This window comes from Mytilus edulis, chromosome 12 (genome assembly GCF_963676685.1).
Source record: "Mytilus edulis chromosome 12, xbMytEdul2.2, whole genome shotgun sequence".
In the NCBI taxonomy this organism is placed as follows: Eukaryota; Metazoa; Mollusca; class Bivalvia; order Mytilida; family Mytilidae; genus Mytilus; species Mytilus edulis.
The window spans coordinates 73,307,605-73,421,814 of record NC_092355.1 but is presented as its reverse complement, the minus strand read 5'-3'; the positions used below and the strand labels follow the sequence as shown (position 1 = coordinate 73,421,814).

At 32.1% G+C, this 114,210-nt stretch overlaps 2 protein-coding genes and 1 long non-coding RNA gene across 5 annotated transcripts; 1 reads left to right on the top strand and 2 right to left on the bottom strand.

Annotated features, from left to right (window-relative positions):
* Nucleotides 1-5,604: 5,604 nt before the first annotated feature.
* On the bottom strand, nucleotides 5,605-13,684 carry LOC139499151 (large ribosomal subunit protein mL53-like). Its single transcript, XM_071287834.1, has 3 exons — nucleotides 13,498-13,684; nucleotides 6,745-6,857; nucleotides 5,605-5,833 (listed from the first exon to the last, which is right to left on the bottom strand). Exons 1-3 carry the CDS (start codon nucleotides 13,632-13,634, stop codon nucleotides 5,688-5,690), a joined length of 396 nt encoding a protein of 131 aa, XP_071143935.1. The 5' UTR covers nucleotides 13,635-13,684; the 3' UTR covers nucleotides 5,605-5,687.
* Nucleotides 13,685-24,442: 10,758 nt separating this feature from the next.
* Nucleotides 24,443-74,591, top strand: LOC139499150 (uncharacterized). Of its 3 annotated transcripts, none has more exons than XM_071287831.1 (15): nucleotides 24,443-24,576; nucleotides 36,593-36,693; nucleotides 42,192-42,447; nucleotides 48,941-49,037; nucleotides 49,689-49,755; nucleotides 55,307-55,423; nucleotides 56,413-56,503; nucleotides 58,283-58,358; nucleotides 58,832-58,926; nucleotides 59,859-59,988; nucleotides 61,041-61,123; nucleotides 62,044-62,123; nucleotides 63,499-63,589; nucleotides 67,655-69,537; nucleotides 72,003-74,591. In XM_071287831.1, the coding sequence occupies exons 1-14, from the start codon at nucleotides 24,484-24,486 to the stop codon at nucleotides 69,524-69,526; spliced, it is 3,249 nt and encodes a 1,082-aa protein (XP_071143932.1). In that variant the 5' UTR covers nucleotides 24,443-24,483; the 3' UTR covers nucleotides 69,527-69,537; nucleotides 72,003-74,591. The 3 variants fall into 3 exon arrangements, with proteins under 3 accessions (XP_071143932.1, XP_071143933.1, XP_071143934.1); XM_071287832.1 differs by having other exon boundaries at nucleotides 67,655-69,541; XM_071287833.1 differs by lacking the exons at nucleotides 24,443-24,576; nucleotides 36,593-36,693; nucleotides 42,192-42,447 and adding an exon at nucleotides 46,256-46,593.
* Nucleotides 74,592-96,656: 22,065 nt separating this feature from the next.
* On the bottom strand, nucleotides 96,657-101,646 carry LOC139499149 (uncharacterized). The gene is made up of 3 exons (XR_011658127.1): nucleotides 101,266-101,646; nucleotides 97,118-97,199; nucleotides 96,657-96,752 (listed from the first exon to the last, which is right to left on the bottom strand). It is a non-coding gene; the product is annotated as an uncharacterized lncRNA (long non-coding RNA).
* Between the last annotated feature and the right edge of the window lie 12,564 nt (nucleotides 101,647-114,210).

Genomic DNA, 114,210 nt, shown 5'->3' with positions numbered 1-114,210 from the left:
ATTTTTTTGTAATTGAATCTTGCCTACAAAAACCAATATCCTCAGTCCCACCTGAATTTTTTACAGAATCAAAATATTTTTGATGAAATATTTATAGTAAGATTTTGTGATAGTTATGATTTTTCAAGCATTATTTACATAACACATATCAAAGTGTCAACATCAACAGCTGTATAGAAATCGCTTTAGCTATTTCAATTGTTTACAAGGTGAAGTAATTTATCTATTTATCAAATTTGATTACCTGTGGTGGATTTTCCAGCCTTTTTTTTTATTCAAATTTCATCCTAGACCCCCCCCCCCCCCCCCAAAAAAAAAAAATCAAATGTCTCAATTATTTGAATGCTGGATATTGAATTTAGTGCCAAACAAAATATAATCTTATTATATCTTATGTATGCAATTGTTTCTAGATATTTTAATTAGTTTATTTAGACTTATTTATTGCTCATATATGTTGTACTCATTGTTGAAGGTGTAAGGCTATTTATGGAGTTGTTATTTGATTTGAAAGCCCTCATATATGTTAAAACTGTATTGCTTTATAATTTTTAATAGCGGTTTTGAAAGCATAACCTTTCCAACTTTAATATTCTGTAAATTCAGAAATTATTGTGTTATAAGAGGGGGCCCACTGACTGCCTAAGGGGGGCCCGATTACGTCACGCTTCAGTGATTCCCTATATAACCAACCAAAATTTTTCTTACCCCCCCCCCCCCCCCCCAAATCTGCCTCTGATAAGAAATCCTGGCAATAATTTCTGAATTTACAGAATATATTGTATTTTGTGTGTATTAAATGGTTTGTACTTTGTGCTGTGACAACTGATATTTGTTGCTGTTGTAATAATTTTTGTTTGTATTCACATTGATTGGGACCAAATATTAAGCCATACTGAATGTAAATCTGGTATGGCTGTAATTTATTTCAGGGTTTTGTTGATTTACATGTTATCAATGTCCATAGTGATTCCAGTTGTTTTTTTTAGATTACTGGGTATTTATAATAACGAACTATTGATTGACCTTCAAATATAAAGGTTTCTAATTCAGAAAAAACAAGAAATTAGTTGAATCTGAAATAATTTTGAATTCTGGAAAATTGATAAAGAATGTATAGTGGATTAGCCATGCTTGAATGGCTAAGGTTAAAATTACTTTCACTGATATTTCAGTATGAACTAACTGACCCCTCAGACATGCATGCTTTGTCAAACCTTCTTATTTGGGTTAGTTTTCATAATACATTTATTATCAATCCCCAGAGTTCAAAATTATCCAGATTCAAATAATTCCATGTTTTGAAATGTTTTTTTCTTCCAATTGCCTGAAGATTTTAAACACTTATGCTGATCTCGCAAAAATACTGCTGTAATTTATAATGAGACTTCATGAAACCTATAAGAAATGTGTAATTTTGTTTCTTGAGTTAATATAACCATCCTTGTAGTAACAAGTATATTCTGACCCTGCATTCTGAAAATTGTTTAACAAATAAGAAATTGGTTTCTTCTTTACTTAAAAATTTTCGTCTGGAGCATGCTCTTTTTGAACCCAATTGGGGCAAGCCCTTTTAGTATGGAGCATGCTCTTGAAATGTGACAGGCTCTCCTATTAGTCTGGAGCAAGCCCTTTTGGTATCATGAATGTCTGAGGTAGTTTATTATAGAAATGTGTAGCATACAGTTGTAAGTTACTGTTTATTGTTTCTGAGACTAATATAACACTATACTGTGTTATAGTAGTCTAAGATTGTTTATAAGACCTTTCAATAATCATGTTTTAATTCCAACATTACCACTGAAAAGGTGGTCAAACCCAAAATAATATATCTGTTGTTTTCTCTAAGGTGGTACCTTACACTACAGGGAGATAACTCTGTGAAATCAGCTAAACGTTTTAATTACGTTGCATTGTTAAGGGAATATTAAGCTTCTCAATGATCAAAATTAGTGTTTGTCAAACTGCTATATAACCAGTGTAATTTTTCTGATAAATTGGTTGGTTCAAATATTTTGAAATTTTTATTTTTTTGTCAAAGGGTCAAAGTAAATACTTTGTCAAAATTTGATGAAAATTCAACGAGCCAAATTCATTTTAGTAAAGGTGTTGGGTACCACCTTAAACGACCAAATTTAATTTAAAGTATGATGATCAATGTTCTCATTCTGTAGATTTTTAAGTTAATCAATTAGCATTTTAAATCATTTGTTTTGTGCATAGAATGTGACTTTTGAGTTTCTAACATATAATAAAATGTAGCCCCTTAACCAAAGATTTTCCCACAAAGCATAAGTTAATTAAAATTCATAACTAAGGGATTCCAATATAACATTTTGTAGAAACATATGGGTAGACTTTTTCTACTCATTGTCACTTGTTTGCAGAGTTAGAAAGTTTCTCTCATCAGTATTACGGATCTTAAACCTGAAATCGTATTCCAATAGACCATCTGGCAAACAAAAAAAGAAGGTGCTTTGGAAAACAAGTTCAATCTTTCTTTGTAAACCAGTGCCAGAAAACTGGTTTAATCCTTCTCTATATTAAACCAGTGCCAGAAAACTGGTTTAATCCTTCTCTATATCAAACCAGTGCCAGAAAACTGGTTCAGTCTTTCTTTCGAAACCAGTTCCAAAAAAATGGTTTCTTCTTTCTTATAAAACCAGTGCCATTAAATTGGTTCAATCTTTCTTTGGAAACTAGGGACAGAAAACTGGTTCAGTCTTCCTTTCGAAACCAGTGCAAAAAATCTGGTTTAATCTATGAAACCAGTTTGAGAAAACTGGTTCAATCTTTTTATGGAAACCAGTGTCTGTAACTACACACTTTGATCTCTTATCAGATATTTACCGTAATTGTCAATGGTTTATAAGCATTATGTTATTTATTATATTTCCTTGTTTACTATTTTTGCTGTTATCAGAATCAATCAACTAATTTTCTTCACTATATATTGTAAATTTTTATTATTCAATGTTTGAAATAAAAGAATTCTTAAAAAATAGTAGAAAAATGTTTATATTTTGTTTTGTTTCTCATTCAGTGGTACTTGTGTCAAGGACACACCAATCAGAGGTAGTTTATTAAATGTAACTTTTTATATTAAGATAAGGAGAGATAGTAGAGGGGGAGGACAGGGGGTACCCTTCTCCCTTCTCCCACCCCTCTTCTCCTTTCTCCTACCCCAGTTCTCCTTTCTCTCATTAGAATAAAACATCTCCTTTTAAGATATTTTTTCTTGAAATATTAGAAAAAATTTTAAAAGGAGAGGTATTTTATTTTTTCTCCTTTCTCCAACTTTTTCTCCTTTCTCCCAGCCTTCCTCTCCTTTCTCACTGTCTCCCTTACCCCTGTCCTCCCCCTCATAGTATTATTGCCAATAAACTGTCACCAAATACCAGATGTGGAGGATGTAAAACTCTATAATTAACCATGCAGCATTCACAGTTGATTTTTCACAAACCACAGCAACATTAACCAAAAGTCGAGAAATATAAATAAATGGACTCTCATAATTAGGATGATCTATGATTGATTAATTTTATTAGCAGACACACCTTGTCAAAAAGTATGCTTAATTTAATAGAAGGTCATCTTATTTGAAAGTATTTGCTACAGGACACTGGCATAAACAAGTATTGGAAATTATAGAGAACGCTATACTAACTTCACTTGCCAAATTTTTCTAACATGCTTGAAATTTCACGAGATTCACCTCAAATGAGCTTATACATGAATCTAACATGAAAATTTAACTACAAAAAAAATAATATTTTTCAAAATTTTAATTAAATTTGATACTTTAGATCTGGTGAAATTTCAATGTACTGGACTATAAAAGCTATCTTTCAAGAGTTTTCAACTGTTTTGTATAAATATAAAGAGATATAGGGTACAACTGCAAACAAAATTTTAAATTTTCTGACATTACATTACATTAACCAAGAAAACTAAACATTGACCAATGAACCATGCCAGACATACATGTACAGCTTACAATCCTTCCATGCAACAAATATAGTTGAGAAAACAGACCAAAACACAAAAACTTAACACTGAGCAATGAATAGTGAAAATAAGGTCCAGGTCAAATAAAACCTGCCAGACTGACATGTACATCATAAAATATTTCCATACACCAAATATAGTTGACCTATTGCATATAGTATTAGAAAAAAAATCCAAAACTCAAAAACTTAACTTTGACTGCTGAACCATGAAAATTATGTCAAGGTCAGATGACACCTGCCAGTTGGACATAAACACCTTACAATCCTTCCATACGCCAAATATACTAGACATATATTGCTTATAGTATCAGAGATATGGATTTGACCACCAAAACTTTACCTTGTTCACTGATCCACGAAATGAGATCGAGGTCATGTTAAAACTGTCTAAAGGACATGAGGACCTTGCAAGATACGCACATACAAAATATAGTTATCCTATTACTGATAATACATGTAATAAGAGTGAAATTAACATTAAAAAAAAATCTGATTTTTTTTTAAGTAGTCACTGAACCACGAAAATGAGGTCAAGGACAATGGACATGTGACAGACGGAAACTTTGTAACATAAGGCATTTATATACAAAGTATGAAGCACCAAGGTCTTCTACCTTCTAAAATATAAAGCTTTTAAGAAGTTAGTTACCAGTAACACTGCTGCTGGATCACTATTCATATGTTGAGCTTTCTGCGTTTACCATTTAGCAAAAACCATTTCAGGGCTCCATTAAAATGTATGTGGGAGGGAAGGAAGGGAAGTTGAATTATTGAATGTAGGTCATGGGTCTTTTTTCAGTATGCACCTATTACTGTAAGTATTATGCAAAATTATATAAAAAATGGTTCTTGGTTGTATGGATATTTTGAAAGTCCTTTCCTTATGGAATAGCCCTTTAATATGAATATCGACAGAAGTATGCAAAATATTTTGTTATATCGACAGAAGTATGCAAAATATTTTGTTATATTCAGTTCAGTAGGTCATGGACTTAACTTTTGTTAGTGTTGGACCATTTTTTACCATAGTTGTTTGTTGTGACGTTTTTAACTGTTTGGATATATATTATTGGTTTAAGTCATGTTTTTTGTATGGTGACTTGTGCCTTCTAGATTAATATCCTTATTTGTAATTTCTTTTTCCTTCATGAAAAAACCCCACCCAAAAACCTTATGTTAAATATTGATTCTACTACTGAAATGAGTGTGATACCATATTAATCCACTATCAACAGTTAAATTTTTTTTTAATATTTTTAAAAGTGTCTAAAGTATATAAATATTGTATTGCACGAGATTTGGTGGTGAAATCTGTTTCTCTAATAAATTTTTGATGATATGCAGACCATCTTAATCCTTCTTTTCGAACAACCTGCAAAAAAAATGTGTTCATTCTGTTTGACATGACATGATCAAACATGGTCACCTATTTTTATCATATAAAGAATTTTCAGAGGAAAGCAACAAAATTTTACGTCATAAACGAATTTTCAATCAATGAAAAACTGAGATCAAATAAACCACATGTTGATTGATTGAATTAAAATAATGAACAGGTCATGAAAGGGATAAATCAAGAAAGAATTATAGAAGGTTTTATATCCAACATTTATATTCATAAAATTATTACAATTTCTCACAGAATCACACACACAAACAAATGATACAAGATATTGATTATTTGCTCCTTTTCTTTGCTTTTGTCATCACAACAACTTTTTCATTCTTTTTAGGGTCCTTTTCATCACTAAATTCATGTAGTCTTTGTAAAATGTCTAAAGTGGTTAATTCTGATGTCTTAAACTTGACTTTGTGGTCATCAACTGAAAAGATAGATTCACACACAACTATTAAGTACTACTTTCTACAGCTGGTATAATTTTAAAAGATCTGGTTTAAAACACATTATCTCAATTCTGGTATTAAAATATTTAAGTTTGAATAATTTATTAATTGCTTTACACAGGCATGAATAGGATCAAAACAATGATCAACTTTGTTGTGCATACTCACAATACTCAGGTAAATGAAATCTAGCATTGAGTGTGTAGGTAAAGGTTATATCTTTGATTAGCTAGTTTTTAATTGTTAGTTTTTATGCTTTGTGTCCTTCTGCATGTCCTGATTAATCAAACTTTTTTCAACTGATTTTTCTAGGGTTTTTTTATTATTGAAGTCATGCTGAGAGTTCGTGAAATCTTTTTTTCCCTGGTGGTCCTTGAAGAAAATCTACTGGTCCTCACTACTAATTCTATTGAAAAACACTAAAATTGTGTCAGTCCTATGCAAAATTTTGGTGGTAAAATCCTGAGGACTGACACTTTTCGCGAATCTCTAGATGACTTTTTCATTATAATTTATTGTGTTGCAAGGTTGCTTGCTTACTTTAATTTACCGATCATTTACTTTTCTCATATCGACTTATTCATACCTTATTTTTGTGCCTGTCCCAAATCAGGGCCATCTGGCCTTTGTTAGTGATGTATGTTTTTTAATTTTAGTTCATTTGTCATGTTTGTATGTTTTGGAGTTTGGTGTGTTGTACATTTTCACTGAACTAGTGCATAATTTTGTTTTGGAGCCAGCTGAGGAGTCACCTCCCTGTTGGAGATTTCCTCTCTGCGTTGAAGTCCCATTGGTGGCCTTCAGCTGTTGTTTGCTCTTTGGTTGGGTTGTTGTCTCTTTGACATATTACCCATTTCCATTCTCAATTTTATGAACATTTTATACTCACTAAATGCTATGTTGATCTCAGGATCACATCGATTAGATTTTACATCAACTTTAGTTGCACAGTTTAAGTTTGTCTTTAGAATACGTGCCTGTTTTATCAGGAATAAACACTCTCTGAAAAATATATTATAATTTCATAATTATGATCATTGATGTAAATTTATACCATAAACATTGATTTATCAGAACAATAAAGTCTTCAACCTTTAAACCTTACTGGTATACAATAGTCACAATTTGAGTGCCCATGCACTAAATGGTTGGGATTTAAAAGGTCATTTCCTGGTCCTTTCAGAAATTCAAACTTACCTAGAAAAAGTTTAAGGATTGTTCTTGTTTTATTGGTACACTTTAATACAGCTCTGTTCACAGAAATGCTAGTCGTTTGTAACCTGGTCGATTCATAACTAGGTCAATTCTTAACTGAGACTTTTCATACCTGATGTAATTATATATGGTTATAAAGTGTGTCTCTATAAGTATTGTCGTAATCAAACAATTTAAGACAATATGTATAAATTAATTCATTAGTTTTGTCTCTGGAAGTGTATATCTCTATTGAAGCCAAAATAAATTTCTTGTAAAATGTGAAATTATGCGCATTCAATTATTTAATAAATGCTATATAATTTTGTATATATAGAGAGCCTAGATGGTCAAGTAGTCTAGCATCTTGGGCATAGTGCAGGCTGATTTGGTGCCACAATGTCTCAGTAGTATGAGTTCAAATCCAGGCCAGGGAAGAATACAAAACTTGCAAACAGATTTTGGGCAGAATATTTAAGCGAATTATATATAATATATATCAATAAGTCTATTTGTATTTTTAATAGAAATATTTATTCTACACTTCTCCAATAACCTACCACTCATATCACATGTATCATATTTTGTTATAATAATCATGATCATGATGATAATAAGGCTTAAATTAAAATATTGTTTGTTTGCCCTTTACCGAACGACCCTATAAATTCGCCTGAAAATCTTTATTTGTGTTTACCAGCAAGATTTTATTTTATTTTTTGTTCCTACCAAAAATCTTATATTTGTATTTCCCGCTCAAAACTTTTTTACCGGAATTCTCAGGTTTTATCTTTCCTGTATAAGGTCTAGTCCGTTTGGTATCACATGAGCGTTTGACATGAATGAACACTTGCATTTGGAGTTTCAAAGCATTTGTTTGAAATCGATGTTGAAAGCTTTGAAATCATGATTTAACGAACGTTACTCTGTGTCTTTATACATGAAGAGCAGGGTTCATTCAAAAAAAGTTCGTCTAATACTAAATTATCAACGTGTGTACAAAATATTTTGTAAACAGACTTTGTATCCTATGTAGGGATGACCTTTGGTGGTCCGTAGATTAGGATGATTATGTTAATGATGCCTTCGACCAGCATTGATATATTCTGATTTATATCTGACATGAACCAAAGGTCTGTAAAGGGGAGAATATTTGGCAGTAAAATCGCCAAGTTTTTCCATACAGACCATTTATAAATGCGGTGTAAAATACGTGACAATTGAGTTTCAAGTCTTGTAGCATTTTTATTGAACACACAGGCACACACAAAAATTTAAACACTCTAGGAACTTTTTCTACTAGTAATGTACAATGTATTTCTGCCCAGACATATTTTACCAGAACAAAGTTATCTCTTACCTGCTTACAGAAAAACTTTAGGTCTAGGTAAGCGTTCAAGGAACATAGTACTATTAGTGCAAGTTAAAATTCTTAAAAATTCCAGGTATGTAAACGTTTAAAATATGCCGCACAGCCCTATATTTTGAAATTTGAAAAAAATTGTAGTGCATATGATGAATTAACTTCACATTCTACATGATATTTTTTTTTCAAAACTTGGGACTATTATACTAATAGTCCTAGAAACTTATTAGCAAAAGCATACTTAAACAAAAGCAATACAGACAAAAATGACATCATGCAGATTTTGTATCTATAAAATAAAATATTATACCTACCTGCCTACCCATGACAAAAAATGTACCGAGCTAAGTTATTTTTTGGGAAAGAAAAATAAAATATTTTACCTACCTACCTACCCTGTTTCAAAACATAGGGTCGGAAAAGGGCAAACAAACAATATTTTAATTGAGGCCTAAGGTTACAAAATGTCTCAGTTACAAAACGACCTGGTTTAAGTTAGGTATGAAAAGACAAGGTATGAAACAACCAGGTTTTGAAACATCTCAGTTCCAAAATGACCTAGAGGAATATATTTGTTTAGACTGGATTTAATATCTAACAATAGAAATCTGTTCATTGAGACATAACTGATTGGAATTTCCTGATCATCACAGCTTTCAATTATGATGAACAATAGATTGTATATTCAGTCAGTTAAGCAGTAAACTGGACATGTGCATATTAAATTAAGTACATCATGGTGTATCAAATATTGCAGGTTACTGCCATCATCTAATCCAAAGAAATATATGGGCTATTTCAAAAAAAATGATGCCTTTCCTTTAAACCTTTGTCAGTCTCTTGTATGATACTATATCTGTAATGTTTTTAGGTCAGATAATGTATTATGATTAGTTGGTCCTAACTACCAAAGATAATAGCAGTATGTGCTCTGTTTAAAAAATATTGTCCAAAATTGTACCTCAAAATGTCAGGAGTGTAACGCTTTTAGTGTGACATTTAGAAGAAAGCATGTGCATTCATTGATGATATAGAATAAATAAGGGCAGATACAATACCAAACAATATCTTTCATCCAACTATTATATCTTGACTATGATTTCTTGTTTAATTCTTCCATATATTTACATTTTTATGAGCCTCATAAGGTAAGTCAAATAAGTTTGTGTTAAAAAAAAGAATGTTAGTAAAAGTCAATATGCTGCCAGAAAATGTCTTTGTAGGTGAAATAACATGTTTCTGTACATCTTGCACGGTTTATTCTTTTAGGTAAGTATCATAGCTTGGCACAGGTGCATCCAGTTGACCCTGAAGTTCTACTACTGGAATATTATGGTTACAATAAGAGGACTACCCAGGTCTGTCAGGAGTGTAACAACTGGGTTAAGATGTATTTTTTTTAGAAACAATGTTGTTATAGTTGTTGTTTTTTCTTGAATTTCAGTGAACATTACCTGTTACAGTTTATCAGTAACAAACATGCCATTATTATGGCCTTCATTGCTTTTGTATGCTCAATACTTCAATGTCAGGAGTGTAACTCAAAAAAATGCCTTATTTCAATCTTATTAGCAAAGGTAAGTTATTGGAAGAAAAACAAACTGACAATTATTATAAAATGACATTACTACACCTCAGCTTAACACAGAATACAAGTCTACATCATTACTTTTGAAATTTTTGAACTAAAATTGCAATTGAACTAGCTTGTTTAAATGTGTTACAGTCCTGACATACAAGTATTGAGCATAAACAAGCAATAAAGGCCATAATAATGGCATGTTTGTTAATGAAAATATGCAACAGATGGTGTTCACACTCAAATTCCAGAAAGGAAAACCAATAATAACAACATTGTTTCTATAAAAAATAACATGAATGTTACACTTAAACATTTTAAAGCGTTACACTCCTGACATTTTTGGGTACATTTTTGGACAATTTTTAATATACAGAGCACATACTGCTACCATCTTTGGTAGAACGAACAAACTTATCATAATACATTATCTGACATAAAAACAGCATATATATAGTATCAAACAAGAGACTGAACAAGGTTTAAAGGAAAGCCATCTTTTTTTTTAAATAGACAATAAGCAAAATTTGTAAATATGTAAGAAGTATATAATTTTTTTTAACCTGTTCTTAATTTGCACTAAAATAATATGTGAAATTTAAAGACTCTACATGATTTCAGGTCAGTTTCAGGTTAAAATATGGTAGCAATAAATTATGGTCAGGAGTGTAACATTTGTTACACTCCTGACAAGTTTCTGATGTAGCTTATCTATAACAAAATTCAACATGATTCTTTATTAAAATAATTGTAACATCTTTACAATGTTATGAGAAAGCTGATCTGTCTTGTAAAAGTGATTTTTCTGCACACTATTCACCAAAGATTCTTAAAAATTAAAGTGTAATTCTCATTAAACATATTAAAAGTTTGCTCTTTGCTCAGAAATTAAAAAAATATGTAATCAAATATCTAATAAATTTATTTATTTGTGAGATTGTAAATTTAAAATAGATATCATTACTGATTTTCTAAACATTCCATTAAAAAACAGTCTTACAGTTACTGAAAAAATATGTCAGGAGTGTAACAAAAGGATAAAAAACACATGTTTGTATTTTTTAAATGAAGAAAACTTAGAATTGACTGAAGCAATTGTTGTGAAATTTTCAGAGGATGTAATTAGATCATATATGTTTGCTTCCTTATACTTTTTATATAAAATTAAAGCTTTTGCAAAGAGATATAAAAACTTTTGAAATAAGATATTAAAGAATACACTAAAAATTGGTGAAATTTACATATTTAAAAAAAAAAACTGTTTATAATTAAAAATAAATTGCAGGAAAATCATTTAGTACCTTTATTGCAACAAACAAAAAAATTACATTGATATTTATATTCTTATTTATGTTTGTCAGTTGATATTATTATTATGTTGTTTCCTTTGAAAAGTGGATGAATTCTTATGAGTAAAATGTTGTTAAAATTTTTGTTTTTATTATTTTGCATTAACCCTTGGTAGTTTTGTAAACTTGAATGTCTCTGGATTAAAGAAAAATGATAGAAAAAAGATTAGCAATGACTTAATTTTTTACCATGTTTGTCACACTTTGGCATCATTTTTTTTGAAATAGCCCATATCCCTCTATACAGGTATAAACACCATGAATTCACCCAATAACACGTTCGGGCCATGAAAAAGAATAGGTAGAAAATACCCAGAAAATAGCTGCCTACTCAAAATCTATTATTGTCCTGATGTGAAATTTTTTTTTTTTTTTCAGAGGCAAGAAGACTAATAAACATCTGATACTTAAATTTCTTTTTGCCAAAAAAGAAAAGAAAATGCCTACCTACCTACCCACTGTCTTGATGTTTGGGTAGGGTTTGGGCAAACCAATTTTTTTTTAACTGTGGCCGCACACACATTGATGTTTGCCCCCTTTCACGTTCTCACACTACACATTCGCGCCAAAAGAAGGTTTTTTCATTGGTTAAGTGTTGAGTAATTTGTTATCAAATTTTTGTAAGTTTAATGCTAAAATTGTTTAAAAAAATAAATTGAAATTCTTTCGTTTTTTTGGTGTTGAATAAATCTTAATCACCTTTTTGTTAGTGCTGTAGAGGGTGAACATGTGAAGGGTGGGATTGGACCTGATACCAAACCATATAGAGGGTAAACTTGTTCCCAGCCTGTTTATCACTAATTATCATTAACTTAAGCATGTTAAGAACTGTGACTTTAAGCATGGTTAATTTTCTTAGATCTGTAACTTTTTGCAATTTGCATCATTTTCCCATTTAAAATCTTTAAAACAGTAAAAATATCACTATAGTAGATTAAATATTCTATTTTGATCTAGTTTCCCTTAGAACCAGTACATAACAGACCTGCCAACTATCCTGATTTTCATGGTTTAATCTCGATTTTCATCCCTCAACCTGAATCTTCTGATGCTTTATCATGTCATAATTGATTTGGCCTTTCACTTTTTCCAACTGATTTCGTTTTTGAGGAAACCCTGTTTTTATTAGCAATGTTCTCGTTAAGGTACGCACACACGCCCGTGTGTTCGATGGATGCTTCCTAAAAACACTGGCTGAGTCTTGTTATCATGATAACTTTCCCTCAGCTTTTCAAAAGAAGCAGAAAACATGCTTCTATTCAATATTTTTACCGGACATTCACTTTCGTTTTAATTCAATGTATGTTATGATAAATCCAGAGCAATGCGAAAAAAATATGACTACATGACACACGCTAATTGAATAAACGCAGAGAAGATCGAAATGATTTCAAAAACACATGTACATGTACCTATTGAGCAACGGAAAACTCTAACAGGGACCCATTTCAGCTACTTGATGCAGGGATCTATTTTTAGAACGAAAGGAAATTTCCAATTATAAATATTACAAAAATAGTTTACGTGACGACTGTAAACAGATAAGGGCAAATAACGCAAATGGTAGCCAATAAAAGGGTTGAGAACTCATAGTTTTGGAATATAATTGGGTTTTCCTTCGAATTAATTGGGTTATTGAACCCTGCAAATGGGCAATTGCATTGGGTTTTTTATTATTTGTATTGCGTGATCACGCAAATACGCAGCTTATCTGGAGCTCTGAGCCAAAGAAGATCCCCAACTCAACTAGTTAAACTACCTTTATATCTCCAGGTCTACAACACCCCTTTTTTTGGGCTGTGTACCATCCATCCGAGCAACTCACAGGTCCCCTACTGTACAACCCACAGAGTCGAGACTTCTACTAGAAAAGCCTCTGGCCAGTTCCCTAGATGTCACCTAGAATATTGTCATGGTATCCTCCAGGTCTACAACACTATCTTATTTATTTTCTGTGACCTTACAATGTAGGAAGGCATCCCAGAAAAAAATTAAAATAGCCATGCCAGACATCATAATTATTTGGAAATAACCAGTACATGTACCATGTTCATCACTGTCACTGATAGTGTCAATGACAACTGACACTGATAGTGTCAGTGACAGTGACAGCAGGGCCTGTCTATACTGTTACTAGTGTTATCATAAAATCACCTCATCGATCTGACATTTGGATGGTATGGGTCAAAGGTGAATTTTATAGACTTCATTGATCTCAGGTGAAAGGCTTCTAAAGTTTTCTTCATAGGATTTATAACCCGACTATAGCCTGCTCTTGAAAACCCTGCCATGCTTAGTCTTCTTCATAAGGTACAAGTCAAAGGTTTTCCAAATGACTGTAAAATTTTCGGAACTTATCTAAAAATTGGAATCGTCAGATGTAGGTCAATTTTAAAATGAAGCTACCGTAGAACCATAATAAATATCACTAATAACTTCAATTGAATTAAACAATAAATACACTACAACGGATTGCAATTTTTAATACGGCCTAATATTACGTACATGGGGGGACATATACTTGCCTCCCCATGCCGCTAAAGTTACATTTGATTAAGAGCAACAAAAACACGTCTATTTCCATAGCACGTTTATTTCAAAGAGACAGATAACATCACATGACAAATGTGCATCATTATCATACAAAGGGACACAACTCTCACGACTAAACTGCAAAACACATACGACCATACAATACATATATACATAACATCCCGCCCCCAAAAAGAAAATTTCCCAAATTTTATCAAATGGTTTATGTGTTTTATCCATATACAAATTCAAGAAGAAGAAAAATGCACTTTTCGATTCAAACTATGTACGAGTAATCACTTCCGTATAAGACTAAAATCATTTTCCAAATAATCATGTAAATACATTTATAATAACTGAAATACTCGGGGCTGACCAGTTCTCACAACTAGCATCCATTGGCATACACACCAGTATCAACAATGCAGAAAAATTCGAACGTCTGGCATCTCGATCTCCCCCTTAGGACCTTATGCACGCATTACGTTCATTCAACAACACAAAAAAATATGCATTTGATACATTTACTCAATCTACTAAATGGAAAGTACTAGAATATTGCCATAAATGTAGCTGTATACATCAAATTGATAGATAATCACCAGAGACCTTTAACTCTTAAAAATGGTAAATATAACATCAAAGAAACACTTCATAAGTTACATATGCAGTCAAAAGAAAATACGACTAATTCTCCCTCTCTACCGTGTTCAATCTCTCATACATCACACTCACAAAATAAAATAAAGATGAAACAAATGAATAGCTCCAGAAATGTCAATATAACCTAGGTTTTATTTATGACTATTATCTCACCGCTACTGACAATCCGCTATCAAATTAGTCCAACTGTTAACAGAAATATATGTATTAATAATAAAAAAAAATCCTTCAGACAAAATTGAATTCATAATTAAAGTCGGTGTTTTCCTTGTAACTGGGTAGCGTACGACGAGATAAATCTCACACGTACCGTCTGTAGTATAATTTAAATAGATCAAAACAGCAACACATTTTCCCTGCTAAATCCTAAATACACATATAGGTCTAGGCCAAATAATTATGACGTCTGGCAAGGCTATTTTAATTTTTTTCTGGGACGCCTTCCCAGAAAAAAATTAAAATAGCCTTGCCAGACGTCATAATTATTTGGCCTTCCCAGAAAAAAATTAAAATAGCCTTGCCAGACGTCATAATTATTTGGACTAATATAGGTCAAGCTAATTATAAGTTAGTAAAGATAATGCCAATTACTTTAGCAATTATTTTCGAAGTACTGTAAGATGATAGGCCGGGACGTCACAGTTTTCTGCACACATACACAGCTGTATTTCTTGATGTCAAACTGACCAACGCCAAATTGCGGTTAAAATTTAATTGTTTGTGTAGAAATTTCAATCGCGTCCAACAGTCCAAATGAAAATCAAAGTTCAAATGATAACAATTAAACTATTGAGAAATACTTTCGATATTAATATGTATGTATACAATGTTGTTTAAAAACAGTTCCTTGAATTTTACCGTTTTCTTTTGTTGACGAAAACTCCCATAAATTTGTGACTTCTGAATATTGGCTAAATCCAAATAAAAAACATCAAAATTTCACACAAAATCCAAAAATTGTTTCTAATGTCAACCGCATGGTACTGCTATACTCCACTAAAAGAAAATTCCAAGGTTTCAACGTGGTCAAAATTTAATAATGGCACCGCCAACCTCGTGGTCTAGACTTTAAAAAGTTTGCTATTCATCTTGGGGACAGCTCACATGATAAACACTTAAAAAGGGGTCGTTTTGAAGTCCTCCACCATATTACGTACATGGGGGGACATATACTTGCCTCCCCATGCCGCTAAAGTTACATTTGCTTAAGAGCAACAAAAACACGTCTATTTCCATAGCACGTTTATTTCAAAGAGACAGATAACATCACATGACAAATATGCATCATTATCATACAAAGGGACACAACTCTCACGACTAAACTGCAAAACACATACGACCATACAATACATATACATAACACTTGACTATTATACTAATCATATAAGTAAAAGTACTGGATTGGATGGAATACAATCAAGGTTTTTAAGAGATGGCTCAAGTATTTTAGCAAAGCACAAGTTACTATCTTGTGCGCACAAGTTACACGTGATCTTATAGACATGCGCTGTTTTGCTAAAGAGACTACTTTATGGAACGCCGTAGCTGCCGAATACAAAAATATGTTTATATACATGAATGCACATACTTTTCTATATCTACACATTTTTTTTCTATGTATACACATACTTTTCATAGTTTACTTTATATGCACTTACTTTTTATATATATATGCACATACTTTTCCTACATATGCACATCGTTTACCTTATATGCACATACTTTTCTATATATATAAGCAGGGCATAAAAAAATTCCACCGTCTTTGGTCCTTTCTATAACATCATAATAATAGAAAACAATTCACATTTTGGGATCTTAGACTATTCTGAATACTTTGAAAACACATTAAAATTGGTAAAGAAAATGGCAACTTAAATTAACAACTTTTGAACCGTTAGTGGTAATAATCCTTGTGTTAAAATTTAATACAAACAAATCGACTCCTTCAACGTTTTGACATGAAAACCAAGTGACTATAGATGAAGACAACAGCGCCATACCATCATACATACCAACATAATATTGTATTCATATAAAAATGATTCCAACAGTTGCTTAATTGAAGAACATACATCATTAAGAAATTCTTAATAAACATTCCTTTTATTATATTGGAACCCTTAGTTCAGTTTGAAAAAAACAACAGAAAAGCATAATATGAATTGTAATTCTCACGTTGAAAAACTATGTTCATATATACTGAGAAAAGTATTAACATGCAGAACTACATTTGTACATTCATATGCAGAATAAGTCTGTGCATATATAGAAAAAAAGTATATGCATATGAGGTTAACTATGTGCAGATAGATAAAATAAAATGCGCATATATGTGCATATATAGAAAAGTATGTGCATATAAGGTAAACGATGTGCATATGTAGGAAACGTATGTGCATATATATATATAAAGTAAGAGCATATCAAGTAAACTATGTTCATATATATGAAAAGTATGTGTATACATAGAAAAAAACATGTGCAAATATTGAAAAGTATGTGCATTCATGTATATAAACATATGTTTGTATTCGGCAGCTACGGCGTTCCTTAAAGTAGTCTCTTTAGCAAAACAGCGCATGTCTATAAGATCACCGTGTAACTCGTGCGCACAAATTGTGTTACTTGTGCGCACAAGATAGTAACTTGTAAGCGCAAGTTGGTAACTTGTGCACACAAGTTGAATTTTTTTTTTGCATGGCACTCCAGGGCTTCCGTAGAAAACAGCTAGAGTGTGTCCTATATTTAAGAAAAATAGTAGACTGGATGTCGGAAATTATCGACCCGTCAGTATATTAATTGCAGTTTCTAAAATTGTTTAAAGATCAGTTACTGTATATACACAACTTGAAAAATATCTGATGGAAAAAGTAAAATCACAAAAATACTGAACTTAGAGGAAAATCAATTCCGAAAGTCCATACTCACATGGCAAAATCAAATAACAAAACGCATCAAAAACGAATGGACAAGAACTGTCATATTCCTGTCTTGGTACAGTTATTTTTAAATGTAGAAAATGGTGGATTAAACCTGGTTTTATAGCGCTAACCCTCTCACTTTGATGACAGTCTCATCAAATTCCGTTATATTTACATTGATGCGTTAACTAAACAGACACAATAAATAAATAAGTCAAAATATGGGTACATCAGTCATCATCGTATAACAATTTTAAAAGGAACAATTTAACAGAATACAAAAACATCCATCTACATACACATTCATTGATTTGTGTGTCTGACGTCACATATATTTGTCGTTCAATGTGCATACAAACAATTTTAAAATTTACCTAGGCAATTTTAGCATACAGGCCCGGGTTAAAAAATCAAAAATATGTAAGAATAAATTTCAGAAATAGACCGAGATTAAACTAGTCCAAACGTTATATATAGAATTTATAAGAATCCACAAATAGTTAATTCTACTACGCGATTGAAAATGATCTACTTTATAATTTACAATCTGGCTTCAGATCTGCTTATTCTACATGCAGAAACATGTCTTATTCATTTGTTAGATCATATTTAAAATGAAAATGCTAAGGGACTTTATACTAGACTGATAATGTTAGATTTACAAAAAGCCTTTGATACTGTCGACCATCTTATATAGTGTAACAAACTACAAAAAAATGGGTGTCAAATGTTATTTTCTGGTTTGAATCATATTTATGTAATAGACAACAAAAAGTTAGTATAAATGGTACTGAATCTGAATTAAGATATATTACATGTGTAGTACCACAAGGGAGTATTTTAGGACCACTTTTATTCCTATATTATGTTAATGACATGTCTATAAGTATTAGTAAAGACTGCACAATTTTGTTATATGCAGATGATAGTACCATACTATACTCACATAAGAACCCATATGTTATATCTGAGAAACTGGGTAAGGAACTTGAATCTTGTAGCAAATGGCTGACTGATAATAAATTATCACTTCATTTGGGGAAAACAGAAACTATTCTGTTTTGGTCAAGACGTAAATTATCTAAAATACTTTGATGTAACTTGAATTAATCACACAATTTCCTCGCAAAATTGTGTGAAATATTTAGGCCTTAATATAGATAACTCTCTTTCTGGAGAATTTTTTTAAAATAATATTATTCAAAAGATAAATTCAAGATTGAAGTTCTTATACAGACAGGCAAAATGTTTATCAGAACAATCAAGAAAGACTTTAGTTACAGCTTTAATTCAATGTCATTTTGACTATGCCTGTTCTGCATGGTATGCTGGTGTCAGCAAAAAAAATAAAGATAAGTTACAAGTATTACAAAACAAATGTATTAGATTTATAAAAAACACTGGATATAGATCAAAAGTGGATCCATAATGTATTGAATAGTATTTGTTAATATTGAAAATCGTGTTAAACAATTGAGATTAAACCATGTACATAATATTTATTACCACCATTGTCCTAATTATATGTATTCAAATTTTACAAAGGTGAAACATTTACATCATCATTTCACACGAAATAGTGAATATAACTTCTGGGTTCCTCCAGTTAAGAGCCAACAAACAGTCATATTTTATTTTAATGGCACACAAAGATTGGAATATGTTGCCAATTAATGTTAAAAAAAAATAAAGAAAATAAAGGAATTCAAAATTAGCGTCAAAGAGCACTTGACCAAAAGTTATAGTGCGGCTTCAATAGACTCCTTTTTATATTATTAAACATTTTTTTATTTAAATTATTTTTATATGAATTTTTATGTCTTATTTGTGTTATCTTTTTTTGTATATCGAAACTATAAGCCGTTTACATGAAGGGAACCCATTGGAAACAAGCTTTAGAGCTTTCATGGGTACTCTGATAAAATATCAGCTAATTTTTTTATACACTTAAGGATACTGCACTCATAATAATGCCAATATATTTTACCATATATGTGTAAAGCTGGGGTCACACATTCACGATTTTTACTGCCGTCCTTGACAGGACCATTCCCGAATAAAATTTGTCAAAAGTCTGATCAAGATCCTGTGAATCGTGGATGGAAATTCAAATTTTAATTAAAACTTGTAAAAAAAAAATTTAATCACGACAACAATCAGATATTGTTCAGGAAGCGTCGATAGTCAACCGTTTCCAAGCGAATGTGTCCCAATCCCGTTCTCAATCCGATTCTAATGCGATTTGTATATTTCGCATGGTAAAATTCAACCGAGTCTGTCACGACTGCGTCCCGATTCTACCAAATGTAATCCGACAGAGATCAAACAGTGACCAGACAGTGAACTGACGCTGACGGAAGTTATCTCTTTGAAAACTGTCGGCATATTCGGGATGATCAGGTACTGTCGGAACGCAATCCTATCACGGTCCGCTCTATCGCATTGCAAACGGCTTTGTCTGGTCTCAGTCGTATTGTATTCTGTAATTGTCGGGACTCTGACTTGATTATCATTGACGAATTTCGTATTAATAACGGGACTTTTCCGGAACAGTTTCGGCAAAAACGGTTCGCAATCGACAAGATCTAAATGCAATCTGGACTCAATCGGCAAAAAAACAGCAATGAAATATTTCTCCAGATCATTCCCGTTCAACAGGACACCGTCCAGAATAATACAGAACATTGTTTGGATTTTGATCCGATACAGCAGAATCTGTCATGACACAGTCACGCTTGGAATCCAACTAGACAAAATCGGCAGAGTTTCCCCCGAAAGTTGGGGACGCACCTAACTGTCTAGATATGGCACAAAATGTGCACCTGAATATAGGTATCTTGTTTTGTTACCTCCATTGAAACAATGGTTACATTGGTTACATTGGTTACACACATGGACATTAAGTAAATGATATGCAATAGTGGCTTTATATGTTGCAAACTGTACATGTGTGGCTGTGCATGGGGAATCCAGTAAAAATTTATAACAAGTCTGGGAAATTCGGGTTACAATGGCTACATGCATGGGGTAACCATTAGGTCAATGGAGGTTACAAATGTACCAGGATTTGTTCTGAATATGATGATTTATGATAGTTTGTATGAGTGTAACCAATGTAACCAATGTAACCAATGTAACCATTAGGTCAATGGGGGTTACAAAACAAGGTAACTGAACTATGGTGCACATTTTGTGCCTTATATGTAACTGTCGGGGAGCTTCGCCGAACTATCCGGACCATTCCCGACTCGTAGGAATCTGTTACGAACTTAAACGACTGCGTTCAGACAATGACAGGACATTCCAGATAATTGAGAATAGTAATCCGACTTTTTCACCTTTCGTGTCTTATCGCTGTCTGATCTCAAACGGGAGCAATAATCGGCAATGTGTGAACCCCGCATTAGTATTGTATTTATATATCGTATATATTGTGTATTGTAGTTATAAATATGCTCGATATTTTATTGAATAAAATATTACTATTATTATTAATTTATGATAAAACACATCAAAAGAATGGACAGCAACTGTCATATTCCTTAATTGGTACAGGCCTTTTCAAAATGATAAATTGAACCTGGTTTTATAGAGCTAAACCTATCACTTGTACGACAGTCACATCAAATTCCATTATATTGACAATCACGTGTGAACAAAGTGTCACAAATAGGTGTACAACAACAACACGAACCCAACCAAAAACTTGGGATGATTTCAGGTGCTCTGGAAGGGTAAGTATATCCTGATCCACATGTGGCACCCGTCGTGTTGCTCATGTTATTACAAAGACGGTAAATAGTCCAATTCGGTATGTCACATTCGTGAAAAGGGAACGGTATTGTATTTACGACATTTTAAAGGAACATATCCGATATCATTTGTATAACGGATATTTCATAAATTTCAAAGAGACAACAACTCGACCGAAATAGCAGAAAACAATCCAAACCACCAATGGGTCTCCAACGTAGAGAGAAAATCCTATACCCGAATCCGGGGATCAGCTTTCCCCTAAACAAAAATATGTACTAGTTAGTGCAAATGGAATAGTATTGGTGAATATTAAAATTTAAGTATCTCCATTTAATGGCCGCCGAATATACATAATGACAAAAATAAACTATAGTATACATTTAAATGGGACCGACCAATAACACCCCTAAATTGAACTACCACTGGATATAAACTGGCCTAAATGACCCTTCTTCCATTTGTTCTCACTTTGTAAGCAGCTAGTAACTATAAAAAATAGGCGAATGTAGAGAATTTTGGTCAAGTTTCAAACGTAAAATTTCGAAAATCAAAGGACAGGAATTCAATTCAGCAGCACAAATAGTACATACGAAGACTGACACAAAATTATGAAAAACGTGTATGTTCTTTTAAATCGAGTTTTACTGTGCATATTGCTATGTGTTTCTTTATTTTACATTGGCTAGAGGTATAAAGGGAGGGGTGAAATCTCACAACACATGTTTAACCCCGCCGCACTTATGCCTGTCCTAAGTCAGGCGCCTCTGGCTTTTGTTAGTCTTGTATGTTTTTGTGTTAATTTTAGTTAATTTATGTTTTGGAGTTTAGTGCGACCGATCATTTTCACTGAACTAGCACGCAGTTTTATTTAGGAGCCAGCTTAGGCCTACCTCTGGGTGCGGGATCTTCTCTCTGTGTGGAAGACCTATTGTAGACCTTCGGCTGCTGTCTGTTCTTTGGTCGGGTTGTCGTCTCTTTGACAAATTTCCCTTTTACATTCGCCGCTGATTTTCATCACTGTTCTCCGTCATAGATTTATAGATACAGACAGCAGTAGTAATCCTGTGTTCAAAAGTCATAAATCAATAGAGAAAAAAAAAAAAAAAATCCGGGTTACAAACCAAAATCGAGGGAAACACATCAACTATATAAAGAGGAAAACAAAGGTACAACATTAACAATGAAGTGCAACAAAAACAAACGTCAACACCCATAGAAATGAACTATGAAGTATTTGATAACGACTGTCATATTCCTTGCATGGTATAGGACATTTTGAGAAAAAAATATGGAATGATCCTAGTTTAATGGCATCCCAAAACCTCCCATTTATAACATTAGTTATGATGTCACTAATTTGTCACGGATGTTTTTAGGTCTTCTGAAGGCCATGACAGGTGGTGATGAAAATACTTTTTAAAGATTTAAATCATTTTCTATAATTTTCCAATGCTTCCGAACAACGGATGACACATTTTTAAAATCAGGATGGTAAGTGAGTACAAGGGGTGTTCTGTTAGCTGCTTTATTCTTATCTTTGTACTCAAGAAGTTCTTGGCGACTAGTTCTGTTTGCTCTTTCGAAAGCGCCATCAATGATGTTGTAATTGTATCCTCGAACAACTAGATGTTAACGAAGTTGTCCAAGTCTAGCATTTTTCTCGTATTTTCAGTAGAGCATATTCTCTTGATTCGCAATGCCTGGATGAATGGGATACCACGGGAGCAGTGTTTAGGATGGCAATTTTTACGAGAAAGGAATTGATGTTTGTCCGTTTTTTTGGTATGAAGGTCCGTTATGATGGTTCCGTTCTTGATGTAACTCGTAGTATCGAGGAAGTTTATTTTCTCCACAGATGATTCATATGTAAATTTTATTGAATGGTGGAAAGAGTTACAGTGTTCTAGAAATTCATTAAGATGTTCTTGTGAATCTGTCTATTTGAAATCAATATCGTCAATGAATCGGAACCATGAATAGGGCTGATATGGAGCACTAGCCAAGAGGCGTTTTTCAAGTTGGCCCATAAATATGTTGGCATATAACGGGGCCGTTTTTGTGCCCATACTAGTACCGTCTATCTGGAGATAGAAGTTGTTATTCTCCAGTACTAGTTTCAGAAGTGTAACAAGGCACTCGGTAGTAGGATTTTTTTTCACTTCGAGTGTTCCATGCCTGTTCACACGCTGCTATTCCATCGTCTTGTGGAATGTTGGTATATAAAGAAGACACGTTCATGGATGCAAGTATAGTATTGCTTGGTAAAGGATTGAGGCTTTCCATTTTCTTTAGATAATCAGTTGTATCTTGAATGAATGAGGGTAGTTCTTTCACATGAGGGGTTAGATGATGGTCTACAAATTCTGATATCTTTTGAGTTGGATGACTATTCGCTGACACAATTGGTCGACCTGGGTTGCCCGTTTTATGTATTTTAGGCAACATATAGCATCGTCCTTTTTATCCCGTAATATTGGCCAATGGACGTTGCTAACTTCAACTACCAATTATGTTTTTTCAAGGCAGCTATATAAATCCAAGTGCAACATATACATTGAGCTGCAAAATTTTCTTATTTTCAAAGCAGCTAAATTCAAGTGCAACATAGAAATTGAGCTGCAAAAATTTCTTATTTTCGATGCAGCTAAGTGCAACATATACATTGAGCTGCAAAAGTTTCTTTTCAGTTACATCCGATTTCACCTGGATAGATGAACGCTTGATAAAGCTAGTTGGTCTAGCGAAATATTACGTTTATTTTCATCATTTTGTAAATATTTTAAACATTCTTGTATTTACATACTAAATAGTGTGTTAAAATTACATTGTTAGGTAATCTATAATTCTATTTGTGTAATTGAATTAATCTCTGTACTGATTAATCCACACTCCCATAGATTTGTATGTCATGTGCTGCTATTTATAGGCACTTATAATTATTTGTTTATATATAAAATATTTTCTGATGCCGAATAGACTTTAGATAGGTACCGATATGACCTGGTGCCGATTTGACTTTTTCTTTAGGGTGCCGATTTTTAAAACTTGTACCCGAAAATATCCTGTATCAATGATTTGTATAGCCTATATAAATCCTTGCCCATATCTATTATAAAGTTTTGTTTGTGCGTTGTATACAATAATCATCAATGAATTTTAATTATATTAAAAGTGTTTCTAGGAGAAGACGTTCTTTTCATGTCATTAGATATACATAAGCTTGATTGGTTCAAATTTTGACCAATCCAATGTGGTGTGACAACTAATGGATGCAATAACCTCATTTGTGTCGAAGTGTGCTAGTACATTTAATTTAGATTTTTTGTGGGAAAATCGAGTAAAAAACCCATCAGCAGAAGTAAGTTATGTCATAGACATCTCAATCAACAAATTTACATTGACCGATAATTAATGAACATCTCACATAACTGTTTTTCAGAGAAAATTAGTTTGTAAATAAAGGAGCGTCCGCCATTTTCACCGATATTCATAACAGCTTTATCCCCGTTAGTTTACTAATGATCCGCAAAACGTCTTCACACGATACAAAATTTAGTTGTAAAATGAACCTTGTTAGATGATATTGTCACTTCTTTGATTCCTGTAAATGAAATAGAAGAAACATGCATGTCACATAAATTGAGTAACTCGAAATACAAAATTATACACGCAGACACCCGAGTATCAAGCTACGTGTACATGTACATCCATACGTTCGATCTTGGAGCCCAAAATTGGCATGGCCCAATATAAATACATTGTATTGAATGCAGATATAGAGACTGGTTATTTTTAAGAGTATCAGGACGAGACACAGCATCAGCGTGATGGTATTTTTCCGTTGCTGATTAACAAAAGAAGAAGAGTAATTCAAATTTTAATTTTGTTGCCAATGTTGGTTTCTGTTTGACATTTTGGTCAGACTTTGTTGTAGATTTTTTTATCTGAAAACAAATCAATTTTTGGAGTTGTGTTGTTTAATGCTTTAGGTTATGATTGCTTCCTTCATCAGTCATGTTATGTTTCAAGGGCTAACATACATGTATAACAGTTGAACATACTTCAGAATGAGAGTAAACATCTAACCCAGGAGTTTTCATGCACATCAAAATATTATTCAGTCCCAAAACCAAAACACAACTTACGGTACCTCGAATGACCGAATAACACTGTTATTATCCGAATAACACATGTAATGACCGAATAACTCTTCAAATATCAATATTAACACATTTGAGTGACTTTTAAACATATATTATTGAATAAAATTATCATAGAAGTGTATTTTATAACCTAAAAATGATTTACAAGTTGCAGGTACATGTAAGTTAATATTGATCATTATAAATTTATGAATATCGGTGTGTATTTCCAAGATGGCGACCAAGGAGATCGTATACAATGAATAAAAGAAAGATTGCATATGCCTTCAAAGGAAAACGCTATGAAAATATAGTATTAAATATTTTACTGTACAGTACGGGTAGGGACTTATTTTTATGGATGTCTTAATCCGTCTAGTCGGATATGAATAATCGGACATTTTTATGGTAGGTAGTATGTTCATTAAACAACAGATCCAGGTGTGAATGGTCCTTTCATCTTAATCCGTGTTGCTAAAATTACGGTTCACTGATTTCAGAATCAGATTACCTGTAATTTTAACCTCTCAGTCACTTTATTGATTATATTAGTTCTACATCGTATTTGACATAAAATATTTTTACAGGTGAAGTACTGGAGAAAACATTGTTTAATAAAAATAGCCTATTTTTGTTAATTATGGTTTTGATATTTCAACTGTTAATATTTATTTTCTTTGTTCCTAAAAATTATTTTTATTTTATGTTCCTTTTCGTTTGTTTTTATTTTTTGTATCTTTTTGTTATTTGTTTGCATAAATTGTTTAAACATATATATTTTTACATGTATTCTATTTCTTGAAGCTTACGGTTATTTTTATTTTACTGATTTATTTTCTACGTAAATCCATTGATTAGCAGAATGCTATCTCAAGTGCTGCTGCATACATTTTAGTTTGACGCGGTCACATGCAAAATATTTCTAAAATTTGTATTTAATATTCTGTCTGTTGTGTCAGTTCCGAGATAAAAATAATTACAGTGAGCAACACTTGTATATTATAAGTAGCTTGATGATTCTTTGTAGTTTTTACTTTTTACTGTAAACAAACATTGTCCGAAAGTTGGAGATGTATGACTAAAATAGAACGCAAATAATAACACTAGAAGAAAATATTGATTCTTCCCGGGCATAAGTTTATTTTAAGATTTCCGTGTTTGTTCATTATGCTAAATTAATATAATTGATCTGCATTTGGGGGTAGGGGGTAAAAGGGGTCCGGATCTCGAAATCCCGGGCTTAAAAACACGAAGTCACAAGGTCCCGAATTTAAATAAATTTAAATCCCGACATCGCGAAAAAAGAATTCCCAGATCCCGAAAGGGTTAATCCCGAAATCCCGAACTTATTTGCATAATATTAATTTACGCACAATCCATGTAACAAAGGAAACTTGTATGTTATATTTTTTTATAGCAATCTAAAAGAAAAAATTGCCGTGAAAAGACAATTCCATGATACACATATCAGTGATCCACAGCGTGTGCACGTGGTTGAACTTTAACTTGACTCCACTCACAATAATATTGAATGCTAATAAAAGATATTAAAGATCGATTTTGTCCACTGCACGAGATTTTTATATGGCGGGAAATGTCGTAACAGTAAACACAGGTGACCTTACTGACCGACCGTGGGAAAATTCATTCATGATTAAATTTGATGTGGAATGATTGACAGTATTGTGTTTTAGTTTTGAGGCTCTTGATCGATTTACCAGAATAGAAATTTAATCGATTTACATACATGTATAATAAAAACACGATTTAGTCTTCTTTAACTATTTTTTGTTTTATTTTTATAAGTCATTTCCCGGATTCCCATTTAAATAATCTATTTGGAGACCTCCTTTAAACTTCGGAAATAATACAACATCGATTTAAAAAATCCAACTGACTGCGCGAGCTTTAGAATGACTAGAAGTACGACGAAAAAGTAAAGACAGCTGATCATGACTAGTACGACTAGCCTTCAACCCCATTGGGGTATAAATGTGCATTTAGTCAATAAACTATATAAGGTTAAACTTTGATTTTCGTGTATCGATTTGATACAATTTGTAAAATATATTTATAACACCGGCGATTTTCATAAAATATTTTAGACATGAAAATAGAAAGGCATATTATCTCGAGTGTCAACAATTTTAAATAAAATAAAAAAAATAGGAATCGAAATATGATCTCGGCGTTATAAATATTGTATTAAAGGAAACCAATTGTTTGACTTTCAAAGAGATTAACGGGAAATATGTCAAAATAGAAAGCACGAGTGATCTGTCTGACCAAAATGTTTCACTTGCGTCGCGAGAAATGATTGACAGGTGTGAATAGATGTAGAGGCTCTGACGGGGAAAGTTGTATCAAAAGGAAAATAACTTAATTCACAATGCCTATATATATTTCATCAATACGATATGTTGGCCTTATACTTAAAATTGAGTTTCTTATAATAACATATAAAGGAACAGGACGTTAAAAGCGGGAAATAATATAACCATCAACGAAAACTCGTATAATTTACGGGATTGAAGTCTCAACAATTTGATTTAACTTCTATTGAAAACAGTCTTGGTTGTTATTAGGCTTATTATTTTGAATTAGATGAAATATTTACGGTTTACAAATACAAATACAAAATAGTTTATTGGCACAAAACTATTGAAATAATTGGCAACACAATATATTGTTAAAAATCGTCTTTATTTCATTTTCAAATTATAAAAAAAATAAAATTATATTTAATTTTAATTTTTATTCTTATATTTAATTTTAATTTTATTTCTTATATTTAATTTTAATTTTATTTCTTATATTTAATTTTAATTTTAATTCTTTCTTTTTGAATACAAAACAATATTTTACATTTATCTATCCTCCATAAATACTAATATATCTGTACAGGTAAAATTTAATTCTAATCAAGTTGGTACAGATTGATTTACGACCTTCCACTTGGATATTGCACAGCAGGTGTTTATTACACTGGGACAACTGTCCGACCAGTCTGACATCTAGACGGATTAAGGCATCCATAAAAATAAGTCCCTACCTGTACTGTATATACAGAGAATTGTCTAATGATTGTTTTTCAGAAAGGATTTGAAAATTTAACCAGTACATCAAAGCAATGCAATTACTCCAATCACAAATTACTTTTCATAACAATTTACTCAACATTAAATAAAATGTAATTAAGAATTTTCACATATTCAATTCAAATTTAATTAAAAAATTATTATACTTGATTGTTTTAACCCTTTCAACGCTACACAAAAAAATAGAAAAATGGCTTCTGCTGCTGCATTTTTTTTTGTGTTCATTCAGTGGAACAGTATATTCCTTTTCAGACTGCTGTATCTTTTTTATTATAAGAGATACAGAAAAAGTTATTGCATGAAAAATGCTCATTAGAGTATGAACTGTAATGTTAGGCAGTTATTTCAGTAAAATTTTTATCAGGTTACCTGCATTTTCAGGTAATTAACAGGTAAAAGGTGTAATTTGTTACATTTGTGTTGAATTTTGAATAAAAACTACTTTTCGTCTTCATCTATTTTGTTTTTTTATCTGCCATATAATAAAGAATACACCAATTGCTCGATTCCGTAGCGTATTGCATCATACACAACGTATTATGTAATCATGGCACAAATCAGTGGCTCCGTCCTCAAAATTTTCAGTCAACCTCCGTTTTCCCCCCTTTTTCTACGTCTCGTAATGATCGATCAAATCATATTTCCCACACGAATTGAATGTAATAAACACATTGAGATAACAAGAAACCTTTTAACTAATCCTCGTCATCCGTTTCGCCATAGAAATGCTGAAATATTTCCATATTTACAGCTTCTTTTCCGATTTCCGCCATTTGCATTTGTCAAAATATTTGTTTTTATTTTCCTTCAATTTTCCTTCTACTGCATGATTTTACAATAAAAATTGCCGGGATTTCAAGCGCAAATGAGACCTTGCATATCCTCGATTCATACAAGGAAAAATTAGAGAGGACCCGAATGAAAACCGAATGGTTTAAGAGTCCTTATGAAAAATCCGTTGTCATCGCGGCATATGCCGCGAATAGCAGTGGCGGACGGCGTATGTCATCGCGGCATATGCCGTGTATAGCGTTGAAAGGGTTAATAAAAACAAAGCTTCTGAATGGATGATTCGTATGTTTGTTCTAACAAAATTTTCTCAAAACTAAATTAAAAATTTCATTGGCAAATCTAAATGTTTTACAAGTAACTATAATGTTGTATAAAAACATGGTACAAGAAGAATAAAATAAAAAAATTTAATTTTTAATTTCAAAGAAGACAATCTTTCACTAAGTTTATTATATTTCATTTATTTCTTATTTCATTTAAAATGTACTAAATTTACTTAATTTAAGTTACTAAAAAATCAGAAATAATATTCTTCTAAAATTAGTATTTACGTTTTTTTTTTATTGCTATTTTCCTTTATTTTCATACATTGAATAAGTTTTAATAGTGAAATGTTCAGCACCAAATATATAATTTAGTAGTGATAATCAGTTAATATGTTCCAATAAACAAAATAATCATTACCTCACACTTCTGTTATAGTGTTAATTCGGTTGTTGTTTACTGACACGTGCCCATTACATAATTAATCATTAAGAGATAATGAAATTATATTACGGTATGGACACTCTGCATTTATGCTCTTTACAAGAAGATACAAAATATCTCACTTCCGATTGATCTACAGCTAAAATTATTTGATGCGTTGGTGGTTCCTGTTTTGACCTATTCCTCGGAAATATGGGGGTTTGAAAATAAAAATAATACTGAAAAGTTACATCTACAGTTTTGTAAGCGCAGTTTGGGTGTGCGATCATCTACGCCAAATTTTATGGTATATGGGGAATTTGGAAGATTTCCACTTGAACTGCAGATCAAGTTAAAAATGGTGTTTTTGGCACAAGCTAGCAACAAATGATAAAAAACTATCGGGTAAACTTTATAAGTTACTTTGGTACATGCATGAGCATGAAGGTAGTAATTTTAAGTGGTTTAACTTTGTAAAATCTGTGTTTAATGATTGTGGCTTTTGTGAACTATAATTTTCCGGAGCAAGTTGATTATAATTATATTCGGGTTAAGTACGGGTAGGGACTTATTTTTATGGATAAATGGGAATCCGGGAAATGACTGATAAAAATAAAACAAAAAATAGTTAAAAACGACTAAATCGTGTTTTGATTATACATGTATGTAAATCGATTAAATTTCTATTCTGGTAAATCGATCAAGAGCCTCAAAACTAATACACAATACTGTCAATCATTCCACATCAAATTTAATCATGAATGAATTTTCCCACGGTCGGTCAGTAAGGTCACCTGTGTTTACTGTTACAATACATTTCCCGCCTTATAAAAATCTCGTGCAGTGGACAAAATCATCTTAATATCTTTTATTAGCATTCAATATTATTGTGAGTGAAGTCAAGTTAAAGTTCAACCACGTGCACACGCTGTTGATCACTGATATGTGTATCATGGAATTGTCTTTTCACGGCAATTTTCTCTTTAAGATTGCTATAAAAAATATAACATACAAGTTTCTTTTTTTACATGGTTGTGCGTAAATTAATATTATGCAATTAAGTTCTGGATTTCGGGATTAACCCTTTCGGGATCTGGGAATTCTTTTTTCGCGATGTCGGGATTTAAATTTATTTAAATTCGGGACCTTGGGACTTCGTGTTTTTAAGCCCGGGATTTCGAGATCTGGACCCCTTTTACCCACAACCCCTAAATGCAGATCAATGCAGAAAATAAACTTATGCCTGGGAAGAATCAATATTTTCTTCTAGTGTTATTATTTGCGTTCTATTTTAGTTAAACATCTCCAACTTATATGTTTAAAAAATTTATGCAAACAAATAAGAAAAAGAACTTTTGGATTATTTTAGTCATTCGATGTTAAAAAAAATTTCTTCTTCTTAAACAAAATACATTTCACGTGGAGTCATTGAGCATGTTGAGAAAATATTTCAGTTCATTTGCTAACCCTCTTTGAACAGTGAAATGTACCACGTCACGAGCTTCGTATTCCACCCGATAAACATTAGTTGGCTTGAAATAATGTACAAAATGATTTTCAAGAGCTATGCTTTTCATCATTTTGTTCACTATCTCTCGGCGAACTGTATGCTCATCGGAACACCCGCAAGCGTGATGACCGAGATGTATTTTTTTAACAATTCTAAATTCTAAATAAAGTATTTCCGCGGACTATGACAGATAAGCCCGTGCCTTGTGCAGGATATCTTAATAGTTATATTTTTTTACAATAAATTCTAAATAAAGTATTTCCGCGGACTATGCGAATAAGCCCCTGCCTTGTGCAGGATATCTTAATAGTTATAATTTTTTTTTACAATAAATTCTAAATAAAGTATTTTCGCGGACTATGACAGATAAGCCCGTGGCCTTGTGCAGGATATCTTAGTAGTTGTAATTTTAGAGTTTAAAAGGGGCTTGGTTAACATCCATTTCTAAATTAAAAATATAATAATATGATAAAGATACTAATTTTTTTAATAACTAACTAAAATTAAAACAAAAACTAATTTAAACAGTTTACTATTCCATATTTTATTTTAAAATTGTTCATTGCCTTGACGTGGCGTGAGGGCTCCACTGATGAACACGTTGAGGGATTGTATGCAATCTTTCTTTTATTCATTGTATACGATCTCCTTGGTCGCCATCTTGGAAATACACACCGATATTCATAAATTTATAATGATCAATATTAACTTACCTGCAACTTGTAAATCATTTTTAGGTTATAAAATACACTTCTATGATAATTTTATTCAATAATATATGTTTAAAAGTCACTCAAATGTGTTAGTATCGATATTTGAAGAGTTATTCGGTCATTACATGTGTTATTCGGATAATAACAGTGTTATTCGGTCATTCGTGTTACCCCACAACTTATGCACAAATCAACCACTTGAACTTCGTTTTCCAACCAGGAATAATTGTCCGCTTCCTCTTAGACTGATCATACAATTTATATTTTTCTGTTGAGTCAACAGCAGTTCATTTTTTCGTGACGAAAGGCTAATGTACTTTCTTAAAGACATGAGTTTAGTGTTTACCAAAACAAATTTATACTTTCGATTTCCTCTAATATTTATTTTTTCCCATCACTTGGCGTCCGTCGTCGTTAACTTTTACAAAAATCTTTTCCTCTGAAACTAATGGGCCAAATTTAACCAAACTTGGCCACAATCATCACTAGGGTATCTAGTTTAAAAATTGTGTCCGGGGACCTAGCCAACCGACCAAGATGGCCGCCATGACTAAAAATTACTAATAAAAATAGAACATAGGGGTAAAATGTAGATTTTGGCTTATAAATCTGAAACCAAAGCATTTAGAGCAAATCTGACATGGGGTAAAATTGTTTATCAAGTCAATAACTATCTACCCTGAAATTTTCAGATGAATTGGACAACTGGTTGTTGGGTTGCTGCCCCCCAATTGCCGTTTTTATTAGTTATTATTTGGAACTGTTATAGTTAGAGATAAACTGTAAACAGCAATAATGTTCAGCAAAGTAAGATCCAAAAATGAGTCAACATGACCAAAATGGTCAGATGACCCCTTAAGGAGTTATTGCCCTTTATAATAAATTTTTAACAATTTTCATTAATTTGGTAAATTTTTGTAAATTTTTACAAAATGTTTTCCTCTGTATCTAAAGGGCCAAGTTTATTACAGATAGAGAAAATTGTAAGTAGCAAGAATGTTCAGTACAGTAAGATCTACAAACACATCACCATCACCAAAACACTTTTGTCATGAATCCATCTGTGTCCCTTGTTTAATATGCACATAGACCAAGGTGAGCGACACATAAAGAGCCTCTAGTTATTTGATAAACGCGATCACGATTGGACTTTGATACCAATATGCCAATGAATGCGGATCCTACAAACAACAGTCAGGTATCACCATGTTCCTTGCAGAAATCAAGTGGAAACACGTGGTAGTAAAAGGTTAATTGACAGTCATGATTCTTACTTACTGTTATGAATGGGGTAATACTGAGAACTCATTCCGAAAGTAGAAAAAGGTAATCCCAACCACCTGCCAAAATAGACTGTCAACTGGACTGTTGAAAATTAATTTCTGACCGCCCGATTGTATAATAGGCTGTCGCAGGAGGTCACTGGCTGTCGCGGGCTATACTTTCCAACTCTGTTGTTTAGTCCCCTACCCACAAAGTCAAAGTGTCTTTAGGCTTGCACTCTGTTTGTCCTGCAAATCAGTTTTCCAGACGTTTTTCCTTCATGCTTGAAGATATTGATTTGATTTTGGTGTACAGTTTTATGACAAGTTACAGGCAAGTTCGATTTTCACACTTTTAGCTTTTCTCCTTGTTCAGTTAAAGCCCTTTTAGTCCAGATCTAGTCAATCTAGCATAAATTTGACCCTAACCTTGAAGTAATTGCAGCAGAAGTTTTTATTCGACCGCAAAAATCACAAATTTATTGGTCATATATATATTGGTATCACGTTATTGTCGTCCTCGTCAGCATTATCCAAACACAGATGGTTTCTGGATAATATTTGAGTATACAGTAGGTATAAAATAAAAATTAATAAAATTTGAATACAATGTTTCCAACCACAAAAGGAAGGTTGGGAATATGGGATTGATTTTTTGGGTATAGTCCCAAAGCCAAAGGTTTAGGAATTAGGGGCACAAAACAAGCATTCATCTAGTTTCAGGATTAAGTATTTGCTCTGAAATTGTATCACAATGTTTAATACCATAAGTAGACGGTTTGGATTTATTTTAAGGGCTATTGGGCAATGCAAACAGTCCAGGAATTAAGGGGCCAAAAACAGGCATTTTTCTAGTTTTAGGACAATAACTTGTTTGTTACTGTATGGATCTCTCTGACATTGTACCACAATGTTCCATATATTAATTAAAGGTTTGGTTTGATGATGGGGGTTATTGTCCCAAAGGTTTAGGAAATAGGGGCCCAAATAAGCATTTTTGACATTATCACTGAACTAGTATATATTTGTTTAGGGGCCAGCTTAAGGACGCCTCTGGGTGTGGGAATTTTTCTCTACATTGAAGACCTGTTGGTGACCTTCTGCTGTTGTTTTTTTCTATGGTCGGGTTGTTGTCTCTTTGGCACATTCCCCATTTCCATTCTCAATTTTATTTTTGTAGTTTTCAGTCACTAAGTTGTGTATAAGTATTTCAATTGCTCTGTTATTGTACCACAATATTTAGTACCATAAAAAAAGGTCAGGATTTATTTTAAGGGTTATGGGGCAATCAGTCTAGGATTTAAGGACCAAAAAGGAGCAAAAAACAAGCATTTTTCTAGGTTTAGGACAAAAACTTGTGTGTAACTATGGATCTCTCTGTCAATGTACCACAAGGTTCCATATAACAAAGGAAAGGCTTAGAATGATTATGGGGGTTATGGTCCAAAAGGTTTATGAATTAGGGGCCAAAAAAAGGGCCCAAGTAAGCATTTTTATACGACCGCAAAATTTGAAAATTTTTTCGTCGTATATTGCTATCACGTTGGCGTCGTCGTCTGCGTCGTCGTCGTCCGAATACTTTTAGTTTTCGCACTCTAACTTTAGTAAAAGTGAATAGAAATCTATGAAATTTTAACACAAGGTTTATGACCACAAAAGGAAACTAAGTTGATTTTAACAAAAATTAAATTCTTGGGCCTCTTTGATATGCTGAATCTAAACATGTACTTAGATTTTTGATTATGGGCCCAGTTTTGAAGTTGGTCAGTATTGTGCAATAGCAAATATTTTCAATTGCACAGTATTGCACAATAGCAAGAAATATCTAATTGCACAATATTTTGCAATAGCAAGAAATTCCAATTGGATTTCAATTGGAGTTATCTTTCTTTGTCCAGAATAGTAGTTGAATCAACTTAAATCATTGTTTTATACAATATACAATGTATATTCACTTTTACTACCAACTGATAGATTAAAACAATCTTTACCATTCAGTAATACATTAATAACAAGCACTTTTTTTACATTTTAATATTTTATGATGTATTTAAATGAGTAGTTATTGTTGCAAACTTCATTAGAAATTTGAATTGAGATCAGTTTTGAAATAAGGGAAAGGGGGATGTGAAAAAAAAATTGGGGGGTCAATTTTTTTCATTTCAGATTTCATAAATAAAAAGAAAATTTCTTCAAACATTTTTTTGAGAGGATTAATATTCAACAGCATAGTGAATTGCTCAAAGGCAAACAATTTTTTTTAAGTTCATTAGACCACATTCATTCTGTGTCAGAAACCTATGCTGTGTCAACTATTTAATCACAATCCAAATTTAGAGCTGAATCCAGCTTGAATGTTGTGTCCATACTTGGCCCAACCTTTCAGGGTTCAACCTCTGCGGTCGTATAAAGCTGCGCCCTGCGGAGCATCTGGTTGTAGTTTTCAGTCAATTACTTGTGTTTAAATATTTAAATCTCTCTGAAATTAGACCACAAGTTTCCATACTACAAAGGGATTGATATGGGGGATTATGGCTCAAATCATTAAGCAAGTAGATACAAAAAAGGGGGAAAACAAGGGTTTCTCTGGTTAAAGGACAATTTAGCCAATTTAAAAGAAGTGTAATGAAGGTAAATTTAAGTTCATTAGACCAAATCATTCTGTGTCAGAAACCTATGCTGTGTCAACTATTTAATCACAATCCAAATTCAGAGCTGTATCAAGCTTGAATGTTGTGTCCATACTCACTTACTTGCCCCAACTGATCAGTGTTTGACCTCTGTGGTTGTATAAGACTTTGCCCTGCGGAGCATCTTGTCAACTTTTAATCTTTAAATAGCATTATACCCTAACTATACACAGAAAAAGTCTTATAAAATCTAACTTGAGGAAAACTAAAAAATCATGATTTTAAAATTCCTATGGAGATTTGCATTGATATGGGAGATAATTCTGCAAAAAAGGCAGACATATCAATAATTTTTTTGTCAAAACACCAGAAATCATCCCACCCGCTAATAGTATGGTTATTCAAATATATATAAATGTGCAGAATTTTTTTGTTAAAGAACAAGTTAAGATAGACATTTCTTTATTTGTCCACTGTCATAGAAAGACTTTGCCATGCTAGTACTGATTTCAGTTAACATCTGATTAATTGTCTTTACAGATGCCTAGAGCATACAACAGACGTTCACACAGTAGGTCAACATCTTATGATGGCCGACATAAAAGACGAAGAAATGATTATTATGAAAGAAGATCAAGAAGGTAATTAGTTTAACAGTATATTACTGATCAGCCAGGGATATGTCTCTATAGGGTTATTATAGAAAATATCTTGCATATGTTTTTACAGAAAATATCTTACATGTGTTATTACAGAAGATAACTTGCATGTGTTATTACAGAAGATAACTTGCATGTGTTATTACAGAAGATAATTTGCATGTGTTATTACAGAAGATAACTTGCATGTGTTATTACAGAAGATAATTTGCATGTGTTATTACAGAAGATAACTTGCATGTGTTATTACAGAAGATAATTTGCATGTGTTATTACAGAAGATAACTTGCATGTGTTATTACAGAAAATAACTTGCATGTGTTATTACAGAAAATAACTTGCATGTGTTATTACAGAAAATATCTTGCATGTGTTATTACAGAAAATAACTTGCATGTGTTATTACAGAAAATAACTTGCATGACTCAGTGTTCTCCCCAGGATTTTTGGATAGCACTGTGGTAAGCACGTAATTTTCTGACAATTCTCAGTAACTGTGTTGAGGCACATGATTTGGTTGTAATTGATTTGTTATGTGTTTTTCTTTTAGGTGATAATTAATACTCCAAAGACTTGCCCATTTTCAGGGTTCATATGGATACTAAACCCGGCAAATTGTAACAAACCCCTGTGTTTGATCGATTTTAAAATCATCGTTTGTTCAAAGTTCATAAAACAAGTTTGTGAGTGTCATCAGGAAAAGCGGTAGATTTATTACATCTCATTTATATATTCTTTTTATTAAAACAGTAGATGTCAATGTTGAAATCTTTGTTTATTTGGATCTTTCAGAGTCGCCATTTTGTAAAATTTTTTAGACTGGTCCCGTGGAGATACTTAATACAAGAGAAATAATTCATTCAGAAATAGTTAACAAGTCGATCACGTGATCTGAAGTGAAAAATAAGCGGGAAATTTGAAAAATTATGAAAAAAAATATAGTGACACACTTGCATTGGATAGCGCTGCAGTCAGTGCAAAAAAACAGCGGGAAATTGTGATAGCGCTGTAAAGCGCAGCGCTAAAACGGTCTGGGGAGAACACTGCATGTGTTATTACGGAAAATATCTTGCATGTGTTATTACAGATACTATCATGAGTTGTCTATTCCTTCATCCTAAAATTTTCTAAATCTGTAATAAAATATGTTTGTGTCATCTGTATTAAAAATAATTTATTAATATTTTTATCTTTAATGGGCTCTAGGGAACTCTTGAAATTTTGCGCAGAAACTAAATGCATAGCCTTGATAACTAATTTTTGAATTAAATTAGTACATTTTTTATTAACCATGGTAAATCAATGAGACAACTCCATTTAGGGATAAACTTAGCTGTAATTACAAGGCTTAATTATTAAAGGCATGTGACTCATTTAGAGACACTTTGTATAATCAGTGAGCAGTAGCTGGTAGTTCCACTTGTTTGTTCTCATTCTTAATAGACATGAAATATTTTATATACAACGTTATGCAAGCAAAAATCAATGAATCTAGCAATTTAGTTTAAATGATTGTTGATTACACCAGCATGGTTACTGTTGTTATAAATAGATCAAAGTAATCAGATGCATATTAACAGTCTAAACAGAAAGTACATGTATCAATATGTAAAAAGTAAGGCAGACATAATCAACTCTACTTTAATTACTTTAAAAAACTGAGGCTACAAACTTATATGAATGTTTAATTTTTTTGGTTTGTTCATATGTTTCAGAGTTAAGTGTGTCACCCATTTTCGCTGAAGTAGTATACATTATTGTTTTTCTTTTTTCTGGTAAAAATCAAACTTTGTTGAGTGTAACCAATTTTAGACAGATTGTCATGGACAACATAAACAAGATCAATAAAATTTAACTATCAAACTGCTAGAGTTATTTCCCTTTCCTCAGAATATAGCAAATAATCAGCTCTGACACTGAATCATTTTTGTTGGTTGATTTTCTAGGCACTTTATACATATATTGTAACGCCTGGTATTTCTTAATCATAAGAAATCCAATGGACAAGGTATAATTTGCAGTTGTCACTACACATAGGCAGACATATACATGAACATTTATACATGTATATATTGATAGTTATTATCTGATTTTATTATATTACTTCCAAAATTTTGTTACTTTTATCCAATATTCAAATAATGTATTTTTCTAATGTTTAAAATAAATCTTAATTAAATACAATGTAGGTCTCTAAAAAATTAGCTAAAGAAAAAAGGAGTTGTACATTTTTTTGTACATGTATCTAATTTCTAAAAATGGCTCAAAAAGTCTGTTGGTAATATATTTTTAATAAATAACAATTTTAGTTGCAATGATTGGATTTTGTTTAATGGGAACTCACTTTTGTCCACTGACTGAACATACATGTACAGTGCTCCCAAACCACAAGTATTTTAACTATCCTAAGACCTTCATCATCAAAGTAATAATGCACTTCTCCCACTTACATATGATCTTAGATAATTACCGTTTTCTCATTATGACCTCATAAGAAAGATGTTAATTACAAATAGATACATGTGTTTGTACATGTGCCAGTGATGCATTCATTCTGTCATGCGATTGTAGTCATGAAGAAATATTTTTGTGTCGTCATTGTGCTCATTTGGCAGAATTTCTATTATGTTGACGTTTGTTCTTTTCTTTCCTATTATATTCCTAGACAGATATTTATCACGTTTATGTTGATGTTTGTTTGCGACTTTTCTGTTATTTTCCTGATGTTTCTATGTTTTCTGACAAATTGTAAACAAATAATTCATTTTTATGTGGGATGTACTGTCTTTGTTTGCTGTGATGCAGTGATCCTAAACAAAACACATTTCTGTACATTTTTACTAGTAAAAACCGAAATTAAAATTGTAAATGAAGATGAAGGAATATGACAACAACCTGACGTAAAAGCAGAAAACAGCCCAAGACTACCAATGGGTTTTCAATGCAGTGAGAAAATCTCGCACCTGGAGTTGGGCTTCAGCTGACTCCTAAATAATGTTTATTTATTTATCATATGACATGTTCCTTAAAATATCAGAGACACTCCCCCTCCCCCCTCCCCCCCCCCATAAAAAAAAGAAGAAAACCCAACACATGCACACGAACTACAATTACATACCCTTGTTACTTGACTCATAACAGGATAGTTTAAATACCATATATTTTATTTTTGAAAAATAATTCTGATAAATGTGAAAGGGAAATGATCTGTTTAAAGTGTTTTTTATTTGACCAAAATGTTTGAGGACTTACTTCCCTGGTGCTAACCAAACATGTGTTAGAGCTTGCAAGAAATTTAGAGTATGTAAGGGGCAGGAATAGTACCCTATTTCGTTTGGTTTTGCCCTTGAATAGTATAAAATTGAGAATGGAAATGGGGAAAATGTCAAAGAGACAGCACCAGACCAAAGAGCAGACAACCGCTGAAGGTCATAAATGGGTCTTCATTGTAGCGAGATAACCCGTACCCAGAGGGGGTTCTCTGCTGGCCCCTAAATAAAATAGTGAACCATGTTCAGAAGCTTAATTAATCTAAGAGTGTTAGCAATCCTTATGATGTGACTTCAACAACTGACAAGCCCTCAGTCCTGTACGACAAGTCCTAAATCTTCTACAGTCTAATAATATATTTTGAATAAGTTGTATCTATCTATGCCAAATGGCCCTTTACCAAGTTCTTACTTCCTTTGTTTTGTGTAAGTTACAGATTTATATATTCTTGTGTCATATCTTGATATATTGCTTCAAAACATATCTTATAATTATTCTCAGAGGGCACTGCCCACTCATGACAGATAAAAAAATCATCAATACATTCAATCTTTGTTGCTTTTCATGGTTCATTGTCCTTTTGGTTCAATTTTGTTTCTTTTTGTATATATTTCTGATCTGAAAGATAAAACGTGAGGGTAGATAACTCTGATTTCCATTAAGTTATAGATTCTTTGTACATCACAAGTACATTTATAAGAGATATATATCCTATTGGAAAATACATGAAATCAAAGGGTAGATAACTCTGATTTCCAATAAGTTATAGATTCTTTGTACATCACAAGTACATTTATAAGTGATATATATCCTATTGGAAAATACATGAAATCAAAGGGTAGATAACTCTGATTTCCATTAAGTTATAGATTCTTTGTACATCACAAGTACATTTATAAGTGATATATATCCTATTGGAAAATACATGAAATCAAAGGGTAGATAACTCTGATTTCCAATAAGTTATAGATTCTTTGTACATCACAAGTACATTTATAAGTGATATATATCCTATTGGAAAATACATGCAAAGTCCGAGGGTAGATAACCATAATTCCAATAAGTTATAGTTGGCCCAAGACCACAATTAATGACCCCGCTTTTCGTTGTTCACGAATATAGTTCCCTTTAATTTAAGTGTATTTCTTCTTAAATTTTTTCTTTCCTTTTCTCAAACATTTCTTAGCTTTTATAAGGTGGAAATGAAAGAAGAGAGGTGAAATAATTTTTTAGATGTTTTATTTTAACTGATTTTGATATGGAAAGAGTGATTAGGTCAGGTGCAAAAAGGTGATATTTACAGTTTTCGGAACATCTTTTGACTTGTCCATAGGGGTATGGATGTGTATTGGCTAAATTTGTAAGTTGTAAACATGCAATGTTTCTGAAACTTGGACATATTTCTGGACTTGTACTGTACATTACACACACAAAAGATCTGCCAAAAAGAACAGTTCAATTTTTTTTTATGAGACAAAACGTTATAAAGAACTAATAGAGGAATTAATTGTGGTCTCGGGCCAGTTTCTTTGTACATCATAAGTACATTATTTACAAGATATATATTTATCCTATTGGAAAATACATGAAGTCCAAGGGGAGTTTATCCAGATTTCTAATAAGTCATAGTTTCTTTGTTCCATCATGATCCCAAATCTTTTTATAGAAGACATATCATACGGGAAATGCTTAAAATCCAAGGGGGATTACCCTGATGTCTAATAAGTTATAGTTTTTTTTGTACCATCGCAAGTTTATTTCTAAGGGGCTCATTCTATGGGGAAATGCACAAAGTCCAAGGGGAGTTAATACTGATTTGTAATCAGTTATAGCTATATATATAGTTCCATGTCACCACATGTACAAAAGTCCATTTATAAGAGACATAAATCATATTGGAAAATGCACACCAAGTCCAAGGGTAGATAACCCTGATTTCTAAAAAGATATAGTTTCTTTGAAAGAAAAAAACCTCATGAACATATTTGGTCTTAGAAATCTAGTAATTGAATTGAGCTGGAGATGTACATGTGTTATAAATTATAAACACATCATAATTTTTTTTTTTTTTTTTTAATTTAACTTATAAAAAGTGATTGAAATGATTCTAAACATAAAATTTGTGAAAATGAAGTTATTTGTTACAAGTGTGCCTCATTACTTAAAACTCACTTGACATATTACAAAAGAAAATTGTTGATATTTTACAGCAGTGACCGACGTCGTCCGCGGAGAAGAGACGACTCAGTGGACAATTACAGAGACAGATCTCACACCCCTGATCGTCATGGTCGCTGTAGTAACAGATACGAGGCTTCACACAACAACAGATACAGAGACCAGAGTGGGGGACACAGTAGTCATAGAAACAGCAACAGAGATCCGATAAGGACGAGACGACAGGGAAGACGTAGAAGTTATCGTCACAGACGGAGATCATCCTTCACCTCGTCTTCCAGCAACAGGGTTAGTTTTTGTTCTCGAGATGATAAGTCCTATTGTGGCCTTTTCAGTATTGCTTTTCTATCGAAGGTTCAAAATCTGCACTTAAGAATGGAATTTGTCATGTTGGTTTTATAATGTAGATAAATTGAGACAGTCATGTTAGTTATGTTTTTAGGGTAACAATTAATATGATTTTTTTTAAACACAAAAATTAAATAGATAAGGAACTCAACATAACTGACTTTCAAGAATTGAAATTTTTAATGCGAAAAAAAACCAAACTCCATTCATGTAAAGATTTTGGACCTTGATATGTATTAAGATTTGAATCAAGGTCCCCAATAAGAGTATAAACCAGGCCAGAGATGAAATATTTCTGTAGGCTTCACGTCCCAATTGACCCTGAAAAATTAATATGAATTATCTTTTTATATATCTCTTATTAAACAATTTAAAATTTGAAATTATTTTTATTGGAAATTTAGAAAAAAATCCTAATTAGAATTAATTTTTTTACTAGAAATTTAGAAGAAAAAAATTATTATCATACTGATAAACAATTTTAAGTTCATTTAAATTTTGTGGGTCTTTGGGACAAAAGCAGACAAATAATATTTGATTTCTGGTCCTATGTTTTCATTTTTTCCCAGCTATGCCAGGAACAGGTGAGTTATATGAATGTATATTAAAAGGCAGGAAAATCAACCAGGGCCATTATATAAGGGAAATATCCAATTGACATAATTATAAATGCTTAAGAGCCTGCATCAAGTGGTTAAAACAGAAATATTGAGGCTTATAAAGGGGAATTTTAGAATTAATGGGATGAAAACAAGAATATTGAGGCTTTCAAAGGGGAATTTTATAATAAATGGGACGAAAACAAGAATATTGAGGCTTTAAAAGGGGAATTTTAGAATTAATGAGAAGAAAACGCGAATATTGAGGCTTTAAAAGGGGAATTTTAGTATTAATGGGACGAAAACAAAAATACTGAGGCTTTCAAAGAGGGATTTTAGAATAAAAGGGAAGGAACTCAAAAGAAAGCATTGTAAGAAACTACAGGGTTAACATGCAAATAAAACGTATTCAATTCAATTGATTTACCAAAAAACAATTTGTGACTTGGATGGAGATTTGTCTCATTGGCACTCGTACAACATCTTCTTATATCCAAATATTATGTTGTAGCCAGCTGATATATTTATCTTGGGGTTCCCAGTTGAACTAAAGGGCAATAATTGATATATACAGGGAAGACAATTTAAGAAATAAACATTAAGTTAAATCTTAATGTGGTTCTCTAAGTTGATCTCTGGTACAAAAGTATGCTATGATTATTTGTGACAGTATATGAACGTAGATATGTTTTTGATAGTCTGATAATATCATTCTTTCCTCATCAATAAATTCTTCAGAAATTGTTGTCATTATCAAACTTATAACCATGGCGAAAAAACAATTTCTGGACAATTACACGATTGATGATATTATGGGCCATTCAAAAACAACATTATTTAACATAATTATGTAAAAATATTACTGAATATTATACTACAGTTGAGATGTGTGAACATACATTGTTTTAATACCTTAATTAGCATAATTTATATACATTTCAAAATTACATACGTACAGTGCAAGCAAATTCTCTACTGGTATTTTGACATTATTTCTTATTCAATATAAGGACTTTTAATTATCCACTATGTAAAACCTCCAATTAAAATATTACATACCAATTATAATTTGAAAATCCATAAAAATTTTGATTCATGAATATTTTAAACTGTTTTCACTGACATGACTGAGCTATCTATGTATATATGATTGTTCCAATCTAGATCAAAAATTGATTTTTCCTTATTTTTTGTATGCACAAATTCTTTGAAAATGTGAAAAAAATATAAATTCAGTGGACATATTTATTGGAAATGAATTGAACGTTGGTCAGTAGAGTTAATTCTATACTATTGTGTGTTACAAAAACTAAAAGGAATTTAGAGTTTAGATATGATGAAAGGTTGAATAATCGTTTTATTTCTTTTGTTTGATATTTTTGATATCTGTTAGTCACTAATTAAATGAAGATTTGATTACAATGACAAATAATTCGTTCAAAGCTTTCCAATCAATAAATGAATCAGAGCCCTTGACTTTTCAAAAATAACCATTTTCTTTGTTCCACATTCAAGCCTCAGTGGCCTACACATTTCATGATGCTTTTCAAATTTCTGATCTTTGTATACATCTATGGATTAAGGAAATTGTAGACAAACATCTGAAAAAGACTTGGGTCTAATTACCCCACGTTAAAACTGCAATGACATTGATTATTTAGAGATGATTCTTGCCGCTTGCTTGCTTTGCTTTGCATATTGGGTAATTTCTTCAAATATTGATCTGTTCTGAGAAAAACATTCTGATTAAGTTTTAAGGTCCTTTGTTCTTGTCCATTACTATGGGATGAATGTGCAGCAGAAAGCATCATTTCTTTGAAATCTCTTCAGACGTGTTGTCACATTTAATGTTGTGATGTTTTGTGTTCTGTGTGTTCCGTGTGTAGTATAGGATTGTGATGTCTGAATGCTGATGTTAAGTGGTTAAGGAGTGAGAAACATCTATTAGGAATTGATTTTAGTTCCGAATGCAGTTTTGCAATGTTAAATGGCTAGATTTAAATGGGAAAACATGGAATTAAAATACTGTAGGATTAATTGAGTTCTGCATTGTTTGAATGTTTAGATACATTTTATTATTACTGTGACAGAGGCAAATACTATTTATTCAGTTTCAATGGAGATGCAGTAAGCATAGAGTGTCAACAATATCTTTCAAACAAAAAAGGATTTGTCGTTTTAAATTGTGTACAATTTAGAAAATTCAAAACTATGTTAAGTTCGAAACGGTTTAAACGTTGAAAGACTGAAACTATTAAAAATATTAACTTTCCAAGAATGGTTTAATTCGGGATTTGTGTTGAATTGAACTATGATTGATTTTTGAAAGCTAAGGCTGTTGGATGAAATAAAAAGTGGACTTAATTTCAAAAGTTAAATATGTTTATTCCAAGTGCTGACAGGCCTAAAGTTGTCTTAATCTTAGTGAAAAAGATTTCATGTATGATTGAGTAAAGCAAGTGATATATAGTGAAAATTTGATAAAAATAATATAATTGATGATTTGAAAGCTAAAGACATGTAACAAACCCACAGGATCAGACAATAAATCAGAAAAACAACTATAAAAAGAGTCATGCGCCAGTGATTCCTAACTAAAGACTGGAGATAAAGGGTTTACATGATGACAGATAAAATAAACATATTGATCAGGATGAATATGAGGAAAATAACATCTGGTTGTAATTAATGATTGGTCAGTTAATTAATTACAGTATCTTGGACCCTAGGGGGGACAGATTGAAAGGATTACAGGGGTAGTGAAAGATGATAGAGAGACATTTATATCTATGTAGATAGAATTTAGTCTGGTTTTATTGCCAGAACTTCACAAAGATTCCTAGAAAAAGTTGAAATCTGAATGGAATTTAAAAATTCTAAACTGATTTTCATCATTAAAAGTGCGGATATGTTTTAACATTTACATAATTGATATAGTTGAGTGTTTGACAGTTAAACTTTGATAATGTTTGAAAGGTCAATGGAATATGAACAAACGGTTAAATGTTATTACATGAAATTGATGTAATTGAAAATCCGACTCTTTTAATCATATTTCTACATTTCCCTAGAGTGCCTCATTAACTGATCAATTTCACAATAGAATTGTGTAGAGTCATTGATGATTTAATGAAGTGGTAATATCCTGTGGGAGGCCCCACATTTATTACACACACTCACAGCAGCATATTTTACGTGTGTTGTTCTACAGTAGTTTGTCAGACTTTGTAAAGTGATACTGCACACTAAACATACTGGATGCTGATTGCTCCTCAGACATTCTGAACTCCTTGGCTCTTTTGGTTTATTTTGAGGGAAGTGTCTAGAGTCAGTTCAGTAGAGAATGAGAGTTGATGGGATATACAGCAACAAAGAATGGGGGAGAATGCCGGCCACACACTATAATCCTTCCGGCACTGGTTACAATAGTTACAAATATGACACTGGACAAACGTCTTACCAAAGTTCATATCGTAGTCGATTTCTTGTGAGTTTTTCGTCAACTTTTGTTAAGTTTTAGGGAGTGAAAAATTCAAGTGAAATTCTGTGATTTTTTTTGCTGGGATTTTTAAGTTTGATGTCTTGGATTAATTCTGCTAATAAGTATCTAAGTATTTAGAATTAGTATTTGGATTCAATTGTTCAAGATTTTTTCTCTAAATTACTGAGTGTTTTGGAATATATATTCATTATATCAGAAAGATCTTTATGGAATTTAAGGATTCTAAATGAGGGATTGTTTCTTATAAACAAAAAGTCAGTGACCAAACAGCTTTCATTTAAAGTGGAATTTACTTGCAGTGTGTTCTTGGATATACTTTTTTTTTTATAGTTTTGAATATTTTTTATGGACATAAAGTATGAGAAAATTCCAATCAGATGAATGTTTTAAGATTACCAGGTGTAGTAGCACTTCCAGAGCTTCTTTTAGATAAGTTTTTATGATTGTTTTGGTGCAGACAGTAGTTGATATGACCTAATTTTCCCCAGATGTTTTAAATCTCATAATCTCCTAAGAAAATAAAGATTAACTTCAAAGTTTGCTTTGATTTTGATAAAATTTTATTTAAAGATGAATTTTCACGAACTTTATGAAATCCTGCAAGTTATTTCTTCTGTTTTGTACTAAATTATCAATCAATTACATGCATATATACTTCAAATTATAACATGTCATTCAACACCACAAAAATGTTACATGTGTTTTGGAAAAGAACTTGATCTCAAGTCACCAAAATTCTTGAAATCAAAATTTTCTAGAAACTACTTTAGTTATCAATAATTAGCTATAGGCCTAACTGATATCCTATAATGCTTAAACTTTCAACAATATGATTTTTGTGACCTAATTGTTACCAAACATGACACTTATACATATATATATATATATATTGTTTACATGTCATTGAGGGGTTGGCCAGGTCAAGTGTACTGAGTGTACTTAAATGTGCTTTGGTTAACAAGTTCTGTTGTATGGGAAACAAAAATAAATTCCTTAATGATTACAATGATATTATAGGTCAAAATCAGCTGTTTGGTCACTGAACCCTATTTCCTGATGCCTTCTTTCATCTTGAATTATTTTATTAGGTATTTAACTGATAAAGTTTGTTCTGTTTTGATATTCTGATAATGGAAGTTAAAAAAATAACTTATTGACATTTTTGAGCTAGAAAGAATTGCTTACCTGTACAGAAAAATGTATTTTTTCAAATATAGGTAATTGAACTTAATTCAGCCTTTAATTTGATTATTAAAATAAAGTTGTTTTATATCTTCAGTGAAAAAATTGCAAAGATGAATGGTGATAGATAAATTAATCATGTTGAAAATAAATATGTTATGTTCACACATCTCACGTAGGTAAAAGCTTGCTATATGTGAAGAGACATCAGAGGCCAGCTACAGATTTAAACATTCAAAGAAAAGAAAGGTTCTCTACAGAGCTTATATTGTATTGTTTTATGTGTACCCAACTTTGAATACATCTTTCATCCTATGTTTAATTCAATGGAAAATTAACCTTTAAAGACACCTAAAAAGGATGTGTTTAAGGTTTCCACACTAATACAAAATATAGAATAAATAACTGTTTTGTTGAGGAACATTCTCATGTAAATATTTTTTTTGTTTTCTGGGGGATGAATATATTTTCAAATATTTATAAAACTTTTAGCTTAGCACAAAAAGAAATAAGAAAAAAACAGAGATCTGCATATACAGTTAATTACTTCCTTGTCCTTCTACTAAGTGCAACGTTAAACAACTGTAAACATAAAATCAATTTTCCATAACTTCCACTTTATTTAATTTAGTTGCATGTACAGTAAACAATATAAACCCATAATGCCAGACAAAAAAGATAACTAAGTGTTGGATCCAAAATTTTATATAAATGCGGGCCCACTGATTGCCTAAGAGGAGGCCAGCTTTAATCATGCTTCAGTGATTCCCTATATAATCAACCTAATTTTTTTGAGAGGGGGGAGGGGGGGGCTCTGAAATTATGCATTAGGCTTTGTTAGAAAGATTAAAACTTGGTCTTTGATGTCTTTTCACATTAAAAAAGCAAGCAAATAAAAAAAGTATAAATGAAGTAAATTGAATAATAATAATAATGTGTATAGATTGGTAAATTGTTGTTATGTGACAAAATCTTTACTTGGTTGTCTCCTTCCAAACATTTTATTCTGCTGGTCCAACCTGAATGATCACATAAATTATCGTGGGCTGTAACGAAACATCAAAATGATGAACCTTGACCTTTGGTTGCCTTGGTGATTGTGTGTGTGGCGGACATTGGTGGATTGTTGATTGGGATTGTGTACTTACAGCAAGACCAGAAAGATACCAGTGAACAGGGAACATGCATTGCAGACGACGACGATGGTCACCTGATATATCAAGCGGGAGACTTGCTACAAGCTAGATGTACTTCCATTTTCGTAATGTTTAGCCTAGAATTATATTTCATGTTTTTGTGCCTGCTCTTTGGATCATTAATGTAACCTTCTGTTTTATTACAGAATTATCTCCCTTTGATTTTGACAGAATTATGTCCCCTGATTTTACTGCTTTCTTTATTTGTAGCACAGTTTTGAACCAAAGCTGTGCTTGTGTTTGTTTTTAACTCTTTTTTTTTTTTACAATACTAGCATTTATTTATTAATCAGAAAGAAATTTGGGGAGATATATGTATGTGGAAGGACTTTGCACATTATGTTTATTAATTATCTCCCAAAATTGGAGGTAGATGAGTTACCTACCCTTATGTATTGTAATTTACATTGTACAACGATACATTCAGGAGGTGGAAAATTTCATGAAAATGCTGCACGAAGGGGTAAAATGAGAATGACTTTCTGTCAGACTGTGGGATGGGATAGGGCAACGGAAAGGGGAAAAGTAGTACATCTACAACTCAACAATTTACACGCATACATAAAACATCTTGGGTCGTCATGACCACATTATAAACAGGAAACAGGAGAGACTGCAGTTGTTATTCCCAGTTTGGGTTGGGGGGAGATGGCATATATTGCCATTTAGATCAGATTTTATCTGCTGTGTTGACTTTTTCAGATGAAGTGGCATCCACCTTAGGAGAAGGAACTTTTGGAAAAGTTGTCGAAGTGAAAGATGTGCACAGGTAAGTCTAGTAACTACGTACAGTATCACTATACGACTTTGCGTTTGTATATTGGTATCACTTCGTTGTCAACCTTGTCCGAAGACGTTTGGTTATCGGACAATTACTTTAGTAGAAGTAAATACAAATCTATGAAATTTAAACACAAGGTTTATAACCATATAAGGAAGTTTAGGATTGATTTTGGGGGTTATGGTCCCAGCAGTATAGGAATAAGGGTCTAAAAGGGGCCAAAGTAAGCATTTTTCCAGTTTCCAGACACTAACTTGTGGAAAGGTGTATGGATCTCTCTGAAATTATACCACAAGTGTCAATATCACAAAGGGATGGTTAGGATTGGCTTTGGGGGATTGTGGCGCAAACCGTTTAAAAATTAAGGGGAAAAATGAAGGAGAACAAGGGTGTCCAGGTTAAAGGACAATTACTATAGTACAATATTTAAATCACATAACCAATTCAAGTTCTTTGACTACTCTTATTCTGTGTCAGAAACCCTTTATGTGTTAAATATTTAATTACAATCGAAATTGAGACCTGTATCTAGTGCGGGTATTGTGTCCATTTTGCCCATACTGTATAGTGATGGACATCTGCAGTTGTATCCAGCTGCGCTCTACAAAGCAATTTATTTGACTATGTCAGACTGTTCACTCTTTGTTCAGGCTAAGACTGATTTGTTAAAGATGAGAAATATTCTAACCAACATAGTTCTGTGATAATAAACACCTGTTTTTACTGTTTGTATAAGATGAATGAAATCTAGTCTGATTGATAAATGAAGATAAAACCTTTGTAAATATTTATTGGATAATCCCCGGCTAGTTGTCTGCATTGTAATCTGTTGTATGTAAGCTGGCTTTCTCTGTTTACGATAGACTAGAGATTTTTCTAAAAATTATTTTTCCTATGTAAAAGGGGAAAAAGGGGGGATGGGGGTAACTTTGTTTTAGAAGTGATATAACATTAATAGGAAAGAAATTTACTGTAGATTGGTTAACAATTTTGTGGTTTTGCTAAATTCTGCTTTGTAGCCTTTCGAAAATTTTCACCTCACTAAACATTTAAATACTTGGTTTTAAAAAAAGCAAAGATTGGTTTCACATGAATTATGAGCATGGAATAAGCAAGAAATACTGGTATCTTTTGGTGTGAGCTAGCTAGGAATAAAGTTTTTTCAAGTTCTTTTATTTCTCCCTGCAATTACCTGATAAACTTAAAATATAATTGAACCAAGTGTTTATCTGCAAAATTCTGTAGGTTGCCCCCTTGGTTATTCTATAAAATGATAAAGCAATATATTGTTCTCTGATTTAACAAGCATTATCTGTTTAATGCCAGTTATTGAAATTCAATACCATCAAGCAAAATTCAATCCCTCTAATTACTCATAAGTGGATAATAGTTATTTAATTGATATTTCATTCATAAAATGTATTATGATTGTCTCTATTTTGTTTTCTATAATTTACGAAAAATTCCACTACAGAGAATTAGGCAAATTGATTCTAAAACTGTATATAATAGAAGCTGAAAATAGAAGGAAAACATAATTTGATGTAAGGTTTAATTATGTTGTATATATTTCTACTTGAGTGTATAAATAGATGAGTAGTGTCTGGATTTATCATCACAAGTTCTAGGTGTGTTTAGGCACAATGTTCCGTAGAAAACAGAGCCAATATTTTGCACAGATCATTAGAAACACTGTAACAGCAACTGTCCAACAAATTAGTCTGTTGTTTGTCATCAGTGGCATCATTACACACACATATATATGTGTACACTTTGTACATTAGATTTAGTCATCACCAATATACATGTATTCTTTTACATTAGATACAGTCTTACTCAGTGGTAAATTAATTGCCCTGATGCCTTTATAAACAGTCTTTATATTTTGGCTGGAAAAACTTACCTATATAATTAAATTAACATTATCCAAAGTGTCCCTCTAATAAGAATCAAGTAATCAGCAGGTTTCATGATTTTGACCAAGAAAATCCCTGACCTAGGCTTACATGTACTTACCGGTACAGTTGGTGTTCATAATTTTTTTTGTATTTTTATCAAACACTCAATATCTGTCTGAAATCTATTCATTCTTATATAAAAAAGTAAAGATATCACAACTTGCTATTGGCAGTACTTCCTGACTTTATTGTTAGAGATCAAAGATCTGTACATACTCTGACATATGGAGGTAATTATTACCCACCAGACTTTGGCAGATGTCTTCCTCTAGGATGATAATCACAGACTTGTACATATCATTACAACATCTGAACTCTTTTATGCATACCATCAATTATTTATTGATTGTTTATAGAAAAATTGAGTAGTAATATTTTATATCTAAGTTTTCATGCATGACATTGATTTACCAGTGGTATTTACCGGTATTTACCGCACCGGACAATACTCCCCAAGTTGTCAATACTGGCAAATACTGGTCAATTGAAGTTTTCATGGTTGTTTCTACTATTAAATGAAGTAAAATCTTGATATATAATGCTCATTAGGCCAAACATTTTATTTTCTATTCTCATAAGTGTTACATCATGTAAATTGTCTCAAATGCTTTTTGGGGTTTTTTTTCCACTTCAAATTTTACCTGGCTTTAATGGAAGATATTTATGCACCACTACTGGAGGGGGCATTAAGTTTTATCCTCAATGTCTGTCCATACTTCCCAAAATTGGTTTCTGTTGTCTGTTCTCTAACATTAGTTTGCCTTAACCAAATGTTATGGTGGCAACACTTTTACCATTTTAGAGTTCTGCCCCTCTGCAAATGAAAAAATTGCTAGAATTCTATGTTTCCGTTCTCTAACTTTACTTTGTATCAACTGATTGTTATGAAACTTATAAACTGTAACACTACACTCATTACCACAACACTCAGAAATATGCATGTAATGCTTTTAAAAGTAACACAACTGCATCAAAACCTGATTTTAGATTTAGTAGAATATTATGTAAGTGTTAGTAATGCTGATAGAATGTAGAAGTTTGTGGTTTCTAAAGGATGCTCAATCACTGCTTCAATTAACAATGATTCACTGTAAGGTTGTGAAGTTTGTTTACATCATAGGAAAATTAAATCTGTGGCTGTAAAAGTGGTATATATATCCCATTTAAAGATTATTTAACGAAGAAAAACTTTCTGACCTTAAGTCAATTCCTAGTCAGCTCTTGATGGGTGCTCCAAATTAGGGAGGAATCTACGGGTACATATTTATAATGATTCACTAGAAGGTTGATAAGTTTGTTTAAACCACAGTTCTTAGGGAGGATAACCATAAGAGAAAGTTTGATCTGTGGCTTTATAGCTAAAAGGGGAAAACATTCAATTCATAAAATATTTAATGTAGAAAAATTTAACGCGTAAACTAAATGTTTATAAACATTATTGGCTGTCTGTTATAAACACAATTATATAAATAGGTTTACTATCTGGCATCAATAATTGGTGCATTTTGGCTTCAAACTGTAAAGATCTTGAAAATTATGCATTTTCATGGAATGCAATTTATAGTGATTTTCCTTTGCAATTAAATTACATCTCACATTTTTACCAGTATTCATTAAGTAGCTATAATAAATGCATGCATTAATTTCTTAAAATTACATTACTTAATTTTATTTCAGGTTCATTTAGTTTATTTTCAAAGTTTTTAAGAGTAGAATACTTGTAGTAACTTTTTCAAGTGGGATAGGTACTTGATGCCAGTTATAGATTTCAGTTATATAAATAAAAAAAATGTCATGGTAATATCCCAACTTATTTTGCCTACGTGCATACCAACCTAACTAGGAATAGACTTAAGGTCATGAAAAAATCAGTAGTGGTTACCATGGAAACTGTTATCTAAACAGAATGTGTATATTTCCTGCTACATTCTTCACAAGTTTTATCACTGATACATGGGATATCAATCAGAAATTAGGAAAAAGACATCAGTTAGTACTGGAGGGGCTCAGTAAAGGGGGGTTATCAGGCAGTGTTAATGGGGTGGGGAGGCTCAGCAAGTCGTAACTTGGTTTTAAAAAAGTAAAATTATAAAATACTGAACTCCAAGGAAAATTCAAAATGAAAAGTCCCTAATCAAATGGCAAAATCAAAAGCTTAAACATGTTAAAGGAATGGACAACTGTCATATTCCTGACTTATTTATCATGCAGTGTTAACGGGGAGCTCAGCAAGGGGGCTACTGAATTATCAAGCAGTAAATGGGGGCTTTGAAGCAGGGTGTTAGATTTAAGATAATTATTTAAATTAGTTATAGTTTGAACCAGTAAGTAAAAAAGATTTGTATTGACTTACAAAGGTTGATTACTTGTTCTATGAGACAAGAAAATTCCTAATTTTATTCAGTTAATAGAAAATGGGATGGATTGATTGATTGTTATTTGAATAATAATGTCCAGTGGAAAATATTTCATACATGTATAGAACTAGAACCAAGTTGAAGGCTGTAGATCTTAGGACCTAGGTGGATAGTTGTCTAATTGACAATTTTACCACATCTTATTATTTTTATTTTATCTAGTTCATCATCCAGTCACTTTGAATTGATAAGCAATGTTGCTGTCCATCAAATTTGTTTTTTTCTGATTTTTCTTAGGACAGGCTAGACATATATCTCTGTGTCAACAGTTTATTATAGAGGCTTAAACCATTATATTTTTAATACAAAATCAACATCAATACCAAATCAGAAGTTATCCATTTTGATAAAATGAACAAAATGTTTAGCATCAAAATCTTAATGTGAAAAAAAATTAGCAAGTGGTGAGGTTTGTTAGCCACCTGCTTCAGTAAATTCCTAACTGTTGTTAAAGATCTCTTATTAAGAATCAGCTTTGAATGTTTTGATAAAAAGTCAATTAAATATCAGTTTTTTGTTGCAGTTAAAACTTTATTATTCATATTTTATCTATTTATAACTCATGTAGGCAGCTTATAACAAAGAAGTATGAACTTTGGGGCATGAATAGGGTTTATATAAAATAGTTTAATTTGCAACGAAAAAATTAGAGATTGAAATACAGGTATGAAGACCCTTCATTGGTACCCTCATGAATTTTCTGAAAGGGGACATTAAGGAAAAATACAAATAATATTGGTATGAACAAAACATGTTGGATATTTGTTTATGTGGCGGAAACCAAACAACACATAAGAAATCATAAAAAAAATATCTTGAGTTTTAACAGTTCCTTAGAGATTGAAACATCATGAAGTTGGTAATGTAATCACTAGCCACTCAACACTGTGGTTGTGAGTTGGAACTCCGCTTGTGCGGGTGCACTCGACTCCAATCTTAATTGACTAGGATTCATAACGAAGGTCAGTGGTTTTCTCCAGGCACTCCAGCTTCCTCCACCATTAAAAACTGGCCGCCATGAAATAGCCCAAAAGTGGTGCTTAAAACACCAAAAATCAAAAAATCAAGTTGGTACACCGCAGGTTGTGTGTGGATTTCAGTCCATCATTTCAATTCATAATGTAGTATATTGTGTAAATGATTATTTTTCTTCTTTTATTGTAGAAATCAGGAACATATTGCCTTGAAGATCATCAAAAACATAGAAAAGTACAGAGAGGCTGCCAAACTAGAAATCAATGTCTTAGAAAAAATACGGGAAAAAGATCCCGAAGGAAGATAGTAAGTGGATTAAAAAGAAAATGAGGGTCTCAAAACTTTCTTCTACAGTCGTCACAACATATTTTTGAATCCACAGACCACATTTATTGGTTTTTGAGACTGTATTAAAGAAGTATTGGCAGTTAGGCCCGTATTTTGGCCAAATACTATATATACTTATAGATTATCGGTGATCATCTCAACAAGATTGATTTTCTCGCTTGAGCCAGGACGGCGAAAGCGAGAAATGCAATCGAGAAGAGATGAACAATGATAATCTATTTATTGCTATTTTACCTATGACGACGTCGTCAATTTCATGTCAATTTCGTTAGCAGCGCCACGTGCATGCTTAGTGTCTAGCGATAATTTTCCATCTCAAGCGAGTAGCATGATATGAAAATTATCACAAAAAAAAGATCAAAGGAAAAATGCACAAAATAGCGATAATGTGAATTCATAAATATTCGTTGGATACTAATTTTTCGGGGATTTCGTTGGTACAAGATAACCACAAAGTTAAATGTTCAATGAATTGCAAATTTGCGGTATACAATGTAATTAAATGCAGACTTTTGGAAAACCACGAAATCAAATATTCACGAAAATGCAAGTTATCCTAAATCCACGAAAATTGGTACTTACAAAAGAAATGAATCCACAGTAGTGCACATTGAAGTTTCTTTAAATATTCTTAGATATGTCTTTCTCAAGTCCAACATGTTCAGAAAAAGAAAACAAATTTCATATTTTAAGATTTACCATTGCATCAAACTTTCACATTAAAGTTGCTCGATTATCCTTGTTAAAGTTTGAATTCAATCATATAATAGATTGAAAAAGTATGTACACGCTTAAGAAACATATGCATACATAGCTTTTGATATGTTAGGTCTCAGTGTATTTTTCTTTTTCAGCCTATGTGTTCAGATGATGGAATGGTTCGACTACCATGGTCACATGTGTATAGCTTTTGATATGTTAGGTCTCAGTGTATTTTTCTTTTTCAGCCTATGTGTTCAGATGATGGAATGGTTTGACTACCATGGTCACATGTGTATAGCTTTTGATATGTTAGGTCTCAGTGTATTTGATTTTCTGGTACGTTTACTTTAGATATAAGAAGATGTGGTATGAGTGCCAATGAGACAACTCTCCATCCATGTCATAATTTTTAAAGAAAAATCATTATAAGTCAAAGTTCAGTCTTCAACACAAAGCTTTGGCCCAGACCGAAATGTAAAATAACTACAGAAAGGTTAACCTTAAGGCCTAAATTAAAATATTGTTTGTTTGCCCTTTTCCGACCCTATGTTTTGAAACAGGGTAGGTAGGTAGGTAAAATATTTTATTTTTTTTCCCAAAAAAATAACTTGGCTCGGTATATTATTTGTCATGGGTAGGAAGGTAGGTATAATATTTTATTTTATAGATACAAACTCTGCAAAATGTTATTTGTGTCCGTTTTGTTTTTGCAAATAAGTTTTCTGGGACTATTAGTTTAAAAAAAAAATATCACGTATAATGTGAAGCTAATTCATATGCACTACTATTTTGTTTTCAAATATAAAAAAAAATAGAGCTGTGCCGCATATCTTCAACGTTTATATGCCTGGAACTTTGAAGAGTTTGAAAATCAGTTTGAACTTGCACTTATATTCTGTACTACGTACCTTGTATGCTTACCTTAAGATTTTCTGTAAAAGATAACTTTGTACTGATAAGATTTGTCCGGGCAGACATACATTACTAGTAGAAAAAGTCCCTCCGAGTGTTAAAAGATCTTAAAAACATCGTGTGTGCCTTTGTTTCCAATAAAAAATGCTACAAGACTTAAAACGCTGACAATTGTCACGTATTTTACATCGCATTCATAAATGATCTGTATGGACAACTTGGCGATTTTACTGCCAGATATTCTCCACTTTACAGGGTTTAGCCACTTTTGGTTCATGTCAGATATAAATAATATAGTGGCATCGTTACCTTAATCATCCTGATCTGCGGATCACAAAAGGCCATCCCTACATAAAATACAACGTCCGTTACAAATTAGATTGTACACACGTTGATAATTTTGTATCAAACGAACTTTTTTGAAAATGAACCCTGCACTTGTAAAAAGGTACAGAGAAGCGTTCACATGCTGAACATCGATTTTAAACAAATGCTTTGAAACTTCAAATACAAGTGTTCATGTCAAACGCTCAGGTGATACCAAACGGACTGGACCTTTTACGTTGAAGATAAAACCCGAGAATTCCGGATAAAATAGTTTTGAGCGGGAAATACAAATATAAGATTTTTGGTAGGAACGAAAAAATAATATAAAATAAAATCTTGCTGGTAAATACAAATAAAAGATTTTCAGGCGCAACGAATTTATAGGGTCGGTCGGTAAAGGGCAAACAATCAATATTTTAATTTAAGCCTAACCTTGAACAAATAACCTTGCCTTCAAATAGAAAATTTTACACATGTAAAAGAAAATACTTTTCTATTAAGGTGGAGAACAGAAATATTTTTTACCAAATAAATAATTTTGTTGTTCAAAGTATGAGAAACAGAAGTGGAAATGTATAGTCATAGGCAGTGTCTAAGAAAGATGGGCTTTTATCTAGAAAATAAATTGAAAAGAAGACATTTTGACTATTTGATAGATGTATTAGAAAGCCTAGAGGTCATGATTCTCTAAACATGCTAAAGGAAGTCAGGCTTCCTCCACCATATAAAACTGGCTAATACCATATAGATAATAGTGTTCAAAGTGGCAATAAGCAGCAACAAATTCAATAAATAGATAGATAAATGGAAATGTTGGTAACTTTCTGCCAAAATGTGATGACCTATGACTTTAATATTACATGTTTTATTTTACAGAAAGATAATCATTATATACCTTACCCATTAGATCAAGTACGACACATAGCATATCAACTGTGTTACGCTGTAAATTGTAAGTTATTTTTCCTTAATGTATTAATTTGTTTCTACATTAAATGTTGTGATGCTGCGAATTCACTGAATTTCATGGACATTTGATTTTTGGGTTTAGTTAAAATCTTCATACAAGTCTATAAAAAATTTATGTAAACTGGGATAATCTCAGATAAACTTGTATGGCGATGGTTGTCCAAGTTTCTATTCAGAAGGAGGCATTTACATTTAAACAATTCAAAAAGTAATGTTCTTAGGTCCAAACAAGCTGAAAAATTCCATCCATTCATATAAAACAATTCAGATATTCTCCCACTAACATCCTAAAAGTTTCACAGTTCCTCAAGTGGAAGGGAGACTTGTAAAATTCAATAGTCCTGAGCAAAAATAAAAGACATGTAAAATGGATTGATGATTATATTTGAGATATAAATCCCCATGCACTGTACATTTTGATATATATTGATTTTGTTTATTATTATGTATTTTCAGTTTTACATGAAAACCACCTCACACATACAGATCTGAAACCAGAAAATATATTATTTGTAAATTCAGATTTTACCGGTGTATTTAATCCTAAAAAGGTAAGTGAATTCAACTGTCACAGAGGGAGATTAAGGGCCCCCTACTTTTGTGGGGAAAATCTGGTTGATTATATGGGAAATTACTGAAGCATTACTGGAGCTTGCCTCCTCTTTGGCAGTCAGTGGGCCCCCTTATGAAAATGAAAATGATATGCCATTGTGTCAAGTTTTTCAACAAGATCACTTAGGTGGACAAATTTTACATAATTCTATCTTGGAGTTATCTTAGGACATCCATGGTCTACATTTTACAAACAAAACTTCATACTAAGTTTGATCATGAGTCCTCTTCATTGTTCTTGGCTTACAAGTAATTTTTAATGTATTATTATTTTGTGAAATGAACTCCCAAAGAGCATAAAAAGGAAACATGTATTTTGGTGATGGTTCAGCATTAACTTAATGTTCCTTATTAACCTGAGACACCCATATATTGGTTGAGGGTTGATATATTGTGGGATACTGAAAAAGCAATTTTATAAACACTTCATTAATGATTATATATCTCAAACAAGGATTTATGTTACTAAAAAAATACGTCTTTGATTCAAGTAGATTTTTTTACGCTATATGATACACTACAATTAATGGGATAGCCATTGACTGTATTGCACAATTAATTTGTATTTACTACAATGTACTGTAAAATAAATTCGGAAATGATTGCATCCATTGCCTGTTAATTTATTGCAATTTTTAAGAAAGAAAAAAATGCGAGATTGATTATTGCATGTCTGGAAAATCTGTATACAGTAATATGTACTGGATATAGGAATACAAGTTCTTATTTTAAATACTGCAATATTCACCTAGTGGAAATTATTTGCATTAATTAAAACCTTTCAATTTACATTTTATAATATTGCGAATAATTGTAAGTATGAACATGGTAAGAAGTTTATGTCTAATGGCACAAACCATTTATTATTCAGAAAAGAGATGAAAGAACAGTAAAATGTACAGACATTCGGTTGATAGATTTTGGTTCAGCGACATTCGATCACGAACATCATAGTACTATAGTATCAACAAGGCATTACAGAGCTCCAGAAGTTATATTAGGTAAGGACAGAAAACAAAGTAGGTTAATATAAAAAAAAAAGAAGATGTGGTATGATTGCCCATGGTCAACTCTCCACAATAGACCAAAATGACACAGAAATTAACAACTATTGGTCATCATACCGCCCTTAAACAAGGAGCAAAGCCCATACCGCATAGTCCGCTATAAATGGCCCCGAAATGACAAATTAAAATAATTCAAAGGAGAAAACTAACGGCCTTATTTATGTACAAAAATGAACAAAAGACTTATTTGTAACACATAAACTAACGATAACACTGGTAACAGGCTCCTGACTTGGTACAGACACAAACACACATAATGTATCGGGGATAAACATGTTAACAGGATCCAAACCCTCCCCAAACTTGGGACAGTGGTATAACAGTACTACATAAGAACAACTATAAAAATCAGTTGAAAAAGGCTTAACTCATTCGATGGACAAAAACACAAGTGGACATGGCTGGGTACTTGTACATCCTAACAACAAAAAAGACGCTAGATACAGATCTGAGAGTACTCTCAGTTAACCGACAGCTAGTTCAAAGCCACTAACAACTAATAAAAAAACCATGCATCTAAGACTAAAATAAGTAAGGTACAGACTGAAAACAAAAGTAGAATTAAAGAGATAAGGCCAAAAAACAAAAGTAGGTAAAGTGGCCAGTCTTCACCAAAACCTTTTCCAACTACTGGTCTAGACTGATAGAGAATTAGCTATTTATCAATCTTTTGTTTAATTTTAAGTGGTTAATAATGAACTTGTAGCTATACAGATTTATTAAAAAAAAAGTTGCTCTCATGGTAGAATTTTATAAAAAAAATAAGATTACAGAAATATTGACATATTAAAAAAAATCCAAAATGTGTACATCTCTGAACTAAGATCAGGATGTATTTTTGAATTATGACAAATTACTATAATATTGAATGCCTAGTAAAAGAAATTATTTGCAGAATATAGCTGTTTTTTATTTTCAGGTAGGTTTTTGGTAGATGATCATGTGACATATTTAGCTTACAATCAATACTTTTTTTTTATTTTCAGAACTTGGCTGGGCTCAACCTTGTGATGTATGGAGTATAGGGTGTATTATATTTGAATTATATACTGGTTTTACATTATTTCAAGTAAGTTGCTTTAAATTTCATTTAAAAAATTATTAAGTTCAGAGTGCAAACAAATATTATTTATTGGACATCTGATTTTTTTCACATTTAACATGTTAAGACTTTTACACATTTGGAATGTTCTAAAAATTGCAGCCTCTAGGTACGAATGTATCGAAGAGTTTAGATTATTTGAAATGAATAGAGATATCAACTCTTATGAAGAATAACTAATCGAGCACTCCTTTATTTTACCAAGGAATACTTGAGTACCCACTCATGAATTTTATTACCGAAGAATTATAGAAATTTGAACATATATAATTGATTGACTGTTGGTTGCTTAACGTCCAGTGGCAAATGCTTTATTATCTTTCCCCTCTCTGTCAGGAAGACATTTATAGTAGATGATTGGGGTGTTTTTAGTAATCATACTGGAATCATGATAACTTAAATAATTTTTTGAGATTTTTAATAGATATAAGAAGACGTTGTATGAGTGCAAATGAGACAACTATCCATCCAAGTCACAATTTGTAAAAGTAAACCATTATAGGCCAAAGTACGATCTTCAACATGGAGCCTTGGCTCACTCCGAATAGCAATCTATAAAGGGCCCCAAAAATTACTAGTGTAAAACTATTCAAACATGAAAACCTATTGTCGAATATGTATGAAAAACGTGTAACACTTATGAACCACATCAACATAATGACAGCTACTGAACATCAAATTCCTGACTTAGGACAGGCGCAACCAAATGCAGCGCATTTAAATGTTTTTAAAGGTACCAACCTTCACCCTTATGTGAAACAATAGTGTAACATCACATCATAGAAAGACACTATAAAATATCTATTGAAATGGCTTAACTCAAACAAGAGACATATTAACACAAGTGAACATACACTGAAGGAATAAATGTACCTGTTTATTTACAGACACATGATAATAAAGAACATTTAGCTATGATGGAGAGAATATTAGGAACGTTACCATACAGAATGATAAAAAAGACAAAGTAAGTACTAATGTATTCTTTCCTCTTAATTTCTTCCATGTTTTTGCGAACAATAAAACATGTTTTTCCTAAATTTCATCTCTGCCGCAACAGAAAATATTTAACATTAAAGGATTTTTTAACAAAATCTATCATGTCTATTGTAAATATTAAGGAAACTTTGTTTAAAATATAAAATTCTGGTTTGTACGGTTTTGTGTGCTTTCATAAAAGTAAAAAAAGATTACTGTTATCAACATTCATAAGTCTAAATTGAGAAATTTATAAAAGAAAATTTGTGAATTTTAAGTTTTAAAGGAAGAAAACAATTGATTAGTTACTACAGTTGAATTGTATTTAGCTTTACACCATTGAGGAACTGCTATAAATGAGTTCTTGGTATATGTCAATCAATTTGCTCTTTATAAAGAGGTGCTAGCAAACTTTTAATCATAATAGGTTTTGAAACTTTTCAAGTGGCGATTGACTGCAGCTTCAATACTTCAATACTATTCTCTGCTTGTTTCTGAAAATTAATTGAATAAATTAATACTGCTTATTATTATTGGAAATTGTTCAGAAAAGTTATAAAATCTTAGATTTAGGTCAAAATAGATGTACAAACAAAACAAAGATTGGAGCTTTTGAAGATGTACCCTAATGAAGTGATTTTTGTATTTTTTCTTCCCTGTAAACCTTCAATCTGTAAACTTATGATGGAACAAGCACTTTTCCCTTCTTTGTATTTCAAACCAATCTTACCAAATTGTTCTGTGTCTCTCTCTCTGTGGGGTTTTCCTATTTGTAGTATGGCTAATAACAGTTCATCTATAATGAGCATGTCATTTATTTTCAAGGGGTTTTTGCAAAAAAAATAAAAAAATAACAAGGTTCTTTCTTCAAAATAATGTACAAATCAAAAAGATGTAATACAAAGGATATTGGTGGAAAAAACTACTGTGGATTAATTTATTTTAGTGGGTAACAAGTTGTGTGGCTTGAGGGAAAAATGTATTTTCATGAATTTTTTTTTAAAATTTGGGTTTGGCATACTCTGCAATCAAGCCCATAGAAATCTTTTACAACATCTAACATTTGAATAAGGGGTTCACCTTTACCCATTATATCCATGAAAATTGTTATTTCATAAATATTAATGAGCCGACATATCTTTGCCCATAACACAATTTACAAAATATATTTAAGAGCATTACATGTTTCATATAAATACATAGTAAATGAACACAACCCTATGATTCTGACCATTATTTATTGTGTAACATACACATTACCAGTTAGATTTCACTTTGTTTGCAATGTTGATTAATTGTTAAGTAAACATTGACCTAAAAAGTGTACACCAATTTTGACCCCGTTTTCTGTTTAAATTATGAAGAGTACCAGACTTATTCTGGCATGGGCGACTTGATTGGGACCCGACAACCAATGCAGGCCGTTATGTCAGAGAAAATTGTAGGCCTCTTTATGTAAGTATGTCTAGCCTTGTCTGCCCAGACCTTGCCTGCCTGCTTGTGGCCTGAGTGGCTCATTAATCATTTTGCTTTTGAAGTATGAGCATGTCCAGTTGATATTTTATTTTTGTGATATGTGTTTCTCTGTGTCAAGTGTTGTATTGTCGAAATTTTTTATTTTTTTTAACCATTTGAAACAAATTTAACAAAATTGACTAATGAAATTTCAAAAACTAAATATTAATAATATAGGTTTTGTATTGTCAAAAAGGATTGACCATTTGGAACAAATTTAACAAAAAATGACAAATGAAATTTCAAAAACTAAATGTTAGTGATACGGGTAGTAATAAAGAAATTGAAAATGAAAAATCGTAGAAATCCTTAAAGGGAAAAAAGTTACCAAATAAATTGCATTGAAATGTTTAAAATCTGTGTAAGGTTGCAGATTTAGCATTCGTGATTTAAGCAAAAGGTCAGGTTTTTTAGAAATTAGAATTTTTCGTGGAAAGGTCAAAAGGTCGAGCAGACTTTGGCAGACATACTTTACAGAGAGAAACTGATATCATTTTTAGCATGGAGTAGTAAGCATGTTTGTCTATTAAAGCTTTTGTTTGTCTAGGAAAACCAAGTACTTCTATCATGGCCGCCTTGACTGGGACTCCAAGAATAAGAATGGCCGTTACGTCAGAGAAAATTGTCGACCACTGAAGGTAGGAGTTGTATAACGTATTACCCAGTCATGAGCGTTTAGAAATGCACAAACTACTCAAGTTCCTGCATTATTTGTTTAAAATTTATGGGGAAAAAAGACAATTACAGATTAAAATTTTGAATGTAGGCTATAGATGAAAAAAAGATTCTACAGGCTATAGTTTAAAAAAAAGATTCTACAACTGTAAACAATATGTTTCTAACCCTTTGACAGTTACATTTTTTTAAAATTTAACTGTTGAGAATACAAAACTATCATATTGCATGATATTTGGTTAAAGAATCTGTTTCTCTAATGTAGGCAAATTTAATTCTTCTATTTCAATGATCTGAAAAGAAAAAAAAATCATTTTGAGTCGTCACAGTAGCAAACTGAGGATTCCTATTTTTACAACGGGGAAAAAAATTATAGATGGTTGATTGACAGTCAATAACTTGCTTGTTCAGAAAAATACTTTTCTGTAAAGTAACACGAATGTCAGGAGGTTTTAAATATAGGAACTTGAGTTAGTTTGTGCATTTGTAAAGCTATTATTCAAAAATTATCAGTGACTAGTTGAACAACAAAAAATTAAACATTTTCATGATATTTAGTTATTCAGAGACGGGATATAACCTCAGAAATGAAAATGTTTGTTATTTCAAAAGGATGTTTTGAATATTAAAACATAATCTTAAATAGACACTGGCACCAATTTTATATTGGCTAGCAAGACTTGGAAGTCCAAGAATGATATTGCACAAAATGTTAATAATGTTAGCATTTGTGTCCGTATTTTAAAAATAAATATTTTTGTTAAACACTGATAATGTTTGAAACAATATTGATACATGACTGGTGTTGTAGAAAACAAAAAAAAACACAATATTGCTATTTAAAGGAAGATTACAATCAGCTGACACAGAGAATATATTTTGCTCATGTGAATTTCATTCATATGAGCAAAATTTGCTTGTAACAAAGATGAATTTTACCGTTCAAACAAAATAAGAAAAACACTGATGTTTATGTACCATATAAAAAAAGAATCGATGAATGATGCCAATAAATGGAACAGCTGTCCTTCAAAAAACAAAAGATAAGCAAACCTGAAAAAATACACTAAACATTTGAATTTACATGTCACATGTATATCACAAGTAAAAAAAAAGGTTCAGATAGAATAAGAACTCCTTTTCCAGTATTAATATATATGGTCTTTCAACTCCCAAGAAGTTTCTACGCTGCATCTCATCCCAGATTGTTTTGTTCTTCAATGACATTGTAGCCAAGCAACGCCCTCTGATTTTTAGTGCCAAATTAAAGTTAAACCAAGGTTATAGAGTTCCGTACAAATCAAACTGATAAGATATCAATTCCTTGCGGTCAAAAAAATTTCAAGTACAATCATTACAGTTAACCAATTAAAATGATGTATTTTGTGTTTCGAGCACAAATTCTATACTCTGAGTACTAAGTTAAGTATTATGACTGAGAGCCCAGGCCTTACAGTAACTATCATAAAACTTATGAGCTCAATTTATGTACTCAGAAATCAACCAATCAAATTATCAGATTTTAGGTTTCAAGCACAAATTCTGTACTTGATAGTACTGAGTAAAGTTTTATGGCAGAGAGCCCCAGAGTTAGTTTCACAAAAAAACTTACGACTAAGATTGATCCTGTAAATTGGAACCCAGATCCTTGTCTTACTTTGCATGATCTGTTTTGATATTTATGATTATGAGTAGCCTGTTTTAGTGTATTTAATGCAGATTTGTGTGAATATCCCAGCATGCTTTTTGTTGTCAATAACATGTCCTCCCCTACGATGATAGATGATATATTATTACCTTTACCATACCATGTTACCTCTAATATTCAAAGTATGCCACATTTTTATGGAGGCTTTGCCTTCTGATTGTTGTTGTTATTTTCAATAATTTATTTCCACTTGTTATTTTTGTGGTAGACATCGTTGATACTTTTTTTTATTCATGATCATTTTTGCTCAAAAAGAAAGTAAAATTTTTTTTTATTGTCAGACAATTGAATTTGGAACAAGTCAATACGATCAGTTGTTAAGAGTGGTCTTTGGACATTTGTAAATATGAACATCATTGTTACAAGTGTAGATTTACCTTAGTAGATAAGATCAGAATTTGTTTAAATCTACTGATCAAATGATTTTGTACATGCTTATTTCCCATACTCTATAATGTTTTTAAGTCACATAAAAAAAATAATCATCATAGTTACCTAGATAAAAGTTATCTATGCCAGAAGCCTACTTTGTGTACCGGTACATGAAACTTGTGGCATACCAAGAATCTAACTGTATGAATACCTTTTGATTTGCCTGAGTTGCATGAGATGAAAATGAGTGATATACTAATGTGAAATGTAAATTGTGAAGCTGTAGGCTCACTTTTTGTTTTGGGTACGGATGTTTAGAGTTTGTTCAAATTTTCTACTTTGACAAACTTTTGAACAAAGCACTACATATTTATATGATTAAAAGTTGTAAAAAAATTTCTGAAATTTACCATTTTTTCTGATTCAGAGGTTTTGTTCGTATTGGACAAGCAAAAAAGACTTCGACAATGAGATAAATTCTTTAGAATTGCGCTTAGATATTTAGTTGAGTAACTAAATTTTAAATTTGTTGTATTTACATTTATAATGTTTATGTTTTATCAACGAACTATACAAAAATTAATATCCCAAATAGATTGTCAGTGACTCCCCAGTAGACAGTTTAATTTTCACAGAGTGGATTCTTGTGTGTTTGTTTATTAGTGTGTGAGATGTGGACTGTTCCACTGACTGATATCATAATGTTATATAATATTGTAATTTTATACTTTTTGGAATTTTTTCAATATTTTGTGATTTGTAATTTATTAACTTATATTTCAAGATTTAATGAAAAACAAATAAATTCAGTGATTTTAATAAGAAGACAGTATCTAATATATAAAGTCAAAAGATTTTTTGAACTATATTATTTCCTTGCATTTGTTCTCATGTTAAAAATTGTACATGTAATCGATCTAACAAGCATTATGGGGCTAAAAAAAATCATTTGAAGCTTGAATGACATTTAATCCTTCAGACTGTTAATAAGGTGATGTTGGATATTGAATTCATGAAAGTACCAAGTCATATTGTATCAATATGATTGAAAGATTACACGTTAGATACTTAACATCCGTTCAATTACTAGATTTTGCTTATGAGGTCGATTACATAACATTGATTGAAGATTTTAAAATTTGAAGAAAGGAAGACATTTAATGATAGAAAAAATAAAGAATAGATGATATTTAATAATAGTGAAATACGTATTCCATGAGAAGTTGAAGATTGTGGGTTTGTTCTTCCAGGGTTATATAAGAGACAAGGGCAGCGAACATCGACAGGTACTTGAAATTATCGAAATGATGCTAGAATTCATGCCAACCGACAGAATGAAACTCAAGGATGCCATGAAACATCCATTCTTTCGCCCCGTTAAAAAACAACACCCTAACAGATACCCTGAATACACTCCAACACCTGACAGGGAGGCAAAACCCAAATCCAGGAGATCGTCGCGAATTGTTGAGGAAATTAAGGAAGAGGAGGCACGAGCAAAAGCTGAAGAAAAAAAGGCTGATGCAGCTTGTGCCATGCAATGTGATGATGGTAATCTTGCCCCTCAGTTGTCTATTGACGAAAAAGATGTCGATGATGTTCGGTATGAGCATATATTGAAGGACGAGGAAGCGCGGACGAAAATTGATAGTGAGCGTAGCCCGATCCAGCATGGCATCAATCTCCCAGCTCTTGAGGAGGAAAAATCACGTTCTGAGCCAAAGATTTTGAACAATTTGAAACCACCCAAAAAGTTTGACGATGAAGAAAAAGAGAAACCGAAATCAGAAGAAACGTGTAAAACAAGGTCAAGAGACATTTTTGATACTGAGATGAATTTGTTAAATATGAAATTACGACATATTAAGGAAGAGTTTCAGATGGAATCAAAATCAGATCCAAAAAATGTGGAAGCCGCCTCTGCCAGTAAAAACGTGGTGAAAAAAGAAGAAGAAAATAAATCAATTGAAGAAAAACCAAAACATCAAAAGTTAAGTGATGCATCAATGGCAGAGGCAAATCTTACTCCCACACAGATGGTCAGACAATGGCTACAGACTCCAACTGTAGGGGGGAAATCAGACAAAAGTCCTCAAGGTTCTATCAGTCCAGCTGTGGCAAGGAAGGACTTGGCCCATGTGAGAAGTTCTTGTAGTCCATCAAGTTCTAAAGCAGACGATGACCAAGGGAATGCTGACGACACATCATCTAGGAGGAGAAATAGACGACATCGTCAGGATGCACAAACTGAATCTTTCGACAACGAGGAGGCGACAGATCTGGATGCCAGACTTGAAGCACGACGAGCTGCTCGACTAAAGAAGAATACCGATAGTCAAGATGTCTCACAAACCTCTCAAACTTCTAGCTTAGATGATGTGGAGGCAAGCGAGACTAGAGAACAGAGAGCTGCAGCAAGACGACTACGTAGAAATAAAAAGGTAGTGGAGCAAGAACCACCTTCGGAACCTAAAAAAGCAGAGATTAGTATGAGAAGTATATTTGACTTTTTCAAAAAAACAACCCCCGAACCCATCAAACTATATCCTGATTTATTTGTGGATCATTGTCCCAAAGAAAAGAGTCGATCAGTAAAAACTGACAAATCAGAAAACTCAGATTCAGCAAATCCTTTGTCAATAGAATGTAAAACAAATTGTGATAATACAGCTGAAGAAATGGAAGTCAGAACAGATGATGCCACAGACACGGTAGATACCACATTAGTGGAAGAAAACACACCTATGGAGGTTAATGTGGAAGAAAACAGACCAGTGGAAGAAAACGTACCTGTTGTTGTGGAGGCTACTATTGTAGAAAATGGACCTACAGAAGACACTACGTTGATATCTGTGACTGTGGAGGCTGTTGTTCAAGAAAATGGACCTACAGGGGACACAACTTTGATATCAGTGGACGGGGCAGACAATAATGTGACATTGACAGAAGAAAACAATTCCAGGGTCGAACCGCAAAACGATATCACAGTTGTCAAGGGAAACGAATCTAAGGATAATATTGAAAACAGTGACAATGTTTCTGCTAGCGCTTTCATGTGTGTGCCAACACAAATTATAAAATTTCCTGGATCTCTACAAACTGAAGAATCTGTGGATAGCTAATGGTTTTCATTGTAGGTGATGTTTGAATGATTGACAGTGTGTTTTACTGCATGGAGGTTTCATCACAGTTATTTATAGTTTTCATCATTTCATTGCATTTTGAATCATATTTTCTTATTTCTATAGATCCATAATAATCATTTAGTAGAGTTGTCTTGAAAAGTTAATTGAAATTATTTTTTTTTTAATAAAGGGAATTTTACTGGGTTATTTATTTTTTTACACCTTATGATTATTGTCTAAGACTTGGTATAAGATTGTATCATCTCAAGATAGCTGTTTATAAAAACATTTTTCTTTTCACATTAATTCAACAGGACCTCAGGACTCTCTTCTAATTTAATATTGAAATTTTAGACAACTCTTCTCATGGAATGTTTTGATACTAAAATAGAATGAATGCTTTTAGTAAACTTATATTAGCTGTACAAAAATAGAGAGCATGAACTGAAACTATAGATGGATGACAGACAGTGTTATATGCTACAACATAGAATGAGAGATCTGTAGGCATGCATTCCTCATTATATAAAATTAACTTGTATACTTAATTAACAAAATATGAGTGTGTGCTGTTGTCAATGGTTGTCATATTTATCATAATTTGACTGATATTTTTCAAATATTTTTTTCTTATTTGTTCTTTGTTCACAAGTTGTCATCCCTTTCCTCTAGTTTGGAAAAGATTCATTCATTCTATTTCTAATAAAAAGTTTGCATACAAGTAGTGACAAATGTATAAAAATTAAAAAATAAATAACCTTTTGATCTATTTTACTACACTGAATTTCAAAATAATTTTACATAACATGTCCTTGAGTTTGTCAATCAATCAATGTTTTACATTATGCTGACCATGCTGTTCTATGATTTGTGTTATTTGACATTGTTATACCTCTTAGATGGACATTGTTATTTCCCCTTAAATGGACATTGTTATATTACACCATTGCTTAGATGGACATTGTTATTTCCAATGAATATCAGGTGAGGTGCAATTATCATAGAAGGAACGGATTCCCCTTCAAAAGCACCCATGTCCACACTAGGTCTTTGGTGGCGTCCATATTGCTCAATCTTTAGGTATCATTAAGAGTTTTTGGAACTGCTGTTTGTCTTTTGTCTTATTGACCAAGCATCATTTGTGGTCTCGTGTTTACCAGCTGGCTTCAAATGCCTGCAGTTATATGAACCATCTCCAGATTTGTCAAACCGAAGACTTAATTATTGGTATTTGCATCTTTTCCATTAAGCACTCAGCATTTGGAAGACTGTTAAGCTCAGAATAAAGTGTCTGGGTAAGGTGACATGTCTTTCTGCAAACTGTAACCATGTGAAAAAGCATGTTTTGAAAAACTCAAGACTCAGCATGTTAGTCCAGTACAAAGCAAGATTCATATTTATATCACATTAACATAGGATCTTTTTTGATATGCATGCAAATTTTGCATCTGGATTAAAACACCCAATTTATCATCAGTTGACTTTTTGCTCACCCATCAACCATTGTCCAACTGAGCTTTTCTCATTTCTTGGTGGGCCTGTGGTGGTGCTTGTCCATTTACTTTTACCAAAATCTCCTCATAAATTACTGGGCCAAATTTAACCAAAATATGGACACAGTCTTGGTTGGGTTATCAATTTGGAAAAAATGAGACCTGCCTGCCAACCAACAGGTCCATCTAGTTTCTAAAATGTGCCCTTCCTTCCAACCAACATATCAGACATGGCTATAAATAGAACATAGGGATGAATGCAAGTTTTGTCTTTAATCTTGAAACTATCCTGCTATAAATAAAGAAAATCTGACGGGGCCTAAATGTTCAGAATGATGAGATATACCTTCTGTCCATTTACATCAAAACAATGATGACTAATGGGAGTGATTGCCCTTGAATAACAAGATTTGTCTTATTTTTTTCTCAGTTTTTGCCTATTGTCATGAAATGATTAAAAGGTTATGACCAGTTGGCACCTAGGTACACTTGCGATTGTTAATTTAAGTAATATATACATGTTTTCCCAAACTTATCCGATCAATTGTAAATTGATCGTCACAGATACAATCACTGCAGTAGAAACCTGCTTTAGTTACACTGTCATTTAACCAAGGCTTTATCATCTAACTTGTGTCTATTAATATTTAGTGTTTGTGATGCATGTATTTGATGTATTCTCATTGACTGAATTACTTATGTGGGATTGTTTTTAAAGAGAGGGTGTAAAACTTTGAAAAACCACTAATCTCAAATCATAGCATCCCTTTAATTGTTGATGAGAAGAAAAAAACTACCAAACAAAAAAGCAGACTTTCCTTTCAGTACACACATCACCACAGAAAATAAATTGATTATGACAACAACAAAAATAACAATCATGCAAATAATTCATTCTAGTTCATCATAATTTAATTGCATATATGATTATGATCAATATTAGAAAATTGTACATTTATGTTTATAAATATATTTTTCAGCGTTACATTCGACAGCCTGAGAATCCAGAACATCAAGAATTTTTCGATTTCATCAGCTCCATGTTAATGTATGACCCTACAGAGCGTATCTCATTACATGAGGCTTTCAGGCAACCTTTCTTCTCCCCCTACTTCAGAACAGACCAAGCCACAGGCAATGACAATGGTGAACGAGACAGGTCACATAGTACCAGTAGATGACTATAGGGAACCAGTTAATAGCAAGGCAGAAAGACAGTAAAGAAGTCTGTTTAATGACTGATTACTTTGGCTGATGTGAGGCTGGCTAGAGCTATATGTATTAAACATCCTGTACTTGTGGTTTTTCATTGTAAAATGAAAGTTGGTTAAAGCTTTGGCCTAGTTTGTAGTCCCGTTTTACATTGTAAAATGAAAGTTGGTTAAAGCTTTGTCCTAGTTTGTAGTCCTTATTTATTGAAGGTTGTGAAAACCCAGGTTTTAGCTATGGCTTTGGGTATGAAGAGGTCATATTTACACGGTGCTATGTATAGAACCCTAAATGACAATCCCTGCCCAGTATATAAGATACTGGTATATAAACAGAGAGAGTGTGTGTGTGTTTAATGGTGCTAGGACATATGTATAGAGGCTATTTACACTCAAAATTAGTATTAACCTTTAAGACAGTATAACTGTGTGTTTTAAAGTCCCCTTGTAAATCTATATACATGCTTCAGACAAAATGTAGATATAATTCAAGCAGCTGTGTCTTATACGTAGTTGTTCATTTTATTTCTAAATGAATTAAGATAAATATGCTAAATGCATGTTACAGATCAAATTTAGAAATAATGTAAGCGTATGAGTCCCTCACTTCTTAAAAAAGGTCTAATAAATGTGCTGAATTCATGATTTGTTTCAATACAGGTATGACTTTTAATGCAAACTTTGATAACAAGGATTACAAAACATTTACAATAGTATAGGTACATATTGCAGTTTTGAATTTAAGAACAGGGCCATGTCACCTGGCTCTTTATTTATTTTTTTATTGTTTTGTAATCAAATGTTAGTTTTTAAAAGTAAATGAACAGTAACAGTTTTGGTGATAGTTATTTATAGATATGTTCTTTGGAATTAAATTTTGCCAAAGAGAACAACAAAATGTTTGAACAATGGTTCAATCATCAAAGTTAATATAATAATCATACATTATTTTTGCATGTGAAAAGGGCATTAATTCATATAACAGGAAAAAAACACTGGTCTAATCTCAAAGACGTGTAGCACATTTTTTTATTGTAAATATGTGTAAAATGTATAAAACAAATATTTCGATGTCAGTTTGTTGTAATTAGTGTAAGATATGTAAATAGGTGAAACTTAGAAAATACAAAATGGCTGAATATCTATCTTGAGAGGTTATAAGTCTCGCATAGATATACAGTGGACATGAATTTTCCTCAAGTAGGATTAAAAGAAACTTAAATGTGATATTTAATTTATTGGTAAGATTTTAATTGTGAATGTCATTTTTTAAATAATTATATTTTACCAAAAAATATGTCCAATAATTGTAATGTGTTTGTTCTTTAATGATGATTGTTACGATTTTAAATACATATCTCATGGGGAAAATATTTTATTTGACATTTTAAATTGTATGAAACATAAATGGAACTGATTATAGAAGTTTTTTTTTTTAAATTTCTATATTAAGGGGAGACAACTTGTTATAATTACAAACTTTATAATTTACAGAATATTTTGTCCTAAAAAAAACTCATATCAACCAGTCCTTAATAATTAGATCCAATATCCATTATTTCGACATATTTGTAGATCTACAAATCAATTTGTTGAAAAGTTTGCAATAGTCTCTTTTTGAATAATTACTTTTGGGAATGTGAAACTTTATCTTTTAACAAGAGCTTGAAACACAAAAGAATTGTCCATAGAATGAACAATCTTAAAACATATTTAAATGTGCCTTGCAGGGGTTTGTATTCGTTTTCATTCTAATAATTTTCTGTTTTATGTGGAAAAAATAGATGTTCTGGATTTTCATGTTGTGGAGAGTTGGTGATCATATGCAACTTTTGAAAAATTCTGATTCAATGAAATACATATGATAATTCTTGTATTAATAGAATTATGATTACACTTGAACTAAAAGAAGGTTTTATTTTGAAAATACAATAGAAGTTTAGAGACCTAAAATCTAAAGATATGTGTTTTTGCTAACCCCAAAAACTAAAATATTTTCATAGATTTTGATAATGTTTTTAAAAGTAAGAATCCTTCCACATATCTGTTTGGAAACAATAAGAATAGAAGGTGGGAGATGCTTTTGAAATTTAAACAATAAAATAAATTAGCAGAAGCACAGTTATAATTTCATGTTTATGGTGTAATTTTATGTGAAAGATTTTGAATTTTTGGCATTTTATTTATAATCATTATGAAGTGTTTTGTCATTTGCATCATTTTCATTACAATTTTTGCAATATTTTATTTTCAGCAATCTTTAATGTAATTGTGCTAAAATGTGTGTTTTCATTGGTCAAGTGACCTATGTATGTGCTGATTTCTGGTATGAACCAGTTATTAAAATATCAAAATACTTCATTTTTTTGTTATAGTTTCTTTTAATCTGTTTTTCTATGTGCAAATGTTTGTTTTATAGAAATGTTGTGTGGAATTCTTTGATTACTTCATTACTGAAATAAGGGAAAAGGTTGTCATTAAGATACCAAGACAAAAATACAAGAAACAAAAAGACTACAGGGCACGTACTGCCTTCAACAACAAGATGATGGAAGTTTTTAACAATCTTGACTGGCAATACAGCCCTTGCACGGTCAGTCAACAAAAAGAAAATCCCATATAGTATAGTAAGTCATTGAAGGTCCCAAGATAGCAGAATATTAAACCCTTAAAAAAAACCAACAGCCTGCAACTGCCTGATATGAGCTACTAATATTATGGAACAAATCTTCATATTCAGAAATTATAGGGTGGATTTATTATGGAGAATTTTGAATAAGACGAAAATGTGAGGTTAATTATTATGATTTCAGAAAAAATTTCATATAATTATATGTATCTGATATACAAATAAAAGTTCTTATTATTGTGATACCCATCTAGTCACATCATTGCCATTAATAAAACCTCGCAATAATTTCTGCATTGACAGTAGTAAAAGAGGGACAGTCAAACTCATAGATCGAATATAAACTGACGACCATGACTAACAAAGTAAAAGACAAATGGACAAATAGTAATACACAAGACACAACATAGAAAACTAAAGACTAAGCAACATGAACCCCACCAAAAACTTAAGGTAATCGCAGGTGCTCTGGAAGGCTCCTGCTTCACATGTAGCACCCATTGTGTTGCTCACGTTATTACTAATTAGTTCGGTAGGTCACATTCGTGAAAAGGGAAGGGTATTGTAGAAACCAAACGACATAAGGAACATATCCAATATCATCTGTGAAATGGTTATTCCATAATGTTTTATAACCAACAAGTGATGACATCTGTAAAATTTACAAGGGGATAATTTCAAATTCATCATTTGAAACTCTTGGTTTAATAGCTACTTGTGAACAGTAACCCTCTATCAAGGAAATCATGATAGCAATTACAAGCCCGGGAACATCGTATCAATTGGGAGATATAAACTCTGTTTGCAGGCACTGCATAGAAATGGAAATTCCACAATTTGGAGGGTGAAATCGTCTTTTTTGTCAAAAAGTTTAGTTTTCAACCGACCATCATTGTCAATTTCTAGATGTAAGTCAAGATAAGAGCCAGACTTAATTGTATCTGTTGTAAACCTAATCACTAGTTTGATGGGAAAGAATTGTGACCAAATTTAGAATTTTCTAATCTATATATAACGGAAAGTAAAGTTGAAGGATATTGCTAACTTCTTTTCTTTCTGTCTAAGAATTTCCTGTATGAATTTAGTCTCAAAATAATAAAGAAGAAGAGGGTCCCTTTTGTTTCCCATTGGAATAACGACAGTCTGTTGAAAAACACGTCACCGAACTTAACACATATGTTGTCAATCAAAAGATCAAGCATCTTGATAATGTCAGTTTCAGAGATTTTTTTGTTTCAATCAGAGTGATTCTTTACAAAGTAGTATGTATCCCTTCCTAAGACGATATACATGTACTAGTATCTACATTGGCCATTCTTTTAAACAAAGCAATTAATACCAACTCTTTCAATTTGTCTTTTAGTTTGGAATGGGGAATACTTTTTTAAAGTGTAGAAAAATGTAATGTTTTAATACTGTTGCAAGATGAAAGAGTCTGGCAAGTATTTAATTCATGTGACAACCAGAGTGCAGCAGTACCCATATAATCTATAGTACAGAAACAAGATTGCAGATAGGTCATGCGGATCATACTTTTCTTATCAGTGAATTGAACAAAGCAAGGTTTTCACACATTACTGCTCATACCACGAACCATTGTCTTATTTTTGTCGAGCCTTCGACTTTAGTCGAAAAACGAGACTAAGCGATCCTACATTCCGTCGTCGTTGTCGGCGGCGGCGGCGTCCACAAATATTCACTCTGTGGTTAAAGTTTTTGAAATTTTAATAACTTTCTTAAACCATACTGGATTTCTACCAAACTTAGACAGAAGCTTGTTTATGATCATAAGATAGTATCCAGAAGTAAATTTTGTGAAAATAAAATTCCATTTTTTCCGTATTTTACTTATAAATGCACTTAGTTTTTCTCACTCTGTGTTTGTAGTTTTTAAAATTTTAATAACTTTCTTAAACTATCCTTGGTTTGTACCAAACTTGGACAGAAGCTTGTTTATGATCATAAGATAGTATCCAGAAGTAAATTTTGTAAAAAAGCAAATCCATTTTTTCTTTATCTTACTTTAAATGGACATTTTTTCTGCCAGGAAACAACACATTCACTCTGTGGTTAAATTTTTAAAAATTTGATAACTTTCTTATACTATTTTTTATTTGTACCAAACTAAGACAGAAGCTTGTTTATGATGAAAAGCTAGTATCTAGAAGGAAATTTTGTTAATTTTTTGTACCTGTGTATCTGTATTTTACTTATAAATGGACTTCAAGTTAACATTACATCCAGTCTGCAGTTAAAATTTTTAAAACATTTATTAGATTCATTCTATCCAGGATTTTTTACCAAACTTGGACAGAAGCTTCCTACAATCCAAACATGGTATCAAGCGGAATATTTTTATTGATTTTTTCCCTCATTTTTGTTGATCCTGCAATTTACAGCAAAAGTAGGCGAGACACTGGGTTCCGCGGAACCCTTACAAATTGTTTTCTTATGGATCGAAGTTTTTGTGGTCAAATACATATATGACGATGCTCTCGTGGTTATCGGTCAATGATACTTCTTTTGTAATTTGTCCATTCATATACGTACTGTAGGCTGCAGTCCGACATTATTTATAGTATGGACAGATTTTAAGGTGTGCCTATGGGACTGGCAGGATTTAGCTGACCTTGACCCCATTTCATGTATCATTGATGCTGTTTCAGTGATGCCTGTAATAAACCTTTATCTGAAAGACCTAATAAAATTGTAATCATGAGTAGTAAAGAAGACCACACCTCTCAGTGTATGTACTCCCCTGGTACGAAAGAAAAATATGTACTAGGCTCCCCAGACCTGAAAACCCTTGTAATTGTTGTTCTTGGTTCTTTTTAAATTTGTGTCACGGTGCAATTGTTAGGCATGCTATTTCTAGCAGCGTCAACAATTTGATAAAGGTTGGTTCAAAATTTGCATATAGAAAGTTAGTACAGGTACAATACGAGATAAACATTGTTTTGTTAAAGTAAACTATTGATATAGATGTATAAATTGAAGAACAAATGTTTAATTATAACATGGGAGTCATTATCATAACTAGAAAAATGATCATAAAAGAATACCTTACTGTGGTCAAGTATTGCGATTGGATCATGAAAGCTAGAATAAGATCGTGAATGCAATCTTATCGAGGAGATATTTGCAAGGTCAATTACTAATCTAATTTATTTATATGAATTATACGGAAAACTTACCCAAAACTAAACTGACTGTCATAGTGGTTCAACATTATGATCAATATTTGAGAAAAAATGAGGTGCACATGTACATAACTACAAAAAGCAGACTGCTCCTCGACATTTTAATGACATTATATATGTAAACAAACAAGATTTATTATTAAAATTCGAATGACGAAACAATTCTTCTTTGATAAATGTCATTCCAATATATCAATTCAAATGGTTTCTTAATATTTCTTTTGTGTTAACATAATCAGAAATTTTATAAAAACTAAAATATTTACAAAAAAAAAAGATCTTTGGGATCGTGAAAGATCGTGTACTGTTTTTTTTTTTGGATGGAAGACGTTCAAGTCTTCTGAAGTCCTACACTGCCGGCTGTAAAAATCATTGAACCGTTACCAAGAGTCTTGCCGTATCCTTTTGACTGTGTGCTTTACAATTTCATACCAACTTCCGTGTCATATCTTGACACCGATGACGATGTTTACACATGATTAAGCATCTGCATAATTTTATTAGTTGGGCTTAATTATAAATTAACTGTTAACAAAACTTTGAATTTTTTGAAAAACTGAGGCTTTCCTACTTCAGGAATAGATTACCTTAGCTGTATTTGGCAAAACTTTTAAGAATGTTTGTTCCTCAATGCTCTTCAACTTCGTACTTTATTTGGCCCTTTAAACATTTTTGGATTCGAGCGTCACTGATGAGTCTTTTTGAGACGAAACGCGCGTCTGGCGTTATTATAAAATTTTGATCCTGGTATCTATGATGAGTTTTTTTGCAACCACTTGATCGATGCCACTGCTGGTGGAGATTTATTTCCCCGAGGGTATCACCAACCAAGTAGTCAGCACTTCTGTGTTGACTTGAGTTATCATTGATATGTTTATAATTATAGATTAACTGTTAACAAAACTTTGAATTTTGGAAAAACTAAAGCTTTTCTACCTCAGGAATAGATTACCTTGGCTGTATTTGGCAAAACTTTTAGGAATTTTTGGTCCTCAATGCTCTTCAACTTCGTACTTTATTTGGCCTTTTATAACATTTTTGATTCGAGCGTACTGATGAGTCTTTTGTAGACGAATCGCGCGTCTGGCGTAAATATCAAATTTTATTCCTGGTATCTATGATGAGTTTATTCATACGACCGCAAATTGTTTCTTCGTATAATGCTATGATGCCGTCCGAAAACATATTTGGTTTCCGGGCAATAACTTTAGTTTAAGTTAATGGATCTCTATGAAATTTTACAAGAAGGTTCAAAGCCACAAAAGGAAGGTTTGGACTGATTTTGGCGGTTATGGTAGTCCAGGAAATTAAGGGTCAAAAACAAGCATTTTTGTAGTTCCTGGAAAATAACTTGTCTGTAAGTGTGTTAATCTCTCTGACGTTGTACCACAAGGTTCGTTATCACAAAGGAGATTCTGAGATTAAGTTTAGAGGTAGTTGCCCTATTCATGCAGAAATCAGGTGCAAAAAAGGGGGCCAAAAACAAGCACTTTTGTAGTTTCCAGACAATAACTTGTGTTTAAGTTATGGATCTCTCTAGAATCGTACTACAAGTTTCCATACTATAAAGGGAAGGGTGGGATTTACTTTGGGTTTAAGGGTAATTGCTCCAAGGGGGGGGGGGGGGGGGGGGGGGTAGTTGGTTCATATTTGTTTTCTTCAAATTTTTCAAATTACATTTTTTTTTTAAAGTTTCAAGAAGAAATCTTCAATTGCACAGTATTGCACAATAGATTTTTTGGAAGTTGATCACATTTATTTTGTGTCAGAAACCTATATATACTTCGTCCAAAATTTGATTACAATCCAAATTCAGACGGTATCAAGCTTGAATATTGTGTCCAAATTTGCACAACTGTTCATGGTTCGACCTCTGTGGCCGTATCAGGCTGCGCTCAGCAAAGCATTTTATTAATCAGTGTCAGCGCAGCCACGAAATAAACAATAAATAAGCCAATACTGCTATAATATGTACGCACGAACGACACTCCTCATAACTGAAAGTAACAACCCTTACAAAAAAAACAAGAGGCTCTCGAGAGCCTGAATCGCTCACCTTAATTCTTTTGGTTAAATCTCTCATCAATGATTATTTTGGCTTTTCAATTTATTTAAATGTTTTTTGGATCGTCCTATTTTCTTCAAAAGCCAAAAAAAATAATCATTTTCTCCTATGTTCTATTTTAGCCACAGGAGCTATGTTTCTTGACATACAAGGAAATAAGATATAAAATTTATACTAGATACTCTGAAACTCATTTAGCCTAAGTTTGGCTGAAATTGATACAGCAGTTTCATAGGAGAAGATTTTTTAAAGTAAGTCAACATGATGAACAAATTGTGAAAAAAGTCTTTAAAGGGCAATAACTCCTTAAGTGGTCAATTGACAATTTTGGTCAATTTTACTTAATTGAAGATCTTACTTTGCTGAACATTATTGCTGTTTACAGTTTATTTCTATCTATAATTATATTCAAGATAATAAACAAAAACAGCAAAATTTCCTTAAAATTATCAATTCAGGGGCAGCAACCCAACAACAGGTTGTCTGATTCATTTGAAAATTTCAGGGCAGATAGATCTTGACCTGATAAACAATATTACCCAACGTCAGATTTGCTCTAAATGCTTTGGTTTTTGAGTTATAAGCCAAAAACTGCATTTGACCCCTATGTTCTATTTTTAGCCATGGCGACCATGTTTGTTGATAGATCATAACTTCGGATACAATTTACAAACTATATACCCTAAGGAACATTCAGTTAAAGTTTGGAAGTATTTGGCCCAGTAGTTTCAGAGGAGAAGATTTTTGTAAAAGATTACTAAGATTTACGAACAATTGTTAAAAATTGACTATAAAGGGCAATAACTCCTAAAGGGGTCAACTGATCATTTCCGTCATGTTGACTTATTTGTAAATCTTACTTTGCTGAACATTATTGCTGTTTACAGTTTATCTCTATCTATAATAATATTCAAGATAATAACCAAAAACAGCAAAATTTCTTTAAAATTACCAATTCAGGGGCAGTAACCCAACAACAGGTTGTCTGATTCATCTGAAAATTTCAGGGCAGATAGATCTTTACCTGATAAACAATACTATCCCATGTCAGATTTGCTCTAAATGCTTTGGTTTTTGAGTTATAAGCCAAAAACTGCATTTGACCCCTATGTTCTATTTTTAGCAATGGCGACCATGTTTGTTGATAGATCACAACTTCGGATACAATTTACAAACTAGATACCCTAAGGAACATTCAGTTGAAGTTTGGAAGTATTTGGCCCAGTAGTTTCAGAGGAGAAGATTTTTGTAAAAGATTACTAAGATTTACGAAAAATTGTTAAAAATTGACTATAAAGGGCAATAACTCCTAAAGGGGTCAACTGACCATTTCCGTCATGTTGACTTATTTGTAAATCTTACTTTGCTGAACATTATTCCTGTTTACAGTTTATCTCTATCTATAATAATATTCAAGATAATAACCAAAAACAGCAAAATTTCCTTAAAATTACCAATTCAGGGGCAGCAACCCAACAACAGGTTGTCTGATTCATCTGAAAATTTCAGGGCAGATAGATCTTTACCTGATAAACAATATTACCCACGTCAGATTTGCTCTAAATGCTTTGGTTTTTGAGTTATAAGCCAAAAACTGCATTTGACCCCTATGTTCTATTTTTAGCAATGGCGACCGTGTTTGTTGATAGATCATAACTTTGGATACAATTTACAAACTAGATACCCTAAGGAACATTCAATTAAAGTTTGGAAGTATTTGGCCCAGTAGTTTCAGAGGAGAAGATTTTTCTAAAAGATTACTAAGATTTACGAAAAATGGTTAAAAATTGACTATAAAGGGCAATAACTCCTAAAGGGGTCAACTGACCATTTCCGTCATGTTGACTTATTTGTAAATCTTACTTTGCTGAACATTATTGCTGTTTACAGTTTATCTCTATCTATAATAATATTCAAGATAATAACCAAAAACAGCAAAATTTCCTTAAAATGACCAATTCAGGGGCAGCAACCCAACAACGGGTTGTCTGATTCATCTGAAAATTTCAGGGCAGATAGATCTTGACCTGATAAACAATACTATCCCATGTCAGATTTGCTCTAAATGCTTTGGTTTTTGAGTTATAAGCCAAAAACTGCATTTGACCCCTATGTTCTATTTTTAGCAATGGCGACCATGTTTGTTGATAGATCACAACTTCGGATACAATTTACAAATTAGATACCCTAAGGAACATTCAGTTAAAGTTTGAAAGTATTTGGCCCAGTAGTTTCAGAGGAGAAGATTCTTGAAATAGTTTACGACGACGACAGAAGACGACAGACGACGGACGACGACGGACGACGACGGACGCCAAGTGATGGCATAAGCTCACTTGTCCCTTCTGGCCAGGTGAGCTAAAAATGCGTACACATGCATATATTTACGGATGGCATCATGCATTAAGCAGTATACATGTTATAGATACTTATATACTTTTACTCTACGACAATTTACGTTCCTCAAGGTCATTTTAGCTCACCTGGCCGAAAGGCCAAGTGAGCTTTTCTCATCACTTGGCGTCCGGCGTCCGTCGTCCGTCGTCGTCGTCGTCCGTCGTCGTCGTCGTCCGTCGTCGTCCTGCGTTAACTTTTACAAAAATCTTCTCCTCTGAAACTACTGGGCCAAATTTAACCAAACTTGGCCACAATCATCATTGGGGTATCTAGTTTAAAAAATGTGTCCGGTGACCCGGCCAACCAACCAAGATGGCCGCCATGGATAAAAATAGAACATAGGGGTTCAATGCAGTTTTTGGCTTATAACTCAAAAACCAAAGCATTTAGAGCAAATCTGACATGGGTAATATTGTACATCAGGTCAAGATCTATCTGCCCTGAAATTTTCGGATGAATCGGACATTTCGTTGTTGGGTTGCTGCCCCTGAAATGGTAATTTTAAGGAAATTTTGCTGTATTTGGTTATTATCTTGAATATTATTATAGATAGAGATAAACTGTAAACAGCAATAATGTTCAGCAAAGTAAGGTCTACAAATAAGTCATCATGACCAAAATGGTCAGTTGACCACTTTAGGAGTTATTGCCCTTTATATTCAATTTTTTACCGTTTTTCGTAAATCTTAGTATTCTTTTAGAAAAATCTTCTCCTCTGAAACTACTGGGCCAAATATAACCAAACTTGGCCATAATCATCATTGGGGTATCTAGTTAAAAAAATGTGTCCGATGCCCCGCCCAACCAACTAAGATGGCCGCCATGGCTAAAAATAGAACATAGGGTTAAAATGCAGTTTTTGGCTTATAACTCAAAAACCAAAGCATTTAGAGCACATCTGACATGGGGGTAAAATTGTTCATCAGGTCAAGATCTATCTCCCCCTGAAATTTTCAGATGAATCGGACATTCCGTTGTTGGGTTGCTGCCCCTGAAATGGTAATTTTAAGGAAATTTTGCTGTTTTTGGTTATTATCTTGAATATTATTATAGATAGAGATAAACTGTAAACAGCAATAATGTTCAGCAAAGTTAGATCTACAAATAAGTCAACATGACCAAAATGGTCAGTTGACCACTTTAGGAAGTATTGCTCTTTATAGTCAATTTTTAACCATTTTTTTGTAAATCTTAGTAATCTTTTAGAAAAATCTTCTCCTCTGAAACAACTGGGCCAAATTTAATTAAACTTGGCCATAATCATCATTGGGGTATCTAGTTAAAAAAATAAGTCCGGTAACTGGGCCAACAAACCAAGATGGCCGCCATGGCTAAAAATAGAACATGGGGGTAAAATGCAGTTTTTGGCTTATAACTCAAAAACCAAAGCATTAAGAGCAAATCTGACAGGAAGTAAAATTGATGATCAGGTCACGATCTATCTGCCCTGGAATTTTCAGATGAATCGGATAATCGGTTGTTAGGTTGCTGCCCCTGAATTGGTAATTTTGAGGAAATTTTGCTGTTTTTTTTGTTATTATCTTGAATATTATTATAGATAGAGATAAACTGTAAACAGCAATAATGTACAGCAAAGAAAGAACTAAAAATAAGTCAGTATGACCAAAATAGTCAATTGACCCCCTAAGGAGTTATTGCCCTTCATAGTCAATTTTTAATAATTTTCTTAAAATTTGAAGATTTTCAATAACATTTTCCACAGAAAGTACTGTTATAGATAGAGATAATTGTAAGCAGCAATAATGTTTAGTAAAGTAAGATCTACAAACACATCACCATCACCAAAACACAATTTTGTCATGAATCCATCTGTGTCCATTGTTTTAATATTCACATAGACCAAGGTGAGCGACACAGGCTCTTTAGAGCCTCTAGTTTTTTTTAAATCTACTTATCTAGTCGTTTGTAGTTTTTTTACTAACGTTTAAGGTAGTGTTGAAATGAAAAAAATGTAATAAAAACAGGATGTTTCTTAGCCTCTTTTCACAATTTAAAACCAAATTTGCTTAGTATATAAGCGAAATAATTCACTATTTCAATTTCATTAACATCTGTTAACGATTGGACAATTTTATTTAGATCCCGATCGTTGCTAATGCCCCTTTAAAAGTCTTGCAATATTATTCAAACTTTACATTATAATGTCAATATCAAGGACGGTGCAAAAAAATAAAAATCGACATTTAAAAAAAGAGGCGTTAGATACCAAAGGAGAGACATTCAAACTCAGAATTCGTAATAAACTGATTACGCCATGGCTAAAAAAGAAAAAGACAGCAAAAGTTCACAACATAGAAAACTAAAGACTGAAATTGTGAAAATGAATTTTCCATCACAAAATTCGCCACAGAATTTCAAACTCGTCCCCTCAACATACAAAGAGAAAAAAAACATGTTTTGCCTGCATAATACGAGACCAGATACATTGTTGTATCAAGTATTGTTTTCTTGCTGACTTGTTTCTTTGTTCATATTAGGTTAACTTCATACAAATCAAATCAAATCAAATCAAATCAAAATCAAATATATTTTATTGTCAATTAAAGACGCCCATTACATGCAAAATTATCACAAGTTAAATTTGGTACAAATGATTACAAAACGATTACAATTATTTGAATACAATTAAATCAATGATTACAATGAAGAGAAAAGTATATTTATAAAACAATGTATCATGTTTCAACTTTGACAAATACAGTGATCCTAAAAAATATAGAATCTGAATTTAAATATTCTGGTTTTTCCCCTGGTGCTTTTATGATTTATCATTATACAATAAGAAGCTAAAATTACAAATATCTAAATTATGCCTCTGTCTTTTTGACAGTAAAATATGTAAATTTACTTACTTTCTAATAGTTGTTTTCGAGCAATATTTTAATTTTAAATTAAATTGCTCACTTGATTAAAATTTAACTATCTTCATTGGACACAAGCCAAATAAAATGTGATTGATAATCTAAATTGTGAAAGTTTTTGTAACTTTTGACAATGTTGGAAATAATGGAAACTTTCTCACTTTCCAAAGATGAATATTTAAGTAAAAAATGGAGTTCATCTTCCATTTCTTTTTTACAAAGATTGACAAGTTCTATCCATTGCCTGAAGTCCCCTGTATCTACCCCTCTCTATTTCTAGATCATGGTTACTAATTCTGAATTTTGTCATCTGAATTCTCAGATTCCTATTACCTATAGCCAAATAAGGTTCAAAATATTTATTTCTCTTAAAAAGTCTGTAAGTTCTGAGTTTATTTCCAAATGACATATTTTTTTGGTCATCGTTTAAAGATGAATACCACAACTTATTATACTTTAGTTTTAGTTTGTTTAAAATAAATCTTTTCAAGTTTGATTTCATATTAAAAACTTGCAATAAATCTATGTCTTAATATTTTGCTAATAAACTCATAGAATTAAACCAACATTTTCACTATGGTTAGATAAGGATTTACAGGAAATACAGAATCTTCAGGAAGCTAACATTATCCGTTAGATGACTGACCACCAATAAATTCCCTATCTGTTCAACCAAATTTTGCAATTTCCACAACTTTCTAAATATTTTACCTTAAGTCTAACTTCATAAAAACCAGTTATACCCTGAATCGTACAAGTATCACCTTTCTACATTCCAATTTTCAACACACCTTTAAAATCTGTTAAGAAAGAAGAGACATCACGAACTGAGGTACCACTAAAAATAACCCCTGGTTTTCTGTAAATCTTAAATTTGTATTCTACGGAGCGCATTAATCCTAAATGTTTAATTCACACTTATAGAAAAGTAAAATTTGTCTCAAAATGGTCCTTATATATTTCTCTTCCACCAACAGTTTTATTTCTGAAAATTTTTTGGTTAGTTTAAGTAAACAATGCCATCAAATGCACTATTTTTTGTCCGAGTAGGCATACCTTACGTTCTAAATTGAAGGGTGTAATTGGTGGTCTGACACTTTTAACGTTCTGATATAGAAATGATGTCCTATAAATATATAATTCAAAGTTCGGTGACTATGTTGAACGTATCTCCCGCTAAACTGCGAGGAAAATTCAAAACGGAGAGTCCCTAATCAAATGGCAAAATCAAAAGCTCAAACACATCGAACGAATGGATAACAACTGTCATATTCCTGACCTGGTACAGGCATGTTCTTATGTAGAAAATGGTGGTTTAAAGCCAGTTTTACTAATCGAGATGACAATTTTATTCTTTTCTATACATAAGATGACTCCTTGAAATAATTTGACCAGCTAACAGTAATGTTTTTCCATTACTATCTACACCTATACGTATAGTTTTATTGATAATGCGGGAAGAATATTTGAGGTTGTTTTTTCTGCCATTAACTTATAGTTTCCCCCTTTAAATTCCTCTTTAAAACACTAAACATCAATAAAGATAACAATATAAAGGATTTTTAGTTGACATCACATCAACCTACAACAAGCAGAAGTCGTTCTCGAAACCAATTGAACACTTTCGAGTTATGGCCTTCCCCGGAAAAGTTCGTCAATAATGAACGTCTTGATGATGTTATTTACCAGATAGAGGGTTCTGCTTGTATCCCTGCAATATTAAAGTGCATATAGCGTCTTCGTTATAGTCATTTTGCAGTATAAACTAGAAATAATGTTTGTTTCGTGAGTACTTATCACAATTCCCAAATGACAGTAGTGCTGATTATCAATTAATTTTCATAAGAATTTAATTTAACGAATAAATATTTTTATAACCGTTCGTTCAACATAGAAAGGAGGAGACGACGCCTCTAATCGCACGAATAATGTTCACTTAAATCATAGTTTTTGACGAAAATGCAACGAACTGGAAAGTGGTCTATTGTAATTATAAAAATTACTAGTAGCTATATTCATACAGGATTACGTTGTTTTGGGAAATTACAGAGATATGTACACCACTGACAAGTCTAGGCTTCCAAAACGGCCATTTTTGACCAAAGATAATATAAGTCTGACGAAGTATCATGACCTCTTTTCCCGTCCGCCATCAAAAGCTTTGAAGATGGTAATTCCACACCTGTTTGTTTGACCTGAAATTAAAAACAGTGTTTTAACATATATATAAAAGAAACCAACGATAGCAAGAACAATCGAAAAAGAATTATGTATTACACTTGAAGAGCAAAATTACAAACTAGCAAAAAATATTGATTAAAAAACACATTATTGTGATTTATAAAGAGTTATTGCTTTTCTGTTTCACATGAATTTATTGTCGCCTTTTCAAGAACTGTGAATTTCATGTACTATTGCCAAGGTGTTTTTTTTGGTTGAAAGCTAAATATTCAAACAACCCTATAAATCGTCTGTTGTGGAAAACTTATATTCAGGCTTTACATAACACTTAGACATTCACATAAGTTATTACCACACGAAAAATAAATACAATTAAAAACCAATTGTTCAGAGAACAATTGAAGGTCTTTCCACATCAAAGAAATTTTGAAAAGAAGCTAGTTTCTCAAACTGATGCTATAAATAAATGGTTTTGATATGCTTTAAAGTGGACAAAAGGAGATAATATTCTACTATGGGTTAAGAAAATATTACTTCCTGTCTCAAATGATAGCTTATTTTACTTTGATTCCAAAAATATATAGTTTCTATATACTTTTATGTGTACAACGGGAGATAATTGGCAACTTCCGGTTTATCGAAAGTTATGTCTTATCTATATTACAAAATATATGGATTCCGAGTACTTTTACATGAAAAAAGTGCAAAAAATTGTACTTCCGGTTTTCTCAAGGTCACTTCCGGTTGTTATTTTTCAAGGTCATATGTCACCTAACCTTTTGTTAAAGGTCATATGGCTTTATAATGAACCAAGTGAAGTTGCATTCAAATAACCTTATAATCAGATATTTCAGGGGCATTAACTCCTATAAAAGAGTGACGAAAGATACCAAAGGGACAGTCAAACTCATAAATCCAAAACAAACTGAAAACGCCATGGCTAAAAATGAAAAAGACAAACAGAAAAACAATAGTACACACGACACAACATAGAAAACTAAAGAATAAACAACACGAACCCCACCAAAAACTAGGGGTGATCTCGGGTGCTCCGGAAGGGTAAGCAGATCCTGCTCCAAATGTGGCACCCGTCGTGTTGCTTATGTGATTACAAATCCGGTAAAAAGTCTAATTCGGTAGGTCATATTCATGAAAGGGAAGGGGATTGTAGTTACGACGTAAGGAACATATCCGATATCATTTGTATAAGATGTCATTAGATGGTATCAGAACAAATGTAACATATCTTTATTACCATCTAAAAATCATTTTGTAGTTGTTCTTTTATACATATCTTTTAAAGTGTTGGAGAAAATGCAAAAACATGGAAAAGTCAAAATTTAGAACTTGACATTGACCTTTGACCTTGACCTCATTTTCTAAGATAGGACCTAGGGATTTCAAATAAAAACATTCAAGGGTTATACAGTTAACGGTTAATAAGTTAATAACACAAACCGACAAATTTATTTCGTAAAGGTAGATAACTCCTATAAAAGTTCATTGAATCGCTTCGATCCGAATTAGTCAAAAATTCCTGAAGATGTTACAAACAATTTGTTAAAGAAATTTAGTTGATATTGTTTTTTGTTACGAAGAAGATGCACACATTAGATAAACAGTGAAAAGGGAGATAACTCTTACAAAGAAAATGGTTCGGCTTAGCAGGGTGAAATTTGAAAGCGCATAAACTATACGATATAATATTAAAATATCTAAGCCACATATTGCAAAACAAAAATTTCACAAGTTGTCGGAAAAAAATGAAATCATAAAATAATAATAATTAAAAACCAATTGTTCAGAGAACAATTGAAAGTCTTTCCACTACAAAGAAATTTTGATAAGATAGTTTCTTCATACTGATACGATAAATAATGGTTTAATTATATTTTTGAGTGATATAAGGGAGATAATATGCTACTTCCGATGAAATGAATGTCACTTCCGGTCTCATATGATAGCTTCTTTCACACTGATTCCAAAATTATATAGTTTCTATATACTTTTGTATATAGAATGGGAGATAATTGGCCACTTCCGGTTTGTTGGAAGTCATTTTAAGTCTTCAGTTATCAGTTTATGTATTTATATGACAAAAATATATGGATTCTGAGTACTTTTATATGAAAAAATTGCAAAAAAGGCTACTTCCGTTTTTCTCAAGGTCACTTCCGGTAGTCATTTTTCAAGGTCATTTGTCACCTTACCTTTTGTATAAGGTCAAATGCCTTTATAAAGAACTTAGTTGAAGTTATAATCAAATAACCTCATATCAAGACATTTCAGGGGCACCAACTCCTATAAGATGCATTTAAATTGTATAATACTAAATTTAGCATATCTTCATTACAATAAAGCAGACATTTTGCACTTTTTCTTTTATATGTATCTTTTAAGGTGTCGGAGAAAATGCAAAAACAAGCAAAAGTCACAATTGAGAACTTGACCTTGACCTTTGACCTTGACCTCATTTTCTAAGTTATGACCTAGGAGCCTCAAATAAAAACATTCCAGGGTTATACGGTTAACTGTTTATGAGTTAAAAAAACATACCAACAAATTTATTTTGTAAAGGTAGATGACTCCTATAAAATTTCATCGAATCGCTTCGATCCAGAAGAGGCAAACATTACTGAGGATATAACGAACAATTTGTAAGAAGAATTTAGTCGATATCTTTTTTTGTTACGAAGGAGATGCACACAGATGATAAACAGTTAATAGGGAGATAACTCTTACAAAGAAAATGGTTTGGCTTAGCAGGTTGACATTTGAAAACGCATAAACTATACTATACAATATGAAAATTATCTAAGCGACATATTGCGAAACAAAAATTTCAGAAGTTGGTGGGAAAAAAAATAATCAGAAGAAATGCAATAAGTCTTTCCACAGGATAGGCATATTTACGGCAGAATACACAACTTCATATCAAAAATCAATATCGTGCAGACATGTTATATCCCGAACTACTTACTTGTACATTCAATTACTGCGAAGATTCGTTCCTGTCATCGCAAATAATTCACAAAATAAGTCTTACATTGCAAACACTTCAAACTTTTGTATAAGTTCTAGGTTAATATGAATGCAAATATTCACAATAGATCAGTATTTTTGTTATTTTATTTTTTATTCGAAGTGGTTATCTGTACAAGTTATTTTACCGGGTTTGAAAAACATAGATGAAGTTATGATTTATTCTAGCACAGAAACTATTTACATAGTTTTGAAATATTTGTGTTGCGGTGAATTTTAATATACCTTAAGGCCCGTGTTTTGCGATATGTTTAAATTGCGACCATATCAAAACAGCTAAAAAACATAATAAAAGTGACGTGCCATTTTGAACATATGCCAACGGTAAACGTTTTTCAAAGAAATAGTGTCTATTACTTCATTACTTTTAGGGTTTATCATAACCTTTTGGCTAATACGGTCGTATAAACACCACACATTTCACTTTGAGTACAGACAAACCTGTTTTAAGGCATGGCAGGAAATAGATAAATAAATTTTAAATGCATTGTGTGTTCAGAAAATTATAAACTGGATAAAGCTATTCATTTTTTTCATTCCTTTCATATCTTACCGGTTGCGGTCCTACATCTGATCTTGTTTTATCAGTTGTGGAAAGCTTTCCATCTGAACAGGCGAATCACGGCCTTTAGTTTCTTCCGTTGTAATAAGCTTTGGATTTGGTAATACCACGTTTGTTGGTTTGAACTAAGATAAAAAAAAAAAAAAGAAAAAAAAAGTTGTCAACTAATACCAACGACAGACAGAAACAATCGTATAACTTGGTTCGAAAAAAAATTGAACTAACATTAAGGAAAAACACGATATTAATGATTCGTAAACAATTGCTGCTTTTCCTTTTTAAAAGTACCAGTAAGCCAGTTCCAAGTTTTTGGTGGGGTTCGTGTTGCTCAGTCTTTAGTTTTTATGATGTGTTTTGTGTATTGTTGTTTGTCCTGTTTTTTTCTTTTTAGCCATGGCGTCATTATTTTTTTCTTACTTCCATTTTGATATTTATTTGAATATCCCTTTGATATCTTTCACCTCTCTTTTCGGATGTACATTATTTAGTGTATTGATGAAGAATTGTATTTTTGTGGCTACACAGTATAGGGCAACTTCGTTTTATCGTAATTCTGTATAGGTGTAACACCACTAATTAGGGCCCGGCCAGAAACCACATACCAGAAAGTAGTACATATTTAACACAAAATAGTTCCTACGCATGAGTGTTACTTTTAAAATATGTAGAATATTTAGGTATTTTTGGTATCAAATGAAAGCTGAATGACTGGTTATCATTTTAGAACACTTTTTGACTTATAATTTTAAATATTAACAAAACTGCACTAAATTTCAAAAAGAGGGTACATTTTGACTGTTTGTCAGATCTGAAGTACCTGTTTTGGTACATCCGAAGTTCCGGGAACCAGTTCTTTCTTATATGCCATTAAAGGTATGTTGATTTTTTCAGTACAAGACACCATAAAGTGTTGCTTGGACATGCAATGATTGTCACTTTATTTGAACTTAAAACAAAAGAGCTGTGTCTGCTTGAAATTGATGAATTTAACAGAGAAAGCAATGGGGCCATGCATTAGTGGTGTACTTCCTATATACACATACAAGGTTGCTGCTCACAAGGAAGCAATTAAACCAAGAGTTCCTAATGGTGAAGTTGAAATTGTCCCTTCGTAAATTTTACGGACGCATTCATCACGAGTTACGGAATATCCGTTTCACAGATGATATAAATATGTTCTTTACTTCGTAACTACAATCCCGTTCCCTTTCCACGAATGTGACCTACAAATTATCATATTTACCGGGTTTATAATAACAAGAGCAACACAATGTATGTCACATATGGAGCAGAATATGCGTACCCTTCCGGGGAACCTTTAAGTTCAATTTGTTGATAAGTTATCTTACTCCTTTGTAGCGCTTATCTTAACAGAGGTTTTTTTTAAGTGTAAAGTTAGTATAATCAACAGGTGAAATCAATTGAAAATGTGGACAGAAGTTTAAATAACTGAAATTGAACTGCCTCTATTTGTATGATTGAAAATTATCGGTATTAAAAATGTATAAGAATTATAAAGCATTTCACACTGCTATTATTTTTCATAATTCGTTATCAGATATTTTAAAATCCTAAATCTTAATCATAATTTTCAAAACACATTTGTATTATCCTTAATGAAATTAACATATGTAAAGATGGTCTATTATCATATAAACCGTGAGTTAAACCTTCTTCAATCATCTATACATGCAATGTTATAATGCTTGCCTTTTATTCAGAATCATGGAGTAATGTTCTATTTTTATGTCAGATACAACCTGATTGAGTTGCATTTTTTTAAATTTTACCTGTCGTGTTGTCCAAAGACATGGTGGTCGAAAAACCGGATCAATTTTTCTGTCTTCCCATTGTTTTTGCCTCTCCATCTCATCAAATCTATTCAGATAATTCATAATAAAGTTTCTAATCTACCCTCCTGTTTAACTTATCAATAATTTTAAAATAATAAAATCAGGGGTAACAAGTTTTGCATGTACACAAAAGTTTAGATTTTAGCCTATAAGAAAAATTAATATAAATGAAAAAAACTTTAACTAACTTCCAACATAAGCAAACAAAGGCAAACACTTTCCTCAAGTAAACAAAAACAAAACGAATTTCAGCATATCAAAGCAAAACGAACCTAAAATCTTCCAAGAACCTCCATCGTCCATTTGGCATTTTACTTAAATAAAGGCAACAGTAGTATACCGCTGTTCAAAACTCATAAATCCATGGACAAAAACAAAATCGGGGTAACAAACTAAAACCGAGGGAAACGCATTAAATATAAGAGGAGAACAACGACATAACACCGAAACGTAACACACAGAGAAACGGACCAAGCATCAGACAAAACACCAAGAGAATAACAAATATAACATGAAAACCAAATACATGAATTTGGGATAGACAAGTACCGTGCCACGTCTTATCTCAATTTCTCAAAAATAAGAGAAAACACAAACGACTGAACGTTAAAATGCAACACACACAGAAACGAACAATAATATAACAATGGCCATCTTCCTGACTTGGTACAGGACACTTTTAAAGGGGAATAAAGTGGTGGGTTGAACCTGGTTTTGTGGCATGCCAAACCTCGCACTTTAATGGCAAAGTTAAATATAACATTGAAATGACAACATAATATTACAGGACTACAATACAAATTAATAGAACATATTAGACAAAGAAAAACATGATTAATAGATAACAAAAAGCATCAGGTTTACAATTCAATACGCCAAAAACGCGCCTTGTCCACACAAGACTTACAAGTGACGCCCAGATATAAAAGATCGAAAGTGAAAAAAGTACAAAGTTGTACAACACTGAAGATCAAAAGTTGAAAAGGTTTCGCCAAATACGGCATTGTTTTTATGCCCGGGATAAGAACATTCTTATTATATAGAACAATTCATGCTATTGCAAACAGTAAATTTTATCAAATGAATATGAAAGAGATATACATAAAGAAACTGAAGTATTAACTAATTACAGAAAACTAAACCCGAATACATAACGCCCAGATATAAAAGATCGAAAGCGAAAAAGGTACAAAGTTGTACAGCACTGAAGATCAAAAGTTGAAAAGGTTTTGCCAAATACGGCATTGTTTTTATGCCCGGGATAAGAACATCCTTATTATATAGAACAATTCATGCTATTGCAAACAGTAGATTTTAACAAATGAATATGAAAGAGATATACATAATGAAACTGAAGTATTAACTAATTACAGAAAACTAAACCCGAATACATAATGCTATTAAAGTTTAACACAGAATAGACACACCCGAATCAGTCCAGGCGTCAACGTAATTAAAAAAAATGTGACGTCACATACGATGGCGAAAAGGCACAAACGTTATGCCACATTTGAATTTATGAAATTTAGAAACAGCATGACGTCACATATGAAAAACTATCAAAGTGAGATAGAATTAGGATTGATTTAAGATTATATTAGAACTAAATACTGATAATTCATTTAAACAAAATGCATATTGCAATACTTATTAATAACAATTAACTGTAATATATATATATGTTCAGTTTGTTATGAATCCAACTTCAAACGTAAATAATCGTACAAAATTTAATATAATTAATAAAGGCGGTGATTAATTTTTCTATCCGTAACACCTAAATATAATAAAAAGACGTCAACACATTTGACAGAATCCGATGAGAATTACAAATATAACATTAAACATGTAAACTAAATACATGAATTTGGGATCAACAAGTACAGAAACACGTCTTATAGTAATGCGAATTCACATTCACTTAAAACTGATCAACGTTAATGGATAAAATCAGAATTTTAGGACCATGACTCCTAGAAGAGGCCGACTGATGATTTCGATTGTGTTCAATTATTTGTAGCACTTATTTTGCTGATCATTTTGTTATATACAATTTTTTAATGTCTACGATAGTTTCTCCAAAAAAACAAATCGGGGTGAAAATCGTTCTGCAAGATCAAAACTAGATGATTTGGCAAGATTGACGTTTTTCCCGTTACTTTTTCTTTTAATAAACTGTAAACAATGAAAAAAAATCATCAATCAGGGAAATAATTATTTTCAAGATTCCAGTAACAATGACAGTCATGTTGCTTTATTTGTGGTTCTTAATCTACTGAACTTTTTTTGTTTTAAAAGTTTATTTCTTAAATTTATATATTCTTCATCACTAAAATATGAGAAAAATCATCATTCAACAGCAGTAAATTGACCGACTATTCTTTCAACCATAAAAAGTAAAATAACAAAAAAATCAAACTCCAATTAAAATTTAAAACGGAAAGTCCTCCGTCAAATGTCAATTTCTAAAGCTCAAAAACTTCAAACGATTAAAAAACAACTGTCATATTCCTGACTTGGTACAGACATTTCCTTGTGTAGAAACATGGTAAAATGGTAATCGAAGGGCTATTACTCTTTTTACATATTATTTAAAAATAGTCAGAATGCAAATCTAGACAACATGTTCATTGCTGCTCATATTAGATTTTCACGAGCTATTACGGTTTACATGAAGATACAAAACAATGGCACTTTTCCTCTATGTTTTTTTTTAGTCACGGCTGCAATTTGTTGTTAGTAAGTGGGATAATCAAAATCGTTTTTTCAGACAAAAAGGAACACGACTGATTGTAGAAATTAGTTTTAAAACAGGGGATACATAATTGAACTGTACATCAGTTGTTGTTGTTGGTTCTTGTCTGCCATATTTGTTTATCGTTTATTTCATTGTGTTGTCATTATACCATGTCTCAATATTCATTTAAATTACAAGAGTCATAGTAAGATGTTAAGGATAATAGTTCAAAATAGTCCATTTAAAGATTATCTCATCTGAATGATCGGGGGGACATTTCTACCATTAACAGTTCAATCCATGTGTTTAGACGATGCACTTGCTCAGAGCCTAATTTCTAAATCTAATAACTATTGTTTTCCTAATGAAATTCTTTAGGTTGCATTTCTGTAAATATTGACAATGCAGTTTCCCATAGGAACTCCTTTTACGGCTAAAACTGTACCACTTTTACTATGAAGTTTTGAAAAAAATCTTATCCTAGAATTGAAAGTTCATATGCACCACAATTTTTTTCAAAGGTCAAAATATAGGACTGTGCGGCATATGTTCAACGTTTATATGCCCTGAACTTCACAGAGTTTAAACTAACACTAATTGTCTTAACTACCCCTACCTGGAATGAAAGGTTACCACAGATTTCAATGTAAACAATATGTATATGTACTGGTAACATTCCCAAGTTATGTCTCTGTGAGATGGAACACAGAGAGCATAACTGGGAACCAGTATGTAAACAAAATTAATTTTCTATGAATATTCAAGATCTCCCCAAAAGAGGCGTGTTTTGAGTAACAGCTGTATGTACAAAGTGCAACCTATAGTTAGGTTTTCATAGAATCCTAAAAAAAGCTGATAACACCAATTAATGTTTATTACCTCAAACGAAGATGATCTACGTGTAATGTCATATGAACTTCTGTTTCCATCATTGTGCGAATGTCATATTGGGATATTATTTTTGATGGCTTGAACTACAATGAAATAGTGTCTTAATGACGAAAAACAATAATCAGAAAGCAAACAAAAATATATCAAACAAATGAACATACCAGTACACAATAATCAATACTATATTTGATTCGTAAACAAATACCGATTTTCCATATCCTGAAATAATGTACGCCTATACAAAATAGCGCATTTGTTCTTTATTATGATTAGATGTATGTTTTTTTTAATTTCATGTATGATTTTTTTTAGTTACATGCACAAAAATTCGTTGGAATACCACGTACTATTAAACCACCAATTGTCCTTGTAATATCTGCCTATTGCGAGATCCATCAAATTTATTCTACAGCCTCTACATCTTCAACGAATAAAAATGCATTCTTACCGATTGTACTGACGATGTACTTGACACTGGGCTTGTTTAAACTACCTCAAACCATTCTTGTGAGTTTTCAGTTTGGTCAAATCTAAAACGAAAGTTGTAAAAAGCTTTAATAAGGTAAAGTGTATCTGTAGTTATAAAAGACATTAGTCTATGTTTATGTACATTGAATCGCGTGCTATATGCGTCAACGTCGTTTATTATTTTTTATACAGTTTAACTTACAACGAACATGTGTAAACAGTTATAAGAGACAATATCAAAAGATCGATGAAAGAAACTTAATTCTTATAGTTAAGGGATTGGGGTCAGATTAATTTCAAGTCTTTCATGATCTGATTGTTCGGTTACATTTATAAGAGAAAAACAAAGGAACAGCAGAACCACCTGGGTGCAATAAAAACAACCGCCAACGCATATAGAAACGAACCCTTTAATAACAGCTGCCATTGTCCTGACTTGGTATTGAACATTTTAGGAAAAACATAGTGGGTTGATTCTGGTTAAATGACATATAAACTTCCCGCTTTATGACAATTAAAGTAAATAGCTGCGCCATGAGTGCTTGATACGCCCTTCGTCTTATGCAATAATCATAAATAGTTTCTGAGATACAGCGTGACATGCAAAAAAAAAAAAACCTTTACCAAAAAAAGAATAAGTCTAAAGTAAAATTTTAAATCATCACCAAAAAGTATACAGATCTTTAGATTAATATAACTAAGAAGTGTGTAAAGTTTTAAGCAATAATAATAAATAGTTTTTGAGATACAGCGTGACATGTAAAAAAAAACACCTTTTTTTACAAAAAAAAGATTAACTCTAAAATAAAATTTTAAATCATCACCAAAAAGTATACAGATCTTTAGATTAATATAACTAAGAAGTGTGTAAAGTTTTAAGCAATAATAATAAATCGTTTTTGAGATACGGTGCAACATGTGACCCCCCCTTTTGTTTTTACAAAAAACTCAATAACTCTAAAATAAAATTTTGAATCATCACCAAAAGGTATACAGATCTTTGAATTAAGATAACTAAGAAGTGTGTAAAGTTTTAAGCAATACTCATAAATCATTTTTGAGATACAGAGCGTCATGTGAAAAAAACCACCCCTGTTTTAGTTATGAAGTCCCGTAACTCAAAAAGTTTAAATCCTATCTTCACGAAAAAGTATACAGATCATTTGACCATCATAAGAAACAACTATGGTAAGTTTCATGAAATTTGGATAAGTGGTTCTCAATTTACGGTGCGACATGTGGACGCCGGACAGACAGACGGATAGACAGACGGACGGACACACGAACGGACAGACGGACGCCAGACAGTTGTTTAACATAATACGTCCCGTCAATATTTTGACAGGTGTATAAAAACAATCGCTATAACATTAATAAAAAAAAGCAGAAACACAGCAAGAAAATTCATAACAGAAAATAGAATATTCGACACAACATTTAAACTATAGAACAACAACGAACATCCATCAACGATTAGCACGACAATATATCAAAACCAGTGACGCGCTTACGTAACTGACATGCAGTCATGAACTTTATACAATTATTTTGCAATATGCATCCAAACAATTTTTGACAATTATAGTATGGAATGACAATTTTATAGCTATTTGGACTACAAACGATAAGACATAACATATTATCCAATAAAAGCCATAACAGAACAATAATGTTTCCCCAGTACACGGATGCCCCAACCGCCCTATTATTTTCTATGTTCAGTGGACCGTGAAAATGGGGAGAAATCTATAGTTTCGTATTAAAATTAGAAAGACCGTATTATAGGGAACATGTTTACTAAGTTTCAAGTTGATTGGACTTTAACCTTCATCAAAAACTACCATGCCCAAAAACTTTAACCAAACACAACCAAACTTTAACCTGAAGCGGGACAGAAGGACGGACGAACGGACGAACAGACGAACGAACGCACGGACGGACGGACGCACAGACCAGAAAACACAATGCCTTTCAATAGGGCATAAAAATCAAAATTAAATACCGAGACACGTCAGATGGAATAAGATATTTATATTTTGGACGAAAAACTATTCAGGAGCCAGACTTATAATTTGGAACGGTGGATTCGCCTTTCGTTGTTCTGTTTTGGCTTTACCTTTGGTCAATTGCAGCTCTTCAACGTTTGTTTGAGGTCTTAGACTTTTTGAATATTTCTTTCTTGGAGTTTCACTGAAGAGACATTAGAAAGAAGTATCGAATTCAGTAAAAATGGCACTGTCCATGCTATTAAGAGAGAGGATAATTTAAATATCGAAAAGACATTCAAACTCATAATGTATGATTATGACCATATCAATGATAATTCATTTCAACACATAAGTGCTGACTACTGGGCTGGTGAAACCCTCGGGAAATAAAAAATCCATCAACAGTGGCATCGACATTGTGGTTGTTAAAAAAATTATCACCAGAAATGATTGTATTATGATTCCAGGCAGGAAGGTATAGAGTCAATACACACTGAAGACACATACTGGGTACTAAAATGCAGTCAAACACATTCTCTGAGTTTTATGTTGATGTTAAAAAAAGATCATTGTAAACTAAATTAACCGAAACATTAAACTAGATACTGAAACATTTATGTGTTTCGTGATCCATATAATCGGGGTCAAAAACTTAATATCTAAATTATCAAAATCTTTGTAAATTTATTTAATTCAAATCGATTTTTCAACATTTTTATGGTAAAAAGTAAAATTACAAAAAAATGAACTCCGAGCAAATTTAAAAATGAAATTCCCTAATCATTGGCAAAATCAAGAGCTCAAATTCATCAAACGAATGGTTAACAACTGTCATAATTCTGACTTGGTATAGGCATTTACTTATGTAAAAAATGGTGGATAAAACCTGGTTTTAAAGCTAGCTTAACCTCTCACTTGTGTGACAGTCACATTAATTTCCATTACTAGTATGTTGACAACGATGTGTAAACAAAACAAACAGTAGGTATAAATGTCACAAATAGGGGTACAACAGCAACACGAATCCCCCTAAAACTTGGTGTGATCTTAGGAGCTCCGGAAGGATAAGTAGATCCCGCCCCACATGTGGCATCCGGGAAAAGGGAACGGGATTGTTATTACGACATAAGGAACATATCTGATATCATCTTTGAAACGGATATTCTATAACGGTCAACCAACTCGTGATTGCGTCCGTTAAATTACGAAGTGATTATTTCAACTCTTGGTTTAATAGCTTCCTAGTGAGCAGCAACTCTCTATCAAGGAAATCATGATAGGAAATCCAAGCCCGGTAATATCGTATCAATTATGAGATATATACTCCGTATCCAGCCGCTGTGGGAATGTTAGTACATACAAACGGGAAGGTAACCATTGGGAAGATTGGCAAAATTTCAAATCCCACACAATTAAACGAATTGATAACAACTGTCATATTCCCGATTTTGTACAGGCACTTTTTTATGTTGAAAATGGTGGATTGAGCCTGGTTTTATAGCTAGCTAAACCTCCCAATTGTATGACAGTCGGATCAAATTCCATTATATTGACAATGATGCGTGAAAAAAAGCAAACAAACACAATAGGTAAAATGTCAAAAACAGGGGTACAGCAGTCAACATGGTGTTATCATCTTAATCACTATAGAAAACAAACAAATGTAACAAAGACATATATCAATTTTAAAAACCTCATTTTGTTTCAAACAACCGTAACCAAAATATTCAACCTTGTAACGTACGGAATACATGAACACACTGACAGACGGACTCACATTAAAACATTATTTCCCTCATAAGCAGGGCATAGCAATATATATATACTAGTATTTAAACAGCAACAGTAACCTCTTCTTGTTAAAATAATATCAAATTAATACTAGAAAGAAAGAAGTGTATTCAAGGCGAGCGAATAATAATCGAATTAACAATTGAGATTATAATTATATACTTTTTCAATAACGATATATTAAAAAAAAAATACTTGTAGTAAACACTCTTGAGTTTAATTGTTGAATAATTTTGTACTTAGTAATTGAATAATGGTAGGATTGTTTTCTTTTTATAACTGTCATTTTTCCACGTTTAAACATTCTACCCTTGACTCACATAAAGTTCATAACATAAGTTTTCATTACCTCAAACGCAGATTTGCCAAGTTAGATGACATATCATGACCACTTGTCTTTTTCATTGCTCTGTGCTTTTCTGCACACGGACTGCAGAACGGTTTTGGATCTCTGCAAGCTATGCAATAGACTGTAGCTTCGACGTCTATAGCAAACATTCGACAAGGGGCACAGAATAATGGCATCGCCGTTATACTACCGACTTTGTGGTTATCATTATTATTTTCTACTCGATGGAAATTCATGCAGTCTATGCAAAACTGTTCGTTACAGTTTTCACAAAAATAGGATGCCCTCTTCTTCTTCTTTTGGACAATGCATGGATCACACAATCTGCCAAACTCGTCAACACTATTTTGTTCTGAATTTCAAACTATATGATTTGATTATCAATCAAGGCAGTATAAACAATTTTAAAAGATAAAGAATGTTTCAAAGACCCACTTAATTAAGTCGTATAGAAACATTAGGGACAAACATTTGAAATTGACTTTTTGCTTTAAAACTGGGCTTATTCTATTGTTTGGCAGAACATTACAATTTGAGATAGTAAAGAAACTAATCATAGAGACAAGAATTGAAATTTTATATTTGTGTAAGACGCGAGTTTTGTCTACAAAAGACTCATCAGTGACACTTGTATCAAAAAATGTTAAAAAAGGCCAAATAAAGTACGAAGTTGAAGAACATTGAGGACAACATTTTATATATACAAATCATTATAATAAGTTGTCTTACCTTTCCGAAGATTAATTAATAACTGGGTAAATGACTAAATTTAAGTTGTTAAAAAATTTCAAAGCAATTATACCAATCTGTTATGACTTGTGTGTATCTATCGACTCCATAGTAATGGAAATTTCGAATCTATTTCTGTACAATGTAAATTCCAGATTATTGTTGTTCAGTAAATAAGTAGACCGTTCAAACAGATAATTTAAACGTTGTTATTTAAATGTTATTATACGACCGCAAAAATTGAAAATTTTTTGGTCGTATATTGGTATCACGTTGGCGTCGTCGTCGTCCGTAGTCGTCGTCGTCGTCGGCTGTAGTCGTCGTCGTCGTCGTCCGTAGTGGTCAATTGAAATCTATGAAATTTAAACACAAGGTTTATGACCATTAACGGGAGGTTGGGATTGATTTTGGGAGTTTTAGTCCCAACAGTTTGGGAAAAGGGGCCAAAAAGGGGTCCAAATAAGCATTTTTGGGGGTTTTAGCACTATAACTTTAGTTTAAGTAAATTGAAATCAATGAAATTTTTACACAAGGTTTATGACCACTAAAGGAAGGTTGGGATTGATTTTTGGCGTTTTGGTCCCAACAGTTTAGGAATTAGGGGCCAAAAAAGGACCCAAAAAAGCAGAATTCTTGATTTTCGAACAATAACTTTAGTATAAGTATATAGAAATCAATGAAATTTCATCACAAGGTTTATGAACACAAAAGGAAGGTTGGGATTGATTTTGGGAGTTGAGGTCTAAACAGTTTAGGAATTAGGGGCCAAAAAGGGGCCTGAAATAAGCATTTTTTTTTGGTTTTCGCACCATAACTTAAGTTTAAGTTAATAGAAATCTATGAAATTTAAACACAACGTTTATGACCATAATGGAAGGTTTGGATTGATTTTGGGAGTTTTGGTCCCACCAGTTTAGGAATAAGGGGCCCAAAGGGTCCAAAATTAAACTTTGTTTGAATTCATCAAAAATTGAATAATTGGGGTTCTTTGATATGCCGAATCTAACTGTGTATGTAGATTCTGTATTTTTGGTCCCATTTTCAAATTGGTCTACATTAAGGTCCAAAGGGTCCAAAATTAAACTAAGTTTGATTTTAACAAAAATTGAATTCTTGTTTTTTTTTTTGATATGTTGAATCTAGACATGTACTTAGATTTTTTATTATGGGCCCAGTTTTCAAGTTGGTCCAAATCGTGGTCCAAAATCAAACTTTGTTTGATTTCAACAAAAATTGAATCCTTGGGGTTCTTTGATATGCTGAATCTAAACCTGTATTTAGATTTTTGATTATAGGCCCAGTTTTCAAGTTGGTCCAAATTGCGGTCCAAAATTAAACTTTGTTTGATTTAAAAAAAAATGTATATATGGGGTTCTTTGATATAATAATGCTTAATGTAACCATGTATTTAGTTTTTTTATGTTTGGGCCCGGTATTCAGATTGGTCCACATTGAGGTCTAAAGGGTCCAAAATTGAACTTTATTTGATTTCATTAAAAATTGAATTCTTGGGGTTCTTTGATATGCTGAATCTAACCATGTATTTAGATTTTGGATATTGGACCATAATAGGTAATGTCCAATTTAAAATTTAAAGTTTTAAGTCTAAGTTCTTAGACCACATTCATTATGTGTTAGAAACCTGTGTTGTGTCAACTATTTAATCACAATCCAAATTCAGAGCTGTATCAAGCTTGAATGTTGTGTCCATACTTGCCCCAATGTTCAGGGTTCGACCTCTGCGGTCATAAAAAGATGCACCCTGCGGAGCATCTGTTTTTTTTTTATTGAAAGTACAGTTGAATAACTATAATTTATATAATTATTTCGTTGAATAAGGATCAACAACACCAACGAGGAAGTATTTTTTAAAATTTTTAATGAAACGTTTTTTTACAATTTGATCTAAAAAATCAATCAGTGCATAGGTTTGAGGCATTAGTTCACTGGATGAGGATAGCATAGCTATTAAACAACAAATACATTGATAAATATTAAAATAAGAGGATCGGGAATGAAAAATACCCACCAAAGTTAAAATAAAAAATGGATGTAAACAACAATCCAAATAAGTTGAAATAAGGTGGATGTGAGCAACTATAGGCCACCATACAGCCTTCATTAAGGAGAAAAATCCATACCGTATAGTAAGCTATATTAGCCCCTGACATGAAAATTATCAAACAATGTTATTTCAATCTAATTCATATCCAAATTTTTTTCTTTTCTTTCTTTTTTTCAACAACTAAAATGGGCGGAAGATTAAAAATCGAGACCTTTAATTACTGACCTGATTGTTGAATTTTTACGATAAAAATTGATACTTCAAAACCTAAACGAACTTTTATTGTTTTCATGATAACAAGAACCAAAGATTTATAAATATTTTTAAATTAATTTAAATTGAGAAATCTTCATTTGTCTCTTTTTTATGTTTTATTTTTAGATTCATTATAAAAGAGGGACGAAAGATACTAGAGGGACAGTCAAACCCATGGATCGAAAATAAACTGACAATGCCATTGATATATGAGCCAACTCATTATAACAATAATTAAAGTTTGTGCAACCGTCGTGTTGCTCGTGTTTGTCTCTAATTATTAGGTTCTTTACATGTTGAATCTAACTATGTTTTTAGATTTTCGATCTTGGTTTCGGTTTGTAAATTGCTTCACATTGTTGTCCGAAGGGTCCAAAATTAAACTTTGATAAATTTCTTAAACAAATGAATACATGTGTTCTTTGATATGCTGAATCTAATTATGTATTTAGATTTTTGATTGTGGGCCCTAATATCAAATTGGTCGATATTAAGGTCCAAAGCGTCCACAAATGAACTTTATATGACTTCATCGAAAATTGAATTCTTTCGGATCTATTATATATTTTGGTATCAGTGTCAATTCAACGTTTGAATAATACCGGAACTAACATTTTTCAAACCGGAAGTAACAAATAGTCTCCCTTATTTAAAAAATATTGTATAGAAACCATATCATTTGACGCTTGAAATGACATTTTAAACCGAATTTAATATTTTCATATTAAAATACATGTTTTTTGTGGAAAGACCTTCAATTGTTTTCTGAACAATTGGTATTTAATTGTTATCTATATCTATTAAAATTGTGAAGATAACTACCTTTAAGTTCTATTGTATTACAATCGCTTTTGTTAAATCTGTTTCTGATGGAAAAGGACATAATTTTATATGGAGTTATCAAATGCGTATGGATAAAATTGTTCTGAAGTCTATTCTAAGACATAATTTGACTGATCAATTTATTTCAATCTGTTTTTCGCTATTACTTATTTCAACTAGGGGAGAGTATTTTAAATATCATTGATATTGTCATATTTATAAATCATTTGTTTACAAAACTTTGATTTAGAAAATAAAAAGGATATTCTACCCAAGGAATACATTGCCTTAACTGTATTTGGCCAAATTTTTGAGAATTTTGGGGCATCATTGGTCAACAATTTTTTAATTCTTTTGTAAACAAACCTCTCGTTTCATCGGCCTTTCTGTAGAAGATGGTGATATTCTTATTATGTTGTTTTTACTTCAAATAAAGAAAAAAATGTCTGTAGAAGAAAACCAGATTACAACAATACAAAACACAACCCCTAGAAAAACATAAAAACACAAAATCAGAATAAATATAAAAAAAAAGCATATACAAATTAAAAAAAAACCTTTATTGTTGATATATTTTTTTTTATTTCATATAACTATTTTTTATATTTCATTTATATTACATATTCACAATGAAATACATGATCACCGTGTGTAACATAAAAAAAGACAAACTGCATCAATTGTTTATCAAGTATTTCTTTTCCTACACTAATGTTACGCACAATTTTAATTAACATGTGTACACATATCAGTTTTTTTTGGATAATCTGTTTTTGATTATTTCACAATCGTTTTTTTTTCTTTTCTTTTCACTGTTTTAACAGATATTGTCATCTTCTATCTTCATTTGAAGTAAAAATATATTGTGAAAAGTTGTTTGTATAAAAATAACATATACTCATTGATTCATTTAATTGTTGTTTTACTGGATTTTGTGATGGATCAATGAGCAAATATTTTCATGTTCTCCATGTGATGAAAAACTTCCTATTAAATACCTTACTTTTTCCAAATGTTCTGTCTGAAATAAGGTTATGATGCAATACACAAAAGTTGATTTAGATATGAAATGTTCTGGGGTACAGAGAATTCTTCAATGTGAATGCTGGTAATATCACTCCGATGAACAATCCATTTAAGATATTATCCAAACAATGTACAGAGATATTTCACAGCAGATCAACCCTAATCACAAATATTTACATGTAAAAATCTATAGTTATGAATGATTTTAAACTAATTCACATCGCAATGCACTTTGAATTTTCACTGTATCATTGTTTGTCCTTGTTAAAAACCGTATAGTTACATATAACATGTATAACTGATTACCATCGCATCATTTAAACTATTGTTGATAATTGTTATATGGCAATCATACCATATTTCCGGAATTCCATATCTTTAAATTATGTTTCAACATTAAGTAATATAAAGAGTGCTTGTATATGATAATTTTTATTATCTTGATTACTTTTTTTATACTGTTTTCATCAAATTTTATAATAGACTTTAAATAAAAACCAATATTTATATGTAAATAATATCACTTTATTTCCAATGATTTATTCACGTTTGTTTTCTTAAAGATTTTTCCATGCATAAATTACCAAATAATGATCTTTTCAATAAAACATTTTGATCTGTAATATTTCCCATGTCTTTTAAGTAGGAGTGAATGATACCAAAGACATGGGACACATTACAGATCAAAATGTTTGATTGAAAGATCATTATCATACTCATAGATTGTCAACTGACAATTATGCCAGACTAAGCGCGAGAAGGAAGACGTAGACACTCTTTCCGAATGGATCAAGGCAGTGAGGTCGTTGATACAAATCAGAATTAAGAGACTGAATGGGTCTATCAATGCCCATGCTACGTCAATCTTTAAAGACCCAAATGTTGCAAAACACCTATCCTACCTCCATGACAAATATGTTGTTGTCCCCGCAGATAAAGCCCCAAACAACATCGTTTTTGTGTGTAAAACTCATTACATTAACTGCTTGATAAACGAATTAGGTATTGACAATTCACTTGGAAACTCAACATATACCCTCACAACACTTACCAAAGAGGAAATCCTGGATAATCATAGGTCTGTTCTATGTTCCTTTGGAATTTCAACCAAAGATGAAGAACTGGATCTTCCATCACTGTATTGGATACCTAAACTATATAAGTGTCCTAACAAACAACGGTATATTGCTGGGTCTTCCAAGTGCCCCACGAAACCTCTTTCTAAATTATTAACATCTATTTTATAAGCAATCAAAGACGGGCTTCAAAGTTATTATGAAACTGCCTATTCTAGAGGTGGCGTGAATCAGATGTGGATACTTAAAAATTCCAAAGATCTTTTAGAGTACATACAATCTAACTCTCTTTCATCTTGTAACATTATTAACAAATGTTTTAATAATATTGCAAGATGAAAGAATTTTAGATTGTAAGTACTCTAAAATATCCACATTTTATTTTTTGCCACCTCTAGAATAGTCACTTTCACAATAAATTTGAAGCTTTTGAACATATTTTTCTATGTTGAGCTCATTCATAAATGCTATATGCTGATATCTTATTTATTGTTCTCTCTTTCGTGTTTTCGTGGTAGATGTGACAATATTTTTTTCTTTATTGATTTTACCTGAAAAATAAATTTAAAAAAAACATGTGAAAAAAGCAAAAACCAAAATAAGGCAAACAACAATTAAAAATCAAAACTGCACTTAACTAATTAAAGCCGTCGACCAAACTAAATATATATTACTAAATAAACAACTTTGCTTAGAGTTTTGTAAACAGATTCTGTTTTTCCAATTCACTTAAATATTGATTCCAATTACTGTTTATTCTTTTTTTATTAGGATCTGAATATCATGAACTTAAAAACAAATTTGAATAGGTATGATTTCGTATTTAAAAAAAAACATTACACATTTCATACTCATGATAATTATGAAGATAGATGTCATTGACACTTCAAAATGTTGGCGGTACCAACATCAATTGGTTGACAGTTGCCGTTGTCTCAACTCACTAGCGATATGCAATAAAGGATCTTTAGATACCAGTATAGTCTGATAAGTAATTTTATCGATAATGATATTTTGAGTTAATGTGGATGATGCATGCTTTACTGGTTATAGAATTCACGCGTTTTCATTCAATTGTTGTTTATTTCATAGATGTATCTCTTTTTATGAATAATCGCAAACTACTGTCGCCTTAATTATTCCCCTGTTGGTTTTCTTTCCAATGACTCATCAACTCTTAATTGTATTTCTAGTATCGTTACTCGTTTGAAGATTATAGGTATTCCGTACGAGTAAGCCGATTATGCATCATATGTTTCACCCGTTTTGTTGTTGTCATGTTAAGGATCATCTTTGCTGTGTAGGATTTATTTCAACACACTTTATTTGTCTCACTGATTCACAATTACCTTTTTAGAACACTTGAAATTGTGAATGTTTTAAATAAGTGCGAGTTATTGAATTTACCGCTCTTTTAAAAATTGGTTAAAACTTGTGTAGAACGGTATAAGATTATCCCGCCAAACGTTTTGTATTCACGTTATTCTCACATTGATCTTACTTTTGTCAATACGCTGTGTCCTGAACCTGGACCTTTACCAAACTGTGGTGCTAGGCTGTCAATCTTATCACACCTGCTAGGAAATTTTTTAATGGATTTTACTGTATACAATTTATCTTTTAACATTACCAATCCTTACAATATAGGATGGAGTGACTTTAAAATAGGAATGCATAAATTGTAGATTTAAGCATAATAGTTAAATCCAATAACGAATAGAGATAATGGGTGTTTTATAATAGATAATAGAGAAAAATAGTCCAAAATATAAAGAATATAGAATAATAGGAAAAGATGGAAAAGAATTGTGAATAATGGTAAACAAATATAACCAAAAAAAAAGGGCATATATTGTTCTTTTGAAAAAGAATATATTAAATATTTAAAAATACCCCTCACCACAACAAATGTTAAATAAACAGCAACAAAACAAACAAATACAATAAACCCTACAAAAACCAAAAGAAAAGTTATTCCTTAAAAAAATGAAAACAAAAATATCTAAATTAAACAAAGCAAAAAGGATTTAAACTTTGGAATACAAAAACAAAACATACAGTATAAAAAAGAAGATGTGGTATGATTGACAATGAGACAACTATCCCCAAAAGACCAAAATGACACAGACATTGACAACTATAGGTCACCGTACGGCCATGTTTTACAATAAGATATTATACAATGAAAGTAGGAACATGATGTACAAGTAGTCATACAACTAGTTTCTAACTTTTAATAATATATTTAGTTGTTAATCCCTAAATACATGGACGTAAAACAAACAGCAACCAACCAATTTTATCATAATGGAAGAAGTATAATTTTTCAATCTTTTTAATATAAAATCTATAAACCTTTTTCTTGTTTCAAAAACTTCAATAAATATATAGTTTAATTGATACCTCAATCTGTGTTCCCTAAATATAAGATACTCTATGTATGATGACACTTCCTCCTCTGTGTAATCGGCATGTGGTAATTCTACTTTTGTTGATTTCCTCTAAAATAAAAAAATGTAGTGTCTTCAAACAATAAAAGTGCACATAATGAAACGTCTCACTGGGTTTACTAGTCATGATATAATTTTATACACAAATATTTACAATAAAATGTTAAAATCAGTTATCAGATACACTTATTATTCATCCATGAAAAATCTAGTCAAGCTTCAATGTATTCTGCCAGAAAGGTATGAACACTTTACATTCATTCAAACAATAGTTGATCTACGTTTTACAGTAAGCGATAAAACCATCAACCTTCAAAATATATATAACATTGACTACTGCCTCTTAAAAATGACGTTTAGGAAAGATGCACCCTACTAGACAAACATGTACACCTTACAATCATTTGAAGCACTATCATATTTGATATACTGTTACAGAAAAAATATTAAGTGTAAAATTAATCTTACAAAAAAATATTAAGTGTAAAATTAATCTTACAAAAAAATATTAAGTGTAAAATTAATCTTACAAAAAAATATTAAGTGTAAAATTAATCTTACACTAGAAATATTTAGTTGAATTGTTTAGGAATATTTTTGATTAGCAGAAGGCGTTTACCATATCGACATCTCAAGTAAGGCTCCATTTGAACTTTATGCGATTCCCTCAGTTTTATATTGTTATGCACATCGGTCACCTACTGTTGCTATAATGTGACCTCGATAACCTATCCGTTAAAGGACACGAAGGTAATGTTATCCATATCTAAATGACCTTGCAGAATACAGATATGTGTATTACTATTATTACTCATAATAAGTTTGAAAATTCACCTGTAAATTTTTCAAAAAGTCGCTGAATCATCAGATGTGGTCAGAAACAATGAACATAATATTCCAGAAGGAAGCTGCTTTAGACATAAGAGTCATTAAAAAGATATGAAATATCCACTTGGTTTACCTAATGAAATTTAAAGCTTGATAATAACAGATAACACAGTCGCCATAATAATCATCTATTGGGCATGCATTTTGAAACTTTTTTTCGCAGAAATTACAAAACGAAAACAAAACAATGAAAACAAAACAGTTTTCACAAATTACTCTTATGCAAATGTATCATAATCGAAGAGCAGAATTTCGCTATATTAGTCTGCTAAATTACAATTACTCTCTCATACTAGTAGTCCCCTTCTTGGTTTCAGTGAGAATTTTGAGGAAATCTTGAGGACCCTGCATTGTTAATGACCTGATTTTTTAGACAGATACATTGTATACTGTTTTGAGTATTGACAGGGCAATTTTATGAACTTCCTTGGATGAAATAGAAAATTTGAACCTTTACTCAGATATTCATCCACTCTTAAGGGAGAATCAAAAAGCAAACCACCTTAAATGACAACTAGTATTTACATAATGTTTTCATCAAGTTTTGTACTGAACACGATTACCGAATTACACATGCAGCTATTGACACTTTACCGACAAGAGTCAATATTACAAGTTAATAATGCATATAGAAATACGTGTATTTAAAAGAAACACCACGACTTAAAACTATAATGTTGGAAACAAAACAGTTTTGCAAGATGTTCAAGTCTAGACCAGTATGTAAAAATACACACGAGAAACAAAATGCTGTGAAAAAAACCCACTGAAAAGTGTGAGTAATTTTACAGGTGAAATAAACTAGAGGCTGTTAAGAGCCTGTGCCGCTCACCTTGGTATATGTGCATATAAAGCAAAGGAAACAGATGGATTCATGACAAAATTGTGTCTTGGTGATGGTGATGTGTTTGTAGATCATACTTTACTGATCATTCTTGCTACTTACAATTTTCTCTGTCTGTAATGAACTTGGCCCTTTAGTTACAGAGGAAACATTTTGTAAAAACTTGCCAAAATTTACCAAATAAATGAAAATTGTTAAAAAATTACTATAAAGGGCAATAACTCCTTAAGGGGTCAATGTTGACTTATTTGTAGATCTTAATTTGCTGGAAATTATTGCTGTTTACAGTTTATCTCTATCTATAATAGTATTCCAGATAACCAAAAACGGCTAAATTTCTTTAAAAAATACCAATGGGGGGGCAGCAACCCAACAACCAGTTGTCCAATTCATCTGAAAAATTCAGGGAAGATAGATATTTACTAGATAAACAAGTTAACCCCTTGTAAGATTTGCTTTAAACGCTTTTGTTTCAGAGTTATAAGCCAAAATCTACATTTTACCCCTATGTTCCATTTTTAGCCATGGCCGCAATCTTGGTTGGTTGGCCGGGTCACCGCATACATTTATAAACTAGATACCCTAATAATGATTGTGGTTAAGTTTGGTTAAATTTGGTCCAGTAGTTTCAGAGAAGAAGATTTTCTAGAATATTACAAAAATTTACGAAAAATTGGTAAAAAAATTACAATTAAGGGCAATAACTCCTTAAGGGATCAAGTGACCATTTTGATCATGTTGACTTATTTGTAGATCTTACTTTGCTGAACATTATTGCTGTTTACAGTTTATCTCTATCTATAATAATTTTCAAAATAATAACCGAAAACGGACAAGATTTCCTTAAAATTACCAATTCAGGGGCACAACCCAACAAACCATTGTCCGATGCATCTGAAAATTTTAGGGCAGATAGATCTTGACTTAATAAACAATTTTGACCTCATGTCAGATTTACTCTAAATGCTTTGGTTTCAGAGTTATAAGCCAAAATATACATTTTACCCCTATGTTCTATTTTTAGCCATGGCGGCCATCTTGGTTTGTTTGGCGGGTCACTGGACATAATTTTAAACTAGATACCCCAATGATGGTTGTGGCTAAGTTTGGTTTTTGGCCCAGTAGTTTCAAAGGAGAAGGTTTTTGTAAAAGTTAACGACGGACGACGACGACGGACGACGGACGCCAAGTGATGAAAAAAGCTCACTTGGTCCTTTGGGCCAGGTGAGCTAAAAAGAAAATGAGAAAATAATTGGAGAGAATATAGGTTTAGGAAAAGATAACTTCAAAGTGGAAAGGATAAAACAATATGAAGGCTTCGTGTGCAATAAAGATATAATTAATGCGAAGTAAACTACAATAAGGGATTCAATCAATTATCTCAAATTTGTGTATCTAAATATACTAAGCGTACCTAATAAGCCGTCCCCTGAATTAATGTTCTATGACAACCTACATGCCAAATTATGTAATCCTTCCTGTTCAAATGTACAAAACAATCGACTGTAATGTAAGATTGCAGAAAATTTTGGGAAAATGTTTCATTTCCTCAATATTGAGAAAGGAAAGGGTAAATGTAACAACGCGACCATAGATCAGACAACAGCCGATGGCCACCAATGGGTCTTCAATGTAGCGAGAAACTCCCGCACCCGTAGGCGTCCTTCAGCTGACCCCTTAAAAAATATGTATACTAGTACAGTGATAATGAACGTCATACTAAACTCCAAATTATAAACAAGAAACTAAAATTAAAATCATACTAGACTAGAAAGGCCAGAGGCTCCTGACTTGGGACAGGCGCAAAATTGCGGCGGGGTTAAACAGGTTTATAAAGCATAACAAAATGCACATTAAAATTCCGTTCAAGAGAAGTCCGAGTCCGATGTCAGAAGATGTAAAAAAAGAAAATAAATAAAATGACAATAATACATAAATAACGACAGACTACTAGCAGTTAACTGACATGCCAGCTCCAGACCTCAATTAAACTGATTGAAAGATTATGTCTTCATCATATGAATATCAGGCACAATCCCTCCCGTTTAGTATCTAATATAATATATCTGAGAAGAACATGACCTGTGTCATGCCAACAACTGTTTTTAAAAATAAATGTGTTTAGTTCCGATGCAAAGACCATATAAGTGAATCAATATTAAAGCCAAAATATGCAAGCTTTAATGACCTGACAACAGTATTGTAACTATATCCCTTATTAATAAGTCTGTTTAAAGGTTTTGTAAGCTTTTGAGGTTAATACTGACATTTTTTGTGCTTTGTAAAATATATTACCATAAAAGATTGGATGTGAAATACTTGAACGTATAAGATGTATGTATGTTGAGTTATATTTACGAATTATCTCTTATACTCATGATAAAATTTAGTAAAAGTATTGACTAGTTTGTGATATTGAAAACCCTGGTGTCAAATTTTTTCAGTAATACATAAATTTCTCTCGCTTAAATCTAGTACGTTGTTACATACACGAGCGAATCGTACAAGTTGAGATATTTAAACACCATAAGATGGTGACAAGGGAACGTCACCATCTAAAAAAGGATAATTAACGATAGGAAATGAAAAATCATCTCTTTTATCATAAATTTTTGTATTCAGCTTCCCGTTAATGTTAAAGATAACAACATCGAGGAAATGGCAGTGGTCATTGTTATTATAAGCTCTATTTAAAGTAAGTTCAAGAGGATGAATTTCTTTAGTATACATACTGAAGTCGTCATTGTTTAGAGCCAATATATCATCCAAATATCTAAAAGTATTGTTAAA

Bases quoted from the DNA above. Each gene is read 5' to 3' on its own strand.
- LOC139499151 (XM_071287834.1), bottom strand. From the start codon at position 13,634: ATGGCAGGGTTTTCAAGAGCAGGCTATAGTCGGGTTATAAATCCTATG. The intron at 6,858-13,497 runs GTGATTTTATGA...TATATTTTTCAG, and splicing joins CCAAATGTCAGATCGATGAG to AGAGTGTTTATTCCTGATAA. The intron at 5,834-6,744 runs GTGAGTATAAAA...CTATCTTTTCAG, and splicing joins TGAGATCAACATAGCATTTA to TTGATGACCACAAAGTCAAG.
- LOC139499150 (XM_071287831.1), top strand. From the start codon at position 24,484: ATGGATGCAATAACCTCATTTGTGTCGAAGTGTGCTAGTACATTTAAT. The intron at 49,756-55,306 runs GTAAGTCTAGTA...CTTTTATTGTAG, and splicing joins GAAGTGAAAGATGTGCACAG to AAATCAGGAACATATTGCCT. The intron at 63,590-67,654 runs GTAAGTATGTCT...TTGTTCTTCCAG, and splicing joins AAAATTGTAGGCCTCTTTAT to GGTTATATAAGAGACAAGGG.